At 47.0% G+C, this 129,667-nt stretch overlaps 3 protein-coding genes and 1 non-coding gene across 6 annotated transcripts; 3 read left to right on the top strand and 1 right to left on the bottom strand.

The window, feature by feature from the left end:
* Positions 1 to 10,953: 10,953 nt before the first annotated feature.
* Positions 10,954 to 32,509, top strand: TNFAIP2 (TNF alpha induced protein 2). The gene is made up of 12 exons (XM_026111420.2): positions 10,954 to 11,099; positions 17,141 to 17,483; positions 20,344 to 20,971; positions 23,055 to 23,169; positions 24,805 to 24,927; positions 26,123 to 26,223; positions 26,315 to 26,413; positions 26,924 to 27,047; positions 27,157 to 27,279; positions 28,818 to 28,973; positions 30,184 to 30,305; positions 30,865 to 32,509. The coding sequence occupies exons 2-12, from the start codon at positions 17,153 to 17,155 to the stop codon at positions 31,004 to 31,006; spliced, it is 2,064 nt and encodes a 687-aa protein (XP_025967205.2). The 5' UTR covers positions 10,954 to 11,099; positions 17,141 to 17,152; the 3' UTR covers positions 31,007 to 32,509.
* A 31,002-nt stretch (positions 32,510 to 63,511) lies between these two features.
* LOC112989899 (uncharacterized) lies at positions 63,512 to 109,783 on the bottom strand. Its single transcript, XM_026111296.2, has 13 exons — positions 109,417 to 109,783; positions 87,416 to 87,733; positions 85,129 to 85,723; positions 83,264 to 83,381; positions 79,027 to 79,101; positions 77,231 to 77,331; positions 76,030 to 76,122; positions 74,618 to 74,750; positions 73,748 to 73,858; positions 71,201 to 71,356; positions 68,048 to 68,169; positions 66,280 to 66,459; positions 63,512 to 64,743 (listed from the first exon to the last, which is right to left on the bottom strand). The coding sequence occupies exons 2-12, from the start codon at positions 87,702 to 87,704 to the stop codon at positions 66,285 to 66,287; spliced, it is 1,968 nt and encodes a 655-aa protein (XP_025967081.2). The 5' UTR covers positions 87,705 to 87,733; positions 109,417 to 109,783; the 3' UTR covers positions 63,512 to 64,743; positions 66,280 to 66,284.
* Positions 109,784 to 118,541: 8,758 nt separating this feature from the next.
* EIF5 (eukaryotic translation initiation factor 5) lies at positions 118,542 to 127,113 on the top strand. Of its 3 annotated transcripts, none has more exons than XM_064512038.1 (12): positions 118,542 to 118,691; positions 119,293 to 119,485; positions 121,550 to 121,829; positions 122,111 to 122,192; positions 122,576 to 122,748; positions 123,072 to 123,183; positions 123,885 to 124,024; positions 124,496 to 124,654; positions 124,927 to 125,088; positions 125,330 to 125,494; positions 125,771 to 125,905; positions 126,715 to 127,113. In XM_064512038.1, exons 3-12 carry the CDS (start codon positions 121,758 to 121,760, stop codon positions 126,805 to 126,807), a joined length of 1,293 nt encoding a protein of 430 aa, XP_064368108.1. In that variant the 5' UTR covers positions 118,542 to 118,691; positions 119,293 to 119,485; positions 121,550 to 121,757; the 3' UTR covers positions 126,808 to 127,113. The 3 variants fall into 3 exon arrangements, with proteins under 3 accessions (XP_064368108.1, XP_064368109.1, XP_064368107.1); XM_064512039.1 differs by having other exon boundaries at positions 118,575 to 118,695; XM_064512037.1 differs by lacking the exon at positions 118,542 to 118,691 and adding an exon at positions 118,967 to 119,126.
* Positions 123,547 to 123,670, top strand: LOC112989970 (small nucleolar RNA SNORA28). Its single transcript, XR_003260965.2, has one exon. It is a non-coding gene; the product is annotated as a small nucleolar RNA SNORA28 (small nucleolar RNA).
* Positions 127,114 to 129,667: the final 2,554 nt, after the last annotated feature.

The raw sequence follows: 129,667 nt of genomic DNA, 5'->3' as shown, positions 1-129,667 counted from the left end.
CTATTATTTGGAAACACAATTGCTTGCAGCTGCCAGAGGATGCACAAGACACTGCGCTGGCTCAGGGAGCTTCATTTGGATATGACGAACTGGGTCGTTGTGACGTGAGACAAGGGGCGAAGGTGAGACAGCAGGAAACAGGGAGGGCAGGCATGAAGCACTCTTCGTGCTGCTTATGCCATACACCTTCTTCCCAGAGTTAACCTAAAGCTCAGTCCTCCATTTGCCTCTATTTCCACCAGGAGATCACGGCCTGAGGAAGGTGATGGGAGAAACAAGTATCCACACAGCTCTGGTCCGGCATCCCTTCCTATCCCAACAGTGCCTCTGGAGCTTAAGACCTGATGTACAGCCTCATGGCATCACATGTGCAACTCTTCTCTGCAATTCCTTTATTTTTTAAAAAGGTCTCTCTCTTCCTTTTCTTTTTTCAAATGAAGTTTGTTCATCTATTCACTACTAAACAGCACAAAGCCAAATTCAGATACAAGAAAAAATAAATTAGTGGGACATTTTACCAGGTTTTGGCCTAGTGTTTATCCCAATTACTCTGTCCAAGGGGGGAAAAAACACCCCAGAGAAGAAGATCCTGCGTTTGCAATGCTGGCCCGTATCTCTGAGGCCCCCTCCCAGGTGGGACAAGTCCTCTGACATGGTGACAGTCGGGACTGCGGCTAAGGATATGTCACAGCAAGAAAGTGCTTGCTAGACAGCCCATAGATACGCGATCCCACACGACATCTCTGAGCTACCATGCAGAGAGCTGCCCAGCAGCACTTGGGGAGGTGCTGCTTGCCTCCTCCCATGGGACCTGGACACTACATCTCCCCTGCTTTTGGCCCTGACCCTTGGGTCTGGCATTTCTCATTTCCATTGAAATGCCCTTTGCAAGCGACTAAATGCTGAAACAGCTCAAGGTTGTGTCTCTTGAGTGCATTCATAAAAAAAGGACTTGTTTTGTTTGCAGCAGCGTAAGGATACTTGAAAGGGTGTCTGTCTTTGCTACTAAACGTCTAAAGCAGGAGATAATCTTGATTTGACAAAACTGATGACAGACAAGTAGCAAAACTCTAAATAATATGGTTCAATTTCCCAGAATTATTTGCAATCCATTGCAAATGACAACTATGATTTCTCCGCTTTCTCCACAATCAGTTAATCATGGCTTTAGTATATAGATTTAGATTCCATTGTTTTATTCATAACACAACAAATGAATTAACTGCTGCTTTTGCAGCTCAGTTTCTGAGAAAATGTTTTCATGTGGTGTACTAAATAAGATCCCCAAAAGAATACTCTTTTCCATAGCTAAAAAAAAGTGTATCTAATATTATATGCAACAGCCCTTTCAACCTCATATAAATGAAGCTGCTCATTTGTAATGCAGGCAGAAAGAGTTAGAAGTGCACGCATCAGGGTTACCTTTAAACACTGCATCCAAAATACTGCCTTTAAATAGACATCAGAATATTGTTTTTGATATCTATTGCTGATCTTTCTTTATTTCAGTGTATATCCTCTGTTCTATGTAGAGAATGTTAGAAATACTGTGGCAACTTCATGCCAGGCAGAAGCACTTTGTGAATGATCTGTCTGGCCTTTTTGCTAATGGGACAACTCCCACAAAAGCAAATATGTACAAACTATGTAACCCATGCTGGTAGGGCAGGCGCTTCCAGGACAGATAGAGGCAAAGAAAAATGTTATAATCCTGAAGACTTAGCAGGGTTCTTTAGATGTTTTTGGGGGAATAGGACTATTTTTCTGATAGATTAGTGGGAATTACAGTCCTCAGGAGATTTGTGAATCTCAACCAGGAATATGCTTTTATTTATCAAAAGATAAAGAACTTTTCTGTACTGCCAGTAAATTCAACAGCAAAAGCTCTGGTGATTTCAACAGTGCAGGATGAGGGACGAATGAATTCTTTCCTGACTCAGAGGATTTGAAATGTAAGCTATTGAATCCTCACAGCCACTTGGATTTCCCCTGGAAACTTCCCTCTGTACTGCTAGCCAAGCCTGAGTTTGCTTGGACACATGAGAAAACCCCAGCAGGAGAGAGCCTGGGAACAGCAATGGGCAAACTTTGAGGAAACAAAAGAAAGTTCTAAACTTAAGAACCACTTGGTGTCTTGCTTTTTAGACCTCCAAAGCAAGTACTGCTTTTGTTACTTCCCACGTATTTTCCCCCAGTTTTTTCCACTTCAAGAACTTCCGACCACTGCGATGAAGTCTGCTGAGGAGTTTGTGGCCAGTCTTTGCTTCTGCATTCTTGCCTTCATGTGGCAGAGGAGGTAGCTTGACTGTGAGAAAGCAACAGCAAAGAAAGGACCTCCTGACTAGTCCTGCCAAATCTAAACATGACACTGTCACTGTCATAGAGGCCAGACAGGATTTGATACAGACCAATGACCTTTCAAATCAGCATTTCGTTCTCTGATCTAAAATTAGGACTCTTACACACTGCACACAGGCTGCTGCCCAGCCTGGACACAGCCACCGGTGCGAGGAAGACCAATGAACCGAGCAGTAGGGAAGGAAGATGTATTCCAGCCCTGTTTTTTACACATTAATGGAAACACATGCATTTCTTCCCCGCATCAGTGGGTGGCAGGTATTAAAGCAGCTCCACTGACATGGCTAAACCAGCTCTGGCTGCTGCAGAGCAGTTTTGGAGCAGCCAGGGTTCAGGTGACAGCTGGGCTGGCTGCCACCGGCCTGTGGGCAGGCTGAAAAGACTTGTTTTGAGGCAGCTTTTGGAAATCAATTCACGTACAGGCAGCCCAGTGCAGCTGTCAGTCTCATCCTGGGTTTTCTTCAACACCTGATGTTGCAGCGTGGGAGCACCCGGCCCAGGAGACGGGCACCCAGCCCTGCACGAGGCAGCGCAGTGGAGCTCTGCTGCACCGCCACCGAGGGGAAGAGGGACGGACTGTGCCCTGACCAGCTCGGTGACATTTGGGAGCCCCGAGCTGCACTGAGGAGAGTACTGATGTCTAGTGCGGCCAAGAATGTGGCTTCTTGTACTGTTTTCTTGACGTTTTAACTGATGTCACAGTTTCCATTCCCCTTCCTGCAGCCCCTGGATGCACTGACCTCTGAGGGGATCGAAGTTAAAAGTGACCCCAAACCTGGTGCTGTAACCATGAAGCGTGCCCTCCTCTCCCTCACAAGAGAGCTGGAAGGTAGGAAGTACTGGTTCCCATTTATTTTGAAGTGAGTTGTGCTGAGATGACTGGACTTCCAGACTGGAAGAAACTCTTCCCGTTCCTTCAATCAGATCACACCAGCGAAGAGGAAAAAACTACACCCTTTCCTTAACATTTATCACTCCTCCCCAGGTCAGCACATTGCACATTTTAACAATGCTAGCCTGTAAACAGGTTGTTATGAAAGAAAAATATCGCTACCTCCATTTTATACACAAGGAGAGGAGGTTACAGGAGGATTTGTCCCAGGCTAAAGAGCCTTTCCACAGGAGAGCCAGGAATAGCAAACCAGGAACGTCCAGTTGCCAGGGCTGTCATGGCATGTGGACCCCACTTCCAACAGACAATATCTCTCTCCTGCACATTGTAAAAGCATCGGAGACAGCTGGGCCCAGATGGAAACCTCAGATATGGACCCCTCCTCCTATCCCTGTGTCAAGGGAGGGTCTCAGGGCAACCTCAAAAATGCACGCCTCCTTCATATATATCAGGACTAGGGTGCCAGAACAACCTCACGTATGAAAGCCTCCTCCGCCATAAATATCATCGTGACCGTGTCATCAGCCTCAGCTGTGGACCACTCCTCAAGAAGAAATATCAGGGTGAAGATATCAGACCACACTTGCATATAAGCCCCTCCTTTGACAGAAATGTAGGAAATTCCTGTCAGATTTGAACTCCTCATTCAATACCTAGACATGCAGGAGTTTTGATACTGGTAGAAGCCAAAATCAGAAAAGCTCTTCATGGAAAGTTCAACTCAGATGCAGCTAGAGATGGCAGAACTATCACCAAGCTTGATCACGTGAGGTTTATGCTGTTGGTAACAAAGTCCTCAAAAGATGTTCAAACTTTTGAAGTCATCAAATCACGACTCTGCTTCAGATCAAACCTCAAACACTAACCTCCCTTGAATGTGGTCCAGGGAAGCAGTTTGTGAAATAAGAGGAAAAAATAGAGGGTAGGACAACCTCCTGCCATCTCATACATGAGCCCAATCCAAAAACTTGATGTTTCTCTAAATACTGAAGTGGACTTGCTACTTACTTGGTCCAGCAGAGCTCTCTGACGTTACATAGTACACACCAGTGTTTGCCTGCTGTGTCTTCCTTTCCTACAGCTCCCTGGTTAGTGCATGTCCCAGTGGCTAGAAATGACAGTCTCGCTAACCTGAGAGGTTTCTTGCATCCCAGCAGGACTCCCCTCACCAGGATGGATTTCCCACTCCCCCTTTGAAGCACGGCCATCGGACAGCTAGAAGTCCAGTTAGCTGCAAACTAGGAGAGTCTCAGTTCACTGACATACAAAGAAACTGCAAGAGGAAACAAAACTTCATGCTGGTGAGTTAAGGTATTCCTCCTGGACAAGCCTTGGTTTTTGGTCACTATTACTTCTGTCTTTTATGTGAAGCAGTCATCAGTTTCCGTAGGAACTTTTCCAACAGTAGTTTGTACTGCATGACACATTCTGCGCAGTGAACTCAAGTCTCCCCACTTTTCCCTTCCCATACTCTGGTCCTGGCCTCTCACAGCCTCCCTACTCCTATGCTATGTGTCCCATAGTTGGGTATGTTATCACAGTTCTTCTGAGCTTGGTTGCTGATGAAGGAAAAGAACCCTTCCTTCCCTTACTGCAGTCACCATGAATACTGGAGGGAAAGACACCCCAATCAATCAAAAGTAACACATTTTGGCAAGCACATCATCCAAGCAATCCTTTTATGAGCTGACAGGTCTGGATTAAAATGCACAACTGACTGGGGAGCTGGTTCATCTCCTCCAGACCTCCCGCAGGTTACCAGCTGCTTTGTTTCAGCTGCTGAATGGACACTGCTTTTTGAGCCAGCAAGTTTCTTCGCAGCTACTGACCCCACTGTCCCTGTACTCAGGGAGAGCAGCTTGGCACAGCCCCATGGCCTGGCTGCCGTTGCTCGGGTCTTCAGATTTGAATCAATCTTCAAAATTCAAACTTTCAGCCCTTTCACTGACCCCAAACTCTTTAAACTTCTGAACAAAGCCAGATAAATATGGCTAGCATGATCGCTTGGCCTGTTTACCCCACAAGTTCATGGGGACTCCAAATTTTCCTCTGTTACCCTGTCTGCACCTGCCCCACTTCTGTCAAAGTACCCCACCCTGCATTAAGCAGAACTAAAGGAGAGAACTCCAGATGTGCTGGAGTGAACTAGTGGAGTAGTGAAGGAGCTAGCTCCACGCAGCTCAGGGCACAGCGGATGTTGTTGGCATCCTCTGTGTCATGGCAGCCCCTGCAAGTCCCATGGACTGTCTTCGTGGAGAGATAAGAGAGGAAAGCAGGAAGAAACTGTTCCTACCAAAGCCCAATTCATGTACGGTCAGGATGGAGGCCCAGCGTTTAGGGATAGGGAGTGTTTTCCGGCTCTTTTACCAAATTGTTTCATGGCCTGGTGCAAACCCCCTAGCACTGCTGTGCCCAATATCAACATCTCAGATTTCCTCTGCTCCATCTACCATGCTCCTCACAGTTATACCCTCCCTGCAGCCCCTGGGAACCCCCTCCTGTGCTCCCCCAGGGTGGGCAGCAAGAAGCAGCTTTCCTCCCTCCTCTCTCATCCCTGCAGTCCTGGACTGGAGGTCTCCATCCCTAAGCACAGGTTAGAGAGATGGAGGTTGCCAGCTCCTCTCTATCTACCCGCGAGAAGCAAATGGCAGCATCCCTCCAGCACAGTTAGCATTCCTGATGCGTTCAGCGAGGGGCAGCTGTGTCTTTGCTGGCTCACCCTGGGGAGAGCAGCAGAAGACAAATGCTTTCTATTAAAAAAAAATGTTTCTAGGCAGCTCTGCCACCCCTGAGACTCTCCCCAGATGCTCAGCACCTGGGAGCTTGGGAGCTTCTCCCTTTGCTTGGGGCACACCCAGGTCTCCCGATTGCAGGGGGAGCCAGACTCAACACTTCAAAATTCCTCCATCCTGAGCAGGCCACCAAAATATTATAGAGAGATGGGCATCTGTTAACTCCTCTGCTCCTCTATGGCGTAAGGCCATCTCTCCCAGCAGCACAGGGCAGCTGTGGGGAGGTTGGCTGGCACATCCCAACCTCAGCATCCGCCCCCATCCCACCGCCAGCTGCTGCACTGTCGTGGCCCGAAAGGAGTCATTTAGGACGACCTCCCTCCCCTTGGGACCAACGACCAAGTTCGTGATGCTCTTGGACTGAATTAAGGTGAAACTACACCAGCCAACCAGTTTTATGATTTGTTAATACAAAAGACAAGGCATGTGGCTAAATATGATAACTCGATGGCGATTACTTTAACTAGATAAACAAGTTCCGTGCCACACGATTTGAACAGATCTTATAAACATTCATCAAAAGAGAGGAGAGAGAGAGGGGGGGGAGAGAGAGAGATAGAAAGAGGAATCACCACCCATGGATCCAGTGGTGTCCTGTTGGTCCTCTTCACCCTGGGTGTCTTGGAAAAGTTTGGAGCCAAATCAAAGCAAATTAAATAAATAAATTGTAATGACACACGTGCAGTAATTACAGCTCGAGCTGGGTGCCTCCAAAGAGGGACCCCGAACAAACAAATCCCTGGGCAATTATAACTTTCCAATCTAAGCTCTCCACCCCTCATGCAGTAATTCAGACCAGTAGTAATATTCAGGTCTGGGGTCTCCTGCTCCTTATTGGGTCTCATCGCTGTCCCTAGGCAGGCTGTTTATCTTTACTGTTGCGGTTTCTGCTGACAAATGTGTCTTCATTCCCCGGGTCCCACCGTTGTCTCTCAAGGTCCTGGCAAGGAGGTGGTAGTTCCAGCAATTAACAATTAACACTGCCCCAGCAGTCCAATTAGGTGTTATCTCCCAAGGTCCTGACGAGGGGGAGATAGTCTCGACCCCCCTAATTAACAGTGTTTCAGCAGTGAGAGGAGGCTGTGTTTCCCAGGGTCCTGGCGCCCAAGCAGGCCTCACTTCAAAGCCTTGACATCCTCCCTGTCGGCGCGTGAAGCACAGGAATGCAGACTGCTGGTAACTCCCTTATCTTTCCAGCCTGCACCAGCTCTGGGGCCCTTTCTCACTGAACTAGGAGTGCGGCCTAAGGCTTCAGCAAATTTAGCTACTCATGCTAAGCAAGCTTTACAGAGGTTGTGCTAAGCGGCAATAATTTACAGTCCAAGTCCCAAAGTCTCCGCCCGATCGTGGTCTGGTTCGGCGCAGGCTCAGTGTGTCCCGGGCGGTCGCAGGGAGACCATTTCGGGGGTCGCAGCAGCTCCGTCCTGTTTCTGCTGGGAACAGATGGCTTGTTCGGGGTTATGGTTTCCTGCAAAATCTGCAACGTACGCAGCAAAGCTCGCACCTTATGTACCAAGAAATGTTTAAGGCAAAAGTTCACTCATCTGTCCGCCACATGCACACACCATCACCCGGCCCCTGGGGAAGCTGGATGTCACCTCACCCCGGTTTTCCAGCCTGGCCCCACATTGGAAGCGTTTTCCAACTCTTCCAAGCCCTACTTCAGGCCGAATCCCGGCGGAGGGTGCCGCACGGTGCATGCTCGCCTGGGATGCGACGTCCCCGCTGCCAGCAGACTGCACTCAGACGTGTTGGCTTCCTACTATTGAGGCATGTGCAGCTGGATTTACATAGGGCTGAAATTAGCTCAGCCCATGGAAAATCCCACAGGAAAAATAATACTTCTCCTGTCTGGTGATTAAGGTAATTAAAGCAAGCCTCAACAAAAATCTCAAATACCCGTCAATGAATGAGCATATTGAATGAATAGAAAGAAAAGCTTTACTGTCATGGTGATCTGCTTTTTGACACACCCTTAGTTAGCAGAGAAAGACAGTAATAGTCCCGCATGCTGAAAGAGGAAATTCAAAAGTCACTTCAAGATAACGTGCTTATCAACTCTTCTTGTTTATATTTTTTTCATTATTACAGATAAGTTAAATCATTCATTCCCTAGTGCACAAGATTCAGAAGATTTTTTAGTAGAGAAACAAACATCCCACTTATAGGCTCCTGCCCATCCAAATTTGGGTATTAGCATTGCTACTGGGAAAATCTTTGGTGCTGGATACAGAAGAGGTGCATGATCCGGTGAGAGTTTGTTGTTCAAATTTAAGGAAGCATCTGCAAATTTAAGCTAGAATTCTTTGAAGTAACTCTTGCTTTTAAGTGAAGATTGCAGCTGAAAATATATCCCATACGTTATGGAAGCAAGTTCAAAACCAGGGATTTCTCAAAATCCCAGACTTAAGATCGCTTGTTAGATAGGTAAACTATAAACACAGAATATCAGTGTAGCCCTGTGTAATATATTCTGAGTAGTTAGAGAATACAGAAAAATCCACATATAATACTAGAATATGTGCAGTCTGGTACAAATTGGCTAGTCACCATTCAAAACTGTGTAAGTAAATGTATCACAGCCGTCTTGGGAATCAGGCCACACAGACAAGCCATGCCATGACCTGGAGGATCAGCAGGAGGATGGCAGTGATAGGTTGGTTTCTAGTAAATACGGATACCTGAATCACGATGCTTAAACTCTGGGCTTTTAATCTGAGGTCTGATGACAAGATGTTGTGTGCGTGCTGGGAAGCAAAGTGATGGGTAACGGGGTGGATGGAGCACCAAGCTGCCTCCAGCTACACCTCTGCTCGAGCCCTGGTGCCCCAAATCTGCCTTGTGCTACATGAGTGCAAGCCTTCCCTCTCGCTCCATATTGCCATCGGCGGCGGTGGCTAAGCACAAAGTCACTGCACGGCACTCCTGCCGGTTTGTGTCTCCCATGACTTTCAGAATGACGGGGCACCCGGCACTTCTGTCGCGTGACCACAGCGGTTTCCAGCCGCCTGTTGCCAAGCAGCCGGGGGCTCAGCCCACGGCAATCCCAGAAGGGGACCCTCTGCACCGCTCAGCCTGCAGCCTGGCCTGAGATGAATCAGTGTTTTCCAGCAACTGGAGGTCACGTGTTTTTCCATCTGGGCCTACCCTCTGCTTCCACTTCCTGATTTTTCAGTACTTGTTTGCAGGGAAGGATTTTTTTTTTTCTGTTCCTACGGTCCTTTTGGGGACAGAGTCCCGGAGAGGAAAGCAGCAGCCCCAGGGTTGCAGGATGCCTGCTGAAATAGCACAGACAAGCAGAAGCATCTGCCATCCAGCACCCTGTCTGCTCAGATGGGCGCTTCCTTCCAGCACAAACTTCAGCCCCAGATCACATTTGCCGCTGCGAGATGCCCCCACGGCTAAGCCCACATGACCCTCCGTGAACGCTGGGCCTCTGCACAGCACTGAGCACCAGGAGCACCACGCCAGCTCTGGATGCACTCTCAGATTTAAGTCTCTGGACCGTTTAGGTATTTGCATTAAACTGTAACTATGAGAGAGAAACCAGAAATTGCCTTGGGTGCAGCGACCAGACGCCAGGGCCTGCTCACTGCCCTGCTCACTGCCCTTCTGGCTCTGCTTCACAGGGAAGGGGAGAAGTGACACCGGTAGTCCAGCAGCAAGGCCAGCCTCTGCAGGACCATCACATGTTGATTTTTCCCCAGGGAGATCAGCTGCCTGGGCCCAGAGCTCACCCGGGGGGATTCAGAAGCTTCTCCACACTGAGGACATCTAGGCAAGCATCAGCACGGCTCCTGGCAGCCTTTGAGGATCCTCTGCAGAGGGGACACAGGGCCTGCAGTGCTTTCCCGGCCACTGCCATCTCCTGCCCCCTCCCAGAAACCCCTCCTCTCTGCAGCACGCACACATCGCAAGCAGTGCTGAGCTGACACACCTCTCCAGCCAGGGATGTGGGGTGCCTCGGAAATCACAGAGGTAGATCAGGAAGACAAATCTCTCTTCTGCAAGCAGAAGACAGGTTCAGAACCTCTTGGAGAGAGAAAGGAAGCCAAGTCTCCGCACAGGTGCTCAGACCACCCCACTGAAGGTGCCTGACAATATTGCTGTCCCTTTGGAGTGCTGCAGACCGGCGAGCCTTGCTCCGGGACAGGTGCTTTGGCTTGGGAGTGATGCAGGATCCTGTGTACAGCGAGGTCCTGCTGGCAGCCCTGGCCCAGGCACCCCAGCACTGGTGGGCTGCGCTCCCTGACATGCACCTCATCCTTTCCAGCCCGCAGCAATGCTCTGCTCCCTGAGCAGAGTTCATGCATCGCCCCTGCCTCCTCTGTCCCTGACGCTGGGTTTCAGAGCCTGTGCTGAGAGATGGACACGTCATGTGTAAGAAACCCAGAGGTGCCGCTGCAGACGTGCTGCCTCCGACCCACTTGGCAGGAAAGCACATACTCTGCAGCGTGTGCCCAGGCAGAAAGAAGCATGTGCTCCTCTACCGGGGCACCCACTGAGGACATGGACTGTGGTGACCTCGGAGAATCCTGTGTTGTGGTTTGTCTGCCTGGCTATGACATCACCGCGATTGAGATGCTGTCAGAAGCCACCCAGCCAATCCGAACTCAGTGTTGGACATTCCGGGCTTGCACTATCGTGGAATGACTGAGCGGACAGCAAGGCCAGGTGCCCCCCGTCCCATCGGATGGTCCTTTGGGCTGTGACTCTCCAGCTCAACTCCTCCGCTGGGGTCAGCTTGAGGCAGATGGCATCGGCACTGGGGCACGCCAGTACCCTGCCCAGCGGGACTTCTTCCGTGTCCAAGGGGATTTCTCACCTCTCATCGGCCTGAGCTCATTTTTGGAGTGGAAGGGCAGGCGGAGTTTCCAAGCCACAGGGCTCCCTGCATGGTCAGGTCTCCGCCTCCACACCCTCCCCTTATATCATCCCTGCCCCGAGGCATCCCGAGCAGCAGCAGTGAGCAGCCAGCAGCAGCAGAGCGCAGCTAGCAGCCGGCATCACAGCCTGACTCTGAGCCTTGGGATCGTACCTGGGATCCACAGCAGAGAGTAAGTCCTTTGTGCCTTCTGTCTATGCTGTGAAGCTCGGTGCTTTGCCCTCCCTGCCGTGCGATTGGCACCTTTCCTTCTTCTCCCACCCTTCTGCCCCTCTTTGCTTCTCCTCCCATCTCACTTGTTGCAAGGCTGGCTAGGGTGAAGGCTCTTTGTTACATGACACAGAGAAACAGTAAGTGGAAAGTGCTAAAGGACATATTCTCCTACAAAGTGACAGATTTTCGCCCCACCTTGTAATGGCCAAAATAGAGAATAAATCAAACTGCTGTTCCAGCAACGACAAGAAGGACGACAGCTCCAGCTACGTCCTCAGGCTGGGGACCACAAGAATGTGTGTCTGGCAATTGCGTTCTGACAGCTGGGTCCAATTTCTGTCACTCATCCCCCAAATTTCAGGGCACGAACACAAAGTGCAAGCAGTGGCTGCCGTTATGCCCTCCCCCGCTCCCCAATCTGGACATAGGTCTTCGGCACAAAAGCATCCCAACCCCTACACCCTGGCACCAGGATCTAAATTAAGTTTAGCACTTCCCGTCCGCCTCCTCTCCTGGATTTGTCTCCCTTAAGCAGGAAATGGTTTTCTCCTAAATCATGGGATAAATATTGGATTGTGATACACTTGGCGCAACTGCACTGGCCGAGCACCCATTCAAAGCCTGGTACCTATGTCTCAGACTGCTCCTGTGCCCTACACGCAACAGGAGTGGCCGTGTTGAGCTGTTGCACTTCTGCATTGCCATGCTCAAGGCTTTCTGGATACAACCGAAAGACAGGGCAGTCCTGCTGGGGAGTCGCTTCTGCACCTAGAAGCTACCTCCTCCCAGAATATGTAAGAGCCTGTCTGTAATTTCCGTGTACCTTTAGGCAGCTGTCCCACATCCACTACATCCCTTCTTGGGGCATTCAGTGGAGGCTGGTTCCAAGCTCAGAGTTCGCATCCTCAGCACATTTAATATAGGACTTCTTGAGGCTGCTGCAAAGTAAGGAAGAGACCTCCTGTGATTGGAGCTGCTGGCTGATCTAGAAGCCCTGTTCCTTCAACATCACTCCCAAGATCTCAGCAGAAAGCATAAGGAAGCTGCCATTTTCCAAAATATTCAGCAGCCTGTCCCCTGCCAAGGGACTTTCAGACTTGTCATGTCAGATATAGTTGATCAGATAGGAACAGAACTCTTTGAGGAAATTAGGTTTGAGTTTGCTAATGCGCCAGTGACCCTTTCTGTAAAATGAAGCCCTGCAAAAGCCTGAGTGCAGGATGTGGCTTTGGGAATAATAACATTAAAACCAGGTCCTAGACAGCAGCAGCTTGTTTTTCTTTCAGTGGCAGTAGTTGTTGGAAAAGACACTATGTAGTTTCAAAGCAAGAGTAATATATACTATATTTTCCCTTCATGATTGATATGATGTTTTTGCAATAATAATACACATACATAATTTTCTCTTGTCTTGTGCTATTTGAAAAATTCTCACTGCTTACAGGAGACACCGGTTTATAGGACTATTTTCAATTGTGCTTAAGAAATTTAGGGAAACTAAGCCCTCATTTAAAAGTGACTAAGGCCTGGGAATCCTCAGCCCTTTCAGTAAGTATTTTATGTGCTGCCAGCTGAGGGTGGGCTAGCACCACAGGTAGGTGCCCCCACCTTAGGGCTAAACCTGCCAGCCAGATGACAGCAGCAAAGAGGCAGGATAGAGCTTTGCACAGCTTGTTCAGAGACCAAAGGCACATACTTAGGTGAATATTTAGGTGACTGTGTGACTGCATCTAAGTTGTTCTTGAGATAGATGATACAAGTCACTTCCGATCTCTCACAGCCGACCTGTGTTTCGCTGTGCAGACAAACCAGAGGGCCACAGTGGTTCAGGTTTCCCTGAAATCAGGGAGGTTCAGTGCTGTCAGGGCAGAAGGTGATTCAGGCCCTCGTCTTGCAGTGAGCCACAGACAAGCAGACAGGCCCAGCAGCAAGAGCCAACAAGGTCGCCTTGAAATACATGGTGACCTTTCCAAAAATTAAAGTGGAAAACTTTTCCAGGGAGCAGAGCTTGACTAATTACAGACGTGGAACAGGCTGTGCACAAAGGACGTGCACTGGAAGAGCTGCAGTGCACTTCGCCAAAACCATCGGGGCCCCGTTCAGCTCCTGTGCGAGATGCCCCAGCATCCTCCACCTGGTCTACCACTACCATTTTCCTTAAGTCCCCTACGTCCCCTGTCACCCCCCTGGGGACAGAAGCACACCTTGAACAGCACGGTAAGATTTCAAGGGGAAGATGTCGATATCCCACTTGATCTATGGAGCATGATTTCCTGGTCAGAATCAAAAGGGGAGTCTCCAGCTTCATGGGAATCTCTGTCCAACACCCAAACTAGTTAACAAAAACAGGTAGGAAAATAAAAACACCTTTGTCAGGTCTTCCCAACTTGGGACAGTTGGGGCAGTTTGACAGACCAGGATTGACATCTCAGTAGACTCTTTATTTTGATTTATTAGCAGACTGTTTAGGTTGTCACTGAATAGTCCAAGGTAAACTAAAATCTGAGCAGCCAGGTAGCTGCATGCACTGCTTTATTGGTTCAAAAGGTGGTGTGAGCAGGTGCAGTTCTCTCAGGTGGACAGGGGCTGCATCACTTCCACGGTGATCAGAGGGTGGAAGAAAAGGCTGATAGAAATGCAAAGAACGAATTGCTAAAAAGCTCCAGGCTTCTGAAAGAATGAGGGAGAGCGGGGATTTCTGTTAAAACAAAAGAGACATAAATCCTTGTGACCTAGAATGCCCGTGGGCTGGAAAGGAATAAAAATCCAAACAAATTTCTGATAATACTGGCAGCAGTTTCGGGAAAAAACGGTCAAGAAAAAGGTCAGCAAAGATTGCAGAATAAGTAATTATTCAAATTCTTCCCTTGAGTGCTTTTCTGACATGCCATGAGCCACCATTAATGAATGAGATCATTCCTAAGCATGCGACTTCTGTGAAGATTGTTTATGGCAAATGATTAAAAGAGGAAGCCTCGCTGCTCAGAGCCCAGGTTTTGTCCTTCTGTCTCATGGCTCTGATCCACCTCACGCCTGCTCATCCTGCTTGCTCTTGCTGCCAACCCCAGGAGAGCTCCAGCACAGAGATATGCAAAGTGATGCCCCCCCTTCCAGAGATCTCACCCGCAGCGCGAGGCAGCCTGAGCACCTGCCCTTTCCCTTCCTGAGCACTCACTCAATAGCATGGTCATCCTCATTGCATGGGTCCTTGACATAGACTAGAATAGCAGGGGATGCTAAATGTGCTCTGCTGCTGATCTGGTTACAACCTGTACAATGAATGTGCTGTGTCAAAAATAATTGGATCTCTCCTGCCACAAACTATGAATAGCACAACTTTTTATTATTATTAGATAATAATGATGATGATGATGATGATGATGAATGGCTGGAATCTGTCTAGTCATGATCTTCAATCATTTAACTACCCAAGAACAGAATACAATTTTTGTTTCTGGGAAATGGTTCAGCATTTCCCAGAGTGCTAACCGCTAAAATAATTAGGCTTCTGCAGCTTTAACAAGCCTTTATTTATGAGCAGAATATAAACGTATAAGAGCAGCCCTCAGCAATCTGACCCAGATGTGGCCTCTGAGTATATCTGGGTGCTGCAGAGGTTGGGAGCAGATGCTCTGGGAGAAAACCAAGAAGCAGGGCTAGCGCAGAAGGACTCTCCTGCGAGTGCTCTCCTGCCATAAGCAGTGCCACCTCCTCACTGAGCCTTTCTCGCTGGAAGTGCTTGGCCAGGTGGTGACAAAGGAAAGAAAATGAGCAGGGGTTTTGATACAGCTTGCTGTGAGTGACCGCAGCTGCATTTCAAGACAAAACTGGTCGCTGAGGTTTGTTGGCACTTCCAGCCACAGATACAAACATGCACAAAGCAGTGGTGGCAAACTGAAGAACGCTGGGCTAGCGCTTCAGCTGGTCAAAAGTGAGTGTGGCTATTGGATTTACAGCCTTACGACTAACAAGAAGGAAGGAATTTGGAGGAATGACTCTAGATGCAGAATAGCTTTGGGAAATGCAGGTCGGGAAGACAGCCTTACAAAAACAAGATAAGTCTTGAACATTTTTATAGAATCTCTGATGCAGTGATATTTTTTTCTTTCTCCTTTCCTTCTCTGTGATAATTCTGATAAAATGAAGAAATATACCTGTGGTTTCAGCCATGACTCATACTACTTCCAGGGGAATCCTGATGCTCAGATTCCCTTTTCTGTTCCTGTGTGACTGATGCCATGGTCCTGCAGAAAAACAGCTCCATTGAACAACTACTCAGACTATCCGCAGCCACCGTTGTGTCTGTCATTCAGTGACAGCTGCACCTTAGATTTAACTTTGCACTCTGCCCAAGGTCACAGAACATCTCTCTAGCTTGTTTCCTAGAGAAAGTATGCTTTTTAGAGATGCCAGGCTGAAGCAGATCTCTCTACCACCCCGTTGCTACAATTACCTTTATACTTCAGCGGTCTCAACTAAAACGAAGAGCCAGAGTCTTGCGACCGTTTTTCCAGAAGTAAGGATCACAGTTTACATCAACATGATGCATATTAACAGCATAAACTTAGAAGGGTATTTGAAGATCACCACACAGTGGCCTCATAACTGAAGCCAAGTTCTTCCTTTATTTACATGCTAATTGGACTGTTCTTATGCAGTCAGCCAAAACTTGCCTGAGAGTTCTTCATACAGAACTGCATTGGTCTCCCAGAAAGTCACTTTAAAAAAACATTGTTGGAACAAGGACTGGAAACTGTGATTCACTTTATTCACTTATAATCAATGATAATAATAATTGTTGTTATAATATAACTATAATGTAAATGCAAAGCTATAAGAATACATTATATGCTGAATATTACTATATAAATAATTTATAAATATAAATGCAAAAGAAGATATGATTACAATAACAAATATATTTATTGCTAACTATTTGCAGTGCAGGAGCGTGCTGGGCATGCAGGAAGCTTGGTAGTGGAGGAGTACTCCGGCGGAATAGTCTCTGCTTAAATAGGGCTAAACCAGTCCAGTCCTGCTGCCCTGTCCCTGTTTCCTTCTCGGTTCTGGACATGCAGCAGCCCCCTCACTGGCACTCCCAATTTTACTAGAATTTGCTTTCTGCACAGGCCAGGGCTCGCAGCAAAGCCTGGCATTTCAACACAACAGGCGAGAAAATTGCTCACAGGTAGCTGAAAGTGCTCATATTGCACTGAAGTCATCTTTTTTGGGAGGCTCTGCCTCCAACACTCCCGCCCTTCCTACCATGTTATGTCACATCCCCGACGGCTCTGAACTCCCAGCTGCCTCCTTAGGGAGCCCTCCGCAATAAGGCTGAGGATTTTGTTACTGGCTTAAATGCGAACACAGGTCAACCAGCAAGGCTTTTGCTCAGCAGGACTAATTCCTCAGTGAAGGCTGTGGCATACTTGGTTTAGCAGGCTCATCTCCATTTCATGCTGTACTTGCAAACTCAGTGTGCAAGGAGCTACATGGTTGCTTCCGCAAACAGGTCTACAGCCAGATGAGCAAAGATCAGGGAAAAATGGCCCTGAGAAAAGTTAGAATTGATCTTGAGGCCATATAAACGTATGATATTTGCTTTGAATAGGCACAGGCTGCCTATTTGTGTGCAGTGCCCATGGTCACTTCCTCGCTTCCACTGCAGTCTCTGGAAGAGCTCTGCTCTTCTGTATCCAGATAGACTGGAGTTTTCAACCAGGCAATTCTGAATCACCCTTAAAATAACACATCAATATTTTTATGTCATTTATTACACTAGAGAGCTGCTTCTGTCCTCTCGATCATCTGAAGATGCTTTGGTTGGGAGCCCTCCTGCAGAACGGTGTGCATGCCAGATGTTCTCTAGAGCTCCCCACACACTGAGAACCAATTACAGGAACTTTCTTTTTCTGAATGGCAATATGCCTTAACACATTGTGCCATGGTAGACCTTATGCAAACAGTTATGATCTGACCAATTCTTTCTGAAATTTACAGGCTAAAAGAAAAATGATGAAAATGTTACCCTTTCTCCAAAGTGGTCCTATTGGAATACGCAAAGAATCAAAGGATTGCATTGAGGAAAACAGGCAACTTGGAAATCCTTCGACATCAGTAGCTGGGCAAGTCCCAGTTTGTGCTGAGCCTTCTGACTGGTCCAAGGATCAGGTGAAAACAAGTGAAAAGCAAGAGGTGGCCTGCAGACACTCCCGTACGTCTTCCATCACCAGCAATGGGAGCTGCGTCTCTGCTGGGGAGAGTCCTGAAAAGGGGAAGAAAGGACTGATAGGAATCCTTAAGAGCGCACTTAAGAAGAAGAAGGACTCCAAGCCGCTCAGTGGTAAGTGTTGATCCATGCCCTCTAACACCCCATAGGCTGTAGTTATCCCTAGAGCGGCTGCGTAAGGTAGAGGAGAGTTGTCCCCATGAGAAACAGAGGCACCGCCAGATTATAGTGACTTCTCCAAGGAGCCCAAGGAAACATGGGCAGAGGGATGGTGACCTCAAATCCTAGCCCTTTGGTCACTAGGCTGTTCTTTCTCACTCTCCCCAAGGAACTGCAGCTTTGCATGCCTTCTGTCCAAAATGAACCTTACTAGCTCCTCTAGTTGCAGGGGATGTAGATAGGCAGAGAAATACCCGCCCATAGAAACCCAGAGCTGTAGAGAACCCCATGGCCCATCCAAGCCTTACCTGCTCCCTCAGGTGATGTACCACATTGCCTGTTCATAGACACAGCAAGCCGTACCTTAGAATAAGTCCAGTCTTTGTTTGTACCTCCTTTATTGGAAGGCAGTTTCAGAGACTCACTGTTTTAGTGTAAATTATTTCCTTTCTAGACAAGCTTATTCCTGGCTAATTTAGATCTCTTTCTACTTGTGCCAACTATCCATAACTGGTGGTTTTTCCTACATATATTCCAAGGGATGTATTTATCCTCCTCGGTCTTTATTTTTGTCATCTAAATGAGCCAAGCCTCCCCAGGGCAGGCTCTTCGTGCCTTTGTTCTGGCTGCTACATTGTGCTGTTTCCAATGTCTCTTTTTTGAAATGAAGCACCCAGAATTTAGAAAGTATTTCAGGTGAGATCTCACCAATGCCTGGTGCAGCAGTGTTACCATTTTCCTATCTTTGCTGGGTATTCCTCTCGGGATATGTCTTGGAATCGTATCTGACATTCTCACAATCAACTCATGGTGGTGATTTACTAGTACTCCAGGCAACTTTCTTCCTCCTTCGTTTCCAACTAATATTGCAGCAGAAAATCTTATCTGTTGCTGAGTAACTTCTGTTCTATTAAATTTGTATATCATACTTTGTGCTATTAAATTTCAGTCCATTTACTCTTCAAGTTATCCAATTGTTCTTGTTTAAAATAACAAGCCCTGAGTTTCAATAAGGTCTCTGAATTCTGTGTAATCAGCAGCTGTCAACAGGGCACACCCAGCTTTTGTGTTGTAGTCACTAAGGTGAATATTAAGTAAGATTAGTTCTACGATTAATGTAACCTTTCTCCACCCATAGGTTTTAATACAAACCCTCATCCTTACAAAGCTGATTTTGGCCCATGACTTCTGCAGTTTAACTAATAATTTACCAGATCACACCATAGGAAGTGATGGGATGCAGGTCAGATAGGATAGCTCAATTGTATCTATTTTGCCCATTAAATGAGTCATCCAAAAGTTCCACAGGTTATATCATGCCAGCCTACTTCCGGAAAACCCATGTGGTATTTCCTCTAGAACTTGTTATTTAATTTCATTATTCTTTCCATCTACTTTTTTTCTAAAACCTTGCTTATTACTTGAGGTCATGTTAATGGGGTGGAATTGGATGGATCACTCCCTCATCTCTCTCTTCTTTATGTTTAGATATCACATTCGCTAAATACTGGTGTCTTCTTCACTGTGATAGATCAGGACTTGAAGTGAATGTACAATTTCTTCCAGTATTTTGGAATAATTATATATTACTCAGACTCACCCTCCAGCAGTCTGAGAATTTGCCTCAGATCAGGTTGTTCTGATATTTTTATTTCTTTCATACCACTCATTAGACTGTTATGTGTTCCTCATTACTGGGTTTACTGACAACACTGGGGCAATATATTCATTTAGATTTGGGGGCTGCATTTCCAATAATCTTTCATTTTGACTCCATTCTCAGAAAGCTCTATGTCTTTCCTTGTTCTCAGTTTATTTATGTATATGGTTATGCTCTCTTGCTGTTTGCTTTATTACATTTGGCAAATTTTAATGTGAGTTAGTTTGGATAATCCTTATTTCGCTTCAACCCTATTGCCTTCAAGATGATACTGAACAATTCTGTTTTGGCCCTAATCACAGAAATACCATAACTAAAGAAGATAAGACTATTTTTTCTCTCTGTTCAGAGCTGCAGCATATTACCACAGAGTTTATCAGTGCTAGACAGCCAATTCTTTTAGTCATAGCCCCCCACAACCCCACTTCCATGACAAAATTGCAGCTAAAAAACCCTGAGTAATTTGACTTTTCTTTCAATACGAGTGATTCACATGCCAGTTATTTTAGCTATTTTGCTGTTTTCCTTGCTTCAGTCCCTGAACCATCATACACCCTTGGTCGCTGTGTCACATTCCTGTGGTCACTAGCAGAGCAGGGAAGGCAATGAGCAGACACGCTGTCCTTGCAGGCTTCCTTTGACAGCGACGCAGGCGGCTGCTCTAGTGCCATGGGACATTCCCTTGTGACTCTTCCTCTCCATCAGCTCTGCTCCAAGGAGCAGCTATAAACACTCAAAACCATGGGATTTGCTGTTCCACTCTTCCCCTTACTCTTTCTCATAAAACTGACAGAATATCCTCAGGCCTACTAAAAACTCAAGGGACTTTTGGATCCTTGCTTAGCAACCAAACCACTGCAAGGAGATAAAAAGAGTAAACAGAAGTAAATATTGGAAAAAATCATGAGTAGCATCTGAGTATCTGTTGTATGTAACACATTGGTGGTAGATATTCAGATTGCTATTTTACCAGTTAGGGGTATGTATGGAATAATCAGATCTTTAAATGCACAGGAAGATTTTCTGTATGGTGAAGAGATAGCATTGTAGAAGTATAAACATAAAGAAAATAGTAATCCAGAGCCATCATTTTGTATAAAGCAGAAATTTTAACCTTCACTATTGGGTAAAGAAAGGTTGTTCTTTTTTCCCCAGTCGAACAAATCATGGATCTCATTGAAGAGAACAAGTTCTCTGATGCTGCTCAGCACCTGATTGTCCTGGAGAAGAGCCTTTCTATCAAAAGTGAAGAAGAATTGAAAACCAGCCAGCAAGACATCGAGTCCATCTATGACATTCTGAAGAACAAAGTCTTTGACGTCTTGAAAGATTCTGTACTTCTAGCAGCAGCAAAACCAGATTTATTGCAGCAAGCAGTAGATGCACTAAAAGAACAGGAGAAAGAAGATCAGAATTACTTGTCAGAGAATCCACCTGACCAGAACATGCAATCTAGACCTAGAAAATGGAAAGAGGTTTGGATGGCTACAGTAAAGCAGTCTGTAGAGACTCGAATGAAAGATACACGTCGTACTCTGACAACTGAGAACCTCTCTATAGCTGGCCAAAACTTCCTGCACATGGGGAGGACAATGAAAGAAGATTTGACAGTAGTGGTGCAGCACATTAAGCATCTTTATCCTCCTGAGTTTAATGTGTGCAGCACATATGCAGAACTCTACCACAATTACTTTGCCTCCCAGATGAACAAAACTGCTGAATCTCAGCTGGAAGATAAGGATATTTACCTTCTCCTCTCATGGGTGCACAACATTTATCCAAAGTAAGTGACACTTTTTATACCTGTGTTTATCTCTGGTGATCAACAGCTTCACTGGCTGCAAAAAACACACATTTGCTTGATTTATGAATTGGTTCCACTTCAGTGCAGCTAGATTTCAGTGTCTCTAACATTGTGCAGATTTACAGCAGCTAGCTAGGATGGTTGGAAGGCATTTGATTCAGACTGGTACTCTTTAAACCAAGGTCTCCCAACATCAAGCAGGCTTCTGAGCATTAATCGTACATGCAAGTGCTTAGGGCTTTGCTTGTGGGGGTAACTTGGGCAGATCCAACCAGTTGCAGACCTGAACTCATTCTTAGAAAATTTGGAAACTTAAGCTTTCTGGCCTGCTGGAGCAGAGAGAAGCCAATAAACAGCAATCTGAGATGCAATTATGCTGGGCACAGAGGATGTTGCTTAGGCATTAACCACAGTCTGTACTTTCTGTGGGGTAAGAAGACCAAAGGGTGAACCCCTGTAATAGGACATCACTAACCAAGGGCTGCTCTTCAGCTTCACAACCACTGTATGTTGTAAAACTTAAAAAATTCCTTGTTGTTGCTTAATATACTGGATGGAGAATCAAGGCATCTCATTTCTGAGATGAAAGACCGTAAATATATGTGAAGTGTTTCTTTCATTGTTCTAAAGCCATTAAACCTTTGCCTCCACTTCCTTCTCCTCTTGTTCCACTGTCAGAATATAATGAGTCAGCGTTGATCCTGGATTTTCTCCAGAGCCAGTGCTGTGCTCTGCTTCAGGGAGTCAATGAGCTAATTGCAAACTTGGGCAATATTTTAATAGCAGAATCATCACTCTGTAGTCAGTGATGCCAGATGCCATGCCTTAACATTCTGAGAAAATTGGGTTTGATTTATGTCTGCAAGGTTCAAAAAGGAAAAAAACAAAACCAAACCTGACACATCCATGTAATTACCTGGGGGGATCATGATGCACTGTGAAGGGCAACACCAGCAGCTCCCGTTGCCAAGAAATCTCTTGGCCAAAGGATCCCCTTGCACAAGTTGAAGGATGCCTTTCCTTTGGGAACAGCACAGAATTTTTAGCTCCTAAATGCATAATGGTGCAGTTCAACGGAGGAAAAACCCTTACTCAGTTACATAGCTATGTACATCACAGAGTTTCTTCACAGCACACCAGGGTAAGGAAAGATTTGGCCTAAACTAGAGCATGTTTGGAAAACGGTAGCTGTGCGGAGTGGAGCTCAGCACCAGCATTGCAGTATTGTCATTAGGACTGAATTGGCCAGGGCAGTGGCTGTTTCTCAGGGTGTTGCTAGAAGCAGTGTCTAGATGTCTGCTCAAGGAGCACATCTCTTAATGATTTGGAGCAAAGGGAGAAGAAGTGGGGAGGAAGGAAGGGCTCAGCTGCACAAAGACCTGGCCTGAGATTCCAGCATTGCCTTAAAAATAGCCCATGTGGGGGAAGCACAGAAGTTTATTCATGTACAGCTGGGTCATCTGTAAACACGGGAATCAGGCAATGCTCAAAGATAGTCTTTACAGCTCAGCAGGGAGTTGCAGTTTCCAAATCAGCCCTCCCATAAGCTTTGGCCTTAACTCCTCTACAGTTGGCAGAGCCCTTCCCAGGCTGCTCTGTGCCACAGCTTCCCCCTAAAACGCCTCAGCAGCACCCAGGTCAGCCAGCATGGCATGGGGAAATAACAGCAGGATATAAAACCACCCACTCCTTCCTCACAGACTAGCCACAAAAAGCCCGTATTTCCTCAGAGAAGGTACCTGTCGATGGGGAAAGGCTGCATCCTCAAGCTAGTCCATCCCGTTGCTCCAAACCCTCTGTCCCCACCGGAGCACCATGGCAGGCACTCCAAGAGCTGTGGCAGCAGCACGGCAGCACGTGACTCTTCTTCGGGCTTGCTCAGGCTCCCACCCTCACCCCCAGCACAGTTTCCTCTCTTCCAAGTCCTGCCTGAACTAAGGACAATGTACATTTCCATCTTGCTTTCACTGATATCCTCAAAAAGTGTTGCTCATTTGCATCAACAGCTGTCTTGAATTACATTGCCCTTGGAAAATGTGACCGTTTGGCTTTTTCATTCCAGTGACATAAGAAAGGATCGCGTTTTAGCAGAGGAGTTGGAAAAAGTTAACCTTGGAAGCCTTTTGCCATCAAGTCTGATCAAAGAGCTTGAAAAGAAATACCTTGGCAGTGAAGAGGTAAGACTCTGTTCAGGCCCTCCTTCTCCCTTTACTGCTATTGTATGACTCCTCGACTCTCAGAGAAGCTCTAACTTGTCCTGAACTCACGCTTTTCTGCTGTCTGTGTAATCCACTCAACTTCAGGAAACAAGAAAAAGCAAGAATGCTTTTGTTTCTTTTTGGAAGACAAAGCAACCTTCTGCTAGACTGGACTTGCAGAACAAACTCTCTGCTGCCTTCTGGGTAACCCAGCCTCATGCCCTTGGGGTCACCAGAAAATAATTACTCTGTTCTTGTAAACCTGTGTTAGGAGAGTGGGAAAAATCAAACTACAAATCTTTATGGGTAACTTTCCAGCTGACTGTTATGTCCCCAGAGGGAGCTAAAACTCATTCTTACAGATGATGGATTCAAAATTACTTCTACTTTTTGCAGCCATGCCAGAAATAAATCATACCCAGACCTTGGGTGAGTGCAAATGTGTGTGCAGGTCTGATCTTGAAACATCCATTTCATTGATGAAAGATCACCTGTTTTTCAGACAATAACAGTTTCTATTATTTTTGGACCACTCTTCCCATAATGGGCACAAGAAGCGATCTTACAATACTCCCAAACTTAGTGCTTTAGATGCCTCAAAACTTGAGGCTGGAGTTCTGTAAAATTAAAAGAGGAGTTTCAAGTTTAAATCTAGTCTGAGATGGCTTGCAGATGGGAGAGGTAGGTGTGAGGGCTGCAATGTGCACAAACACAGCGATCGGAGACATATACGGCTACTGTGCAGACCATTTTGAAAGTCTCACTGCACAATGTGCATGCAAGATGGATCAAAGCAAAAAAAAAAAAAAAATTTTGAGACCATTTTGAGTATCTTTCTCCAGAGCTCATAAAATGTCAGAAGTGGCCTTGAAAAAGGATTGCAAAACTGGGCCCAGTGGGTAGTACAGAGCCTGACAGACACACAAATAAGTCCTGGTTCTGGGAATTCAGGCTCTGGCACGTGGGGCTGCTTAAGATTTCCTATCGGTTGCTGTCTTCCCCCTGGCATTGGAAATCACCACTTACGTACTAAGATGGCAGTTAGGGATGTAGATCCTGATTTCAGCTTCTCCAGTTCCTACCCTGAAATATTCCATTCAATCAGCTGTGATGTGTTGTCCTTGCTGCTCTGCTGGGCTATGAAGTGGTGCGGTTGAAGACCACCACAGATGCCTTTCTCACGGCCTTGTTAGAGCATAGTGATGCTTCAACACACAGCTACATCCTCCTAACCCTGCCTGGGGCAGCCTGGACACTCCAGTAAATGCAAACAAAGTAAATCGGTCCTGAGCAAGCTCAAGTGAAACTGGGAGCTGTCACAACACCAAAGGCAAAGCTCTTCCCCCACCCACGCAGGGAGTGAGCTGCCAGGCAGGAGTGCAGAGCATTCACGTTTGCAGGAGAGTTGGGTTTTGAGCATTCAAATTTAGTACCTCTGAGTCTGACGGAGGCGTCCCATAACAAAGAGTCTTGATTTCTCAGCTAGGGCAGAGGAAAAATGTCTACTGAGACAGACAAATGATAGGTGGGTGAGAAAAACAGTCTGCACAAGCAGAAGGCAGGAACTGTTATATCCCGTTTGTGGTAAATGTTGTTGTTCTTTCTTCCCTAAAGGCTACTGTCAAAAATTGTCTGAGCAGATGTTTAGAAAAGGAAATCCAAAGTTGGAAAAAAGATCAAGAACCTGAGAAACTAGATGGACATTTTCACAGTGAATTAGCAATACTTGCTATCCAGGTAATAAGAACTTCTATTATGAATAAAGAATTGCATCCTATATGTATTTAGCGTTTGAGACCAGCTGCAGTCAATTCAGGAAACCCTAGCTATCTCATTAAACGGCAGACAAAGAAATACCATGGGAAATCTTACATAATCTCCTCATCATGATGTGGCAGTATTTTGTAATTACCAGTGGATTCAGCCACACAAACGCCATGTGTAGGACAGGGACAGAAGGGAGCAGAGGTCCAGAAAGGCTGAGTGGCTTATTTCAGGTAAGAGAATAAGCCGGTGGTATAAGAGAGATCGCACCCATGTCTCAACGGTCTCAGTTTGGCACATGGCAGAAGACAACCTGCCCTCAGGAGCAGCCTGCTGCCTCTTGGCAGTTCAGGGCCACCTCTGCGGTCCAGTCCCAAGAAAAGTTCCCTAAACCAACCAAGCAGAAAGAGCAGGAATCCAGCCTTCACTTCTACTTCTGCAGCCTCTTCTGTGCTGCCAGCCTAAGCCAAGGCATTGAACGTCAGATGAAGTCAGAGTGGAGAGACAAGAAGCAGGTTTAACTAAGCGAGTGAGCAGTTACTCACTGCAAGCCGAGCTTGCTTCTCAGGAGGGTTTCACAGGCAGATCAGTCCCGTCCCCTCACTCCCCCTCCACAGGGACTCTATGAGGAGGTCTCTCCTTCCTCTCACTGCAGACAATTAATACAGTTTCTTTTTCAGAAATAAACCCTTTGTATGTTAAGGTGGTTGTGTTTGGTTGTTTTTTTTTTTATTAAAGCAATCATGTGACATTTAGCCAAAAAAAAAGTGTCACTTTCCCTACTTTCCCAACCATTTGTTCTTCTGAAGGCATTCCTCAAGGCTTCTTTCTTTTTGACCTCTGTATCCAGTTTGAAAATGGAGTTAAAAATTGTCCCAAATGCCCCAAATCAGTGGAGCTGCATGGTGCAGTGCTTGGCTCAAGCCCCAGAGCACGACGCAGGAGAGCTGGGGCAGGAGGCAGTTGCAACCCCTCACAGCCCACCTGGCCAGGCCCCGCTCACCTTCTTACCTGCTTTGGTGCTCATGGTCTTGTCTGCGCAGCCCACCACACTCATCCTCTCCCTCCATAAGGCAAAGCCAAACAGAAGAGTCGCAGCTTTTTTAACCAGTGGACCTGCCTTTTTGGAGTGTGAGGCATTTGAAATTGTGCTTTTTTTGTTTGCTAGAATATCTACGGAGGTCAGAAGCGAGCTGATGCCCTCAGCACTGCGCTGGGCGAAGAGATATCACCTTGCCTGTCGAGGGAGTTCGCCGCCTTTCTGAAAAGGTGCGGTAAGGCAGCTCACGGCAGGAAAGCATCTCTGGGGTCCAGGCGCGGAGTTACTCATCCTCATTTCCTCTTCCAATCCCCCCTCTAGCTACAAGGATGCTTTTGAGGACTTTAAAGAGAAGAACAAGAAGCAGAGGTTCTACAAGCCTATATTGATCGCAAATATTAACAACTGCCAAAATTTTAGGTAAGAGTCCAAAAGGAAAACTCTCTGCTCCTTGCTGTGCCAGATAGCAGATCATAAGCAAGTGCTGCAGAGCGGGAAGGGGAGGCTTGCTCTGCCGGCAGAGGAAGGCTTGGAGTTGGGTCCCTCCTTACCCTAACTCGCCCCGGCCAGCTGCCCACTTCTGCAGCACGAGAGATGCTCCTGCCAGCTCAGCAACGAGCCCCCTCGCCCACGTGGCCCCCACGGCCTTTGCAGGGTGACGGCGCTCGCCAACCCGTGCAGCCGCCTAGGTCGCGGCTGGGAGGCTCTTACACGGCACTTCGTGTTATCAGAGAGCCTCGGCGTGGCTTATCTGGCTGCAAGGGCCGGGGTCACGTTGGCTTTAGAAATTGTGTCTTTTTAAGTCAAACGAGGAAATTACTTTAGTTTCTCTGAATTTCTCATGCTCTCGCTCTCTCTCTTTTTTTTTTTTTTTTTTTTTTTTGAGGATTGGGAACAAATTATTCTGACCTTGTTGATATTTCTTTTCAGAGACTACGCAGAGAAAAACATAGCTGAAAAGGATGACAATAAAGCCAGTATTCTCAGCGCGCTCAGTGACATTGAAAACAGCGGCTTCGATGTGCTGCTCCAACAACTGTTTGCACAGCTGAAGGTACCGTGTCCGCATTGGGCATATATATATATTGTACATATAGGAATGCTAAATGCATGTGTGCATAGAGCTTGCTCTGAGGAAACTCATCAGATTTTCCTTTTTTCAGCCAATTTATAAGAAGTTTACAGAAAATAAGTGGGATTCCAGCGATGAAATTATGAATGAGATCATTAAAACAACCAGAAAATATATTTCAGACTTCCAGACCCTGAATGACCCTTTTTACAAGGTAAGGCACAGAGAAATACTGGAACAATTTTAGGAAGCCAAGCCTGGGTTTTCAGCTCTGATCCTCTGCAACTCAAGTTCCCTTGACCTGGTTTAAGCTGGCAAGCCCTCATGGCATCAGATAGTCCTCTCAAGTAGTTTTTAATAAGATAAATAGGATTTACATGCGTTTTACCTAGATTATCCATATGAATCTTAGTCTTCTCCAGCAAAGGTAGACTCATGTAATTCTGCAGCAGTGCAAAGGCAGCGAAAAATTCCCCTGCTGTAGAAAAAGCGCCGTCTCTAGAGACCAGCCGAAATACGTTTTTATTCATGTATGGGTTTGGCTTAGCAATCCTGAAGCACCATCACACAATTTTGTACTACAGTTGTTTTTATTGCCCTAAGGATTGGAGGACATGGATTTAATTGGGGAAAATCCCAAATAACTTAGCAAGAGCCACATTTTTAGTGCTGCTGGAGCATATGTGAGACATCACCACATAAAAAATGTTTGCTTTCCTGCCTTTGTCTTTTTAGGAGTCGAAATAAAATTACGATGTTTTGTGTATTAGAGAGAGGAACAGGAGGAGCAGGGTGAATTCCTGTTTCTCTGGAGTACTGCTACTTTTTCTGTAACACATGTAGATCTTTTCTCTGTTTTAAACTTTTCCCAGAAGGAAACAACATTTTGAAATTCCCACACTTCAGTACTTTGAGTACAAAGAAATTCTCTTCATCTAGGATGTCACTTAGCAAGTTGTAGGGAGGTTGGCACTCAGTGCAGTTCCTGAAGTGTAGTCAGCAGCAAGGATTTTGGTGCAGCATGTTTTACAGTACTCAAGATGTTTTGTCCTCCATCTACACACTCAATTTATTGTGTCCCCAAGCAAAAGCTAGATCAACAGTTCACCCTCTCCCTTTACCTATCCCAAATGTCCATGCTACCTTATTTCTTTATTAGCCACATTGTATCTGATCATGTTATATTATATTACCCACGAGGTTATTATCCACCAGAAGCTCATGAATACTTTCCTTTTCCATTCTTGCCTTTCCTCTGTGGGCTGCCCTGGCTCCAGTGTCCCTCTGGCCCCACACAGAGAACATCTCCCCAGCTTCCAGTCCTCTGGACACACAGATGGACAACCTTTTTAGATGGCAGTCCTCTGGACACACAGATGGACATCCTTTTTAGATGGCCTCTTCCCACTTCCAGCTCCACTGAGGAGCACAGAAGGCCACAGGGCTGGCAAGGGGCACTCCTCCACTCTCATCCTCCAAACCGCCCTCCCTCAGCAGCGGCTCTGCCTGTCCCCTCGGAGGCCACCCAGGCTGCCCTGTCCCCAGATGCCTTCACAAGCTGGAGGACTTTGCTGGCAACTGCCCCGAAGCTGCCCTGCCAATTCAGTGGCAGGACACTGTCCCTGCAACACTTTCTTCCATGCACCCCTATCCCTTGACTATCTTCCAGGTGAACGTTTGTATTCCTGCATCCAGGTATACCCTTCTGTGTGTATGGCCCCAATAAACTAACGGCCCTCTCCTTCCCAACAGGCTATCATAGAAAAGATTCATGTCCATTTGGTTAAAGAGTATATTGTGAGGCTGCTGAAGAGGAGAGTCAGCCTGAAAAGTCCAGCGCAACAGCAAAACCTGGCACAAAACATATCAAAGAACGCTGCTGCCCTGGAAGCCTTCTGCACCAGCCAGGTACGTGAGTCCTCCCCGCCTCCACGCTAGCACATGGCACAGGCACAGAGAGAAACAGCGGAAGAAATTTTCTGCAGCCTCTCATTAACCTTTCCAATGCTGTTTAATTTGTTGGAAAAAACACGAGGCAGAAAGAGCTTTCCTAGTGCCAAGCCTGCGGGAAGGAAGGTTCCCATACTGTCAGCCTGCTTTCCTCCAGACAGAGAGCACCGCTCTCACCCTCCTTTCTCTTGTAAGGTTTGCTTCCTTTTACAAATTTATATCAACAGGGACACAAGAATTAGCCAAATACTACACTTCTCTGGTTTCAGTACAACTTGTATGGAGTCTGGTTTTTGACTCTTCCCCATCATCCTTGATTGTCCTTCACTCTGCTGCTTTTAGGTCAGGCAGGGGTTGGAAAGGCCATTCTGGGGATATCTGGAAAACAAGGGCTTCCTCTATGAGATGCTCTTGCTCTCAAAATCACATTTCTGAATGGCTGAAACACTTAGGCTGTTGTGTCCTCTGAGATCATGTCCCTCCTTTCGTGCCTTTAACTTTACTTGCAAAAAAACTAAGCCAAACCTTGTCTTCCCCCACCCCATGCACGTTTCACAGGAGAAGAAACAGCAAGTCTAAGCAATAGCCAGTGTTGGCAGGAGGTCGGGGCCCCATCTCACGAGGATATCCAACAGCTGGAAAACCGGTCCAAGTGGGGCTTTTATCTGTGTTGACAGGAAAAAGATTTTGGCAATACCCAGAAGCTAAAGACAGGGTTGTATCCAGCTCTGGGAGACAGCAGGCACTTGTTAGGTGCATTACCTTGCACATCAATCGTCGTGCATATCCTGGGGCTGCAGACAGCATAGATACCCGAGGGAAGGGTAATGTGAGCCAAATGTTCTGGGAGTGAAGAGCACAGAGGGTCTGTCCAGGTCAATGTGGAAGCCTCAACCTTATGGTAAAAGTGAACCTCACATCATCTGTATGAGAGGGTTAAAAACAAGCTTCTCCAAGGCTGGCTGGGGAAAGCCCTAGCTAGAACTGCAACTGAAAACAATGAGCCCTTTAAAATCCCTCCTGCATCCTTCTCCACTCACCAGGACACATCATCAGAAACTGCCTCAGCTGCACTCACCGTTAAATGCAGTTCCGAGAGGTTACTTGGAGGCTTTGGACCTCCGTTGGGCCTGCATGAGGCCACACTGACTGCTTTCTTCTCTGGCAGGGGTCTCAGGCCATGTGGTTGAATTCTGCACTCCCCAAACTTGCTGAAATAATCCGACTTCAAGATTCGGGTGCTATTAAAATTGAAGTTGCAACACTTGCCACAGCGTACCCAGACATTCGGTAAGAGAAGCTGAATCAGATTTGCAAATATTAATATGGAAATTTAACTGAGCCTTGAAGCAGTCAAATATTAGAGTGGATGAGATTCGTATACCCTCAGTTCAGATGTAGTGGGATAATGCTCACCCCTGCTAGATAAGTGCTAAGAGAGCCAGTAGGTAACCAATGGCCTTTTTGCTGGATATATCTCTTTCCACCCTGTTTTTCCTAAATGTTCCTTTCCCGAAACTTATGAAGACCCTACCTTGCTCCCGGCAGAGAGGGTGGGGGACTGCCTGCCAGGCTGTAATAATTCCAACATCATCAGACAAAAGCTATTAAAAATGGCCTATTTACATGTTCTATGTTCGGGTCTGATTTCCTTTTTTGCCTTGAAGATTCCCTGCCCTACCCCCAGACCCTCCAGGACGGGCTTAGGGCCTCCAAAAAATAGTTAACCAAATGCCAAGCTGGCATCAGCACCTGGGCCCTCGGAGGGGGTCTCAGCCTGGCAGAAAGGACTGATACGCTGGATGTGCAGAGCTGCAAAAGTTAACACCTGTCAATGTCTCTTCAACAGCAAAAGGCACCTTGAAGCTTTCCTGTACATCAAGGCGAATTTGACACGTGGAGAACTAAAAAGCATCCTGAGCTACCTGGCAGATGGCGTGGCATCCTCGCCTTCAGGCGCACTGTTGTTCTCAAATATAAACGTGTCCTAGGCCAAAGCCAGCCCTTGGCATCCTTACTGTACAGGACAATAGCTAAGCTAGTGAAAGCCCCCCAGGGGCAGGGATGGAGAAAGTCCCTTGGAGCAATGCTATGCATAGCGTACACTGCCGTATTTTCCTACGGAAAGTATTTTGTCCTGACTTGCTGCTCAGCATCCCTACAGAGAGCGTCATCCTCTGCGCACAACTGTGAGAAGGCAAGGTCCAGCCGTGGGAACGTAAGCTGGTGTCTCACAGCCAAGGATTGCTCCTCACACCGGCCACAGACTCCCTCCAAGGTCTCGGGAACATGCTGCCACTTCCTCCATCTGGAAATTAGCTCGGTACCCTACCATCCGACTACCTCACCAGGGCATTGTGAAGGCTGTTTTGCCGACTTCCCAGTTAGCCTAGACCTAGGCAGCAGCTTCTGCGTAGCTTGGTCTCTCTTAAGGAGAGGGTTCTTTCCTGGGAGGGAAAAAAATTGAAGCCAAAATACAGAGATGAAGCCCAAGCTCGTGAGATCGGAGAGGAGGGAGCTGTAGCTCAGACTGCCTTGGACTCCTATAGTCCTGCTGCACACCAATAGCTCCAAAGATCTGGGTTTGGCTGCAGCCCTGGATTCACAACCACTGCACATGGGGCATCACCCAGGGGCCTCACGGGGGTTAACTGATACCGGATTCTATTAAAATGTTTTGAGCTCTCTGTATGCATCACCGTTTCCTTGGTTGCTCTTTCCCCTGTAGCTGTGAGGTGAATTAGATGTGAAAACATGAATGTGTGTCTGTTGTGAAATTACATATTGCTTTTACAGCCCAGTCTTTTAGGAAGGGAATTACTTGCCAAAACAAGATTGTGTTTAGCTGAGGACCTTTCCCTTTGTTTTTCTTTATTTCAGTTTTTGTATCAGTCTGTAGAAAGTCAGTCCAGAAGGAAGATGCATAACGACTGTGCAAACCATGTAATGGTACATGCATATGCAAACCATACCAGTTTTAATGTGCCTTGTATATACCACACTTGAGTTTCTATTTCTAACCTTTGGCTGTATATCCATAGATAGGTGTATATTGTTGGTGTATTTTTGCATCCAGTTTTATTTTCTCTCAGTAAGAGATCTTCATTTGCAATGTTTATATTTAAACAGTATTCAAGTCTGCTAGAAATGTGACTCATTTATTACGTCTCTGGCTGTTGTTTACTCTATTGCCATATGTAATCCTGCATAGCCCCTCGAAGAGCCAGTTCTTCCACAACTTCCAGTCTGCTCTGTGTCAACCTGATGAATGTCACCCTCTCGCACCCAGTGTGCCGAGGGTATTGCTGGTAAAGCAGTGGCACACTGTGTCTTTGTACTGCATATAGGGCCCATAGCCTGGCTTTCCACGCTCTTTGGAGCAAGGACTATCATAGTCACAGTGTTTATGATATCTGGTACAATGAGGCCAAAACTACCAGCCTCTAGGCGCTGCCGCAGAATCAATGTTGAATAATAAAAAGAGATATACTTGAGATGCATCTCGTCCTTACTGCTCTGGCATGTCCCTTGTTCCACCTCTGGTTTCTGGTTCTGTTGGTACAAGTTTTCAGGAAATATGGCTCATAATAATTTGGCCCCAGCTGGCACTACTGGCCCAAACTTTGCTCTCTCAGCAGTTGCTACTAAACTTTTACCTGTCGTTTTGCTGCTGTGCCAGTAAAGCAGTTGCTGAAAGGCACCGACATTCAGGGGCTCCTCACTAGCAGTGACCGGTGGCACAGGCTGAGAGGAGTCCTTTGAGATAAGTTATAGGACATAATTATATGTTGTGTGAAACAGTATTCTGGTGTCAGTCTGCTGCCTGATAATGGAGAGCACAAATCACACACATTGCTCTCACACATACACAAAAGCGCATATATACACATAATTTAAACACTTTCTGCGACTACAATTTAAAGGCAAATGCCAGAATGACTTCAATCAGCAGTACTGAGCACTCATGAGAACTGTCACCTATTGTGTAACATTTTCCTTCCCAATTAGTAAAAGGTCATGTTATTGCTATAAATAATTACATTTTGATTTAGAGGTCTTTTAAGGGGTGAGAGAAATATATTTATTACACAAGTGACGATGCTGGCCTTTAAAAAAAGGATTCCAACTAAGTAAATGCTTGAAGGAAAATAGTAAATCTATTTATATATCGTCATAATTAGCATGGGTAGGAGAAAATGCACATTTCACAAGCCATATGCAACTGTGTTCTGCAATTCTTTTCATCCTGCCATAAAAACCTTAGCTTTCAGCTTTAATGAGCCCAGGAAGCTATTTTATTTATCTTCCTGTATGATTCAACATTTGCAATGGCATTTATTTATATGTGGCATATTCCACATAGAGAGGTACCTTCAGGAAGATGCATAAATAGCTTGTGATGTTTGTGTTAGACTAATACTAATAAATTGCACTCCTATAAGCTCACTAAATACAATATTCTGTGGTCAGTGTGCCTGGATTTTCTTCATCGCACAACTACTGATGTTGATCTCTGCCCCTACTTGGTGGCATAGCAGATAGCAAAGATGAATGAAATAAAATTAGCCTTATAAAACAACTAAGAAAGTTGGTTCCTGGACACGACTGCTGTCACATTCTGACATGTGCCACACAGACAAGTGTGGGATGCCGGATGGTGCAGCCCACACAAGAGGGGTTTGCTCTGGGGTGCATCCAAGAGTTAATGAACCCCGGGTGCAATACAGCCGGACTCACCCCACTGTGGGGTTGCTGCAGCCTGTGGGTACACCCTCTAAAGACCCCATGGTTGAGAAGACCAGACAAGGGAGAAGTAACACCGCAGACTCACACCACAGCCATCTCGGTGCTGTGGAATTTCTCTCAGAACAACCTGTTAACGGACGCGTTGTTACCCACAGAGCAGTGTTGTGGGCTGAGCACCAGGCTGCCTGTTGATGTGCACACTGGTATTGACTAGAGCCATGCAGCTTTGGTATAGCTGTGGGCTGGCACTGTTCTAACTGGGTATAAAAGAGGGTAAGCCACATCGGTTGGTGTGGGCTTGGACCCACCACCAGCTAGCCTGTGGACCAGAGGACTCACCTGTAAGCAGGGACGCCCCTGATGTCAACAGCATGGTGCAGAGCATCTAGGGAAAACTATACCGGAGAGGTGGCCCATAAAGGATGAGAGCAGTTGTTGTACCATGCACTCATGATTTAACTGTAGAGCTCTGATATATATACATATTTTTGGTTCTGTCATATTTCTAACTTTACTATACTTTTAGCTTTGTTATAACCTCTTATCTCTAATAAATTCTCATACTTGACAAATGATGATCTCTCCAGTTCAGTGGGACTAACCCCAGAATCTGAAAGAATCCCAGGCGCCGCTCTATTGGCACCTCACACATTCCCAGCTCCCCAGCTCCATTAGCAGCAGCACCACGCAGGACATCCTCCTGCAACAGAGCTCTTGCACACACACTCCTTGCTCACTGCTCATCCACCCCGCAAGACACTTCCCATCATTTGGCAATAGACTTTAAGTTTTCTTACAGAAGGCCTAGGGATACAAACCATAGGATATCGAAGGGCAGACCAAGGGCATAACTTGCCTCCTCTGCTTCTAGAGGAGCAATCTGTTGGATGAAAAGTCCTAGATGATGCTTATGGAATTTTTCCCCTGCCACAGGGGAAGCCAAGACAACCAATGAGCTCCTGACAGTCTGACATGGGGGAGAAATCTTCCTTAACCCAAGGGGTGATCAGTGTCACCCTGAGGGCGCAGCAACAAGCATCCACCAGGTACTCGCAAGATCATTGCTGATCCCCACGGGGGCACCAGGAACCCTTGGACATCCATTAAGATGGAGGCAGAGAGGGACATTGCTAAGTGCTGCCACCCCAGACCCAAAGAGACTTTGCAGGCAGCTCTTCAGTGTCCAGGGAAGTTGAGTAAGAAATAGTCACTCCCTGCATGAGAGAATGTGAAAAGCAGAAAAGTTGTGCTAGAACCTGCCAAGAAATGTTTGGGTTTCCAGACCTAGAAATAAAGAGTTAAGAAACCACAACACCTGAATTCCACCTTCTTGGAGCTGGATCTTCCTGCCAAGGTTCCCTGAGACTTGATAGCGTTAGACTAAAGGCCATAGGATTTACTGATGTGCTGACTTAAACAGGGATGCACAAGACCAAAGTGTCTGATGCTTTGGTAATTCTGCCTTTCTGAATGTCAACGTTTTAAGTGTTAGACAAGGTCAGAGCAGAGTCCTTTAAATGGCCCACGACTCTGGGTGGAAAGTCTGTGGTTCATTTAAATCTGGCTTTCATCAGTGTGACTTGTTCCACACCAAAGTCTGTCAGCTGACAGCTATCAAAGTCCTGCTCACATAAGGCTTTGTCACACTACATCGAAGCCTATGAGAATAATTTCTCCCTTTTTGCACGACTTAAAAGAGGATGTGGCCACACCACTCACACAGGTATCTTTGAAATACGAAATAGCGCTCCTGCAGCCAGCTGCATTAGAAACAATAGCACAGCTAAATGTAAGGGGCACTCTATGAACTACTCAGCACTTTGGCAACCAAAAATCTTTCTCTTAAGCAAAGGTGCAATTCCACAAGGCTGGGAAGAGCTCTGAATACCACCTCCTGCCTCACTAGGAAAACAAGGACAAAGGCAATAGAGCAGATAAACACATCAGGCTGTTCAGCTGCACATTGTTGGAGGCTGGCTGATTGCATTTTTTAAGGCAATAAGCTACTGTAAAGTGAATCCTCCAACCTGCTAGATACCATTTCCCCTTACTACCAGTACTCTTCTTTGGAAATCAGGTTAAAAAAAAAAATCCTTTTGAACTGACCAGCTTGGAAGCCTTCCCTACAAACCCATCTTTCATCTGTTCTCTGGGTCTTGTCCCCTTGGAGGTTTACAAGTTCTTCTTTCACCTCTCCAAGAGTCTCAGATGTTCACCCCAGAGCCTCTCCAAACCTTACCCAGTAGTGCCCTTGGATCAGGCTCTTGTAACCTTTCTACCATTCATCAGCAGACGGGACATGGCAAGGCACTGTCATATAACAGTATCCAGAAAGGTCATCAGTTTTGGAGGAGGAATGCACTGCTATTTATCTAAGTAGTTTTCATTCAAACAGGACAGAGCACTTGAACTATAATAACTCTCCAAATGAGCTAATGAAAGAGGAAAACATCTTTTAAGCAGAAAAGCTAAGTTCTCATAAGTACTCATTAGCGTTGGAATGGGAAGAGATTAACTCTAAAAGGGAGGTGACTATAACAAACTCTCTGATAAAACAATATTTGTCCTGGAGTCTTGTAAGCCTTATCCCAAAGGTTAGAAGCCAACCCCTAAGTCCCATTGGCAAGAGCAGTGGAGCCTGAAAGGTAAGCCAAGGGTATGAATTAGATAAAATAATAGGATAAAGTTAGCTGTGACATGTCCTAGTTAATAGAGGTCTGTTTCTGCTCTTTGTCTGGTTTTGTTACAGTCCCAGCTACTCTACAGCATGGCCACAAGAAGTGGCAATAGCCACCTGAGCAGTGGGACAGAGACTGCCATCTTCACTTTTCTACACAGCAGGTCCCTTGTCTTTGGCAAGGGTCCCGAGCCCAACTGCACATGTTGCGACACAGCCTTTTCATAATCTGCATTGGGCTATGCCGACCTGCAAAGGTTGGTTAAAGCTTTCCATTCTCTCTGTTTAATATGTTGGGTGTGATAGTAATATTTCCAGTGCCCCAAGAAAGGCACTCAGTAAAGTCAAGCTGGGAGAGACAGGAAGGCAGCCTAGCATGGCCCCACAGCTACTTCTTGTGCATCCTTCTGGCGCTCACATCTGAGCCCCAGCCCGCCATGAGAGTGACAGCAAGGCTGTCGCGTTCTTCACGATCTGGCACCTGAACCTTGCCCATCTGTGGGTCATGGTGGCAGGCTGGCAACAGCTCAAGGGAAGCAACCAGCCTTCTGGAGACAAAGGTCTCAGTGCAGAAGCCCGGAGGAGTTACTAAAATAGGAGAGTAAACCAAGGCAACTCTTGCACACTCAGGAAGGGCTAGACCAGATTTTGGAAGAACCTTGGCAACTTTCAAAGACCTCAATGGTAGCGCTGTTAAGCCTGGAGTTAGCAAAACACTGCCTGGCATGAGCAATAATGCAGATAACCTCTGTGATACATTAGTAAGAAAACCATAGGAGGTGTCCTAAAGAAACAAGGCAGCAAAGTAGAAAATGAGATGATGGGAGAGCAGCCTTCAAGTACCTACCATATCACTAGCTGTGCTCAAAAGTCTTTTGTTGGTCTTTGTTTAGCTGTCCCATTCAGGATTGCCTTCTGATCCATTAAAATAACATAAAGATTAAAGTAACATTGTGGAATGCATGAGCTGCATAAGTTCCCGGTTTTGTTTGATTTGATTTCTCTATGAACACTCTCTCAAGGAGCTCAGATTGCATTTATTTGGGGAACATTTTGTCAGGTCAGCACATACACATGAAAACAATGGCAGCTTTTAAAGAAAAACCAGATCCATTTGCCATCCAGAACAATCTCATAAGCCAACTTTTCTTGGATAGAAAGCACAATTAAAACAAAAAAAAGAAAAAATTTCCACCTTCCTTCCACCTACTTCTGTAACCTCAGTTCCTCTTCCTGTTCCCTATTGCAAAGGGCGATAGCCCATCTCTCCATGGCCGGGGGGTGGCCCATGCTCCAGCTGCACAGCCCATGCCCAGAGGATCCCTTGCCAGCACAACCTGTTGAATCGTTCCCCCAGCTCAGGCATTGATTTGGACCTTTCTCCATTTTCATGAAGTCTGTAGAAAAATATCTTTAACGGCTGGGGAGAGATCTCAAATTTGACTGAAATTGGCTTATGGGTTTAAAAGTTACTGAAGGAATAAGGAACAAATGGATAGATATGATAGTCTCATAAAGGCTTGCTTCCATACAACTCTCAGACTAACTGAAAACAATATTTTCTTTAAAGAATATGTAGGGAAACAGTATTTCTGTCCACGTGTGACGTCTTTTCCTTTCCAGCGTAAGTTTCTACCATCTCAAATGTACAATTCAGTATCACAAACTTCAGTTTATTATTTAAAATGGTACTAATTGTCCATTTTCATACATTTCAATACAGCTTGACTTGAAAAACAAATTTCTGTTTTCAATAGTATGTGAAAAATGCTTCAATGTTAATGTGAAAATTAGCAATAAGAGAATCAGCACATAGCAGTTTTCTGCAATCTGTCTAAGTCTCTCTATATACAGAAAAAAATCTTCATAGGGATATTTTCAAGATAGAAATGGCTGTAATAAAGTCTGCAGTTTCAAAGTTTCAAACTTTCTCTTCAATGAAAACAAAAGGAACTGCAAGTCACACAAGTTCACAATGTTCTAAAAGTTTTGCAATATCATGAAAGAAATACAAATAACACGCAGAGGACTTCTCTTTCTTCTCCAAATTTGTGATCCTTAAAGAACCTCAGTGATTCAGTAATGCTATTTCCGCCTCATGTACAAAAGAATTTAATAACCAGAAAACATTACAATATTTTCAAGATCAGTGTATAAAGGTAGCAATCTTAGTTTGATTGCCAGCATTCGGACTGACAATTTGAACTGACTCCTTAAAGGCTTGAACTTTTCATGGACAAGGAAAAGTTGCTATGCCCTACATTTAGGGTATGCCCAAAAGGACAAGGGTGGGCATCAGCCCCCACGAGGTTGATGTGACTGGTCTCAGGAGCTAGTAACAAGCTATACGCAGTTGTTCTGCTTGGGTGTTCCTACTGCATGTTACCAGTGTACGGATCAGTGCAACCTGTGAAAATCTGAGGAAAGAGGTGTTTCACCCCAAAGAACATTAAGTAGTTACCAAAGGGATGAAAAGCAGTTTTAACTCTCCTGAAAGTAAAGAGCTTTTTGTCAGACAGTCACTGCAGAAAGTGAATCCTTGCCGACATGTTGAAGAAAGGTAAACAACTGTTATTTTAATCAAGTGGCTGGTCTGTCTCGTAATGATTGTGCTTATGTTCTTGCATTAACCTGGCCTGGGGTAACTGCAGCGTAAGGTGGCCAGGTAGCAGTGGTTTATCACTACGAACCACGGCATTCCTCATCCAGAGGTGTGGGAAATGTCCCAGCAGGCACCTGCAGCACCATAACCCACTGCCCCAGCTCCCCCGGCCGTCTCCGTCGTGTCCGCAGGAGAGCGGGCACCAGACCTGCAAGGGCGGCAGCAGCCCCCCGGTGACCTCAGGGGCTCTCTGTTAGGCAGCACAGGTCAGAGATGTGCTTGGATAGGGGTAGGGGTCATGCGAAGGATGTCACAGCTGTGACTGACAGCCAGGGAAATGCAGCCTTCAGGGTCAGACAATGGTCTGTTTAGTACATCTGGTGCTATATTTGGCAGTGACACCATTAGCTAGAAGCAAATATTCATTTTCCATTGATCTGTAGCAGGGCAACAGTCACTGAAGTTAACATTCGCACTGTCAGCAATAAGTGATAAACTGTCCGAGTTCAGACTGACTGACTGTTGTATGGTTTTGACAAGGTCAAAAATTCTTAATGCAGTTTCACTTCTGGCTTGGAAATAATCAAGCTTAGAATAGGTTATTTCCCTTCCTCCATATAGTAACAAACATGTCATGAAATTTTTTGATATTTCCATGAGCTGAGGCAGAGATCACAAAAAAAACATGCACCCTTTCCAGCCAGGATTTCTTTGTCAATCTGCAAAGTTTTGGTGCTGTCAGCCACAGTTGTACTCCACACACAAGCCATTCTGAGGCCAAAAAGGTTTTAAGGGTGAAAAGTTTCAGGCAGCAGTGTGTGTCAAGCCAAAATTTAGCTGAACAGCAGTACAAATCTGGAAAAGGCACTGTCCTAGCCTCACCTGCTCCTCAGCAGCAGGAACCACTGCCCTGCAGATACACCCTGAGCAGTCTGTAGAAACCAGTCCCATAAACAACAGCACCTTATCATAAATGCAACCCTGCATTCATCCATAGCTTCCAGAAAACAGAGGTCCTTCTTGAGCTGACTGGCTAGGGCTCTTTCCTAGCCTCTATTTTAGCGACCATCGGCCCAGATCGAGGTGTTTTCTATATGTCAGAGGAGCACCTTGCTCAGCATGTGTCTGCCCTCTCCTATAACTGACTAAACTTCATCCAGCTGAACTCAAGAAATTAATGAAGGGCGTCAAGCATCAGGTGTTATCTCCTATAGCCAGAATGATCACATACTAGCTAAAGGCATCAGTTAAGGGAACAGCAGAAAGGAGGGGGAGATTGCTGCAGAACAGAAGAGCATTCATACACGTTGCACAATGCCAGAGCCAGGCGGACGGAAGTGCCTCTGACTTATGCTACACCAGACGCACGCCAAACTGTGTCTGTTTAGACCACGAGGTCACTACTCCCAGCCGGGACTGATCCCTGCCCCAGTCCAACGGCCACACTTGCTGCTGGGCACATGCAACACCATACGATGGGGAGTCGGCTGAGTCACCACTCAGGCACATCCATCCCCACTTCGCCTTGAGTAACGTTGTTATCTCACTTACCTCCAACAAAAATCCAACTAAGCCAGCAGTGAAAAGAAACCTAGGGATGAGACATCTGTGCAGGGTGGGGAGCTGGCCATGGGAGCTCAGGGTTCATTTTGCCTAGGTCCAAGGCAATGGTGAAGGCCTCGCTGTGATGAGATGTGTCCAACAAGCTGTCTCCTAAAGCCATGTCAAGGAAACACGAAGCTGGTCCCAGAGATATGTGGCAGCTCTGGAAAACAGATTTCTCTTCCTCACTTATGATGTTGTGGGGGATAGGCACTTCATAACACTGTGTGCACTTTTGAGATCCCCGTGCAGCTGGCCAGTGTGAAGGGGAGGAAACCTCTGCTGACCTGCCCCAGGCAGCAGCTACACCTTTGGCTCAGAATTGCTCCTGCCAAGGGCCAGCTTGAGAGGATCTTCAGGGTCAGCCAGAGCAAAAAGTGTGCAGGAAACCCATGGTGGCGTAGCGTCCATGAAACGTGCAGCTGGGCAAATTCTGCCCCACCCTCCCTCAGGCCTCTGGCTCGGGACTGCTCAGGTTGTGCTGCATTTACTCTGCCCCTCTGGCAGAGCCTCGGTGGCTGAGAGACCCCGAGTGCGGAGTGAACACACAGTGCTCACGGTCAGCTCTGCCCAACAGGCAGCACCCAGGCGAGCGTGCATGCAGCTCCCCTGCAGAGACCTGGCCTCCGCTGACACAGCAGTATCCAGCCTGCTGCTGGTGTACGCTGTGCAATTATTCCCAAAGGAGTGACTGGAATTTGCTGATAAATGAAAATAGCCTTTTCTCTCCAGGTCCTGAAGGCTGATTACAGGCTCCTTGCCATCAGCTGTATGAAAATTGCAAGTGTGCGGAAGCCAGACAGATGGCAATTTCTTCAGCCCAGGAATGTGTATACCCTATGAGTCCTGGTACTCAAGCTCCCTCTGCCCTCTGCTCTTTTACTTTTCTCTCCTAATATGCTATTATGCTCTAGTACGCTTTTTAGCCTGTAACTCTTTGGGGAAGGGACTATCAGGAGTGAGGCTGGCTTGGTGCCTAGCAAAACTCACTTTTCAAATATTAACGGAGCTGTCAAGTGCCTCTTGCAGTGTTGCAGAGCAGTGCACACAGATTTCACCATGCCACAGTTCAGCTGACACAGCCACAGCGTGTTTCTACCAGGTCAGCACACACCAAGCAAAGAATTAGGACATCAGGCTTTATTTTTATTGGCGGTCCTCCAAATAGTTAGTTTGCTTTGCTTTATGTTTGTTTGCTTTAATTTCTCCTTCATTACAGGAAAGTATCACTGAGAGAATTTTGGCAATCTCAATTCCCATTAAGTTCAAGAGAAATTAAATGCAAACAGCCTGTCTAGTTCAGCCAAAAACCCAATAACTGTGTTAATATAGTACAGTCTGTATTGTAACACCTATACTTAACTTTAACCACGCAAGTGATTTTTGGTCTTTTTTTCTGCATGGATTTAAGCATGTAGATAAGCTTGGACAGGACAGAGCTTAAAAACCTTTAACATCGTTCTGTCTGCTTTATGTGTCCAGTTCAAATTACTTGCCTGCAGCCATTAAAATACGCTTTCACCTCATAATGGAAATAATAGAATTGAGCTGTGCCAAAAAAATATCTTAAAGAAGCGGATTGTACTTGTTTCAGGCCAGAGACCTGGCAGTAACCCTGAAAAGAACCAAGTTATGCTCAGAATGATGCAAGCCACATGGATGCTTCACTGGAGGAAGGAAGTACTTGACCTTGTTCCCCCATGGAGCAGCCACCTATGTAGATGGCCCCTTGTGCCCAGGATCTGAGCACAGTGCTGAATATTTATTCTCCCTGTGCTCCAGGGAAGAAGGGCTGGGCTGCATTTTACAGACCAGGAGACAAAGTATGGAGAACAGAATGACTTGCCCCTGGACACACGTAGTGAGCCCACAGCAGAACAGAGGCTTGAACCCAGTGCCAAAGGCCCCCATGCACCCTTCAGCCACCAGACCAGTGTTGCCTTTCAATCAGGCTAAGGTATGTACAGTACATGAGTACAGCAATGGAGAACAGTCTCTTGCCACCCCACCCTTCTAAAATCTGTGGTGCTGAGATGCAAAAGGCACCAGATACATATCCTTTCTGGCTTAGGGAGTCCCGACATTGCATACTGCTGGAGGCCAAGCGTGGCAGAGGAATATCATTGTGTGCATTGTGTGCATGCCCTGTTCCTTACCCCTCCCCTGGACACCTGCAAGCAGCTACATTTTGTTATTGGTTGTGATTGTCTTTTTTCTTTAACTGTTGCAAAATTTATCTAAAAAAAAAATCAATGCACATGAGGAATGGACATCCTATGCAAATGGAACCAGTTTAATCACACCCTACACAGTTTCAGTGCTACTGAACCATACTCATGCTGGGCTTCTATCTGAGGATGCTGTTACCATATACCACCACCATCCCTATGCTCTACTCCTGTCCTCCAGCACCACCTCAATCATCATCTATGACTAGATTCATGATGGGGCCAGATCCCTACAAAGCTAGTACACTAATAGCACAAGATTCAACAGATTTTCCCTGACCATGTCAGTGCCCTCCTGTTGCCTTCACATCAAGCCAGGATGTCTGTGACACACCACACACTGGCCCAAACTGATTTCCCTGAGAGCAAAGGGCCTCGAGCTCTCTAGAGCCCCAGCCTCACTATTTTTTTCAAAGATGTAGGTTCCCAAAGGCCATGATTGCAAATTTTGTCAGCACCCACATGCACCAGCAGATACCAAATGGGATTTGTCCTCAGGTGTCCCTTTGAGACTGAAACCCAAAGGAGTGGGAAAGCTGTGAAATTTTTTAGGTTCTCATTCCCTGAGTACCTGGGTACAAAGGTACCGAGCACAGCAGCCCACAGCCAGCATGACCCCAAGGTCTGCTCAGCCTGGGGAGGTGAATGCCCTGCCAGCCCATCCTTAGCATCTCTCTGGCCTCTCTCACTGACCAAGATGCTTACAGGCTGGAGGAACAGAGCAACATGTGCAAAATGTCAGCTGTCATGGGGACGGCTTTGAAACCAGAATCCAGAGGCAAACCAAGGAAAACAACTGAGTTAACTGAGTGTTCAACCCTGCCAGTGAGGCATCCCCTGTGTTTCCAACCAGAGATCAGCAGTGGCCAGACCCTTCCTCGCTCCCACGGGGACTGAAGGCTTGCAGAAACCTGCCAAAGGTGGGAAGGACCTGACAGGGACAGATGCTGGAGGCAGGGGGAGAGGTCTGTGTGCCCTGTCTTCAGCCACTCCTCACTAGGTGAAGTAGAAAAGATGCCCAGTACAAGCTCCATGGGCTTTTATCCAGTACGATCCCAGAGACAATGCCTTGCCAGATGAGTCCTTTCAAATATCACAAACTGAACCTGTAACACAGTCAAAATGGGGTTTATTGGCCACATTGCCCAGGAACCACGTTCCAGGTGTCTGCGCTGGGAAAGGACTAGGGTGGGGAAGGCCATTAATTCTTGGAAAACTGTCTTATAAGGTTAACTCCAGCCAGCTAATTTACCTTGGGGCATAATTTTCTTCCTTGAGCACTCAACTCTGTTCTTCTAAGAGGTCAGTTTGGCTGATGGCTGGATATCACAGCCGTATCATTTTTAGTTCATTTGTAAATAATCTTATGCAGACTGGAACATGCAAGTTTTTAACTACCTTATGGAATGGAAGGGGCAGAGAAAAGTCACTCTCGTTGGTCAAGGAAAACTCATCAGCAAAGCAGGGTGGGCAACACGAGGAGGGAGTAACCAGAGCTGTATCCCCAAGCTCCAGGGCAGTTGCCCAGCTCCACACTTGCCTGGATCACTGAATCGCAGGGGTCCCACTTGAAGAAAATCTACTGCTTTAAGACCATTTTAGTTATGGGGGCTCCCAGAAATCTGACATTTTAAATCATTTTACTAGATGCAAAGCTTCCTGCATCTTGTTCTGGGGGACCACCCTTGCATGCTTAGCTTTTGCACCTCTGAAACCAGCAGTGCTCAGACATCAGCCCTGCATGGAGCACACCGGGAGAGGATGACTGTCACAAGAACAGCGTACCCAAACATGTGCGCTCCCTCCCACTCACAACTGGGTCATTTCCCCATAGCAACTAGAACAACTGTTTTTACCTAAAAAAAAAAAAAAAAACTGGATAAGCATTTGATATTTTTCTTTAGTTGACATTTAGTATGTCATGAGTTCAGTGCTTTTTTGAAGTGTTAGCTATTCTCTTTGTTTTTATTTCATCTCCCTTCCTTCCCTCCCATCTCCTAAGAGGTCTAATTCTCTCTTCTATCCTCCCATATACTTCTCTTCTGACTTGCCTATTTCTTCTTCTGTCTATATACAAACCCATCTCTTGGTTCTCTTTTCTTGCTTTCTTAGGCGTTTTGCCTCACTCTCTGATCGTCTCCTCTTCCACAGACACAATTCCTGGCTGCCACAGCCTGTCACTCTTGGAAATCAATTTTCCAATTTAAAAAAAAAAAAAAAATCCCAACAGGGGCTGCAAGCTTGAGCCCTCTCTGCATGCTTCCAGCTTTAGCTTCAAAGCCTGTTTGCTCGAAACAGTGTGAACAACTGTCAGGGCTGTTGGAAAGAGGGAGGAAGGCCATCATCATGGGTGCAGCTAACTAACTCCCCCATGGGCTGCCCACCACACTCCTGTTTGGGCTTCGCCAGTGTAAGGCAGCAGCCACACTATCACATCTCCTTTTGTCTCTCTATCTCCCTATGACTCTTACGAAACAAAAATCAAAACTTTCAGGACAAGGACAACCCCCCCCTGCTCCTTGAGACACAAATATCAAGTGTTACTTGAAGGCCGGGGAAGGAGTGGTGGCTGACACACTCAGATATACACATGTAAAAGTTTTAGGCAAACCTGGCAAATCTGTTTCTGTTTGCAGCAGAGGCTCCCACAGATTCAAATTTGAAGAAGGTGCCCATTTGCTCTGTGGATACAAATGCAAAACTATCAGAGAAATACAACGCAGGTGTATGCTCCCTTTGCACCCTGGCCCAGCACCCAAGGGCAGCCCTTCATGGGGGCAGGTGCCAGCAGGGATTCGCACGATGGCAGACACGGACCGATCGGCAAGTGCAGCCACTGGAAACAAATGCGCCTGGGAGAGGGACAGTGGCTGGCGGGAGCAGATGGGAGCGTGAGTTGCCCCCCACTCTAGACCAGCCCTGCTCCTCTGGAAACCTGTTTGCTGACCTCTCCCTGTACAGCTCCTTCATGTGCAAGGAAGCAAAGGAAAAAATAACAGAAATGATGTCAGACAGACCCTTGCACTATACGAACTGGCTCTCAAGGAGGGTCCCAGCCCCATTCTTCTGTGATGGCAGTCAAGCAGACTGATCATTTCTTCCTAAAACACTCTAGCGGCTCCAGTTCTCACTGCTCTGTGTTTCTAATGGACAAGCCTTGTGTATCCTGGCTGTGAGACATGGGTTGGTGGGACAAAGAGTGCAGTGTCTGGTGCGTGGGACATGAGGGGGGACAGTGTCCACTCCCTCCACTTCTGCCCAGAAATGTCTCGCCCCACAAATTCCATTCACGCTTGCAAAAACTAACTGTGGAGATTAGCTGACCTCTGAAAGGGGGACATGCACACGGACAGATCCTCCCAGAAGCTTCGAGAGTGTGTTCATCTTTACTTTGAGCTCCCTCGCGGTGCTCTTGCCTCAGCGTGCAACCCTGCACCTTCCTCCCTAGGAGGGAGGTAGAGGATGAAAGCTCCCTGGCTCCAAGACGCACCCCTCACATCTCCCCCTCAGACAGCGTGCAGACTGACACTCACATCCCTGGCAGCGGAGTCTTCACCCAGGGAAGGTGCTACAGCACCACAACAGAGCCTTGGATAAATCACTTAATTTCTCTGTCCCCTAAAAAAAAGCAGCTGCCACACAGAGCATGTGCTGAAGATCAGTCATGCTAAAACTGTTTTAAAAATTCACAAAATATAAGGGACCACCTTTGCTACAGCTCTGGCTTCCTAGAGCCAGAAGAATGCCTGAAAAGGAGGTTTATTGTAGGAGCAAAGAAAATGTAGAACTCCTGAGCTGTGTATGTCTCACGGGCAGTTCACTGGTGTCTCCTGCCCCAGACTGTATCTCACCGACATGGGGGCTGCTGAGTTACAGGAGACCCACCAGTAGAAGGAAGCAAATCAGCCTGGGCTGTGGGGGTGGACATTTCCAAATAACTTCAAGGACACTCACACAGCCTGGTCCCATCCCTTGGGTAGTATTGGCACCTGGCAGGAACTTTGTCATCTACTGCCTCATCTACTCTTGACCATGCACCTTGGAAATGGATAGAAACTACAATAAAGTTGGACTCAGTGGGCCTACAGATGTATGTGACACATTGAGGAAGAGTCAGCCCCACTCTGTAAACAGAAATGGCACCTTGCAAACCCACTGGAGTTCCTGGAGGAGGGTCAGAGAGCTGAGAGGCTGTTTGGTTTTCAAAAGGCATTCGGCAAGCTCTGTCTCCAAAGGGTCTGAAAGAAACTAGGCAGCAACAGGATGAGAGCAAAGGTCCTCACAGGGATGAGTAGCAGAGTAAAGCTGGGGATCAAAGGGCAATTTTCACATTGGAGAAGTGTCCTTCCCTGCAGGGTTGTGCTGGGGTCTCTCCTGGGACCTGGACAGAGGTGAGCAGGCATGGGACAGCATCTGCTGATAATGCCAAATTATTCATGGCACTATAGGTGACCTGAGACTAAGCAGATATATGTAAAGGGATGCAAATGAGAAATAATCTTTGTTTTACATATAAAACAGGGAATCTAAATAACATCCTGGGCAGATGTCTCTGTGGAGATATCAGCTAATGAAAGGAAGTGACCAGAAACCTCAAATTAAATGCTAGAAATAACTAAGAGAGGAGAAAATGAGCAGACCAGGAACATGAAATCATGCTTCAGCGTAATTTCATGGTGGCCCCAGCTCAAGGACTGTGTGCTGTCCTGGTCCCTCCATCTCTAGGAGGTGGCAGCAGAACTGCAGAAGGTCCAGAGCAGAGTTACCATGTTAGCGGCAGTACGGAAGAGCTTCTGGATGAGCAATGACTACACAGGTTAGGACTCTCCAGGCTGGAAATGGGACAACTGAGGTTGGAGGTCTGCTAAATCACTGAGGATGGAGGAGGGTGTGAAGGAAAAAACTGTCTCCTCCTACACGAAAGAGGAAGAGGAAGGTAGTAGGCGCAAGACCTAGAATGGAAAAATGAAGTGTTATATCACACAGTGTGTAATTAAACTGCAGCAGCTTCCTGCTACAGGACACTGTGGTTGCTAAAAGTTAACATGGATGCAAAAAGCAAACAGACAGAGATGGAGAGGGAACAAGAGGGACAAAAAACATTGAGGGCTCTTAAACACAGACACGGCTCCAGCACAGGAAGTCTGTGAGCCACAAATTGCTGGCATCTACCAGAGTATTCAGGGATGTATCACTATGCACTTCTCCCATACTTTCTGCTTTTCCCTAGGCATCTAATTCTGGCCACTGTTGTGGAGAGGTTGCTGAGCTAGATGTATCCTTGGTTTGGTCCATTCCAGCTATTCTTTATCCACTCCCGATCTACTCCAGCTGTTTGAGGCATGTGGATTGTGTCATTTGGCTCCTGATTATCTGAATTTCTTGTATATTTTTATGATTTTGATACAGTGCCCAGAAGCGCAAGAGGAGCGGTCAGTGTGATTGTGAAAGGTCACCCTCAGACCCTGCCAAACCAAGTCACACTCATTTTCAAGATCAAAAGTAGTGTGGGAAATCAGATGGGTAAATCAGTCCCCTCATAGTCCTCCCTAAAAATTATCTTATATGCTTTTTCTTGATGTCACTCAGCAAAAATAACGTGACTGATATTATGTTAAGTATAGAAAACATATTTACAGAGAAGGAGTACATTTATAAATTCAAGGCAACTTTATTTCACCAAAAACACCCAGAGATTTTCACCCTAGTCAAAGAAGTTCTGGTTTCATGGGAGCCTGGAGACCTGCCTCATCACATCCCTGTTTACAGCTAGAACATGTGTTTATGTTTCAGTTGTATCAACAAGAACAAACATCACGAACAAACATCACTTCTTGGTTCAATGCCTTGAAAAAACAGGGGGTTGTGGGAAATTCCACTCTTGCCACAGCTCTCAGGAGGCCTCGCTTCTCAAGAAGTGATACAAGAATGTAAGTCCTTGAGGCCAACCAACTTGAGACTTGGAAGGACCATGCAGTGGCATGACAGAAGTCCTGTCCTTCCACTCTGCTTTAATCTGGTGGCCTCCCACAGCACAGCCAACACTTTGTCACAGTCTGGTCTGATCCCTGCATGGACACTGGAATGGGGTGAAGAAAACAGACTTCTGACTTCAAGAGACTGCAAAACCTTGTAGTGTGATCTTAATTATGTTTTCCATCTCTTCGTTTGCCCTTTCTCTTAGTGCAATAGGTCAATATTTTAAAAATGTAGAAAGATTTGTCATTTGTCACCCCAGCTCTCTGCTCCATTAACCTCTCTGTTACACTGTGTTTATAAAAACAACCCTTCAGACAAAGTCTATAGATCCTTCACCTCCTATTTCTTCATCTCAGATTCCCAGCCCTAACTGCCCATGTGTGATGGCCAGACCGACAGTGGGTGAGAAGTGATGAACCATTACACATATGCACTCAGACAAGCTGTAAGCTGAGCTTGGCTCAGCCTCAGGGCCCACAGGATTATAGCACTACTGGAAGGGGACCCTGGGGGTCTTTTATCCACCTTTCCATTCAAAACAGGGCCATCAGGTCAAGTTAGCCCATGCCTTTGTCTAGCAAGTCTTGAAAACCTCCAAGAGCAGACACCGCCACCTCTCTGGGTTGTATCACCCTACTAGCGAAGAAGTTTTTCCCTGACATTGAACCTGAACTTCCCAAATCGCAATCTGTAGCTGTTTCCCTTTGGTCTATCACCTGGTACTACTGAGAAAAGCTCAACTCTGTCATTGCTGCAACTACCCTTCAGGTAGGTTGCTATTAAATTGTCCTTATCCTCATCTTTGCCAGGAGAAGCAAGCCCAGCTTCTGCAATGTCTTCTCATAGGCCATACGCTCTAGATCCCTTGGCACTCATCTGCTGGACCCTCTCATGTTTCTCCACATACCTCTCCAACTGGTAGGACCACAACTGGACACAGTATTCCAGATGCAGCCTCACCAGCACCAAGCAGAGGGGTGCACTTCCCCAGTCTGCTGACCACGCTTCTCCTAAACTAGCCTGGTTCATGGTTTACTTTATCCATGCTGAGAGTACACTGCACTACTGGAACATGTTTGCCGTGGTGTCTGCTGTAAGCCCACACCCACCATCGTGTCACAGCTTTCTCCTTTTTCCCTGTTCTGCTGGGCAGGTGGTGGCACTCTGTAATGTTTGGACATTAATTCTCGCAAAAACATGACTTCAAGTAGATTGCAGGCAGGCACCTGTTTGAAGGGGGCCTCTATTACCAACAATCAAATGTCACTCAAATCCCAAGTCACTCCACCTCATGCTGGGAATGTTTTGCACTGTCCATTGTGGCCCAGATGTGCAGGTCCCAGGGGAGCAGGAACACACTTTCCACTCTGAGTTACGTTCACACTGGCACAGAGCTGAAGCCAAGCAGCTGGGAGATTAAGCCAGCTTTAGGCTTGGGTAAACAAGTGATGTATCTGGAAAGAAACTCCATTCCTTTCCTACAGCAAACCAGTGCACTGAATACCATAGTCAGCCTTTCTTAATGAGCAATATACTGATCACCGAACAGTCACACTGAGAGGAAGGCATGTGCAGTCACTGTCCTTCGACAAGCTGATGAAGGCAATGAAGCTTGTGAGCCCCACTGCTGACTTGGCTGGGCTCCTCCATCCCACTACAGAGAGGCAAATATCCCTCTCCCTCCCGTGCTGGCTGGGAGTTACGGGCCGCCTTGCTAACAGCAGTTTCCACTTCTTGGGCAAGTATCTCCGGCACATGTTTTCAGGAAATGGGACGTGTAGGATTTTGTTGGGAATCCTTCCAGCAAAAAGTCATTGTCTTCCACAACTGTTATAGCACAGGCCGCTGCCCCGTCTCAAAGCCCCCTGACACTAGCTACCAGCACAGCAGTGGGGGAGACGCCAGAGGTGTCAGTCCAGCCTTTACTCTGGGGGTCTTTACGGCCCTTCGCATTTTCAGAAGCAAAGGAGGCTGCAGCACAACACAGCACTAGACATTGTAACACTAAGAGAACAAGGCTCCCCTTGACCCTCAATGACTCTTTGCTAACAGGAAAAGAGTTATAAACAGAGCTTCTCACAGGTTCAGCCAGAGCCTGTCTTCTTCAAGCAACAGCCGCTCTCAGAGGCAGGCCATATGTGACTGAAAGCGCTTGTGCGGCTTAGTTACGCCACCTGGGCTGGCTTGGCCTGCAGCTGCTGCTTGACAAGCCATGCAGATATGCAGCCTTGGCCAAGCCGCGGTGCCAGCTGTGAGTTTGCTCCCCAGATTCTTTCCCTCTGCAGAGGAATAAGGCAGGTGCCCCTGAATGATGGGCCTACCCACGCTGCGGGTTTGCCCTGGAAAAGGTGCAAAAGCCCCTGCTGGGAGATCACCAGGGGCTGTTGGTCTCCTGATGCTGAGGGGTACCTGGTGGCCTCAGATCTGCTGAGTGGGTGCATTTTATGATACAGCCATGAGGCCGGGTTCCCAAATACGTGCCCATGTCCTGTGCAGTTCTGCTTGTGGTACATGACCAGCTGCTCCTCCAGAGAGATGAAGCAATTTTTGCAATGCAAAGAGCTGGACAACCCAAAGGAGGAAAGTAAAAACGGTCTGGGAGAGTCCCTTCTCATTGCATTGTATTTCAAGGTTACTCTGGTGAGAAATTTCCTCTTTACAGCAGCAGCTGGCCCAGCACCTCCGTGGGTGTTGAAGCGGCACTGCCCTGGCTATGCTGGCTGAGCCTGGCAGCACCACGGGGACAGTGGGGAACCTGGGCCAGCAAAGGAGTGTGTCCCTGGTCCTCACTTATGGCCAGAAGGGAGATCCCTGGCTCCATCCTTTCTGAGGCTAAAGGAGAATTCGTCAGTGCTGAAACCTTGGGAGTCCAGCATTGTGCAAAACTTTTGAGGTTAACGTAAACATCTTTACATTTATGAAAATGAAAATCAGACAGCGTCTGAGTGAAACCAGAGTGCCACCCCCTCAAGGCAGCTCTCTCCCATTTCTTCATGGACCATAGAAGCTGCTCCTCCGGGAAGAGTACAGTTTTCCTACTAAATGACTCAGCCTACGCTCTGCCTTTGGCAGTAGCAACAGCTATGCTTTGACACACTCCCTGAAGCATGCAGAAATCTGAGCCTCCATGGAACCCGGCAGCCTTGGCTGTTACCAAATGCTTGGAGAGACCACATGATTTCCTCGAATCGCCTCTTTTCCCGTATCCTTCCAGCCATGCCAGCCCTTAAATACAAGCTGCTGCACAGTGCTGGGCTGGGAAATGGAAAGCTCTAAACACACAGCTTAACCCTGGAGGGTTTGGCAGTGCAGCCTCCACTGCAGGCCAGGACACATGCTAGCTAGGCGAGTGCCAGCTTGGGCTCACCTACACGGCCTTGCAGCTCTTCTTACCCCCTGAGTCAGCTCTTCTGGAGATACCCCCTTTCCCTCCCAGAGCTTCCCATTCCCCAGCCTCAGCTCCAAAGGCCCTCCCGTTGGGAGAGGCTCATCTCAGCCATATTCCGTGGCTGCTTTGCTGGCCAGGTAGGATCAGAGACATCTGTGAGCACCCTCTTTGTGGGCAGGAGGCAGGGAGCCACTCCTGGGGCAGAGGACAGATAAAGCAGGAGCCTCCTCTGCGTCAGACCAACTGCAAGGGGCTGGCTGCAGGTGGGGAGAAGAAAGATGAATTAGGCAGCCGGGATGGTGAAACAAGAGACTGCGATCCTCAGGAGTTGGTAAAATGAACTCAGTGGAGGCAGACTGCAGAGACTCAGATGTGATAGGAGAGATCCCAGGGTAGGTCAGTCTAAGGGGAAAGTGGAATTTTGAGGAGCTGGCAGCTCCTCAGGAAATAATATCAAGGGTATGAAGAAATATCCCAATGCAGAAGGAGAATGTGGTGCATGATGGGAACTCAGCTGAATCATAAATTCCTTAATCTCCTGAAGTTTAAGGGGGAATTGCAGAGAAAATCGACAGTTGCACAAATTCCAGTAGATCCATATAAAACTATGCCACAAGCATCTGGCAAGCAACTGAAAAGGCAAAGCACAGATGCGAGCACCAAGCGAGGAATGAAAGGCAGCAGAGGAGCACAGCTGTAAGTGCTTGGCAGTTGATGGGAAGGACAGCTGAGAATGGGGGCTGGTACCTGCTGCCCTTTTCACTCCTGTCTTCGTGAAGAGGGTGAACTGCAGTCACCATCCTGGTGGGACTAATCCCCTTGGAAGAGGGCTGGAACAGGACAAACCTCCTTGAGACTGTGAGACCTGGTTGGAGGCACGCTTGCTCCAGGAGCAACGTTGGCTTAAGCAGCTTCACTTATTCCCCACTGCCGCTACTCCTACTCCCTTCCCAGGACTCCTCATCCCAAGCAGTGCCATGCTGTGAGCCTGACAGGGGAACCCATCCACATTAAACACTTGCTCTATGAGCAAGTCCTATCCCCGAGCAGCCCCTCAGTTTGGCTCATGAGGCAGCTGCCCCAACAGCTGCATTAGCACAGGGCAGTGGGACAAGCAAGTGGGGACACTCACGCCAACTACACCGCCAAAAAATAAATGAAATAACACAATGCTAATAAACTGTGTCAAACTGCAGCCTAAACAAACTGGAGGTTTTCAAGGATGGGTTTCATCAGGCTACCCTGTCCCAGCATAGCATGTTTAGAAAACTGGTCAGAGCCATCTTGCAGCCACCTGTCGATACATTCAGGAGGGATACGGTTCTCCTAGGGAAGGGCAAGCAGTGCTGATCTTTGAAGAGGAGGGAGGAAAGAAGTCGTGAAGTTATTTCTTGGAATAATAGTGGTAAAAATAAACAGTTTTAAGCATGAGAAAGATAACAAGGCAATAAACCAAGACAGATTTACCCAGAAGAGATTTGGTTAAAACAATTCGTTTTCCTTCCACGGCAGTATTTTCCCTTCACTGTGAGCAGAACAGCTCCAGCTGTTGCAAATCTTGACTTTAGTGAGGTTTTGACACTGTCTCAAATATCATTCTCGAAAGGGATCCAGAAAATGTCCTTGCTATTGCTAAACACTGTCCCTGACAATGGCAGCAGGCATCACAGTCAGCAGCAGCAAGGACGCGTTTCACTGCCAGCTTGGCACTAACCTGGGAAGTGCCACACGTCTCTCACGGTACACAGACCACTGTCACCAGTCTGCTCTTGAGAAGCTCCTGGAAGGTAGATGCAAACCGCATTGGCAATTCACAAGCAGAATGCAAAACTGCACAGAGATATTGAGTGTGGCTCCACAGGACTCTGTTATGGGCCTGCTATTATCCACTTGTTTCATTCATGACTTGGATGACCAAATGCAGAGGACGGTCACAAGAGTTTCAGAGACTGCAAGCATGGTGGGGGCACAGGAGGGGACCGGATTCAGTCTTGCAATTATAGAGGGAAAAAAAAATCAATAAGATGCAATTCAGCCAGAACAAGTTCAGCATACTACAATGACGTAGGAATAAACAACTGAAAAAATACAGGGAGGAAATGATCAGTTCAGTAATAACTCTGCAAAAAATCCAAACACTCTGAAGTAATGAAGGGTCACAAACAGGCTATGTCAACACATTTTTGTGAAAAAGGAAATCTCCTGCTGGGACCTGCAAAAAGGAGCGACACCTACACAACATGTAAAGTAAATTTCCTGCTCCAGGTGTCATCATGAAAGCTTGGCTACTGTACAGTGTCCAGACTTGGCACTCCACCCCTAGAGTGTCGAAAAGACAATAGAAAGCATGACTGGCAGTCCAGAAAATATGACAGCTGAGAAAGTGTTGAAAGAACCAACATTGCTTAATTTAGCAAAGACTGGGGAGATGAGATACTGGCCATCAAACAGACACAGAATGCTTCTCAAGAGAAGGGAATTAAACGCAATAGGCTGAGGTTGAGGTGTTGTCTGGAAAGAGAGGCAATAGGATGATGTAAGGTGGCATGGCATGACATTGCATGGCATCCCTGGATATATTTAAGACCAGAGTAGACAAATATTTTGCCAGAGAGACCTTAGGTAGGATTGACCCTGCCTTGGGAGAAGGAGAAACATCATTTCTGAAGGTCCCTTCCATGTGTGCTTTTTGTGATTGACACTGGTGTAACCCCCTGCCCTTTAGGCAGCAGGTCACCTCATCCTCAGACTTCAAAAATCCCCCCACAGCCCAGATGAGCAGGGATGCCCTGCGGAGGGAGGGACAGATAACGCAGGTCACAAGACACTGTTTCTCTGCCAGACCATGGGCTATCCTGAGGACCCAAGGCAAGTCCTCACTGCTGCAGCTACATGCCCTTCCCACACAAGAGCCAGTTGCTGAAGCTCCCCCACCAAGGAGGCCAGACTCCATTTCTCTGTACAGAGGCAACCTGGCTCTTGCGAGGCAGGTTATTTGCCTCGGGCTGGAGAAATCTGGTCAAGTGTTTAAGATGCTTTGATGCCTTTGAATTTTGGCCTTGCCTGAGCCAGCAGCCCCTTCCAGGCTGCTCCTGTCTCAGCAGTGGGGAAGAGGGACAGACTGACACCCTGGACACACGACTGGTGTCCTCCACTCCCCTTTCCAACAGCAGCCCTACCACTGCTCCCACTGTTCCTTCTTCTTCCTTTGCCCAGTTTTCCCCAGCCACATCTTCCCTTTGGGGATAAGCCCAGCCTGGGCAGGTTTTTGGCAAGTCCGGTGTGCCCAGCCAGAGGAAGAAGCTGGTGCATTACTGTGCAGGGTGGGTGCAAGCTCGGAGAGCTGTGGCACCCAAAAGGAAGGTGGCTGATGGCCAGAGGAGCTCTGAGGCCCTGGCAGTGTGTGGCAGAGTGTGACAATGGAGGAGACTTAGGCCAAGAAGCCCATCCGGGCACGGCAGGGAGCCCTTCCTCTCCCACAGTGTGAGCTCCCCACACCCCACGGGCTTCTTCCAGGCTCTGCAGCACAGGGGCTCATGGGAAGCACGGGCCAGCCTGGAAACAGGGGACTAAGCACCCCTGAGATACAGAGGAGCAGATGAGGCATGCAGAAATGGGCTGTCGCTGGGCAGAGGTTGAGCAGAGAGAGCTGTGGACACACACAGACACACACATCCTCACTTAGCATCGCTTACAGATACACTGCAGGTAGTTAAAACAAAACAGGCACATCCTTCGCGCCAGGCTGCTAGGGCTAATCTCATGATTTTTTCAACCCTCAAGGTCAACATACCTGTTCAACTTCATAAAACAGTCCATACGAGCACATACACACACATATTTCAAGGATCCCACGTGTTGGATCTACAGCCAAGAGCTGCAATGTTGTCGCTGCCACCTTATAGCAGTCACCTCCACCTCAGTGACTTCCCCGGCACAGGCCTGGCGTCACATTGCACAGCTGCCCCGGAGCCCCGTGGGGACCTGGCCTGGCAGCCACATAACTCTGCCGGGCTTTGGCCCGGGTCCTTCCTGCCCCGAGGGGGAAGTGTGAGGCCCTACTTCCGCCCGGCTTGGATGTCTTCTGAGAAATTCAGCTCTGCTCCGGCTTTGATCTCAACCCCTGATTCTGTGATGGCTGTTTTCCAACAACACTCTCAGGAAACTGCTGGCTGATGGCTTCCCTGTATACTGTGAATGCATAAGATTTACTGGCAGCTCTCTGCTTCTCCACAGACCTTGTTTTTGAGCAGCCAAAAGAGGAAACGGTGCCAGAGTCCTGCACCTCGAGCCTCTGTCGGGGCAGCAGGAGCTTGGCATTTCTCTCTTCCAGTCACCGTCTCCCAGACCCTCCTCCCTCCCCACGACAAGTATCTGATACACAGAGGCATTTTCCATTGTGTTCACAAAATAATCCCGGCCCAAGTGATTATCATACGATCTTGGAGAAAACATCTGAACCGTGACTATTTTTAATTTCAGTCTCATAGCCTGAACTCCACCTGCCTCTTCTCAAAAAAGAATCGAGATGGGAAGCTCCTGACAGGGCTCGTTATTAAAGACCATGTGGGTAACAACACGGAGCAGAAGGCTCCCCACTACATCCCCACTGGCCCAGACAGCCGTCTAATTAAGAAATTTTGACTTAATGTGTTTCTCATGGTGGCGCCCCTCATGCCGGACTCCCGCTGCGGGGCGCGCACAGCTGGGACCTGGGACCCCACAGCCATCGAGCCTCTGGGCTGCAGGGAGGCCCCGGGCACAGGCGCCTGTGTGCGGAGCTGCCTCAGCACCCCAGCACGCTGGGCTGCCTGCCAAACCCGAACGGCAGGACTGGGGAAGCTGCTGTGCAGGCTGTGAGAAGGTCCAGGGCTTGTCTCCAGGGAGGGAAAAAGCGAAGCCCTCAGCTGCCCGGCAGAGCAGGGAGCACGGCCGCACCAGCAGCAAATGCTGTGCACAGGGTGTGGGGCTGAGCTGGGGCCAAGAGGTGGAGCAGGGTGATATGAAACACAGGATAAGGGGGAGCTGAGAGGACATCTGCAGTCCCAGAGCAAGCAAATCCCTCTGCGGTGAAGGCCAGAGCGTGGCTGAAGGACTTTCAGCCAGGAACAAGGCCAAGGGCCCCAGCCAGGGAGCCACTCAGGCAAGCAGAGCTTTGGCAACGAGGCAGGGCCAAAGTGGAGATGGCCTGGAGCAGCGCTTTTGTATAGCACAGGCCCCCGGAGGGGAAGACGGGTGAGCTGATGGAGCTTTTACAGGGAACAGCCTCAGCATAAGTGCAAAGGGAGAAGGAGGCACATCCCGTTTTGCCTCTGCGCCCCAGCACAGAGCTGCTCCTCACACTCAGCTCCCCTCCTCTCCCACCTGCCTTAGCCCCTGCTCGTTGCAAACAGAGCAGCACCAGCTGGGGAAGGCCGGACTCAGCACACCAGTGAGGGGTTAGCAGCAACATACTGGGACAGGAGAAACCCTCAGTGTTTTACACCACAGACCATGTGTTCAGAAAGCCACATGTCCATCGCATGCAGTTCGCTATGTGGGGTACCGCACCTGGGCAGCCAGATATGGCCCCCTTCTTTTTGCAGCAGAGGGGGGGTCCCTCCAACCCAGTACCACAGAGCCGCAGGAGGAAGCATGGTGTCACAATAGCCACGAGCTTCCCGAGGCTCTGCCTCGAGCAAACCACTGGCGTAGTGGAAATCCTGTCCTTCCCGGGGCACAGCCCTTCTGCAAATATCCCCTGCAGCTGGGCACCGAGGAGCGGCCCAGCCTGGTGGCAAACAAAGAGCTCTTCCACCCGTGCTATTTTGGTCTCTGCTTGCATTCTCCTTTGTGGAAGTGGGGCTTTCTGACCACAGATTATCGCTGGCCAAGAAAAAGAAAGAAAAAATTAAAGCACAAAAGCTTGGTTTTCAGAAAATCTAGAGCACAAGAGGGGTGAGTCCTGCTGGCTGCTCTTGTTTAGGGCAGAGAAAGGCGCGTGGCTCCTGCTAAGCTCCCCTGGTGCTGCCTGCTTTGAAGGGGGCAGTTTTGCAGGCAGGTGCCTGCTCCCCGCTGGGCAGGTGCTGCCGATCAGGATGGGGCCCGATGTGGTCTAGCACTGGGTCATTCAGTGGGGATCCGGCCCCTATCCTCAGCCACACAGGCGGCTCACTGGGGCTGAGCAAAGCTCCCTGCACAGCTTGCAGCGCCCTTCTCGTCACCCAGCCGCGTGGCAGCGGCCAGGAGGACTTTGAGCAGTACCCACACTGCCGGCGTGGTTGGTCGCTCAACCTGCCGGAGCTGGAGGACTGATCCTGATGTTCGCCCTTGCCAGGCCCCCGTCCCACAGGTACCTCTCCAGGAAGAGGCTTGCCTGGATCCAAAGCACGTTCCTCCCCCTGTGCTTTAAACCAGGGGTCTGCTGCTTGGGAAGCACGGTGCTGCCCAGCAATGGCCAACACCCCACACGGAGAGTGCTGCATTTAAAACCCAAGAACATCACTTTATTTCAGAGAAACAAGTAAACAAAAGCCATTTTTCTCTCCCTTCACTGCAGCAGCAAAGGACGGGGGCCTCAGCGGTGAGCAGCCAAGGCCTGGCTGTGCACAGCTCCAGATGTTTTAACAGTTTTTATCCCCATCTAGTGGCTGGTTCCAATTTCACACCAACACCAAATGCTCCATCACTTTCCAGGCTGCATCAGTGACCTGCTCTTTGGGGGACTAGGTTTCTGTCCATGGGGACATATTGGGGGTGTGCCCTGGAGAGCAGACAGTGGTGAGCAGGCCCTGAGAGAAGCGTCAAACAGGACCTTCCACCGGAGGAATCACGGGTATGGGGTTAGGGAGAAAAACAAGGTCTTACTAACAGCTTGGCCCTGCTGAAAATGCATTATAGGTGCATGGAAGGAAGGGTGCAGTGCCTGTAGCCCAAATTCTTACCTTTGCAGATATACTCTGCTTGTCTGCAGGCGAGAGGTTTCTTTGTGGGCAATTCCTTGTGTGCCGCTGCTCAAAAGGAGGATCAGCAGAGCCATCACCCGTGTGTCCCAGCAGCTGACCCAGGGCCACGTCCCAAGTGTCTGCACAGCCTATGGAAGACAGTTCATCCAAACCGAGCTTCACATGAAACATTCTCAATTGCAATAAGGTCTCCAGGTCCATTGCCACACTGGGTGCCGCTCAGGTGAGGGAAGAGAGGAGAGGGCTGAGTAGGGCCAGGAAAGGGTTCTGCATCCTTACAGGTGCTGTGGGGTGGGGGGACACCTGGGCGAGACAAGGGTGCCCCGGGGTGGCCACAGCGCAGAGCTGCACACACAGATAGGTGCTGCCACTCACACTGGGGCAGTCCTGCTATTTTGTCACCCATGTTGCAATGCCAGAGAAAACAAAATGCAGATGGGGGGCTGCAGGGCTTTGGGCGCTTGCCCTCCAGAAGACCCTGAGTGACTGATACTACCCTGATAAGAGGAAGCCCATGAGCACCGGAAGGCGCGAGTGGTTACTCTAGTGCAGCTTGCGTTCATAGCCTGCTGCCACCTCCTGCTCTATGAATAGTTGGTAGGAAACATGCCTGTGGGTGACCCTCAAGGCTGCTGACATATGTGGCAGGATTGCAAAACGCAGTTCTGTGCAGGGCTCTACCCCACTCTGCCCTTCCCTTCACACTTCGCAACCCACCCAGGCACAGAGAGCGGCCTCACAAGGTATCACCTACTCCCCAGAATTTATTCCCCCCAAAATAAGAAATACAACTAGTATCTGGAAACGAAGATTTAAGTCTTTCCTGAGGGCAATCCCGAGGGGGAATGAAATGACATCTTTCAGCATAGCACAAGCCTGTTTTGTCAGAAACGCAAAAGACCTGCGTGGCAAAGTTAGGAGGATACAAACCAGTGAAGGAAAAAAATCTGATACTCATTTGTGAGAGACGATTTGCTTTTTATTTTTTATAAAACCCTGCAAGGGTATTTGCTATAGCATACCATTCCAGTTGGTCTTTGCTGCTCTGGCTCCTTGTAAATACTGCATTCCTGAAATGTGGGTTTTTTCCCAACAGCTGTTATAAATCCAGCCAAGTTATTTTAATTGCTTGCAAACTGCCAACCATTTTGCAGCAGCTCTTCTGGGCAGTAAGCAAAGGTCTCTGTGTAGCGTGTGTGCACTGAGCTGCAGCAGGACAGACGTGCACAGGGGATTTAGCAGCTGTACATCCTCCGCAATATCGCAGGCAGCAGCAAACCAGCCTCCTGGTGAGGGGACCCGTCTGGAGACACCAGCTGGAAACAGGCTGGAAATCACAGCTCCTGACAAACTTTTGGGTGGAAATAGGATAGAGCTCAGCACTGCTCAATGCAAAGCTTTACACCCGGGCCAGCGCGGGGAGCACGGGAGTCCCGCAGGGAGAGGCAGCTCTGGGTTTCAGCCAGCTGCAGAAAGCAAACAGGCTTCTGGGCTCACAGTCTCTGATTTGGTTCCCACAAAATGAAAGCTAAATACAGCTTAAATAGAATTGTTCTCAGTTGATTTGCTTTATCTTCAGTAATCAGACCACTTGAGAGAAAAAGAGAGTTAGCAGGTGTGGAGCTGACGGGTAGGAGGGAGGAAACAGGCCCAGAGCCCTGGGAAGGAGGGAGAAGAGGCCTTATTATTTTTGCTGTTGAATAAATTTGCTCTCACAGAAGTGGCTCTGACCCCAGGGAGATGCGCAGGGCTCTGCAGGGCAGCAAGACCCCTGCCGTACCCTATAACAGTACAAATAATAAATATAGAAGAGCCACGGCCCTTTCCAGCTGTCCCAGTTCCACTAGATGGCACCAGCAGTGTGCCATCCTTCCCAGGCCTGGCTGCGGGATGCACTGGCAGCTGTGGGATGCCCTGGGAGCTGCCGGACACACTGGGAGCTGCAGGACATCCTGGGAGCTGTGGGACACGCTGGCAGCTGTGGGATGCACTGGGAGCTGTGGGATGCATTGGGAGCTGCAGGACACAGTGGGAGCTGTGGGACACCCTGGGAGCGGTGGGATCTGCTAGGAGCTGTGGGTTGCACTGGGAGTTGCGGGTTGCACTGGAAGCAGTGGGACACACTGGGAGCTGCGGCTGCTGCTCCTTAGCATGCACCCAGCCCCACAGCTGAGTCAGGCCTCGCTCCCCAGCTGGGTCCTGGCAAGGCTCAGGGCCAGAGCTGACAAAGACGTTTCCATGCATGCAAGCTATTTCGGTCAATACTGAGACCAATATATGGCAGGGTGTTTAGTTTCCCAGCATTGTAAGGCTCCTCTCGGAAGGAGGGGAGGAAAGGGAATAAAAAACAATTTACCATGAAATATTGCAATTCACAAGTCACTTGCCCTCTCTGAGGTCTCACAGCTTTAGGGACTTATTCTCCTTGTGCACATTTTATATCTCACACAAGTTAACTTGTTCCACTTCCTCTGCATTATTATTATTACATCAGGTCTTTCCTCACACCTTGCAGCAGAGTTCAGGAGGGCTTGTTTTCCCCCACATTAAGCAGCAGGAACTGAAGGTGACCCTTGGGCAGGATTTTTGGAAGCTCCCTCTAATACAGCCTACCCCAGGCTCTGCTTCCTGCTCAGACGTGCCTGGAGTGATGAAGCACATCCCAGGATCGCTCTTCTCGGTGGCTTTGGGCAGACGCCCCCAGACAGAGGCCCAGGTTTGTGCTTCTGGGGTTTTGGTCTGGTGGACTCGTGCCCAGCAAGTCAACGCCTGAAACGACCTCAGATGCGATGAGCAGATGTTGTGGGCTGACACCACAGCCTCCTCCTCCCTTGATCAGCATGGTTCAATGACCATGTCTTTCCCAGCCTGTCCCAGAAAGCAGTTTGCTGTAGAGGAGCAGCATGAAGCTTTATGGTGGGGTGAATCCCTCCTGGGCAGCCTCTTCCCAGGCCATAAGAGGAACAGAGAGGGCACAGGTAATGCAGGGGCCAGAGGAGAAATGCCTCTTCCATAGTTGCTTGGCCAAAGACGTGCCTACTTTGCTGTAAGGGTTTTCCCACCTCCCTGGTGTAGCAGTCGCCGTGCTCCCTGGCACCGAGGGGTCCCAGCGAGACCGCGGTGCAGAGGGCTGGGAGAGGGGGTGTGTGCTGGGAGCCTCCAGGCACAGACCCGGCAGCAGCCCTCTCCTGCCCACTGCAGCACAAACCCCATTCAAACCCATTAGCTGTGGCCTGGGATCCAGGCTAGAAAGGAGGAGTCTGGGACATCTGGGAAGGTCAGGGCCCACGGTAAAGGAAGCGTGCTGAGATTCCCCCCAAACAAGGGACATTGCTCATTCCCTGTCCCTGACCACCCCACAGAGCCCCATAGCCCTCTCTCCCTGCTGGTGCCTGCTGTCCTCCCTCTGCTTGCCCTTCCTCACCCGGGGGGGCAAGCTGGGATCCTCCTCACCCCCTTGCCCAGGAGCCACCCCAGGGCCTCCCCACACACTGTCTGCTCCCCCAGGTGACTTGTGGGCGGCCAAGGCCCTTCCCCGATGCCATCTGCCTCCAAGTGACGCAGCCCCTCTGCCCCATTCCCATCCCAGTGAACACCCCGGCATCCTCCTGCTCCGGAAAACCTCCCACGGGCCACTAAAGCCTATGGACAAAGCTCCCAATCCAAGGTTTCCTTCCAAAAGGCAACTCTTTATTTGCTCTTTCCATGGCTTGATGCTCCACGCAGGGCAGAGGAATTTGCAATTTAGAGACCCCACCAAAAGCGGATACCTCTGCCAGGGGCACATGGAGCAGCAGGCATCGCCTGGCCGGCGCACACCCGGCGGCAAAGGAGCCGGGAGCCGCAGCGCGGCCTTGCTCAGAGCTGCTGGGTTCGCCAGCGCAGAGCCACACGGCCCCGAAGGCTGCCTCGTCTCGCCGGTGGCATAGACCCTTCCCCAAACATGAATGTCGAACAGGAGAAGGGCACGTAGCAATCAAAACGCATTTGGAAGGAACCATTCGAGCGCTGAGGAATTATTTTTAGAACAACCATGATCAAAATGTCAGAGGGGTTTTTATTTGTTTCCTCGGGAAGCACCGCTGATTGGAACTCCAACAAGCAGCGGCCGCCTCTAATCCTGCTGCCGAAAAGCAACGCCTGCAATCGCTTCCCTGAACAGATGCACCGTTCGGCAGCACGGGAGGAGGAATAGCGCTGCCCACCCAGCTCGGTGCGACTCAGGCATTGCACCAGGAGCACAAATAACGGCAGCTATCGACCCATTCCTGCCCCTGCCCCGGGCTTCGCGACGGCCGTGGCCCTCCCCAGACGACGTGGTTTTATTGCCGGCTGCGCAGGGCTTGGCGCGCGGTGCGGTGCTGCGGTGCCTGCCCAGGCCGGCACTCTCCCGGGGTCTCGGGAGCAGCGGTGCCCACGGCCTGGCGCGCTTACAGGTTATTCACAGATTTGCCCCTTTTCTTGTTAAATAAAAGCCTGTTTACATGCCAGGAGATGAGGGGGAGAAAGCATGTCCGAGCAGGAATGGCTGCTCAGGAAAACCTGAGTGTGGGAGGCGGCAGCACGTTTCCGCACCCTTAGCCTGCTGACCCGGCCGGAGAGGAGCCCAACGGTAATGACCTACATCAGTGCAACAGCAAATGGGGCCTGGAACCACGTCCAGCTCGGAGGCTGTGACCAGGCCGCAGACAGCTGGCAAGAAAGGTCAGTGCTTCCCCCAGCAGAACTGCCTATTTACATCTGAAAGCAGCACGCCTTGCCCAGAGGTTGGGACCAGCAGCGCCTTTCACTGCCGGCTTCCCACGAGAGTCTCCACAGCAAGAGGTCCCTCCCCAAAGGAGCTGCTTTCCACAGCAAGAGGAAATTTCCATTGACTGAGGTATAAAATGAGTGCAAAGCTCAGCCGCAGAGCCGGCTGTAAAACTCGTGCGGGACCGGCATCCCGGCGAGCAGCCGGTGCCCCGGGCAGGGGGGGCCCAGTGGGGTGCAAGCTGTCCCCGCTCCCGCTCGGGGGGCTGGTGGCCTCAATGCAATGTTGGAAATGGCTCCTTTCCGCCCAGCAGGCTGTCCCCACGGCGGGTCGCAGCCCCTCTCTGCATGGCTCCCATGTGGGAACCAGGACCGAGGTTATGGGGCTGGACCAGGGTCAGCGTGGGATGCGGAGGTGCCGTGTCACCCGCTAGGGCGGGACAGCAGTCCCTGGTTATGTCTGAGGTCGTGTGTAGAACAAGGGAGGGAAACAGTAAGAAATTGGGGGTTTTCCCCCTCCACGCAGCACTATGCCGCATCCTGGGAATGACCCCCAGGACTCAGCTAAGCAGCAGTCTCTAGGAAATGTTGCAGGAATGTCACTCTGCTTTGACCTATTCATGCACCATCCAGCTTTTGCATAGATTAGGATTTGGGCCTCGTGGTTTTCTTGAAAAAGGGCAGGAGTTGTGTCTTCTGCGGCTGGCCTGCTTCTTCGTGCCTCCGACTGCACCAGTCCCAGAAACCCCCAAGGAGCTGTGATTGCAGGTGCTGCCACGGGGCAGAGACACCTCATGTTTTTTCAGAGCAGATCTGAGTGAAAGGAAGAAAAAATATGCACAAGTAAATAGCACTCACCAGCACATGTGCAAGAGAGTCAAACAGCAGAAATATCCCTCCTACACATAGCCTCTTGAACAAAGCTGTATCGACATCTCTCTGTTGTAAATGCCCAGTTCGCGGGCTACTCTGGGTTATGCAGTCCACTGGCCCACGGCCATCTGCAGCATCCAGCTACTCTCTGCCCACACTAGTCAAACCCGCTCACTCCTCATCTGGGAGGTCGGTTCATGCTGACACTTAAAACAACCAAAGATAACACTTTTCCAAGATCTCCCGCCTCTGCATACAGAAGGGACATATATGCAAAACAGCCAGGACTGGTGGGGGCTGGGAAGCCTCTTTGCCCAGAGGATTTCAGCAACTAGGAGGCTAAGCGACTTATGCTCTTTCAAAAACATCTTCCTGAATATCTTTCCTAAAGCAAAGGTGGTGCCATAGGTAATTTCTTTAAAGGAGAGTATAAAAGTGGGCGAATGGTAGCCAGTTCGTTACATCAGAATCCGTTCCCATTAGGCAGGGAAAGTTTGCTTGCTTATTAATTGTTTCTCTAATTGCTTTCTCTCCCTGCTAACAGGGTAACCTGCTGCCTGCTTACGCCTGGAGGCCCCAGGTCACATCTCTGCGCAGCTCATCCCTGATCTGCGAACATGGGGAACTATAAATAAATGGTGACACTGGAGAGCGGAGGGGGAGGAGGAAAGGGACTGTGATGTTTAACCTGAGATGCTCAGTCTATTCAGTTTGTCCGACAAAAGTTAACAGGTGACAGACGTCAGTCTGTAAACATTAACAGAGATATTTTGATAGCAGAGGGCTCTGGCCTGGCAAAGATAAAACAAAATTCTCTGGCTATGAGCTGGAGCTGGAGAAATTCAGACTAAAAAGAAGCTGCAGGTTATTTCAAGGGGGGCAAACAGCTATACATTCTCCACCAAGAGGTATTTTTAAATCATGAGGCCCTGCTTAGTTTCAAGATCTGCTGCAGCTTAAAAAAAAAAAAAAAAGCGATTTGTGAATGTGAAGGAATCACATGGGAAACTCAATGGACAGACATAACAGCCTACAAAGGTGCCCAGTGATTTTGAGACCTATGAATCTGTGAACTGGGCTGTAATACGCCACAGTATGAAGGATTTCGGGAAAGACCAGCTAGAAAAGATTACAGGTGTCCGGATGAGCCCTGGCAATTCATGCTGAGGGGATTTAAGACGTCAGTGTGGTGGTCATCCCTCTGACTGCTATCCCTCTTCCCCTGCGCCTCTGGCTGCTGCTCCCAGAGCAGAGGTGGCACATTCGCCCCTGGTGCCTGCAGCATGGCACAGTCCCCTGGGTGGGACTGGCCCCAGTTTAATTAATCCAGCTCTCAGGGAGAGGGGCAGCAGCAGGGCAGGCATACCCCCGCCCGGGGACACGCGCAGGGGAACCACCAGGGACCACGAGCGGGGAACCACCCCCTTGCGTGACCCGGCGGGAAGCACACGCAGGCACAAGCACTCGCACACCTACCTTTGCTAACAACAGAAGCAGCCACAGAGCCCGCACGTCCTAGGCTTTACCTCTATATCTCCAAAAAGCAAGTTTGTTCCTGTTTCCCCACAATTATCATGAAATGTGTTCAAGAGAGCGGCTCTGTCTTCTCGGCTGAGTGAGTCTTTGAGGTCCAGCACAACGCTCAGATGTTCTTTCCTTTCCAAAAGGATCAGATGGCAGGTCAGTGGAAAAGTCAAAGAAAAAAGCTGACTTTCTAGGACCCAGTTTGCTGGGCCAGACCAAAGTCTGGGAGCTATTTTGTTGAACTGCTTTTCGACACCCTTTGGCCACCTAACAACGAGGAGGCCGTATCCAAGAGCTGTGTGTGCAGCGCGTGCTATAACCAAGCTAACGGGCCCCAGTGCACACAGCATCCCAGCAAAGCCACCGAAATCTTCAACTCTCCTAGAAAAAGATCTGCATCTGTCATGCTGTTTTGAGGGGGGTGATTCTACCTTTAATTGTTCAAAAGCATTTCTGGCATCTTTCCTCCCCTCAGATGGAGTTACTTCTTGGTTATCTGGAAGGCTTTTTGCTCTACATAACATTGCTTTGCTGAGTGGGGCCACAGCTTATTAGTCTGTTTAACAAAGAGGGCGAATGTATCCAAGCCAAATATAGCTTTAAGCATTTGGGAATCTACTGAAATCAAAAACAATGCATCCACTCAAACCAGGATGACCTCCTCAGAGATATGCATCAAAATGATGTTTTTCTGAGTATTTCCTATGCACATACATATATAAATTCAGAGCATAACAGCTCCTATGCTGTATCAGATAAACTTCTTTTTAATTCAATACTGTGTCTTCAAAAGTACCAAATGCTTAGGGAAAGCATATTGGAACCAGGGCAAGCATAACATGATCTTTCTTTGCCTTTTTTTTTTTTTTTTTTTTGGCTTCTGGCAGCCTGCAGTTTAGTGACTTCCTTAGCTGGAGGTTATATCAGAACTGTCATGTTGAATAGCCACTGAGACAATTATCTACCACAATTACCTTGTTTCCATTTGAAGCTATTCACGCTTTTGGCCTTCACAGCATCCTGTGACACAGAGCCCTCCAGTGTAATTGTGTTAACTTGAAAAAATACAGTCACTAGCACAAGACTTCAGAGCAAAAGATGACAGTAATAAACAGTAGATTCTGGAACAAATGTAGTTAGCTAAAATATCATCTTCCTAAATAAAAGTTGACTTTTATTTCTGTTAACAGCTTCCTGTGAGAAATAGAAGTGTGTATGTCTTCCTGAATACACCTAGGATTATTTGTAAATAGTTATACCTGGAAGAGCTACATTAAAAGGATTGGTGAAGTATTAAAGCCGAGAGCCAATTGTTTGCAAGTTAAGAAATGCCTGAACTAAGGAAGCTCTTGAAAGCCCCAGTGTGGCCCACCTGTGCCTGTGCTGTAAGACGCACCAGTGCAGCCTGTAAATTGTCCATTCAGGTAGCATTTTTCCACAGCATCCCTACTTTCTTGACAGACATCTCTTCCATCCTTCACCTTTATGGATGAGACATGTCAACTCCACTGGTTAATGTCTGGCAAAGCTGTAAACCATGTAAATCCACATCTGCTAATAGGAAGCAATCAGTACATTCGGCCATAAGCACTGTGCCTGGCCCAGCTTGGGCCAGCACGGCACAAAAAGAAAATATCGTGGGACTAATATTGCTATGGGCATTGTGATGGCAAATAATCACGTAAGAAACTACGTAAGTCAAACGAGTAAAACATCTTACCTTAGATCAGGAAATTCTCTCAGAATGGGCAGAAGGGCTATTTTCATTCCCTCGGCATCAGAAGTTTGAATAAGTCCTATAATTGCTTTTATTGGATCCTTGAGGGAACTTGCTTTAGGACCCTGGGGATAGAAGAAAAAATGTATTGAGGGCAAGGGAGGCAGAATATAATATTAAGAGATGAGACGCTCACTATGCAGGATAGCAGATTTGCAGGACTGTGTGAGCACGTATAGGAACATGTTTCCCCTGCAAGGTAAGAGAAGAGAAACTGGAGCGTAACCAGTCTGCTTCCAGTGCAGCTCGGCAACTACCCACCGCAGTGCAGAACTCCTTCCTATGTTTTATTTTGCAAAACGGGCCTTCCTCTGCATGTCCTTCCTCTGAAAGGCCGTTCTGCTCTTTGGGAAGTGGTTTCCCTTCCCACGCACACAACAGCCCCTGTGCCTATGTGAAACCAAGCCCTGCTAGCCAGCACATGGCAGCGTTTCTGCAGCCGTGGAACAGCCCAGGGACAGCAAATGACCTCTGGGAGAGGGTGCAGGGACACACATCCTGTAGCCGAAAAACAATGAGAAATAGGGCTGGACCCTGAGAGGATATGGGTATGGCTGGTAGATGCTGCATATGATCAGCTCCCTCTAAACTAAAGCACATCACACGATAAAGCTTCATAACGCTAGCAAGAAATATGCAGATTTTTTTAAAAAGCTGGGGAAAGAAGAATGTGGATGAACTGCCAAGAGAGAGCTTCAGATCTTGCTCACATTTTCGTTGGTGTGGTAATGCGGTTAAATTGCTAGTCTGAATTATTGATGCCATCACGTCAACAGAGATCCTGTGACAAAGCAAACCCAGAGAACTGGCTGTCAAACTAGGTGGGGAGAAGCCCAGGTTCCCCTGATCTCCACAGAGCGTTAGGAACAGCAGGCTGGCTTCTCGCTGCAGCTCATCTCCGCATTGAACATAAATTAAAAATAATAGTAATACTTGAAGACAGCCTTCTCTCTCCTCCTCCGCACTGCAGACACACAGCATGTCTAGCTCTGCACAGCGAGCAAGCTGTACTCTGCTCCCAGCGCACTGATACTGTAAGACTTCAGACTTGGCAAGCTCACAAAGTAAGTGTTAATTAATTAGAAGGTGCCAGATTTTGTTAAGCGCTATACAGTCAGGAAAGGTCTAAGGTAAACGGTCTGCAATCTAAAGGGACAAACAAGAGCTGTTTTGTCAGCTGTGCCTAGCTGCCTTTGACATTTTACTGCTTTTAGGAAAGAAGCAAGGTGTTTCCAGACGTGCTTTGAGGCCAGAGCGACAGGAGGAGAGGCTGGACAGAGGACAGAGCAGGGCAGGAAGCAGGTGCAGCCTGTGCAACAACTGCACCGTAAATTCAGTCCGCAGTAGAGCACATACATTGCATGCATAACCATGTACCTCATTTGAGGCTCTCCCCTGCAAATTGCTTATGCGTTCCCTCTGCAAGGTTTTCAGCTCTCACACATCAAGAAAGAGAACAGAGCGGGGACACAAGGGGAACAGGACTGACTAGATACAGACTTTTCTCACCACAGTAGAATGTAGGGTTTTAGCAGATAAGATTTCCCATACCTCATTTACATTACAAAATCAACTTTCCTTGCACTTTTCATCCAAAGGTGATGCTGAGCACAGCACTACTGGTAAGCTTCAAAGTTAAATATCAAAGAATCCTCCCGCTATTCCTGGTGGCCTGATTTCTCAAAGCATCAAGGTGTCTGTGACTGATCACCCTAGGAAAGGTAAGCCTTCACCTAAAAGCACTGGGAACTTCCAGCTTTCCAGCATGAAACTAACTGGTGAGTTGTAACAGGTCCGAGAGATTTTAGGAGGAGCCTACAAATGATTATTTTTATCTCATTTTATTCTTTGGACAGTCAGAATTACTGACTTATATTATTATTATTAACTTATAGGAGGTCTCTCTTGGGAGAAAATAGATTTCGAATCCCAAGCACTTAAATGAACAAGTCATGAGAATGACTCAAAATCTGTGAAATTATTAAAACCAATAAAGCTGAGGCTTTCTATCTGCTGTGTCATACGAGAGTGTCCTGTCTGACAGTCCAGATGATCTTCGCAATCACTACCGTGATGCTCAAGCCAGCTTGCTTACAGGGCACCGTGCCCAGGTGCTCACAGCCTGCTTTTGCAAAAGCAGCCGTGCCAGGGCCCCGTTATGTGGCAGCTGAATCTCATGCTGGAGCGGCTGCAGGACGGGCTGTTCACGTGGCAGTCCTTGCCCTTGGATAACCAAGGAAACCGTGTAACAGTGCGGTGCCATCCACCGACACCGTTTGTGGAATTGCCAATTACATGGGATTATGAATTAAGTAAAGAGGCTATTCTAAGCTTCCGAAATTGCTTCTGCAAATCAGACCTAGCATTTTTACTCGTTTTCTTCAATGGTGTGACTCTCCTTTCACACCCACTCTGTCCCTTTTGCAACACATCCTTACCCATAATCGTGTGAGGTGTTTACCTACTCATGAAGGCTCCCTCCTCCACGCAAGCATGACCAACCGCAACAGCATCAATGTGCTTCCACCCTCGTGGCAACCACCGTAATGCATGGAAATGGCTCTGACTCACAGCGCAGCCCAGATCTCTAAGCGGCTGGGATGGTGGCAGCCACCAGCCCATAGCTGAGGAAGGGCCTGTGGGGAAAGCAGGGGCCAGATGGAGGGGCTGATTCGGGTCATCACCCCAGAAGTGGTCACATAGCCAAGAGTCTGACAGAGGCTCAAGGGAAAACACTGGGGCAACATTAGCTCCTTGGATGGCCCTTCCTCATCATCACTGCCACGCCAAGGTACAGAAGGCTTGTCTGGGGGAGCTGACAGCTTTAAAGCTGTTGTCTCGGCTTAGAAGAGCTTGCCTCATTCTTATTTCAGTGGCAGGAGCGTGAATCTTGCCTCCTCCGTTCACACATTTCAAAAATATAAACTAACAGATTTAAAGGGCTGTCTTCCAGCACATCTGATTTTCATTTCTGTGAAGCTGGATGCAACTGTGGTAAGACCTCTTAAGTCTTTTCTACTGTTTTCAGAGCCTTTTCCTCTTTTGGTATTGTTTTTAATAATGGAAAGCACAGGCATAGCCATATCAAAGACTTACTAAGCACTCTTTAAAGATGCTTTGCAACATCCTATGGTCATCTTCTATCTTGCTGACAATCCTCCTCCTCTGCCCAGATGATGGTTTCCTGGAAATGGTCAGGAGGGCCTGGACATATTCTGTAATAATGATGATGCTGACAGCCTCAACAAGAGCCTGTTCCAGAGCAAAGAAGCCCAAATTACTTTCCATGTAATGAGCAGGACATTGAACAAGGACCATAGATTTAGGGCTCCAGCCAGCATAGGTAGGGGAAGTAGGGCCCAGTGGGGTGTCCCACTTCTCTGTCCCTTTAAAATGCCTGGTCTAACACACGGAGTACCTTCAAGCTGTGTGTGGATGACATAGACATTGATAATAAGTTTGGAGATGTCCAACCAAAGCAATAGGACCGGTTAGCTTTGCCATGGGTCACTCACCCTCCCGAGCAGCAAAGTAAGACTTGACTTAGCCCCAGACTAACAACCATGTAGCTTTGGGAACAATCCAGCCTCCCTGGGACATACCCTCTAGACACGTCCCAGGACTGTCCCCTTGGCCACATGGTTGTGACTGGGCCCACAGAGTCACCGAGGCATTTCTGAGCCATCCACAATCTGCTGAGGAACCTCAGTGCTGAGACCATGCAGTGCCTGAGGGGGAGGGAGAGAGGCAGCAAGCCTCCCTGAAGGAAGATGGGCCACTGCACAGAAAACACGTTGTCATTAGCAATTGAAATCAGACCAGTTTTAGGCTGCAGTCCAAAGGTACAGGAAATCCCCAGCCCTGTCCAAAACAGACAAAGCACGAGACAGACAGTTCTGGCATAGCGCTGCACCACTGATTTGCTGCTTGCCCCAGCACTAATGTGACATGATGTCCAGTGACAGGCTCTGAACAGCAGCAGAACAGCTCCTAATTTTTCTGTTCCATTACTTTTTCCAGATTTCAAAATGTTAATTAAAATCAGCACTGACAAAGCACTGGCAGATCTGTAGGGTAAGAGAAAGGGAGCCCAGTATTTAGTGGGACATGTATAGCACAGGTTGCAGCAACACATCCAACCTGAGATTGAAGCACATTAGAAGCTGAGAGAATTTCCAGTATAATGGTATTGGTGGCAGGACAGTGTCACAGACAGCCCTATGTTCCCCCTCTGTATTTGGGAGATCTATTCAGTTTCCCTATTCCTTCATTTCTTGGTTTCTCTGCTGAGATTACAGCAAAGATCCTAGCTGTCCCAGTGAAGTAGATATCCAACTCTGTGGAACTTGACAGAGATGATTAGATCTATAAAAGCCCTTTCGATGATAGACAAAATGGTAGTTTGGATTAACATTGAAATACTGTGTAATCCAGAGATCCAAAGACTTTTTTTAGTGATTTTCTGAATAATATCTTGTTTCAGTAAGGCTTTCTACACTGCCTCCCATAACATCCTCATAGGCAAACTCAGGAAAGGCAGGCTAGATAATGGACAGTGAGGTGGATTGAGAACTGGCTGAACGGCAGAGCTCAGAGGGTTGTGATCAGCAGCACAAAGTCTAGTGGGAAGCCTGTAGCTGGTGGTGTCCCCCAGGGGTCAATACTGGGTCCAGTATTGTTCAACTCATTCATCAGTGACCTGGGTGAAGGGACAGAGTGCACCCTCAGCAAGTCTGCTGATACAAAACTGGGAGGAGTGCCTGATACAGCAGAGGGCTGGGCTGCCGTTCAGAGGGACCTCGACAGGCTGCAGAGATGGGCACAGAGGAACCTCGTGATGTTCAACAAAGGGAAGTGCAGGGTCCTGCACCTAGGGAGGAAGAACCCCACGCACCAGGACAGGCTGGGGGGGCTGACCTGCTGGAAAGCAGCTCTGCAGGGAAGGATCTGGGAGTCCTGGTGGACAACAAGCTGACCTTGAGCCACCCGTGTGCCCTCGTGGCCAAGAAGGCCAATGGTATCCTGGGTTGCATTAGGCAGAGCATTGCCAGCAGGCTGAGGGAGGTGATCCTCCCCCTCTACCCAGCCCTGGGGAGGCTGCATCTGGAGTACTTTGTCCAGTTCTGGGCTCCCCAATATAAGAGAGACATGGAGCTACTGGAGTGAGTCCAGCGGAGGGCTACTGAGTTGACGAAAGGACTGGAGCAGCTCTCCTATGAGGAGAGGCTGAGAGAGCTGGGTCTGTTCAGCCTGGAGAGGTGAAGACTGAGGGGGGATCTTATCAACATGTATCAGTATCTGAAGGGAGGGTGTAGAGAGGATGGGGCCAGACTCTCTTACGGTGGTGCCCAGAGATCGGATGAGAGGCAATGGGCACAAACTGAAACACAGGAAATTCTGTCTGAACATGAGGGAAAATCTTTTTACTGTGAGAGTGGCTGAGCACTGGAACAGGTTGCCCAGAGAGGTTGTGGAGTCTCCATCCTTGGAGATATTCAAATGCCATCTGGACAAGGTCCTGTGCAACGTGCTCTAGGTGACCCTGCTTGAGCCGGGGGGTTGGACTAGTTGATCTCCCTTCCAACTTCAACCATTCTGCGATTCTGTGATTCTGTGATTCTTACCTTCTTACTTATTTCTTACCTCATATGTGTCTGTATTTTTCTTTTCAAATGCCAAAAAGTTTTGCCTTAAGGATTCTAGGATGTAGCCTAAACCACTGTCAAATTTTTTGAAGTGATCCTTCAGTGTTGTCTGAGGAAAAGGGACAGACAGAGGCAAAGGTGAACATCTGTAGATATCACACAGGCTGCAGACATGGATTATAGTGCATTTGCTCTTTTTGCTTTTGGAAAGGGACTCCTTCACAAGCTGCAGCACCCTGTGCCTTTATTCAAAGAATGGTACTGCCAGTGTTTCTTTAGTCATTTTTCCTCTGCTGATTTCAGCATGTTTGAGTAAACCTACACAATGAGGATGCTCTGGGGAGCTCCCCAAGTGAATGCACAACACCACACACTATTAGCAGCCTGCAATTCTTTGTTATCTAGACATGGAGGCCAGGATATGAAGGTGGGCATCTGGGCTACACATCTAAAATTAGAAAGTGTGAAGGGAAAGCAATTTACTGCAAGAGGGATAAATCCCTGATATACCTTCTCTGAATCCTGATTACCCACCAGAGCCTTGGTCTCTGTGAGTTGTCACTGCCCCTGGGAAGATGCCCAGCCATTGGGCAGAAGCAAGTACCAGCTGGTGTCCAGCCCTTGGGGCCTGGCTCCCCAGGGACAGCACAGGGTGCCCATTTTTAGCACAACAGCAGACAGTGGAGTTGGGATTACAAAAACTGGAAGAGATGAAGCTGTCGAGATGCAGCTTCAGACAAGGTAGAAGGGTATTTAGAGCCTGAAGGTAAAACTATGGTTTTATCCTTTCCAAATCAGGACATGAGAATGAAGTGTACATCTGCCCAACGGTATAAAAATATTCAGTGTTAACATGGTTCTCCCATACCTTGACTTCAGAAGTGATTGTCTGCAGAAGGTGTTCTGTAATCTTCTCTCCCATCCGGTCTAGACATCCTTTTACCTTAACATCCTGATCAGTGCTGGCACTGCAAGTGTACGTTAGCTTATGCCAGGCAGCTCTGAACAAAAAAGGAAAAGGAAATGGAAAGAAAAGATCAGCTCAAACCAGGTTATGCTTTCAGATCAAAACACTTCCCACTGCAACCAACATGACTGCCTAGGTATTTGAAGGGACACATGCTCAGGTGCAAGGCTAGCACAGGGCCTCAGTGACCCACACTTGTACACTTCTCTTTCAGAGAGCTTGCACTAAGGTGCTGCCATAAGGACATGAAAGCTAAAATGCACGTAAATGGCTCTTGTACCGAGCACCAATGAGTTTAGATGAATGAAAATGCTGGTATTTTCATAAATGAGAAAGCATGAAGTGGTCTGCTGCAAGGATCTGGCTATGCAAATGACTCTCCTGATAAATGGAGGCTGGCTGAAGCCTCCTGTGCGCCTTTGACACCCCATAAATACAAGATGAACAGTTTTATTCCACAGAACAGTCTGCAAATCCTAGCTAACACATTCACCAGTGTGAAACGAGGCATTTCACTCTCTGGAAAAGCTCAGTGTGCAATTTCACTCCCAGTATAATTGTAAAGAATTACATAAAAGAGTCTCATAAATTCTCAGTTTAAGGTCCAGCTTTAGCAACATGCACGTACCACAAACAAAATAGCTATGCATGCCCAAAGCAGAGCTCCAGTGTCAAGCAAGCACTGTGCGTATGCTTGATCTGGGCATTTTGCTGACTCCAGAGATCCCCAGATAATCTTACGCAGGAAGAACAGAAGCAGCCTTGTTTTCTCCACGGCTGCAAGCACTCCTGCAGTTAGCTCGCAGGTGCAAACAGCCTCCCCCACCCCTCTGTGCTCGATTGCTTCCTGCCTCCCTAACAACCCCACGGAAAGCCTGGTATGTTCAGTAGGGTGTCATACAGCAAAGCCCTTCAGCCTGAAGCATGCAAGCACATGCATTTCAGCGCTGCATTTATCAGGATTTCCCAATGGGGGAGAATCAGAGCAGGGAAGGAAACCCCATCATGGCACGTGGTAGGGTCGGCCGTGGCATCCCCACTTTACCACGGTGAACGCGGCAGCTCGAGGCCCTGCCTGCAGCAGAGCCGCCACTGCCAGACCTTCCGCTTGCTGGATGAGACGGGTCAGCTCCGAAGGGGCTCGCTGACTGCAGCCGGGCTCCCTCCATCCTTCAAGTTAACTGGGTGGTGTGTGTGGGGCCGTATGATCAGACCCAGCTGGAGGCAAGGCTGACCCCACAGTGGAATTAGAAAAAGATCAGACAGCAGAAAACCCATTTCACTTCATGTGCCACAAGGGTCTCTTTGCTAACCTGAGAATGCAGAAGTTCTCGAGGATTCGTAGGCTGTCCCGGATCCCAGGGTAGCCATCGAGCTGGAGAAAGCATCTTACTTCATTTTCATAGCTAAATTAAAACAGGAAGACATATTCTCAAGCTGGTGTGCTTTGTAATACATCTGACAGCAGTAGCCTGGCAGCAAATGGGAGAAATACTCCGTGATTATTTGCCTTTTTACTGTGCAGAGTTTCACTCCAGGAGAAAGCTTCTAGACTAGGACAAAGATAGTCCCTGTCCTGCCCCACTGGGGAGGAAGGACAGCACAATCACAGGATGGGGACATCCCTCGCATCGCATGGATCAGGAGGCAGGAGGTTCATTTAATCACTGCTGCTGCAGGAACATTTGCTTCCTGGAAGCAACTGAGGCATAAAGCTGCAGAAGACTAAAAGCCTCAGCGTGCATGAATAACCCGTGAAGTCTATCGACAGCTTCAGCCTCACAAATGGCTCCTGGACAATTCTGTTTTATAGGGCTTTCCTTCTCTTTATAATGTGAAGGGCAACAGATCTTAAAATAAATCAGAGAATCATATAAAATAAATAAATGTATACACAATTAATATATTAAAAATATGTATGTAAAAATAATTTTTAGATATATATATATATATATAAAATAAATCAGAGAAGTACAACAGGGCAGAGCTCCTGGCCCTCACGGGAAGCCTGGAAGAAGCACTGCATCCAGGAAGTGCAGATAGGGTAGGAAGAGCCAGCATATTCACTTTTGGGGAAAATAATCTTAAAACCTTCCTGCAGCCCTTATTCAGGGCCTGACACCAACCCTGCTGCACTCAGGCGGGGTCTGTGCAGCTGCTCCTGGCCTGCAGCCCTCCTGCCTGCTGGGCACCGGCCACGTGGCTGCGGCTGCGATGCTTTCTCATTGTTTTTAAGGTTTGAACCTCTCCAGAATAAACATCCCCCAAGGTTTAACCCATCCAGGCAGGTCTGGGTGCACTTTGTCTGCTCAACTTTAGTCCAACAGCAAGTGCTGAGAACATACGGAGCCGCAAAGAGCTGTCCTGCATGAACAGCTGGGTGGGGAACGGCCGTGCAAGGAAACACGGGTAACAGCGGCTCCAGGCAAACACAGAATCACCAAGCGCTTTACCAGGATCTCTTGTTTCTGAGCGCTGCTGACGTGCCAGGGAGGAAACTAGGATCTCTCCTACCTCTCGAGGAAGCTCAGGCACTCGTCCAGGCACACAGCTCCCACTCGCTCCCTCAGGCCCTCACTGATGCGCTGGGCAGCCTCTGTCTTCTCTGTTAACACCTGTGGATTTCAAGACGTGAGAGGAGAACAGGCTGAAGCCATTTTCTCTTTCTACAGTGAAGAGGGATACCTCCCACCCTTCACCCTGCTGCAAATCCCTCTCGCTTCTGAGGCAACCGGGTATGTTTTGGTTTTGAAAGCCCTCGCATACACAAAGGTGTTCAGGAGGAGCCCGGTCTGCACCTTTGCTGCTGCTGCTTCCAGTGCAGGGTGCAGGAGCCATGGAAAAGTCCATCCCTGCAAATGCTCATTGCTAGCAATGTCCAGCGGTGCTGCCCAGACCCCACGAAGATTGGCTGCCTGCGGGAACACCTGCACGTCTGTGTGACGCCCCCCTGCAGATAAATTTGGATGCCGCCACTAAAAATGGGTAGGCAGCTCTCAGCTGTGTGCCCTGCACCTCTGCCAGGGTCTCTATCAGGGATGAGAGAGCAATGATAGAGGATGATAGAGGGATCTGAGCAAGATAGGTGTCTGGTTCCCAGCTCCCACCGCTCCCGTCCAGCACAGCAATGTGTGTGAAATCCTCTGACGCCTGTCTCGCCCCGCTGACCCCTGTTTGGTGCCTGCAGGAGGTGGGTCACATCGGACAGCTAAAAACCCACCCCGTACTGGATAGTCCTGAGCAGGTGGCAACTTAATGCCGTCCATTAGCTGCTCTGTGGACACAAAAGCTTGCAGGGGGAGGGGAGCCAGATGGGTGAAAGGAGCCAGATGGGTGAAAGGAGCCAGACGGACTCCTGCGCTGGGCTCTCCCGGCGCTCCAGGAAGCGTCAGCGAGACAAAGGGTGACTCACATCACGAACGGGGTTTTCTGCCGCTCACGAGAAATATAAAAGCTCACCAAAAGGGACAGGAGAAAACACGCTGCCCCAAGGCGTCAGGAAACCACGGCTGAAGAGTTTCCAGGATGCCTCCTTCGTTTTCTAACTGATCTTTAGGTGTCAGTCCAAGAAAAGCGAGAAGGCAGTACTTTCGTAAGGGTTGCCTATTTGTGCAGCCGAGGCCGGGGGGGTCGCCGCGAGGGGGACAAGCCGAGGGGGCAGTCGCCCCTGCGAGCCCAGGTCCGAGCTGTGCCCCAAGAGCCGCTTTTTTGCCCGCTGAAGGCGCAGCCGCGCAAGGGAGGCTGGCTGCCGCTGACCTGCAAGACGCAGCACCGGCCCCAGCTGGGCACCCGGGGCAGTTTGCCGTCCTACGGGACCGTGGGGCTACTTCCCTCCCTTTTGCCCCAAAACAGGGCTGCCGCTCTGGGTAGCGGCAGTGGAGAGGGGAGGAGAAAGATACAGTCACAGCGGCCCCCCGAGCTGCCCCTGGCCCCAGGCCCGGGCCTGGTAACCCAGCTGGCTTTGCGAGAGTCCTCCCGGCGATGCGGAGCGTGCACGGAGCAGGCTGGTTAAAAATACACCGCGACTTTCCCAAGGGCTCTATGAAATCCCAAGTGTGAACGCAACCTGAATCGGCTAATCTCGAGCTCATCATTTTTTAGGTAGTTTAGTTTCCCTTACATACGCACAAGAGAAAAACCAGGTCTGGTGGCACACAGGTGCAGTTGCTAACTCGCAAGCTTGTAAAGCTTGTAACATGCTGAGCTTAGCCCAAGACGTGCAGAGCTGGGTCCTGCCAACACCTGCGCTTTGTGCGTAATGACAGGACTGCCCCAAAGGACATGAGCTTTTCAGTTCCTCCCCAGTTTACCTGAATGACTGCAGCATTGGCACAAGGGGTTTTCTCAATGTCAAAGGCTTCTTTCAGGGCTTCACCTACCTCCTTCTAAATAGTAAAAATGAAGGAAAAAGAACAGTTGAGATACAATGGCAACGGCAATGGGTTAGCTTTCCCTGACTCTCACTATGCTTTTGGACCAGACAGATTTCCACCTCCATTTTTTGACTGTCTTGTTTAACCCAAAGCCTGGCTATTTTCCAGCTGAACTAGTAACATTGTTCTGTTTTGTTCTCCATGGTTTGTTTGAGTGTAAAAGACTTAGAGCTTGCTTTCACCCCAGAGTCAGCTCGGGTTATCTGCAGTCTGCCCGAGTTAGCTTAACTCAAATGAAGGTGCCCACACAGCACAACAACGCTTAGACCCAGCGCAGTACTGCCAGCTATTCTAGCTGAGGTCCCTCACCCTCCCCAGCTCCAGCAAGCACCCACATAAACCAGCTAGTGTTAACTAAAAGTACTTGCTAACTTGAGCCAGGAACTTGTAAGTGCAAATAGGAGTTGGGTTAGCATTTAGAGCTACTGTGGCAGTGAGATGAGCCCCATGAGGCTGCACGATGGGAAGTTTCCCAAGACTTGGCTGGCTTGTGTTGTTTTGAATGCACTGTAAAAACAAAACTAACACTGCAGACAAAGGGCTCATTGCTTAAAACATGATCTGACCTTTAGAGAGGTTTTAAACTCAAAAGTCTGGCTTAGTTATTTATTCATTTATTTCTCCATCTTTCTCCTGAGAAATGGAAAGTATGTAAAGTCTGATCTTCCATTTTTATCTTTGCTCTTTTCTTGCTGATGACTTAGTAAATTTATGGCTGTCATTTAAGAATTTCATCAAAGGTATATTCAAAATAACTGCTCTGCCATACTCATCGCAAAGTGTTAATCAAACACAAATTAGCAGGTGTAAACAACCCAGGAAAAGTTCCTTTCTTCCAGAGTGCTGTCACCTGACTGCACAGTGGTGTTAACGTGATGTGCTGAGCTAACCCGTATGACCCGGGCTGCACAAACAGGCTTAGCCTGCCCCCATTGCGAGGTAAAATGTGTGGGCTTAAACCAACACGAAGGTCTCGCTCCAGAATGGGACAGAGCTTGTGTTTAGCTAGTAACTGCAGGGCAACAACTCGTTGAGCCAGAGTACTTAGCTGCTTTGGATCAGATGATGTACCCGAATGAGCACGAGCTTGCCCACTCGTAGCCCTTGTGGAGACCCCAGGCCCCAGGCTCCAGAGCTCCAGTCTGGAGAGGACCAGAATTTCCGCTGCAGCAAGCAGGCCCATAAGTAACCTCCAGCTCCCTCCTCGTCCCTCCTTGTCTCACCAAGACGTGGCACCCCACACCGTGAAAGCTTCAGATCTAGGGATGGCCAGTCCGCCGGTGCTGACCGCCCGGTCAGCTGCTGCTTCTCAGGAAGCACAAGCAGCTGAGTTATAACTAATGCCAACTTGGGTCTCTCACATCTGTTCAACTGCTGTTTTAAAATATGCAAGAATTTAACAACGTTCAGGCATCAGTCTCTTTGTCAAATGTTGTCAAAACTGGCTACAATGTTCAACACAGGTGAGGGGGCACAGCTGACAGACGGACAGGCCGGTAGGCAGAATAACTGCACAGCCTTATTCATTTTGGAAGCAGCAGGTCCTCAGTCCAAATTCTCCAAAGCATATGCACTTCTCAGTCCTCCTCATGTCCCGTTGGAAAAATAAAGGGAAGAAGGGAGAAGACACAGACCCAAGTGACCCCTTTGCAGATCACTCTAAACACTCTTCGATTTTTGGTCCAGGCATGCATACCCTGGCCCTGCCATGTGCACTGTTGGACAAACAGCCCTTTACGAGATGGAGCTGCAGGAACAGGGGACAGAAAGTTCGTTTTCCACCTCTCAGTTTTTGAATGAACCCTGACAACATTTTTGAAGGTTTGCCTTGCACTCATGTCAAATTCCCCACCACCATGGTGACTCATCGACAACCCAACAAACTGCACCATAATTTCTTGTTCACCAGCTTTGCAACCCCTCTAACTTCAAAAGGTGCAAAGCCCCCTCGCCTAGTCATTTTAGAGCTGGGAGCATTCAGAGCATTTAAAGCAGCCTGACTGCAGACCTGGCCAAGTTCCCCACAGCAGTGCTGGGAACTCACACTGAACCTCACGTGGTGTTTGAGCTCTCAGCATCCTTTGATGTGGTCACAGCTCTCCTCACTCACTACTGTTGAAAGTACATGCAAATGCTTTTAGTTTGCACAGACAGCTGGCTGGCACTCCCTGTGACAAAGCCAGGTATTCATAGGAAAACCAGAATATTGCCTATTCTCTGTTCAGTCTCTTTTCATTTAGAAAAATTTAGTCATCCAAGTGGCAAAACCAGCACTATATGACTTACAGTCACAATTATATACTGTGATCAGTCAAAGATAAATCATGGAATATTTGCTCAATACACGTCATATCCCTGTATATATGGAATAATGAAGGGCTAGAGTGTGCTGGAAAAAAAGAAATAAAGGGATAAAGAAGGTTTTATAAGTTATGCCAGTGAGCTGGGTGAAGAGACATTCATAATTTTTCCATGTGGAGTCAGCTCAGGTCCATTTAATCTTGCTAGACTGAACTTGGGGCCAGTCCTACCAGGCATGAACCAAGCTGGGACACTGCTGTATCAGCCTCCCCAACAACCCACACCCCACTCGCTGACTCACAACGTGGCCCTACATAGAGCTGCAATGCTTCCAGAGCCAAGCTGGCCTGAAAAAATACAGCCAACTTGGGGCAGCACTGCACAAGTCCACTGCCAGACCTGGGCGAGCCTGCTCCATGCAAAGGACCCATGAGTAAAGGAAAGTTTCCTCCAGTCAATATGTCAGAGCAAAAAAAGGGTTAAATTGACTATCACTGTTATTCAGCATCTTTGCGGGTTTGTCAATGACTCAGTGACATGCTCTAAGTTAACCTCACTAGCACTGCCCTGAATATAGTCATTTCCTTCACTGAAATACGTTCTAAAAACAGACCTTAGGAACATGTGGTCTTCAGGGTACTGATTTGAAATAGCTCATGAAGATGCTTAATGGCAAACACTGAAATCAGTAAGTTTTAAGCACATTGTCACCAGCTGGTGCCTGTACTCTCGTGTTTGTGAGCACCTACAAGTTCTCCTGCAGGGAACAGGCCTGAGGAGAATCACTGCAACTCAGAGCACTTTCCCGGGGGCGATTCAGCAGTTTGCCGGGGAATTTCCCCTCCTCTGCTCCCAGGGCCGGGTTGAAATGGAAACTGAGAGAGAAGATGAGTGTGGTAATTCCTGCTGCTGCAGTTTGGCTTTAGCTGAATCGAGGAGGCCCTGCTGAGTTTTCCAAACAGTGTGGTTTCCTTTGGTGTTCCCCGTTGCTATAAGGCATCTCCCCTGCTTCGTTTGTATTCCGCGCACCTAGACAGCATGCTTCAAAGGAGGAGCTTTGCTGGGAAAAGAAAGAGATCCCGCAGCCTGGGAGCTGAAGTCATCCGTAGGACTGCAAAGCAGGACACCCTGCTCTGGCCTTGCAGAAGAGCTGTGCTGGGTGTACATTGGCTACCTGCTTTCTTGCACTGGGCTCTGGGAGTCATCTTTGTGATAACCTCACCTGTGTCTGTTCAGCAGGCTGGAGAAGGCTGTGAGAGAGTCCACAGATAGGCAAATCCAGCAGCCCCAATACCCTGCATAGCTAATGCAAAGGTGCTATAAAAACTGGTTCACACTGTAAGTTCATTAACAGCCAGAGATGATGAACAGCATCTGGAAATGGCCCTCAGCTAAGGGAGTGGGTTTCACCCATAGCCTCCCTTTACTCCAGATATATTGGTTTCTGAACAGATTTCAGCACTATGAAGATGCAGCAACAGGATGAAGAGAGACCATGCAAATCTCCCAACACCCCTTTGCTAAGGAGCATCCATTTGGCAGGAGACAGCCATGGATCTTCACACCAGGGCTCCTCAGTGAAATTGCTGACAGCTTGGTGTGAAGCAGGGGCCACAAGCTGCCTGCAAACCACCACTGCCTGGTCACTAGCACATGCGAGACCCTGGGCTGCACAGCCAAGGTAGAGCCTTCAGGGCCCTCAGTGGAGCTGGAGGCAGCCAGCAAGGGAGCAGCTAGCCTAAAAAGAGCATTCCTAATTTTTAAACTTTGGGGATAAAACAGGAAGGTTGAGGTAAAACTCACGAGTTCTTACCTGGGTGACTGCAAGTAACTTTTCCTCTGTCTTCAAAATAATCCACCTGAGGCACTGTGCGTCAAGGGAAAGGTGGTGGCATGAGGTCTGGCTGGGTCCCAGCAATGTCCCATTGCCACTGCGTACAGAAAGAAAGAGCTCACTCAGAGGGGTGATTCATGGGCCTTCTCCCACCTCCGCACCGGTACCTCTGCTCTGTGCCCCTGGCTCATGCTACGCAAACAGGGTGAACAGCAAACACCCAGCAGTGCTGGCCATGCTGGAGTAGCCCCAGGAACACTGATGATCTTTATCCAGCCCTTTTGTCTGTTATTCTTTTTTGCAGTTTTTCTTTTCCTTCTTCCTGTATTTGCTGCCCTAATTATGCCTTCTGCTCTCCCATTCCCCCTCCCCTTCCCTCCTTCCTGCCACCAAATTCCTTCTTAGGCTTGGGTGCAGTTACCCAAACCCACCTCCCTCCATGCACACTTCTACAAGTCTCAAATATTATCTCTGCATGGAAAGCGGATTATAATAAAAAGCACCTATGTACTGGGAAAAACGCATCTGCACATGAGCTTTTCCTAAGGTCGTAACTGTATTCAGAGAGAAAAATCAGATAGTTAGACTTTTTTCCCTAAAGTCAATCTGGCATCTCTCCTCTTCTCATTTCCACTTTCTTCACAGTCTTTTCCCTCTAATCACAATCACTGGTCTGCTCTTGCCTTTTTTTTTTTTTCCCCTAAACAAATTTAGCACTGGCGTAACTTTTTTCTATCTAAAACATAATTTTTTCCTATCTCTGTGCTTTTCTTTATATATTTAAATGATTATTCACTTCCAATTTCATCTAAGTTTTTGCTATTTCATCAATCCATTACTCATGTCTAAAAACAAAGCTTTGCTGTTTTAAAGCTATAAAAGTATCAGTAGAACAGTACTGTCCACATTTTTCCTGAATATCTGAGGATGACATGCACCAAAGGGTACCCATCACCCTGCCTTCCTGGGGATGAGGGGAAAGAGTCCATCTGATGAACTGTTTATGAGCTGATCAAGTGTTTATGGGCATAATTAATTCAAGGAAGAGAAGCTCTAGGCAAGCATGGAAGCAATCGAATAACCCAAAACGACTGAAAACCATCAGGACAGAAACGGATTAGAGCTCTCAAGTAGCAAAGTAACCATGGATACAGAGAATCAAACACCTCACCTCATACTGTGATACAAAAAAGAAATCACAAGAAAGCAAGGCAGGTTCAGGCTTTGATAACCCCTACTGGCATTCTCAGCGAAAGGCTTTGAGTTCATATGGGGCCAAGAGGTCCCAGATGTGCTGGTCTTCTGAACATGGGGTAAACCACAACTGTTTTCTCAAGCTTGAGCAGGAATTTAGTGATTGGCTGTATTTTCTCCTGGTCTGAACACTCATGCAGGAAATACGGAAACTACAAGCCAGATAAGATGGCAAGAAATCCCAGAAGAAAACAGAGGTCCAGATAGTGTTATGCTGATATAAAGGCAAGAGAAAATTATTCTAGAGTAAAGTGCTTGCTAAAAAGAGGCTCAAAATTATGAGCAAATGAACTCCCACCAGCTTGTTCAGGGAAGCAGGATTCTGTGTGTGTCCAACAGGAGTCCATCACGGAAATATCTGCATACCTCAGTTAAGCCCCTAAATAATAAAAGGCTTTAGAAAAGGCAATAATGCAAAGGAAAAAGGTCCAGGTTCTTTCAGAAGATAAAATAGGCAATGGGCAAGTCTAAACCTAGCAATAGCTGTTTGTTTTTATGTTCTGCTGCATTAACAGGAAACAGGGATTATGCTCAGAGGTGGGGGAAAGGGACAATGATAAGCATAGGAAAAGGAAACCCTTCGAACATACCTTTTGTACATTTTAAGGCACCATTCATAAACTAAAAGGCATTGGTTGAAGCTAACATGGTTATTGTCAGTAAGGGTGGAAAGATGAGAAGACAAGCAGGCATGAGAGCACCGGGTGTACGTGACAAGCAGGCCTGCTTCCTCGAAGAGACCAGTTTTGCACTCCAGGCTGGGCAGAAACATCAGTTCCAGTTGACTCAGATGCTGTTTTAATGCAGTCTCATCTGTGTTACTAGTGGAACCGAAGGGGGGAATCTGGGCTGTCATGTACTTTATTAGCTTTTCCTCCAGGTCTTTCTTCCAGAATCTTGGACTCCAGGTGGAAAGAGGCTCCATCGCTTGGCCGCTACCAAACCACTCCTCTTCTTTCTGCTTCTCCCACTTCAGCGATTCGCCCACTGACTGCAACGGCTCCAGTAACATCCTGTCGCTTCCACTGAACGCTTTTCCCACAATGGACCACATCTGTTCAGCCAGTAGTGTATAAAGTGTTTCAGACTTTCCCACACCATCACTTCCAGAATGCTCCAGATTATAAATATGTTTACAAGCTTGAAAAAATTTCCCTTGCTCAATGAATCCACAGATGGTTTCCTCTGCAACAGAGAGAGTAACAACACAGCTTGATGTTTGTTCACTCCTCTATAGGGCCATCACTTTAACAGCTGAGTATTGATGGGTGTAGTTTACCTGTACCTCAAGCCCCCTCGGGATCTTTTCAAGATCACCTCACTCACTGAAGGCCTACCACTACCACCTCTCACTTTTCTCAGGTCAAATCCTTTTTTCTCCTTTCTACTTTCTTCCTATCTCCTCCAGACTAAGCCTGCAGACCAGACTTCTGCAGTTTTCTGTGATCATCCCAGTAGACCTGCTCTTGTGGGCAATACAGGTTTATTAATGCCAATCTTTCATTGAGAACCATTTGTCCAGAGCAAAAGCTTTACAGAGAGGACATCTTGTGAAAGAGCAAACAGCGAAAGTCAAGCCTGGTAGGAATTCTCCATCTTTTGTACAGAAACCCCAGTACAAAAAAAGCATTGCAAACGCCCTTGTGTGCTCCCACTCCTGCTGCCAGTCCCCATCGCCCCGTGGAGCGTGCTGCCTGCCAGGGAGCTCTCACACTAATTCAGGGCTGCCGCTTTGCACAGCCCAAAGGCTGCTCTTCCTTGGGGCTCTTATGCTAGGCCAAATGACCGCACCTGCTATTTCATCCAAAGGTGGAAATCACAAGGTGGGCTATCCACACTGTGTCAGCTATGGAAACTCACGTTACGCCCCATGACTCCCATTTCTGTGGATATTTTCTGACCAAGCCACTGCTCTAGTCACCAGACACCCTGTTGCGACAGTTATGAAATCTTCAAAGTTGAGAAGTTGAAAGATTTTTACTGCTGCTTCCAAAGTTTCTTATCTGTCTCACTCAGCACACCGCTAAGAGGTAAATATACTCTTACAACAGCTGCACAAAGCAATGTGCTTTTTTCTGTGCATTTTACAGATGAGGAAACTGAATAACAAAGGGTGAACATGATTTGCACAAAGGTATCTGGAGCAGAGCCCAGAAGAGAAATTAAACCTGATGAGAACCCTGAGAAAGTTAAGCTGGGACATAAGAAATGAGACTCTGGAATCAATTTAATATACAGCTTTGGGGAGTGATGTAGAATCAAGAATGAATGTTTATTATCTTTCATAAACATCACATGTATCCTAATTTTCCCATGTGAAAATATCTCAGCTGTGCAGTTAGAATTAAATCAAGCAAGACCGGAGAGAGGAACCTGACACAAAAAGGAGGGGGGCTGATGCAAGGATCTTCAGCAAAGCAATGGGCAAGCTGCTCAACGGCAGCTCTAGCAAGCTGCGCTCTTCCTCAGTCAACACACGCCACATATAGGAAACGGTAGTTGGTGTAACTAACCTGTGCACAACCTACCTCCCCTCCACATTCATAGAAGCACAGTCACAGCCTACACAGTGTAGGTCACATGTGCACCATCTTTTTTTACAAGATGCATGAGGAGTCTTTGCAGCGATAAAAATAAGAACATCACAGGAAAATACTTCGGAGGCAAAGAAAAAGCAAAATTCAGATGTTTCAGGGGAATGAGTGTACAGTTCAGAAAGGACATCACATTAGGTGAAAAATAGTGAGGAGGAAAGCTTAAAGCATCTATTCCAGGAGCAAATGAAAACAAGAGTCTCCAGGACTGGAAGAGGCAGAGAAGGTCCAGGACTGGTCACAGAGAGGAATGGAGAGATATCACTTTCCGTAGCATATTTACCTGCAGACTTCTTTCCTTCTACTTCCTTCCTACCCGTTGCAAGCTTCAGCAAACTCCCTGCCAAATTCTCATTTTCAGGCTTCTTTTCAGTTGCTCGTTTCCCACTAGCCATAGTCTTTAGCAATTTTCTTGTCACATTTTTCAGTTTTCCTCTCTTCTTTGCTTCCTGCTTGTTTCTCTCCTCCTGGGCAGTCTTGGGAAGCATCCTTGCATTTTCACCAGCCGTTTTCTCCCCCTTGCTGCTGCCTCCCCTGAAGAGTCCCCAGGAACACTTCATCTTCCTCATCATCCAAGCAGATCCACGCGTTTCCTGTCCGACTGGGAATATTAATAGAAAAATGTTAGAAACATGTTTACGCGAGGTGATGCTTCAGGTGCAAGTTTAGCAGCTATTTCCCAGAGAAGTCATTTATGCCCAGATCTTCTTTCAGTGCTACTACAAGCTCCTACTAAGAAATCTTCTAATAAATCTAACTTGTTTCCTGCCCATGTTGAGGGAGGAAATGTTTATAGGCTGCCAACCCTGTTATGTAATCTCTCTCTTTTAGGAAAACAATGTCAAAAACCTCATACACGATCTAATCACAAGAAGCTGGGGGAAAGCCCGTGGAATTTTCAGCATGTTCTAAATGACTAAATCATCCTCAAGGGCTGCCAGTTACCTCAGTGACAATCCTATCAGTATAAGAGAGTTTATTATTAATAGCTTCTGTGAAACACACCTCACGCTTCCACACAGGCCACCTGCCCTGGCTGCACCTGAGTTCTGCAGGGAGGAAAGTCCTCCTCGTTTTGGAGCCAAATTTTCCTCCACCTCTCAGAAGAGCTAATGCTAGCCAACAGGGAAGTAAAACGTCGGAGGATGGATGGGTGTTGGTTCATGGTTTAGCAGCACCATTCAGAGGAAATGAGAGTGATCTCAAGCTTCTGGATTTAACTATTTTTCAACTGGTTTATATATAATTATAAATTATTTATACATCTATAGAAAATAAATATCATAAAATTACAGCAATCCATCATAAATGTGTATATGTGTGTGTGTGATTATGCATGCACTTATGTATATACCTGTATTCAGAAGCCAAACTCCACTGTGCAGACAAAGGAGACTTATGCCTACTCAGTACAAGGATCATTTTTTTTGAGCCCTGAGCTATTAAGGGTTCTGATCCATAATCCTCAGAACAAGTTCATAAACAGAAAACGTTATTTAACTTCAGGAGCTTGTGTTTAAAACAGATTTTCAGAAGTCTGCACTGCTCTAAGAAAGACAATACACTCTGAGATAGGCTGAAATGCTATCCTTACCATGCTCTGTTTTGCTAGATAGTTGAAACCTGGTTTTATTTTTCCAGCCCATTAATAAAAAACTGGAATCAAGGACTTGAGGATCTTCATCAGCTGAGGACAGGGTCTTGTACTAGCCATTACAAGCCATATTTATTCAAAATTGTGTACAATTCAAGAACGAATTTTTGGGGGTATGAATTAAGGGTTAATTATTCCACCCAGCATCTGGATTAAGGATATGTAAAGTCATCTTTCTGGGTTTAATGCCTGCAACTTTCTTCCAAGATTTTCTACATTTTCATGACAGTAATATTCCACTAGTTCACCACTTGGAAACAAAGTAAATATTGTGGTGTTCTTTGCTGATATTCTTCTAGCTGACTCTCAGGCTTCATACTCTCTGACTCTTTTACTCAGTGTTTAATTCCGAAAGCATGTTATCACACAGCAGTCTGATACATTAGTAACAAGAGGAAGAATGAGGAAACAAATACAGTTCATTTATTATGGTTCATTTGGAAAGAGAAATACAAATTTCGGCAGTGGTCACAGATTTGAATTGTTACCGATAGGATATACTGAGATTGCAAAATATGGTGTTATCCCAAATTGTGAAAAAAGTCAGAAACTCACAGTTTTTATGTACATTCCATTTTGATCTTACTTTTTATTTGCATAAAGTTAAAATGTTTCCTTTGGAATATGATAGCTCTAACATATATTATACACCACAAAGCCAGAGCATTAGAACTGAAGAGAAGCATTCCAAGCATACTGAAACAGTTCAATAATATTTTCCCATGAAAATCCTAACACAATGTGTTTATGTTTCATTTCATCAGTATTTTCCAACCAGACCAGCTCTAACAAAAATAATGTCCAGAATTTCCCTGGACTTCTTTGCAGCAGGAAATGGGATGTCAAAGTGCCAATCCTGCAGGCAAGAGTCTTTGCAGTATACAAATTTTGAATCAAGCCCTAAACTGGGGCAAAGTGATATATGGGAATTGCTGTGTTTTCCCAGAAAGCTTCTCTGAGGGGAAGGAAATATGGGCCTCTGGAAAGTGGGCAGTGACTGGGCAGAGATGGATAGACTTCCTGAGGCTAGGACCATCTCATACTCCCCAGTCGCCTCGATCCACTCAACCAAAACCACTGCAGAGACCCCCCAAGATCAGAGTACCATTCGGATATACCCCATCTGAGCAGGGCAGCACCAACCACCCAGACAGCTCACCTGCTCTGCCTTCACGTGGTTCATGAACCAGCAGCAATATGTGTCTATAGGCAAAGTACACAGTTGCCACAGGGAGTAGACAGCTACGGACATCCTGCAAAGGGACGGTAATTTGGGGGTGGCCTCTCTGACTGTGGGGCTGAGCCCCAAACAGCAGCATGAGGTGATGACTTCCCCCTGTCCTCTTAGGAGCAGCCACCCATCTTTACCCACTCAGGATATCTCTGCCCACAAATCTCTATTTCTGAGGGCAAGGGTTGAAGCATGGTGTGACTGTCCACCCTGCCAGAACAGGGGACACTGCAAAGGAGCTGCCAGGATGCCCACCAGCAGCTTGCTTTCCTGGGTCTGTGTGCCTTAGCAGCACATGTGGGGTGCTCCTTTGTCTCTAATGCTATTTTACAGATCAAGCTGAAGTTCTGAAGCTAAAAGACAGGGATTTTAATCCCCCCTCTTGGAACATCCTAGGGCTATCCTATAGTGCTTCCATGAATGCTTTTCTGCCCAGACAAGCAAAGCCCCTAGAGAGGCTGTGTCTTTACAATGGAAGAGCTGAAAAGTGCCAAGATCAATCTACAATAAAGGTCTTTCACCAGGTGTTAATATAATGCAAAGGAATTGTTTGCCATCTAAAACTATCGCTTCAGACAGGGCAATCAGGGCACTGCTGCATTTCACTGCCCCCTTCCATGGGCACCCAAGCTATCCACCTGAGAGGGTCCCTTCAAAGCAGACAGAAAGGTAGCAGGAAGCCAGATGAACATGGCACTGTAACAAGTACAGTCTTCTTTCTGAACAGTCTCCTTTGTCAGGTGTACCAAATGACCTTCTTCTTCCTCAAAAGCTACTTCTTGGAAGCCCGCTCTCCCAACAATGATTGCACGCTACAGCTCCTTGTTCCTGGCATTTCAATGCCTCTATTACTCTGCAGTATGACGTTCTCTACAGGGGTAATTCTCCTTTCTGCCCTGACCTTGCTGTGCTCACTGTGAAAGAGAAGGACATTGTCTTCTTGGGAACATCCCCAGTGTTCAGGAGTTTCACCCATTGCCTGGAGCTACTGGAAAAGCCCATAGCCTCCCCATGTCATGGAGACTCTGTATTTCCTTCTTGGAAAAACTGTAACTCCTTTGTCTTTAGGAGCTTTCTCTAAACAGAACATCTCAGATAAATTTTTACACTGCTTCTCTGTTGACTTAACTTCTTATCTTGCTGCTTCCCATTTTCTTTGCCCATATACATAAAATCTCTTCACAACAAGTGGATTGTGTGCCTCACTTGAACAATAGGCATTTGGTTGGGATGCTAATCAGATGAAGTCAGACTATTAGCACTTCTCTTCAAATGAAATGACTCTGCAAGAGTCCAGTTACACTAATATTCCAATTCTAGCAATGTAATGATGCCGCTTCTTGCTTGGCAGAGACTCCATGTGAATACAGTGAAGCATATACAATGGAAACTCTGTGCTCAGCAGCATCTGTTATATGAAATACACTTGAGTGCTAACAGAGAGCTGGATCCGCAGTATGTGGAGAGAGAGATCTGACTCTTTTTTTTCACCTCCCTCTTTGCTTCCAGAACATGCTGGTATCTCTCCACCATTCTGAACCAAAGGCATGATGGCTGGCAGAAAAGAATATTAATTGCGATGCTAAAACATGTAGAGTATAGCACTGAAAATATGGTGGTTCCCTAGGATATGAATTCATGTAAAAGCATTTCTGGAAACTATGCTCTAGTCTGACAATGTGTTCCTCCACCCACACAGAGCATCTTTGATTTCATCAGCAGTCAAAGAACAGCCAGCTTGTATTATAAGCAAGGTATGCTTAAAAAAACCCTGTACATCGTAGCTGGCATTGCCATGATGGATGCATGCAAGAGATGATTTTGTTAACTGTGCAGAATTAGCTGTTTATCATTCTGTAGAAAGCATATATTTATACTTATTTCATGAGGATATCCTCTTCCTAAAGAAATGAGATTATGTAGTCACAGGGTGCATGCATCTCTGTGCTCATCTGATGTCCTGCCCTAAAGCATTTGAAAGAGTAGATCAATTTTAAATCAAATTGACAGAAGGTAGCTGGCACAAACTACTACATCTCTAAATGCTTCATGAAAATACATGGCTTAGGAGACAAGAGAGAACCTTAATGCTCCTGCTGAGGAATAAAACACAGCATGGACTCAGCCTTTATTAGACATCAGAGACTCCACCCAGCAGCTCGAGTTTAAGTACACAGACATGGTTTCCCTGGCTCTGTTACTCACCAAATTCCCTGTTTGCTCTCCAGCCAACCTATATATGTGCTACAGTAAATAAAGCAATGCAAATATTAGTACAAGCAACCTTCTTCATAGCAACAGCTGAAATGAAGTTGCTTCTCTGCAGCCCTGCCTCCCCTCCGGGCTCTGCCCGCTCTGCTCCCTCACATTGCTGTCACCCCAAACAGGCGAAAAAGAGCTGCTGCAAATGCGGGGCCACGGTCGCTGCCCGGCTGGCACGGGGCAGCACTCGCTGGCTGCATGGCCACGGTCGGACCGAGAGGGAAACGCGACCTTTCATCCTTTCTCTCACTGAGGGCACTAACTGGAGTGTTTCTTCCCTGCTCAGCCACTGATTTTTCATCACGTTTTTCAGAAGTTAATCCGAGACTTCTCCCCTGCTCCAGATTTGTCTGAAACTAGATGAATTTGAGTTATTAGGAGGGGAGAGATAAATGCACTGACAGGCAAAGCGGCTGCGTGCTTACAACAGCTTTGGGCTCCTAAGAAACCAAGCTAAAGGTCTGAAAATAAGCTCACTGGGGAATTGAATCCTGCCCCCTCCTCTGCCCTGAATACTGAAACACAGCAAGTTTGGGCTTGCTGAACCACTTGCACTGCCTGTGTTTTCCTCATCACTGCGAGGACCTGACTCCAAACTGACCTCAATTTTCACTTAATTAGTAACCTAGTTTACTGTTCCTTTGAAACATTTTTAGCTAATTCCTGGGGATTTTGCCTAATTCTGGTTTTGTTCAGAATGAAACGAGCATTGTTTTAAGGAAGATGCTTCCCCCTTTGAAAACCATAAAAAAGTCACATATACACACACAGAATTTTAAGGACGAACTGTAAAAAGCCCAGCAGTAGGGATGTTTAAACTGACTGTAAAAATCCCTGCATTACAAACATCTTATCCGTATAGTAAAAGAAGAATAAAACAGTCCTTCTAGAAGTAGCAGTTTCATCTTCAGTAAAGAAGCTGGTACCAAGCTGGGAATTCCCTTTCCCTGATTTTTCCCTGCAGGCCTCCAGCAAGGACAAAAGAATATTGCAGCAATTGCAACTTCCTGCTGTTTTTCTTCAGCATCTATGAAAGAAGGAGGGAGATTTATCCATGAGAAAGAATGCATGGCATATCATACACTCCGATTAAAAAACTGTTTCTCCAGACCACAAAAATGAGCTGCTAGGCTCAACCAAATGCTGGGGATGATAAAATATTTCAAAGCAAGCTTGCTAAGTTTCATATATTTAATAGATCTCAAGGCCCTGTTTGGAGTTAGGTTATATTTAGCTGTGGAGAGGTGCATAAATAGCAGATACAGGGAGGAGCGTGAGGCAGTTTCCAAGTCCCCTCACACCTCTGCACAGACGCCAGCGGCCAGCCTGGTTTTGCATTACCAGTGGGGAAGGATGGAGAGTTTTAGCCCTTCGAGTGGCACTAGCATCTGCAGAGGACATGGGGAGAGGAGAGAAATGTCATCGTGCCCTGCCGCAGGGGCCAGCAGGGCTGAGTCAGAGAGGGGCCGTACCTGGCTCTGCACGAAAGGGCAGCGGGCTGGATGTGCCCCCTGGCACGCTCGGAAACACTCCTCCGCCTGCGAGCAGAGCATATCCAGGGCACACAGTGACACATGAATAAAAGCAGGTAGCTGAGAACAGCAAGTCTCTTCCTTGCCTCTGGGCTTTCGCATTCCTCGATACTCCCCCGCATTGCACCAGCAGTGCCCCAAGGCGCGTTACAGCCCCAAAAGCCCTCCGCAGCACCTGATCTAAAGGCGAGGATGGGGTCGGGATGGAGATGGGGAGCCGCGGGGTCGGGGCGCTCCTCTGCTTGCTACGCGCACCGGATGGGGATGGCAGCTAGGCACAGGCACCCCCGAGCAGCCCAGTTCGATAGAAGCCCCCATTGCTTGTGCGGCTGGGGCTGGGCACAACGTAAAGTCTCTGAAGAAGGTTTCAGGGTGAGCTCACAGTTTCTGCATAGGTGAGGAGTCATCAGGGATAGCAGCAGTCATGGAAAATGTCAGGGCCACAAAGCGAGACTGACGTCAAGCCAGCTGCAACCTGTTTCCCCAGCACCGCCGCAGACCTGCATGGTCAGTAGGTGAGGAAGACGCACTCTCTGACCTCGTGCTCCTACCACATATACCTCTGGATATACAGTATATACAATATAAACCTCACGGCAAACTGTAAAGTAACTATATAGTGCCAAGGAGGGGTTCAAAGGACAGGCAACCTGGCCCCTCTGCCTGCCTAGGAAGGGATTGGGACAACATGCAGGGGGAGCACCCACAGAAGTAGTTTCTCACCCCGTATCTCCTATTCCTCAGGGTCCCCCTGCATTACTTCAGCACTCGTAAGGCCCAAGTCTTGAATGGTCTCCTAATGCCAGTTTAGGGAAATATTTCTGCAATAGAAACCACAGCAGTCCTAAGGGCCATCAGTCTGATCATAACCCTAGAAGACAAGCCACTCAGCAGCTTTCCTGCTGTATCACAGCATCTCCAGTCCCAACCTCAAAAAAGTGCAATCCTGAGAGTATCCTGCAGGTCTGCCAGAGGAAAACTACAATTTAAATGTTGCCTGCTGTCCTTGGAGTGGAAAGGGCTTTCTTTTCTCTTCAATAAATTATGGGCATTGTGTGCTAGTATAATACAGAACGCATTAGCTCAACCACATGTCTCTTTTCAAGTTGTTCCATGATTTTATCCAAAGGTTTCTAAGAAGCATGTATTATGAACGTCCCATCTCCATTTGGGCAGAGATAAGCCTAAAATGACTTTGAGTCTTTTATCTGGCTTAGATTGACAGGACTCCTCTGTGCATGTTTTTTCTGCTGCCACAAGAGGCCAGTGATTCTATAATTTTTAATCACCAGCATTTCCCTGACAGTGCACTGACATGTCTCCATAGGCACATCTGCTAGACACCATCTGGAGGCTAAAAATCATAACTACAGATTGGTTTCCAGGACAGCTTGAAACTTCTCATACAGGAGCTGTATGCAACTAACTGGAGTTCAAACCCCAACCATTTCTAGCCCTTGGAGACACGGAGAACATTAATGGCAGGCATCTCTGGCTACAAAGACAAACTGAAGAGCTAAAGGCCAGCTGAGCTATCCTGCCCTGTTGAGCTACCTGCAGAACACGGAAGTCTCTGTCTTCCCAAAACAGTTCTTACATGTTGGGATGGGGAATATTGACAACACAATTCAGAGCCATCATCTTCATTGCTGGACAATCTGACACTGCAGACAGGTTATTTAAGAGACGAGGTGAGAGAAAAGAGTACAACTCTCATATAGATACCTAAATAAGTCACATTTTCAGAAATGCTCAGCACCTAGCATCTTATACTTCCCATTTTCATTTCTGGACAGACTGAAAACAAGCTCCATTCCCATCCCATGGTGAGCATGGAATGGCTTTCAAGATTTATCCTTTAGCCCTGGAAGAGCTCAAGATTTCAAACAAGATGTCATGATGTCACACTGCAAAAAAAGGTCTGCTTTGAATGATTTTTACAAACTCTGTTTTCCTCCTTCTCTCAGCTCCAAACGACTGGACTTGAGCTAGCTTCAGTGAAGGGCTTGCTGCAGCAAGGGTAACCCGAAAGAGTCCTAAGAGAGAGCTAATTATCCTCTGAACCCGTTTCAGTAAAATACACCGTGGAGGAAGTCTGCATGAACACAAAGAGAAGCATTAAATTTTAATCAACATGAGTTCAGGCTGAATAAAGCAGGTCTCGCAAACACGTGGTGATAAAACATTTACACTGCACCATCGTGTTTTCTTCCAAACACAGCAAAGCATTCAGAGGAGACTTGGCATTAGAATATATAACACCATTACATGATGACAAAGCCCTGGGAGAGTCTTCAACTTTTTCCGACTCCTTCTGTTACAGGAAAGAAAGAAATCTAGACAAAAGAAAAGGTTGGCAAAATTTCAGGGGGAGCACGTCAGATACAGGCCAGGCAAAGGCAGAGAACAGTATTTGTAGCACATTCATCTGCTGTCCATGTCAGAATGTATCTCGTCTTTCCGTTGGTTCCTACTTCTTGGTGAAGTGAAGCAAGCACTATATAAAGATCCACAAACGCCATCACGGCTCGCGAGGATGGCAGAGCACCGCCAGCACAGTAGCAGTGCTCCTCTGCCACATGCATCGCCGCGACTCTGCTCGCAGGCATGGCTCACAGCGAGCCCTCCTCCACAAACGAGAAGGATGCGGCCCTTGAGCAACCAAAGTTAGATAACTTGTAAGAATGTTTCTAAATTACCAAACAAATTTAAAAAGGAACCAATATTTTTTCCCATCCGGAACAGGTATGTTATCTGTACTGTCGGGGCCTCAGAGCTCCAGCACATGTTACTTACTGGCTTTCAAGAGTGGAGACTCTTGAAACTTGATTAATAAAACAGCATTAAGGCCACATTTCAATAAAGCATTTAAGTACACGGCTATTTTCTTCAATCTCAGAGAGAATATTCATCCTCTCAGCTTTACACACCGGTTCTGGGGAGCAGGAAGCCAGGCTGCTGTGGTGTTTGTACACTCCATGGCTATGAGACAGTAAATACCTTGTAGTCAATAACATCTGAAAATCACACAAAATACAGACCAGTTTACTGTAACTGATCTTAGCTCACCATGGAGCCATTGTATTTTAAGGCAGTTGCCTGGAACTTTTTGGTTTGAGTGAATGTGTTTTTTATGGTATTTTCCACATGAATTTTTGACATAAGGTTTCCAAGCCCCAAAATGGTTACATGTTCAAATAAGGCCTCTTTGGCTGTTACCACGCTGTTCACAGTTATACATATTTTAGGTAGGCAAAACGGGTAAAATGTCAGCAAAATGTAAGCTTTCCTGCTCAAAACCTGTTTTACATTAGGAAAAAGAAGACTGTACTGATTTTATAGTTGGGATTGAGAAAACGAACTGGGCACTCCCTAGATCTGATTGCTACTGACCTTGCCTTGTGTAATCATCTAGATCTATGCAAAGGGAAAGCAGAAGAGCTGTGAAGTACCTTCTGGATCAAAATGGCTATGGATCACACTTCATACAGAGGCAAGTGGGGACCTGAGTCCTTCATGTCTGCAATTGTCCCCCCTTCACATGTATAAACACAACTGAGAAAAAGCACATTAACATTTTCTCTCCTATTGCTTCACGGTGTCGGGGGCTCGTCACACAGATATATCAGGAATTCCAAGCGAGGCTGTAGTCTTATACAAAACATATACCACAACAGATCTGCTGGGTACAACTAGTTCTAGGAAGCAGATGTACCTTGTGATATTAATTTGTTCTAACATTATTTGGAGAAAAGAGAGGGGGAGAAATACTGGTATGTATAGCAGGTATTGGCTGATATTTAAAACCTTTGGCATTACCATATGTGCCTGGAAATAATTGTCAGTGCAATTAGTTGCTGTCATTGAGGACAGCATGTAAATGACTATCTAATCTGCATATACAATTAAATAATTAGATGCCATATGTAAGAGCAGTTATTTATAAGTGCAGAATCAGAGCCAAAATTTAAGTCCCATCCCCATAATGTATCATCTTATGAATCAGATCCTCTTAAACATATGTACAGATTTTCATTACTGAAAAAGAGTGCTCCATCTTAGGTAAAAATCAAAATGAATATTTCATATTATTGATTTTCTACTGTGGTGCATTGAATCTGCAATGCCTACATCCAGCCTGCTGACAGGAAGCTAGAGCTGCTGTCCACAAAATGGCTGTCAATTTTAGGAGCTTGTTACGAACAAGACAAGTCGGGAAAAGCCGTCCTGATGAAGGCCCGTGCATTCTGGTCAATGAAGGCTGCATCTGTTCTGAATGGCTGACCTAGATTCTCTCTCTGAATGGGAACATTTCACAGCACTGAGGCTGTTCAGAAAGTCAGAATTTCATGTATCACTTACCATGAGAGAGAAAAAAATGAGGGTATAATCTTAAGGGAAAGCAATGGCTTCCGTTAGTCATAAAAGAGCTTTATTCGTATCTGCACAAAGCACAACCCTACATACTTCTGTTCTCATTTTGGAGTCTGGAAAGGACTACAGCCCTCATTGCTGCACACGCGGCAGCTGAGGAGCCACCAGCTCCTTGGAGAGGCTGAGACCTGCCAAAGCCGTAGGGGCCACGACCGCGCAGCGGGGTGGCCAGCTTGCCGTTCCTGAGCCACCCGCAGCTTTCCGGCAGCTCGGCTGCGGCTCCTGCCCCCGGGCTGCCTGCAGCAAGGCTGTGCTGGCTCAAGGCCTGCTGGCTAAAGTGATGCCAAGAGGAAATAAGCCAGCCAGGTCTGCTGAGCCCAGCATTGCCAGGTCGTGACGGGATCAGCTGCACACACAACACACGTCCTTTCCCCCCGGAAGCTAGTGAAGCCTTGAAGGGGCCCTGTCCTACCTGTGAACCACTCATGACACTTCCCCACCTCTCAGCTATCCAAGGGATGGGAAGTGCATCTGGTGGCCCTCAGTAATGTGAAGACAGTGATATGTGGCTCAGAGGGACAAGAAGGCTGGTCAACCGTGAAGTAAGGACATCTGAGTCCTTTTCATCCTGCTTCTGTTCCTGATCCCTCTTGTCTATAATCATATTCCTCATCTCCTCAAGGCCCCAGTGGCCCCTCCATAAGCTGGGTACAGTGACCCTTCATATTAACCCACCTGACCAGAATTCAGGTCACCCAGAGGGTTTCTGTCCCAAGCGTCTCTCTATGAGGGATGCCAGCTTGAGGCCAGCCCTTGACCCGTGCTGTCACTGATACTGTGCTGCCCATGGAGAGTGGCTGCAGGTCCAGGCCTGCATGGTGAGTAGGATGCCTTGGAGGAGCGGGATGAAGAGGAGCCAGCGGGCAGGGTCTAGCACGAGCCGTTCTCAGGCCACCGAGGCACAGCTCTGCAGTGTTGGTCACAGGATGGGGACTGCCAGGCTGGGAGGAGCTGGGCAGCCAGAGAAGGCCTCCTTCGATGGCAAAATGTCTTGATCTAGCTCTGCCTCACGGTTGGAGACAGGAAGCTAAATTCATACACATGGTGTCCTCTGATCTGCCTTTCCTCTGGATGTGAATATGCTGGACCAAATCTAGAGAAGAGGATTCCTGCTCATGCAAACCCTCTTTGACTGCAGGGCACAGTGCTCCACTGCATGATTGCAGACAGTGGCAATGCACATGCCGAGCCCCCGCAGAAGGGAAGCAACTGCTCTGGGCAATCTTACCAGCAAGCATCCCCCTTTCCCACTTCACTGAAATCTCTAGAAGGGCAGCAGAGATGAGAATATCCAATCTAATTAGCCACTTCTCAATTCAGATCTGGTTCAATGAATGCAAATACCACATCAGACAACTGATGTTTCCTCACCATCTTATTTTTGTATGTGGGTAACATGCGAACTAGGTCAGTATTATTCCTACTCACCATGGGTGTTATTTTTAGAAAAACATGTGATCGTCTGACTTTTATTTATGAGAGCACAAAAAGATCCACTGTGTATCTTCCTGTCTGCCTTGTTTCGAGTGGTTTGCTTTTCTAGTTCTTTGGATTGCTTACTGAAATCTCTAGCCTCTTTTGAAAATACAGAGTTAGGTTAAATCAAGAGACCTTGTAGTTCACATGCCTTAGCAGTCTGTGAAACAGAGCATATGTAGCAGTGAGCAAACCAAACCAGTCAAGAGCATGGAGAGGCTATGGAAAGGCAATATCAGGATGTAGGTAACAAGAAACAAAGATATGAGAAGAAAAGTTGTCAGGGAACTGTGGGAGTTGGGGGGTCAGACAGAGCTTGAGAAACGGCAATTAGATCTTCACAACTCCTGCAAGGTTAGACCCAGGATCTCAGCAGCTGGACAAAAGTCAGCCTAAGATCCAAGTTTAGCAACAGAAACCTTGTCTGGAGTTTCAGGTTTATTTTCCAAGACCTTTTTATATCTCCTTGGCACACGCAAAACAGCTCAAGGTAACAAAATCCTGGACCATGTTTTCATTCAGCAGGTTAGTGGTCACAACCTCAAGCGATATGCATCAGACAGCTGAAACAGGGTAGATCTCTTCCTCGAGAGATCCCCGTCTTGTGTTTTTAAGTCCTAAGCCTAGCTGGGGCCCTAGGTACTAGGTTTCTACCTGTCTGGTTTGCATCTGACCCATCTGGGGAATCCAGAGTCTTTGCCTAGTGTATGAGTTAACATGTGCTTCAGACACTAGGGATGCGAGTCGTTTTATCTAACCTCAATGTGGCTACTGTGAAGGCTACATCTCTGCTGATCATCTGGACTCCTTTCACAGCTAGTAAAGAGGCACAGGCAGTGCTCTTCCTCTCAGACCTATGTGGACATCTAAAACAGGCAAGCCCTGCACGGGAATCTTGCTTGCCCAGCTGCCCTGGGACAGCACTACTAGCCAGGGCTTCTGCCCAGCTGGGGGACACAGCTGGCACTTGGTTTCACAGCTGTGCAGGCAACATTGGATTTTGCTGCTTAGAGGATAAAAGCATGAGGGCAGCTGCCCAGGAACTGCTGTCCCATGAACCTGGACCCTTTTGGGGAGCCACTCCTAGTCATTGCAATGCTCCCAACAGGCTGAAGCCCCAAGGCAGCTGCCCCTCTGGCATGTGCCCCAGGTCACCCTGCTGCAGGCCACAGCTCAGGAAACACCAAAGTACCTATACACACTCAGCAAACCAGAAGAGATCTGGGAGCTGAAATCCCAACAGCGAAAATACAGCTCTTCCCACAGAGGGAAACACAGGGAGGAAACATGCCCTGCAAATTGCTGGTGTGAAACGTCACCTGTGAAAAGCACGCAGTTGTATCCGAGCCTAAATAATCATTGTTAAAGAAGTACTCTTCAAAGCAAAATCAAAAGATGCTGTAAGCCCATCATTTTGACATCTTCAGGAAAAGTTAATAGCATTGCTAGTCAAAGAGTTATGGGGCTACAGTAGGATCAAGATTTTAGCGGTACTAATATTATTTACCAGTTTGTTTGCTCAGGTATTGCAGGGATTTAGAGACTGGCATGCTGGACGGGACTGCTGTGATCAAGCATGCATTGTCCTACAGAATGTAAATGAGGAGGCCACTCAGAATTAATTCCTATTTGAATGTGAACATATCCTTGAGAAGAAAGCACCAATCTTTATTTGAACTATTCCAGAATTATTCAAAGGAAGTTATGCCAGTAGCTATTAACCTTTTGTTGTCGAAAAAAATATGCCTTCTTTCTAGTTTGGTTTTCTCTTGTTTTATCTTCCAGGCACTGGATCTTATTTTACCATGATCAGTTTGATCAAAGACACCTATATTATCACATTTCTACTATTGGGTAGACAATCAAACCTCCCTTTTGATAAGCTAACGAGACTGACCTCCTCAAGCTCATTGTCAAGCCTTTTAGTTTCTGGAGGATCTCCCTAGAAATATGTTTTCCTAATGCTAGTTCCCAATTTATAATTGAATTTTGAGATGCGGTAGCCTGACTTTATTCTATTTCATACACGCCATGATGATTTTAATAATTCAGCTTTCTTAATCAAAGTCAAATGCACCATGGAAAGTCTATTGCACCAAACTACTTATTACTTTCCAAACTACTTATTAGTTCATCAACTAGACTTATAATCTCATATTAATTAGCACTGGTTCTATCATTCTCTCTCTAATTCTTTATTAAACAAGTCTGTATCAGCTACTCAACCATGTTTGGGATCAAACACCAAATTATCTCAGTGATCTGTTAATACTTTCAAAATCATTCTTCCAGCTCTCCAGAATTTCCTGAGTTTCTCAAGATATTTAAAGAATCTGACTCAACCACTGAGAACCTCAGCTAGCCCTCTTAAAATTGTTGATGCAATATATTAGTTACTCCTGATCTAATGCATCTGGCTTTAGCAGGTATTATTTAGTACCTCCTAAATTACTGTTTGATGGAAAGGACATACGTGTACTATTATTTGACATGGTTTTTTCCTCATTAAGAAATAGTAATGTTTATTACACATTTTTGGTTTTCTGGCACTATCAAAATTTCTATTGACAATTTCCATCTGGCAATGGACTGATACCATTCCTCAAATTCTTTGCTCATCTAATATACTTTTAATATTATCCTTGTTGTTTTTAACTCTGCTGACCACAGACTTCTCTGTGGGTCCTTTGGTTTGCCTTACTGACTTTTTACTATAGATCCTAACCACTGATTTAGATTAATTACTATCAGCTTCTCCTTTTTTCCATTTGTTATGTGTAAGGATTTGCCTTTGTTTTACTTTTTATAACTGCTTTCACTCCACCTAGCTTGACTGAATTTAAATTAGCACAAGCCTCTCTGTGCTTTCCTGCTTTTTGATCACATACTAAAATATTCTTAGCCAGCCCTCACTTTTCATTCCTATTTTATTCTTCAAGGTCTTTCTCTCACCTGAATCATCTCATACTTGTTTTCATCTTTATGAAAACAGCTTATTAAAATATCAAGACTATGTAGCCCTGTCCACTCATCTGGATTTCAGTTTTTTACATGCAGTAACCATAGTAAGCATCCACATGTAAGCAATCATCCATTTTAGTTTGGTGAGCAACACCTCTTTATCTGCCAGAAGGCTGTCTAATACAGAACAGGTTACAACACATTTTAAATCAGAAAATTTCTGTGTATAATCTCTAGAAATTTCCAGGCCATTTTAACACTAGCAGCCACTGAGATAGTGGTGATGGCACTGAAACCTCGGTTTTATCTACCTGCCGTGGACAAACGACACTTCAGGAGCTGGTGTCTTCCTCTGCAATGATCTGCAGAAGGCAGCAGGTATCAGTCAATGTAATCTCTTGCATTGTATGTTAGACCATTCATCCATAAGCATTCAAAATTACTTTCTTCCAAGTGTCCCAGAAACAAGAGTCATGTTGTTTTAGAAAGTATCTTTCTCATGCCTCCCTAAGGTTCTCTCTCTTACTTTTGCCTTCTCATCAGACAAATCTTCCCACCAGACTCCAAGAGTACAACTAGTTGGAATGAGAAGTTCTAGCTCCTCCTGGTCCTTTCCTGTTTGTGAGTCAGACTCTTTGAATAAGTTTATAGATAACGAAATGACACCCCTCTGATGCATCTATCAAGCACCTTTCTGGGTCCTCAGTTCATTTTGTCCTCCCCCCACTGCATTTTGCAGTGAAGAAGCACTCATCATTTGTTCCGTCTTTTCACGCTTCCTTTGACTAATAATACAAGAGGAATCAAGAGCTCCAGATACTTCCTGCTGGTAGATTCCACCAAACAACAACAAATGTCATCATTCCCCCATTTCTTCTCGAAACAGCAACCTCAGCCCTTTCTCTGCACTGTCAAGATGACTGCGGCTTTGTACGAAACTATGTCCTGTTCAGAGTGAAAGTGAAGGAAGCCAGGTAGCTATTTCTATTACCAGGTAGTCATCAACACTAGATTCAAACTCAGAGCTCTCTTTACAGAGCTCCGAAACTAAACTTACCCCAGCTTCTCTAAGCCAGGAATCATCGTGCTACAACCAGTCATTACACACTGCTACAAAGCAGAAATCAAAGAATTCCAAACATAGCCAAGAGAGCACTGCAAGCCCCAAAGTTAGACACTCCCTTTGACATACTGTGCATCCTCAAATTTGTTTTTGTCCTTTTTAATTGATCTGCAGCTCCTGTCCTAGGTAGCCTATCTCCTTGAGCTAATTGCTGGTACTGTCTAGGTGGCTTTCCCCAAAAGAAGCAAGAACAACTTGGAAGGGAACAACACAGCAGAGACAAAGCAGGCTGGACCAGATCCAGCTCAGCTTCCAATCTACAAATAACATTTCTTTCTGCAAGCAAAGACCATGCTGCCACAGAGCATTAGGCATGCACTGTGGATGGAGCTACACAAGCTATGTCCTCCGCTCAGGGCAGGCAACCACAGGCTTTCCTGCAAACAAGGGTGACACAAAGGAATGGGGAGATGCAGCCATCTGGCCCTGCCGTCTTTTCCACCACACAGCCTGGGAACTCAGCTCTGTGTTTCGGAGCTGGTGAGAGTGAATCACATGCAGGAGAGCCTAGGGGTGTTTTAAGTACATCGGATATACCCTGTGAACTTGCTGAAATGGCCTGGCTAACACAGGATGGCTCGACGGGTTAGCCATGCATTATTATGTTATCATCTAATGCCTCTGTGCCACAGGATTCTCATATTGCTCCCAGAAAAACCAGTTACTGCCTAAGTCAGGGCAGTAAATCACGTCGCTCCTCTCCAGCAGCTGATTTTTTCAAAATTTGTCAGACCTTTCACACCTTCGAGATCTTTACTTGTCTGTAAAATCTGTAAGAAAAAAAAGGAAAAGGCCAAAATACTGGGAGAAACTGGCTGGAGACCACAAATGTCATTTCTTCAAGGCATATGCCTAGATGCCTTACTCAGAGCAATTGTGCTATTCAGGGAATAACCTTATAGGAGACAAACATGAGCTGCACTGAATTTCTTGGTAACCATATCCTTTTGGATTCCAATCATATAGAAATAAAATGTATTTTATTAGTCCCATTGATCCATTCATTTTCTATCTTCTTGTTAAAACCAGCAAATTAATACTGCCTTGAAAAAGAACTGAAGGCAACAATTACTCTCTGCACTCATTAGTACCAAAAACTGCTTTCCAGTCTTTTCAGTTACCCTCCTGAAATTACGCAGTTAGTTGTTGATGCCAGATTCCCATTTATCTCAACAGCCTTTTGTAACAACAACAAACAATAGCTTCTTCTTAATTTATCAGGCTTTCTATAAAAGGAAGAACTCATGTTACAAAGGAAGGGCCACATAATTGTGCCTTACTATCTCAAAGTACACTGGACTTTCACAAGTCCCTTAGAAATTCCAGTAAACACAATACCTAGGTGAGTTGTAAGTGCCATGAGGAAAACAGTCTAATCTTAGTAACAGAAGAAACGCTAATGAGTGCAGGACAATAGGCACAGTCAGGTAGGCCAACAAAAAGCAGAAGCAGAAGTGTAATGTGAGCCACGTTATCAGCTGTCCCATAACAAGAGAGCTGGTCCAGCTCTGCTCTGTCATCAACCAGCATCATGCAGTATAACTCAAGTCCTTGGACCCACCCCAGGTGCTGAAGTAAAGAGGAGAGGTAAGAAATGCAGCTCCTCTTCTGCTGATCAGGAGGTGCGAGTCCCCTCTTCCTTTTAGCCCGAGTAAGTCATGTTCACCTCACTGTCACATTTCCTCACAGGCAATGCGCATGGGTCATCCCAGCGCAAAACTGGTGCGAGAGCAAATCCAGGGCTACATCAGACTGGCACACACAAGACAGTCCTGATTTTCCTCATACTCTAACATCCTTTCTTTGGTTGCTACAAGCATGAAATTAAGACTTTGTGTCTTTTCCAGGGAGGGTAATGTTTTATTTAAGATGGCTTGCTAGCACCATGAATTTTACATGACAAAAGCACCATCCCACAACAACCTCAAACCTCTCCTTGTTAGTCAGCAGGGCTCTGATCCTGCAGCTACACAACCTGGTACTTCCCACCGGCAGCCTTGCCATGGGCTCTGAGTCATGCTGCTCATGAGCATCGTCCCTTCTCCCCACCGACCACCACGGAAACACACACTCCGCTGAAGCACCCTGTTAGAGACCTTCCCAGGAGACAGCTCTGCTGCAGTTACTTCCTCTCCCAACGATTCCTGCAAATATGCCCCATGCCGGCTGTAAGAGGCACAGACATGGGAGAAGGCTGGGCAGGCCAAGGGGGGCACCCTATCTGCTGCAAGGCCTCTGGCGACCACAGGCAGGGGCAATGCTAAGGGCATGGACACATAACCGAGACCACACAGCGGATCAAATGTACCTTCCCACGATTTGGGGGCCAGCGTAGGGCTCTGTCGATGTCTGTGGAGCTATGCCTGGTAAAAAGTGTTTAGAAAGGCTAGCTTTTACAGTAAGCCAACCATATTCAACTCTTCATTAGCCATGGAAGATTAGCTGGGTTTGGGATTAACTGGACACTTCCTCACCATAGCAACTGTGTCTACAACACCATGCCGTGGCATACATAACACCAGGCACACGTAGTCTCTGAGCCATGCCCCACTCGGACCCCAGCAGGTTAAAACTCTCCCTGCTCTACACAGAAACTTGCAGGCTTGTAACAAGCCTTTCAAAGGTAAAAGACCTGAATATGTTCTTATTCCCTACCTAATGTATAGTCTGTACTCGCCAGGATTTGGTTTTATCTAGGTTATCCCATCCCACATTGCCCTTGATGGCTGAAAGCTGACAGTATCTAAGTGAACCAGCCAACAACACTATGCTAAAACAGGAACGTACTGTGTAGCCTGCAAAAACTTCCCAAAGTGGTAGGCAGCTGGTGCGCTGACACTATTGCCTATGTGCTGACTAATGATGTCTCACTGCTTCTTCATGCTCCCTCCTCTATCTCCTTCCATCTGTTCTTCCTTGTCTTCCACTTGGACTGGATGCTGTTCGAACCAGGACTTTCTTTCAGCACCTAGCACAACAGGAGCTGATCTGTGACAGGGCACCACAAATTGGGCCTGAGCAGTTCACATAAGTAAGTAAGTAGTGAATGGGGGTGAACACTGTTGAGGAACGTGCATATGAATGGGTGAAGCATGGTGTGCCTGGGTGAAAAACATGACTCAGAAGTGCTACTAATGTTATTCTTTTTCATGTCCATAAGCCAAAAAAATGGAGAAAATGGGGGAGGGGGTAGAAAAAGACAGGCAAAGAGACAGCAAGCTGGCAGGAAAGCATCTCTCAAATACAAATGTACTAAATGACTGGTACACAGATCAGACGCTGAGAAGAGCTGAGCATTTGCAACTCCTACTCACATTCTCATTTCTTCTTTTACAGTTATTAACTTTGCATGCGTCTCCCTTTTGTTTTTGCTTCATTTTTCACATACTTAGACCCAGATTGGATCTTATCTTCATGTATCCAAGCGACTTACTAGCATATCATGTGCACACACAGCTACACCCACAGGTCAAGGCACCTCTTCTGCTGCCTTCTGTATGTAATGATAGTGCAACTACTGCGGTCACCACGACAACAGTCACAGCCTGTCAAACTGATAAGAAGTTGGTTGGCTGGGTTCATGCTCTGAAAAAAGCGAGAATGAGGAAATAAATGCACATACATGCATAAATACACAGCACTGACCTGCAGGCTGCATTTGTTTTTCCCCTTAGCGAGCTGGAATGAGAATGCACACGATGGCAACAAAGAAAGAGCAGGGCCTAGAGAGGCATGTTGGGGATAGGGCATGAAGAAAATGTTAAGTGAATTCTTCATATTAATCCTAAAAGGGCACATTTAGTGGAGGATAAAACAAGGAAGCGCCAAGATAGCTGTGCTGCACGTCCATGTCAGGTGCACAGACCCGTCATCCTCTCCATGGCTACACCTGGCTCTGTCACAAATACAGGCACATCTGTGCAAATTTGCCAGTGCTTCTAAAGGTCCACCGTTAATGTTAATGGGGAATGGGAAAGATTCAATCAAGACACAGGACTGGAGCTAAAACATGGGGATTTTCTCAGCCCTCCCATGAGAAGGGAGAGGTTTTGTGCATAGGCCTGAACTTTCAGAAGTGACCAAAGCTACCGTCATGCCAATGGATTCAGAGGTTGTCCCTGCTAGGCACCAAGGTAAGGGGTAACTAAAGGAAAAGAGCATTATGCTCCAGGCATTCCCTATGGCTAGAACAGCCTCTGGCTGACCGCAGCCAGGACTGCTAAAGGATGGTACTAATGTATGCCAACAGCCAAGCTGCCTCCTGGCCAGGTCCTGGATTCACCGCAGGGGCAGGGAGCTGCCTCTTCCCCCAGAGAGGGCTGAACTGAATTGAGAATCAAAGCCTGACACTCTAGAAAATTACTTTGCCAAATAGACACTTGGCAGATAGGGAGGTCAAGATGTAAATCCAGTCTTTTGAATGCTGCCAAAGTTCAGGGAAATGCAGAACTGGTATCTCTAATGTTCAGTCTTTGAGCTTCAAGGCCCACAGTCCAATCAGTTTTGCCAGTGCAGAAATAGATATAAAAGATAGCCTGAAAAGAAAGTCAGTTGTAACTGGAAGTCAAGTTCATTTTATCAGGTCATCTATAGCCCATGGGTGTGTTTTTTTAATAGATGGAATTTATCAATGTGGCAAAGACTTGTCAGAACAAGAAAGGATTGTGCACAGCCAGTTCAAGAACTCTGACGAGACCATTCCTTGGGAAATAGATAAGAAACACTGTCCTGTGTCCTTGGGGCATAACCATGGATACAGAAGGGCTTTTGCCAGAGCAGGGCTTGCATCTGCTATGTTCAAAACAAGGTCTGGAAACGCAGGTCACACTGGTCAAGCTCTAATCTAAATGGAACCAGGGAGCGACGCAGTGTCATGCTATATGGCGTGGGATCAGGCAACCGCACCAGCCAGCGCTAAGGGGATAGGTGATGGTTAAAGCTCTCCTCCCCCACTCTACTCCCCACTCCTTCGTAGACATAGAGGCAGAACTTCAGCCTCTGTATTCTGTCTCCCAGCTATGATTAAGCAGTGAATTCTCTTTTCAGAGAGGTGCCACAGCACTCAGGGGCCCTTTCTATCCCCTAGCCTGCACGTTACGGAGAGGGCAACTGCAAAACCAGCTGTACAAATATTTCTGCTTGGCTCCGGCAGAGATATACACAATAGTCCGACACATTCAAGACCTCTCTGAGCACAACAAAGCAACACCAAGAAACAGAAAAATGTCACCAAGGCCATACAGATGGGCTTCTTGCATTTGTCCTGCACCTCAGTCAAAATAGGCAGGGGTAATGCATGGAGACAACGAGGCCTCTCTCAGTATGCAGTGCAGCATGCTCATCCCGGTCACGTAAAGCGGCGGTGTGTCTGCCCAGGCCCCTTGCCCTGTTTTGATTGTAGCTGCATCCTTTCTCTGTCGAGATGCGGATACTTCAGTGCATTCTCACCTTTGCCCTCAGCTACAGGCTGCTTCTGCTTAGCTAATGCTTTTCTTGGCAGGCTGAGCTAGGCAAGCCAGAGTTCAGTTTGTACCCTGATCAGCTGAAGCACAAATGACTGGCTTGGGGAAATGCTGCAGAGATATGGCTAAAATGAACTGAAGTCACTTACATGTATCCGCAAATTGCTGTGTTGGTGTTCAGCCAGTGAAGTTCCGGCCCATGACCGGGTGTCCAGGCATAGCCAAAGGTCAAACCAAAATAAATAAAACAGGAGTTTCTTCCAGGGACATGCTGTGGAGAGATTCTCAAAGCTGGATTTGAGAACAGAATCCTGCCTGTCCTTATATGCCTTAGCATGGACTGTGGACAATGAAAACACTGCCAGGACCTCTAAAAACCTTTAAACATAGTTAATGTAGGTGGGAAATGGCAAAGATTTAACTAAGCCATAGGACAAGAATTAAGACATGTGGGGATTTTCACAGCTCTGGCACATGTCTGCCTTGCAGCTGATTCATGCCAAGTTTTCAAAAGTGGTCAGAGCTAGTGGCTGAAGGTTTAGCTGGTCCTGAGTAACAGCTTAAGAATTTGGCTTCATTTTATCTCATACTTATACTTACTCATTGAGAAGCAGCCATCACTCAGTGGTCCATGAGAGAGACTGCTATGGGAAACCCATGATTAATAGCTCTCCTTTGTTCCACTTGCTCATGTAAGCAGGTTTTTTGGATGAATATGTTGTGCAGTCTCTTGTGCAACAGTCCTGTCCAGCGTCTGTGCATGCAGGGTGACTGACCTCCCCAGCAGTGAGCATGCTTTCCACCGATCTTTCATCAGGAATGCGTAGGTTGGAATCACTATTGTAAACACAACACTGTTTGCAGAGCAGAAGCAAAATGAGTAAACAAGCAAAAATCAGGCAGATCTGCCATAACGTGAAGTAAACTGCAGAGCTGCCTCTTAAGACCTTTTCTAAGGGAAAGAGAAAATGTCACTGAGCGGTTTAGCCTATAGCAAGGGATATGGGGTTTTGCGCTGACTCTCAAGCAATCTAGCTAGCAGATTGTGACTTGGCAGCTCACTGCTACTTTGCCCGTTTCCCTGCTGCTCCAGGAATTGAGTAAACTGTGAGCTATCTGTCCGCACACGTCATAGCATATGCCTCCCCATGCACCAGAATTAGCACCCTGTCGGACAAGCTGTGTGGGCCAAGTCGTTCACCCCTCCTGCCCACTCAGCGTTTCGCAGGGTGCAGGCGCTCAGGACTCTGCAGAGAAAGTGATGGGACTCCCTTATACCTGCAGGGCAGGACATTTAAAGCTCCATCTGTATGAACCAGCTCCACTGCAGGCCTCTTCGGGAGCAGCAGTGGCACTGAGATTCAAAAGGAGCTGTCTCTAAAACAAAAAGAAGTTTTATCAAATGTGCATTGCTAGACATTCTCCAGAGTACACAGACTGTCACAGGGATTTACCCCTGCAGCAGACAGATCAAACTATCAAAAGTCCTTGTCACAGCACTCCTTGTCTCAATGCACCAGGAAAAAAGGCAAAGCAGGGAAAAGAGGGGCCTTGTTTAGCCACAGCAGGTGCTAACAATCAAAAGAACTGGTTATCTACAAACTAAAAATAACCATTTATAAACACAGAAACTTGTATATCTACATTGTATAATCAGGAATAAGTGCACAAACCGACTATCAGGCAGGACTTCCTAGAAGTGAGATCTCTGAGTTAAACATATAAATCAATGTATCTCCATGGCCTTGAATGAGCCCACAAGCACTTACATGTGACCTTAGAGATCCCATCTACATCCACACATTCTCCACTACAGAATCACAGAATCACAGGCTAGTTGAGGTTGGCAAAGATCATCTGGTCCAGCCTCCTGGTCAAGCAGGGTTACCTAGAGCAGGTTGCTCAGGACCTTGTCCAGACAGCTTTTGAATATCTCCAAGGATGGAGACTCCGCAACCTCTCTGGCCAACCTGTTCCAGTGCTCAGCCACCCTCACAGTGAAGTGTTTTCCTGTATTCAGACAGAGTTTCCTGTGTTTCAGTTTGTGCCTGTTGCCTCTCACCCTGTCACTGGGCACTGCTGAGGATAGTCTGCAAGTCTTGCACCTTCCCATCAGATATTTATGCACATTGATTAGATCCTTCCCGAGCCTTCTCTTCTCCAGGCTGAAGAGTCTCAGCTCCCTCAGCCTCTTCTCATATGAGAGATGCTTTAGTCCTTAATTTTCTTTGCATACCTTCGCTGTACTCACTCCAGTATGTCCATGTCCTTCTTGTACTGGGGAGCGCAGAAGTGGAACTGGCAATCCCCCCACCTTCTCGCAGCACTCACCCTAATGCAGCCCAGGATACCATTGGCCTTCTTTGCTGCAAGGGCACATTGCTGGCTCATGTTCAGCTTGGTGTCCACCAGGGCCCCAGGTCCTTCTCTGTAGAACTGCTCTCCAGCTGGTTGGTCACCAGCCTGTACTGGTGCATGGAATTATTCCTCCCCAGGTGCAGGACTTAACAGCGACTATAACTTAAACTAGAATGGAGAAATAGTCTTAGCTGAATATTTATCCATCGCCTAATCATCCATTAATCCATCTGCTGTGTAAACAATCAGAAACAAGATGAACTGTGCATTTATTACACATTTCTGAATAAGTCATGCCTTATTTCCAGGACAAACAGTACATTAAACCCTAAAGAACCCTTTGAGAAGTGCCTGCTGAAGGCAACAATGAAAAGTAACATGATAGAAAGTGAATACAACTCATTCATGAGAACGATTAAAAACGAACTGTGGGTGAGGTGCAGCAAAACAACACTGAAAACAGCCAGTGTATTCTTCTTGAGTATCTCTTCATTTACAGAGGGTGGAGTGGTTGTGCGCAACTTTAAGAAGTACTGTTTTGTGTTCTTTAGTGCAGGGAAGGCACACTAGATACAAAACTCAGTGAGACCTGCCCAGCTGCAAATTGCAGTTTATTCTGATGCTTCATGACAACAGCAGCCACTGAAGCAGAAATGCTACTGCCTGTCTCTTAGTTCCCACCTACCTATTCCTGAACCCACCGCGTAATTTCAGATACACTGACATTTGGATACACAGGGCATGGGTAGTTGCATAGAGCAAGACATTAGTAGTGCTTCTACTGATGCAAAATCAAATAAAGTCAGGTTTTTTTAGACATCACAGAATCCACACAGGCCAAAACCAGGCTTAATTCATTATGCCACTCCTAGATACAATATGTGTTATCAGTTATTTTAATATTGCTACCAATCTATGCACTATCATAAGCGTACATCACATTTGGCATGTGAAAAGCGTAAGAACAAAGTTTCTGCCTCTCTTTTCTTATTTTAAGTACCACTCCTTTCTTTTCAGTTTGGCAAATAATTTACTTTAGTAATATAAATATTTGAGCTGCAAACCACTAGAGCATTCAAAGACTTTGGCACTGTGTCGCAGTCATGTATTATTTGCTTCATTACCAAAGGTAATCTCTGTATTTTTATTAAGCAGCCTGCACCAGCTGTAGGCATATAAGCTGTATTCAAGCTGATGGCAAAGCATATCGAACTAGCAGCAAATTCTGCATTGCAACCTACAAATTCAGCATTACCCACTACAAAAATTACAGTGCTCCGCAAAATGCCTTTGATGTTGCAGTAAAGGCAAGTCTGTAATGGATATAAAATTGGACGTTGGAGACAGAAGCTGTTCTGCTCTATCTCTAGCTGCCTGTTTCCAAATACATAGCTCTGCCCTCCTAGCCAAACAGTCCCTTCGAAGGTTTAGTTCTGGAGAATGTACAAGATTCTCCTTTGCCTTCAAATCAGACCTTTCCTTTGCTTTTGCCACAAACATCAGGGATACCTTCTCCCCTACTAGGTCTGCCAGCAAAAGCACATATATAACCACTAGCTGGGCCTTAGTAATGTCTCCACACTCCAGCTCTCCCAGCAATGCCCTCGTATTATTTTAGAACAAGAGAACTCCTCCCTGCTCAAACAAGCACAACAGAACAGCACAGCAAGAGGTACCCTACAGTGCAGACTCCTAGAAACTAGCTCAGCAGCCACCTGTTTTCACACACAGGAAAAGGGCTTTAAGAGCACTTGACATCTCCAAGGTTTCCCCAATTAGGAAAAGGCTCTGGAGGTGGGCTTTCAAAATTAGGGGCAAAAACACCCTCCTCTTGGGAACAATGGAAAGCAAATATGGAGCCCTAAGCACTGGTTTGGCACTGTTCAGAGGCCAAAGAAAAAGGATGAGAGAGGATGTATATGCAGAGATGTTGCATGTGACAGCTGCAGAGGACCTGAGCAATTTCTTTAAGGAAATGGAAAAGAAAGTGTCAATCACTAAAACACTACTGGAAGGGAGATTTAACTTAACTCACAGATTTCAATGGCTGAAGCCTGACTATGACAAGCAGCATGGAAATGTAAATGCAGTGGTTGCTAATGGGCGTAATGAACAGGCAGGCAGCTCTGACAGCCTGCTCTCAGCTGGAAGCTACATTCCCTAGGGACTCCTTATCTTCCCCATCCACTTCTCTCAACAGCCATATAAATGCAGCAGGCAGATTTGCCAACCACAAACATGCGACTGCTGGATAGTGAGAGGGTATGCCAGTTAGGCCCTCAGCCAAAGCTGCTACCTGGACAAACTGAGGGAACCTGACTCCTCCGATTCCTCTCACCCACACCCTCACCTACTGCCAAGACACAAGGGGAAAAGACATCTCTTTTGCTGTCAGCCCCATTTGCACTCTTCATTCACTTCTATGAATCTGCCTTTATTTGCCTCTTTAAAAACATACAAAACCTGGTTTTATTTACTCAGAATGATGCTTTATTTTGTCCTATCATCCAAGCGACTGCTGTCTTTAAAATTCCCAACAGACTGCTCCTACAGACAAAGAACCAGCCAGGTGTGATGCCAAAGGTAAAGGTACACTATTGGGAAGTCATGGAAGCAGAAAAACACATGCAAAGCAAATCACACACAGTTATATGTTAAAAACTAAAGGAATACTAGGATGAAAATACATGTTATCCTAGCAAACAGACAGTGAGACCACTCAGTGTGGCTGTTGAGTACATGTAGCCGGATGCATTTTTCCCATGCACTCTGAGCTGAAGATATGCCATGCTTAAAATTCAGAGTATGTAACATCTGCCTAACATCAGGGCGCCACCATTCCCCAAGCACTGTGTTACTGTATCTGTTTCTTCCTTAAAAATTCACACTTACACACAGAATACCATGGTGAATTGCACTTGACCTTGGATGTAGCTGCTGGCTAGGTGAGGTGGGAGGTGCAGGTAATGTTACTTCACCAGATGAGCCAGTATGTGGGTCTCACACTGAGCAGTGCTGGCTGGAAGTCCGGGGAAGGGCCTGCATCCCCACAGCGCTGCTGCCCTGATAGGAAACATGAGGATACAGAGAAAGCATCCTTTTCCCTAAACAGCTATCGCACACTAGTTTATATTCTGCTGAGAAAGCTGGTTGCTTCTCTTTGCTGAGGCTCCTCCCTTTCATACACAGACACACACTGGAAGAGAGGGAGGAAGGGCAGGAGGGAGCGTCATGGTGTCTATTGAGTTAACAAGAGATTTGGGGCAGAGCCTGCCTCATGCTGTTGACTGAACACTGAGCCTTTTTAGTGCACTCAGATCCAAACACTCTCCATTTCAGCTCTTCTGTATAGCAATAAAAGCAACAATAACTACTAGAAGATAATGGCTGTATGTGTATCTAACACTATAACCTTCCTCTTCTGCTCCCCTTTTTCCTGTTTACTAATTCCTGAACTACTAAAGATAATAGCTAATAATAATGATAATGTTGTGGAGCAGGGAAACGAAGGCATTTTACAAACAATGTGTACAAAATGAACAGTGAGCTGCATGACAGCAATGGATGTGGAGCTCCTGAACAGTAAAAACAGAATAAACCTCTGCCCTTGCTGCTACTCAGTGTGTAATGCTGATCAAAAGCATGAATGATCACCAAACATAAACTCACAGCTATTCAATGCATCTGCCTTCAAAATACAAAGGACTGTATCAGCCCGGATGGAATTTGGACTTGTGCTTTTCCAGAGGTTACCTGTTCAAAGCCAGCATGTAAATAATTAAACTTTCTCTACACATTTCCAAGATAGGAAGAAGAAATTGTATTATTATTTAGGGTTCAGTGCAACTATGCATAATCCTGGCCCTCCTTCCATTTTGCAAAATTACCACCGACGCAGCTGTAACCCGTCTGAGTTGCGTCCATGCAGCAACTCTTCTCACAGTCAGGAACCAGCCATATTCGAGCACCGACTCCTGATAGCCTCCCTAACTGGTTGCATTTTAGTGCTTTCTGGAGACCTGCTTCAGGGCCGTGGAGTGCCCAGAGACATGGGGCAGGCCCGAACCCACAGCAGATGCAGCACCTTGCTCCTGGGTGTCCTGCAGCAGCAAAAGTCATGAGGAATCACTTACTTGGGCTGCCCAGGGTTCCTGCCCACACTGGAAAAAATAACTGCTCTGACCATTCACTGGAAGATAACACAGCTTGCAGCATAGAAAAACACACCTCAAGGCCAAGGTTACCAAGAGAGTATTGAAAGAGGGTTATGTTTATAGCCAACCACATCACTGATAGATTACAAACTTGCTTAAGAACACACTGCAGATAGGATACAAGGTTGTCTGTCTGAGAAGAAAAACATATATTATTAGAATGCTCATTTTTTGCAGGATTACATTTTAAATACAAGTATTAAGATCTTAAACAGAATTTTGATTTTGCTGCATTACACATCACAGACATTGATTCCTTGTTATTTTTACTAAAACCCAACTCAGGCAACAACGAACAAACTTGAATTGTTCAAGGCTGAAGTGAACCATAATAAAGCATTCCTGTGATAAGGGAAAACACCCTAAGATCCATTGCCGAAAACTTCCGATTCTCAGTAACTAAACCACTTCCAAAACCTGACTTGCTAATGCCAGCCAAAATGTCTTAATTACAAGAGAGGAATATAGATAAAAACTGCTCGATTTATAACAGCGAAATGCAGAGCACTCTAGTGTTCTGTATTTCGAAGGTCACACAAGCAATGTGAACTATGAACTTCAGGATTCATGAATCCATGACATTCTAAAGTGGGGGGGAGAGGAAATAATTTTCTGTCTTTTCCAAGGCACTAGATACAAAAATGAACAAATTACAAGTATTTTGCCTCAGTAAAAATACTTGGGATCCAACACTGAATCTTAATGAATCACTCTGGTGAGAAAAAAATCAACAACTAGGCACCAAGAAGACAATAATCCACAGTTTCAATCTATTTTGTATGATCAGGGAGAATATTTTCTGACCTCATTTGTACGGGACCAGTACCTGCCTTTTGCAGTAGGAGCACTATTTTAAAAGGTACCTCTTAAATTATGATGTCAATTTATATACTATAAAATAAAAATTTAATCTGTCTTTATGCTAGTAAATCATAACTCTTTGGAGTTACTCATTATGTCAAATAGCACCAAATCAAGGGTCTCTGTTTCCCTTTTGCTGCACAATAAAGTGGTGTTGGCAGCAGTATATTTTAACACTTGTGATTTATTAACCTCAGAGGTGCTGTAGCTTGAAACTCAAGCCACAGAAAGGAGGCATTTAGCAAGTTATACATGCTGCATATTTTCACAGCAGAGGAGTTCCTGCTGTGCTTTTCTTGCCTCCTACATTTTTATGATTTTTCTCCTCCCGATAATTGCCAAGTCTCATATATTTTGGAGAGATATTTATTTTGCACTAAACCTCTTTATCCTATTTTAAAAAAGCATTGTTGTGTATGTGTCACTGAGACATTTAAAATACTCTAAAGAATTTTTAACTTTTTCAGATGGAGATAGTGAAGTCCAAGAGAGTCGTGCATGACATTTTGCAGGACAGTGCCCTGGCTACAAACACTTGCTATTCCATAGGCTGAGAAGAGACATAAAACTAGGGCAGCAGCCATGACGTAGGAGGGTCTTGTTTGAAGAAAGCTTTATGAGAAACGCACATTCATCTCTGGTATCTCTGTTCCTCCGCTGCTGTAGCCAAGGGAACACATTTTTCATTACAGTGTGTCACTGAACATGTTCGTAACAATAGCCCAGCTTTTCTTTCCTAGGAAAATCACATTTATCAGACAACTTTGCATTTTAATGCCATTCTTTTGCATATCGGACAAAAAACGTTCAAGATGCTCTTAAAGGTTCAACAGAAGGGGTGTTTCTTCCGACCACATCAACATGATTGATCAGAGTGAGCCTAGAAATCTGTTTCAAAACTAACTTAGGGAGAAAGCTAGAGTACATGGTATTATTTATTGTCATTGTTAGTTTTATCCTCATGCCCTCTTTTTCTCTGCACACCCACATAACCATCAAGAAGCTTTAGAGCACTATTCAGTAAGACACAGTGACAGGAACCGAGGAAGCTGGTTCTGCCTGGGAGTATTTATAGGAGCAGGAGAGCTGTTTCATCACTTGATTGATGAAGTCTACAGGAGCGCTTTGCTGCTTGAACGTTACTTGTGCTCTAAAACGTCTAAACTATGCAATGCCTTTGAAAGACTGAGTATCTTAATGACTGGGAAAGAAGATGGGAGAGAATGGAACACAAGAAAAAAAATGAGTTTTCTGCTTTTTTAAAGAGAATGCAAATCCAAAGATGTATTTCACCCCGCTCCCAGATCAGCCAAGGAGGGCTGGCAGCACTTTGCAGCCGGGCTAGACGGCAAGCACGCAGGGATCTGCTGCCCTGTGTAACACACAAAGGCAGCCTCAGCACCCAGGGCTAGTCAGAGCTGAGCCTTTATGACAGCGAACTCAAACAACAGGCTTTTCCCCCGCACCCTGAAAGGCGGCGTGCAGGAAGCGCACGATACGTTCAGCACTTCAATTGTTTTAAGCGATCTGTAATATAAACGATCCGCCGGGATGTCAAGCGTGTGGTCGCTGCCGGCCTGTTAGGGGCGGCAGCCCCCCCCCAAACTCTCCTTCCTGCAGCGCCGCGGCCCCGCTCCCCCCGCGGCCGGGGTCCTCAGCGCCCCCCGGGCCCGCAGGCGGGGGGGAGGGGGGCCGGTCGCGATGGCGACTGCACGACCAGCAGGGAGCACCGGGAACCTCCGGTCTGCCCGGGGCCCGCTCGGCGCCACCCCCGCGCGCAGAGCCGGGGGGGGCAGCGGGCCCGAGGCCGCCGCCGCATGAGCGAGCGCGGCTGCTCTCCGCAGGCGGGGGCGGGAGCGGCAGGGCCCGCGCCCCCACCCGCCTCAGCGCCGCTCGCCGCCCCGCAGGGAGGTGCCACAGCCGGGAGGGGAAGCCGAGGGGCCCCTCCCTGCCGCGCGACGCGGAGCAGCGCTGGCCGGCGCGGCGGACAGGCAGGTCCCGCAGCACCGCGAGCGCGCGCGGAGGGGAAGGGGCGCGCGGGGGGCCACGGCCGGGGCCGGGTGGGGGCCGAGGGGGCGGCGGGGCCGCGGCTGCCGCCCGTCGCGCTCAGCACCGGGTCCTGCCGCACTGACTCATCCCTCGCCTCCCCCCCCCCCCAATCTCGCGAGATTTGGCCGAGGTAGACGCGATGTCCTTTGGGGCACTGGGGGGGGGAAGGGAGCGAAGGGGGGAGGGAAGCGAAGCTAGGGGGTGTCTTGATTGATGGCGGCCGCCGCCAGTGGGTTGGGGGCACGGCAAGCCCTGAGCCAATAGCTTCGTCTCAAGGCGAGCGGCGAGCCAATGGTAGGGCTGGGGAGGCGGGGCGCGCCGCTGGCTGATTGATCCCAGCTTTGGCGTTGTTCAGTCAGAGCGAGAACATTCTAGAGGTGAGTACGGGGCGGCCATTGCCGGGGTCTCATCAACCGCCCCCTTCTGCCTGAGCTGCGCGTCGGCCGCCGCCTCTCCCTCCCCCCTTCCCTTTCTCCCCCCTCCTCCTCCCTCTCCTCACAGCTGTCGCCACTAACGATGCCCCTGATTGTGTTTTGCACGCAGATTGCCCGGCGCCGCTGTCCCTGCTGATCCCGCCCGCCCCAGGACGCTCGGACCCGGAGGCTGCGGCGTCCGCCTCCGCCTCCCTCTTCGTCTGGATATAAGCGCCCCCACGGCCCTGTTCTCTTCACACACTCGGCTTCGTCGCAGCCCGGGGCGAGCAGCGTTGGGTTTATGTCTTTATTGGACGAAAACGGTGAGTATGCCCACCGCGCTAGAGCGGGTGGGTCAGTGGGGGGACCCGGGGGTTGAGAGGAGGGTTTGGGTCGGGGGGGGGGGGGGGGTGGGCGGGCGGCGGCGGCTTAACAGTCTGGGCTGGGGCGCCGCATTGCCCATAAACGGTTGATAGCAGGAGAGATTTCGTATAACGAAATATCCGGGACCTTGGTGGTGGTGGGAAAGAGGTAAGAAAAATAACGTTTCGATTATCTTTCTTCGCGATTTCTTTATTTTATTTTGTGTCCCGTTCCCCCCTCCCGCAGCCATGCGACGAGACAAGATGGCGGCGGCTGGGGCCGCGCCTCCCCGTGCTGTGGGTGGGGAGGGAGGGAGGGGGCGCGAGGCGGGGGGAGCTGTGGCGCAGTTACAAACCCGCAGCATGGGGGAGGGGGCGCCTCCTCTCCCAGGCTTAGCCCCGCGGGAGGAGGGGGGAGTGGGGGGGGAGCTGCGGAGCGTCCCCTTTTCAGTGCTGGAGAGCGCATGCGTGGCTGGAGGTGACCTCCCCCCATCTCTTTCAAGGCTGACTCAGTACTTAATTGCTGCATTTGTGACTCATCACAGGCCTGAGTGGGGCGGAGAAACAGTCCTCTCAAACAGGGAGTCTGTCTGCCTTCCCACTTCTCCCCTATGCTGAACGGGGGGTGGGTGGCGGGGGGGGGAAGAGGGGCGGGAGGATGCTTGGGATGAGGTGTCCTAGGGACCAGGAGAGGGAGCTTCAGTCCGCAGTAGACAAAGGCGGTAATCTGGAAGGAGGGGAAACAGCACATTCTTTCTGAGAGCTCATGCTCAGTCACGGAGATACCTTCTTCCTCAATGCTTTGGCAGGCACGTGGTGAGATCACGTGGTGGCTCTTTTTATTTAGAACTGGGAAAGGAAGCCTCAGGCTTGAAACAAAATCCATGGTGCATTTTTCTCCTGAAGGGTAAATCTGCATCTAGACTAACGTAGAATACACATATATACAAATCTGTATGTTTTCTTTGTATAAAGGACTTGTAAACCTGATTGGAGGGATTTGGACTGTGTGGAACCAATAGACATACTATTATGCATAAATACTAAGAATAGTTATTTGTGTGTCAACGCTTCTGTCATTAGTGGTAACAACATGATGATGTGTCAGAATAACCGTGCTGTAATCAGGGTTGCCTGTCTAGTCAACTCAACCAGTTGTGGCTTAAGTAATCTTCTGTCTGATTATAGAGACACATGTTAATTTTAATATGTAAATACTGCTTAAGGTAACTTTAATAACAGGATTCATCCTCCTTCCCCTTCCTCCCCACCCCTTCCCCCCAAGAAAAAAAAACAACTGGAAAAGCTGCTGCACTGCTTATTACCTCTGCATTGCTAGGCTTTCTACAGTGAAGCAACTTATGTCAGACTTTATCAGGCTTATTGTTAAGTCAAAAGTCAACAGAAGCTGCTATGAGAATCCGTAACTGAGAGAGAGAATTACCTAATTTTCAACTCTTTTCCACTCCGATGAAAAAAAAAAAAACTGGTAAGCCATGTAAAAATTATGTTGGACTACAGATTGCTGCTGCTCCACCTTACTGATATTTCTCAGCATTCTGACAAACTTCAGTTTATGTGATAAGTTCATGCTATGATGTGGAATTTGAAGCTGTTTTCCAGATCTTTCTCCTGCTTCCCTCTGCCCTACAGCCTGAAACATATCACGTGACCCTCTCGGTGCAAGCGACATTGGTCTACATAATAAATCAAGCAGTGTTCCTTTTTCTTCTGTTGTGATTACAGCACTCATTCAGGAGTTAGATGTACAGAAAACATTCTTAAGCTGTTCAGATGTTCTTTGGGTAGTAAGAAAAAGAGGGTGGAAGATTCTGTGGTTTAGATGAGGGAATTCCATCAGCAGTACAGTTCAAGGCTACTTATGTTCCAGAAGCTGAAAGTCACAGAAAGCCACAAGATAAATATGTTTCTCTGATCATAATCCCTTATATAGCTCTGTGGCAAGACATAATGGGTGCACATCAAGGTAAACTTCATTTCTTCTCTGTTTATTAACACTTGCAGAGCTGTTGCGCAGCCACTGGTACCTGTATTGGGGAAACATAGCATACAAGCAAGAACCTTACAGCCTCAGTGGCGAAAATTTTTTCATGTCAGAGACCGAGAACTCTTGCAGTCGTTTATGTCATCCCGTCTTCTCCAGACAGAAGATACCAAAAAACTGCAATCAAAGATCTCTTCATCTTATTGATAAAGCTACTAATAAGGCAAAATGTCTGTCAACGTCAACCGCAGTGTTTCAGATCAGTTCTATCGCTACAAAATGCCCCGTCTGATTGCCAAGGTAACTTACTAAGCATTACTGGTAAATGGGTAGGGTTTCACTTTCTTTATCTTTCTAGATAGAAGAATTGAGATGTAAGGTAATGATATCAGTACTTAGCCAGCGTAGGACAAAAAAGATGTCTGGTCCTCTCAGCCCACACTAGGTGTTCATTAGCTCTTTTAAAAAGATACACTCTTAAAAGCAGAACACTGATACAGCAAAATAGGAAATACTTACTGGGTTTGGCTGTTCTGGTTATTTAACCATAAAACACTTTTTCCTTTTTCTTATTTTTTAAGGTTGAGGGCAAAGGAAATGGAATAAAGACGGTTATAGTCAACATGGTTGACGTTGCAAAGGCGCTTAATCGGCCTCCAACGTGTAAGTAGTCTATGGAGTGATAGGGCACCCTTTGACTTGTGCTCTTTATGTTGTTTGGAGTGGTAGTGTGAAGTAGCTAATAAAACACTTGATGTAACAGCTCTTTCTTTCAAGATTCGTAAGGCAAAAATGCAGTTATATATCAGGACAAAATCGTAAATGCGGGAAGACGGGGAAGAGAACATGAAGTGGTGGGTGTGTGGTTTTGGGGGGAGGGAGGGAAGGGTGATTCTGGGTTGAGGCATTCTTGTTATGTTTTGAAAGGGAATTCATTTTGTAGTCACTGAAAAGATAAAGCAGCAGTAGTGTTCTTGCTTACTGTTGGCTTTGCATTAAAGAGCTATGAGAGCTGTTGGCAATTAGTCTACTTTCATTTGTTTAAGATCCTACCAAATTTTTTGGTTGTGAGCTGGGAGCACAGACCCAGTTTGATGTTAAGAATGACCGTTACATTGTCAATGGATCTCATGAGGCGAATAAGCTGCAAGACATGTTGGATGGATTCATTAAAAAATTTGTTCTCTGTCCTGAGTGTGAGAATCCTGAAACTGATCTGGTGAGTACTTTCTGTCTGTCTTCACCATAACACTACAGAAACATTACACCACTTTCATAAACCTGGAGTGTAGAATTACATTCTGGACTTGAATATCAATTCAGAGAAGATAATCTCCCCCTTGTGGGGACTGTCTGGGAAGGCTTCACACTTGTAAAGTATACAACTTCACCACTTCCAAACTGGAGGCTCTGTTGGAGCTGATGAAAGCACTTAAACCTCTGGCTTAATCCTGCTGAGATTTATGTAAATATTAGATTTAGATTTCAGTGCATTCCTGTTCCATAAGCAGTATTTTAACCAGAGTTTGTTCCTTCTTGCAGCATGTCAATCCTAAGAAACAAACTATAGGTAACTCTTGCAAAGCCTGTGGCTATCGAGGCATGCTTGACACAAACCATAAACTCTGCACGTTCATTCTCAAAAACCCACCTGGTGAGTGCATTGTTTTCTTTTGGTGGCAGTAGGGCAAACTTCAGCACGAGTGCTGTTGATCATTTAGGAAAGCAAATAGCTAATACCTAATTAAACTGTAAAAAGGCTCAAGGCTGCTCCTAGAGTCTGTGATTCAGGATGAAGTACTTGTGTTCATAGTTACAGGATCAGAGAACTATGATGGCTCATGCTGGATCCCTTTCAAATAGGAGCATCTGAAGATGCATATGCAGGGCGTAAGTCAGTAGGAAAAGAGCTAGTCTGCAGGTGACCACTGCAGTTTTCTCCTTAAGTCTGTATGAAACAGAAGGGTAGGAAGTAACAGCATCTCAGTATCTTGCTACCTCTAATAGTGTTCTGTGCAAGCAGCACTCTGTAGTAAGCATCTGGTTGCCTGCTGCAATTTAAGCTTGCTAGAACAGAAAAGTCTAACCTATTCTGGGGGCCTCTGCTTTGTGAGTTCCCCTGTTATATGGACTTGAACAGCTTTATGTCTCAATGAGAAACCAGACTTCCAGTGGAACTGCATGTTCTCCCAGCAGGTGCAGATCTGTCCTGAATGTGTCTGGGAAAGGGTACTGTACATCTGCTGCTAATACAAGCATTGGAACTAGTTTATCCAGGGACTTGTTAGATTGTAATAGTGCAGATACTTTATTTGGTGAGGTAGAGAATGCTAAAATACTTAATTTCACTTCCAGAGAGTGGTGACACTGGTACAGGAAAGAAGGAAAAAGAAAAGAAGAACAGAAAAGGCAAGGACAAAGAGAATGGTTCTGTGTCTAGCAATGAGACACCTCCACCCCCACCACCAGAGGAGATAACTCCTCCACAGGTTGTGGTAAGTAGAAGGGAAAGTGGGGGGGATGAGGGTGTGTAGTGTCTTGGTCTGATGAATTTGCTGGTCAGCACTGCATCAAAGTCTTAATATACTAAGGACTCTTCTGCTAGAATGGAAGTATCGCTGTCCCTCCCCTCTAGCAGCAAGTGTTACCAGCTCTTCAGAAACAGCATGCATGCTAAGTGGCAGCTGCATAACCTTAAGTGCTTTCAAAAGAGACCTGGGTTGTATCTTACGAGTTTTATAGCTGTCTGTAGGATGACATTCATAACTACTTCCTAACTGTATCTTCCTTTTCTGTCTCCTGTATCTTCCTTTTCTGTCTCCTGTGACTTCCAGATTATAGCATAACCCTTTCCATAGGGAAAAGTAATAATTTTTTTGGCTATAAAAGTGCTCCTGGATCTCTATCTAGAGATGACACTCAACTGTTACTAAGCCTGCAGTAACATTGTGTGAATTCCGTTTTAGGAGGAGGAGGATGATGATGACTGGGGTGAAGACACAACAGAAGAAGCCCAAAGGCGTAGAATGGATGAGATTAGTGACCATGCAAAGAACCTCACGCTTAGTGAAGATCTGGAAAGAACAGTGGAAGAGAGAGTCAACATACTATTTGACTTTGTGAAGGTAAATACTGTCTAGCTCATGACTGGGTAGCCACGATGTTATACTACTTTAAAATGCTGTTGAGAGTAAGAACAATTAAAAGGTTTTTGTTTGGATGGAGAGGGAGGGATGCCCTGCCCCCCGAAGCCCTTGAACCTTAAAGCTTAAAAGGTTCTGCCTAAGTACTGGTTTTCCCAGTGGTGGGGAAGGAAACTGCAATAGAGCACTGACAGACACTGCCTGCTACTTCGGTAGCAGTTAAAACATAATTTGCATCTGTTGTCTTCTTGCAGAAAAAGAAGGAAGAAGGTGTCATTGATACTTCTGACAAAGACATTGTAGCAGAAGCAGAGAGACTGGATGTAAAGGCTATGGGCCCTCTAGTTCTGACCGAAGTCCTCTTTGACGAAAAGATTCGTGAACAGATACGGAAATACAGGCGTCACTTCCTTCGTGTAAGCACGGTCTTCTGTTCCTAGTATAGCAACTGTTGCTTTGTCTAATGTAATAGCTACTTGAGTTGGTCCTAATCTTTGTCTTTAATCTTTAAACTGCTGCTTTCTAACTAGAAAAACTGCTGAGGGTGGTAGTTAAGAGTTGTTGTAAATTTTGCTATCTCATTGAGAGCAGAAGAGAAGCTTGTTTGTTCTCTGGAGGGGGCGGGGAAAAAAGCTAATTTTCTTATCGCTATTCCAGTTCTGCCACAACAATAAGAAAGCTCAGAGGTACCTTCTCCATGGCTTTGAGTGTGTGGTAGCCATGCATCAGTCTCAGCTTATTTCCAAAATACCACATATTTTGAAGGAAATGTATGATGCAGATCTTCTGGAAGAAGAAGTCATCCTTAGCTGGGCAGAAAAGGTAAGAAGTAGTATTTCTTGGGCTCTACCTGCCAAATGCCTGAATGTAACAGTGCATCTGGCCTCTCCATTCTGGTAGAGCTTCTTGTGCTGATGCGTTAAGTTGGGCTATCTGTTTAAATTGCTGTCTGGGAGAAGCTTGTGGTTAAGAAAGGAGGAGTTCAAGGCAGTGAAGTGAGTTATAGACTTCTAGCTAGGCTCTCACTGTATTTGGGAATGATCTGACATATATTCCTTCAGCATTTAAACTAGGTCCCTATGCCCTTCTGCCTTCTAGGCCTCAAAGAAATATGTTTCAAAGGAGCTTGCCAAAGAAATTCGTGTCAAAGCAGAACCATTTATTAAATGGCTAAAGGAAGCTGAGGAAGAATCTTCCGGTAATGAAGAAGAAGATGAAGATGAAAACATTGAGGTAGGAAAGGCTCATACCCCATAAACAATTCCAAGGTTCTGTTTCTGCGCACGGAAATCTTGAGCTGCTTGGTCTTAACGCAGTGTAGTATACTTACTGTATTGCTTTGTGTATGGGAAACTGGAGGAGTTTCTCAGTTCTCATGACTCTGTCTTGTCAGAGCATAGATGTCAGTGTTTCTGCTTCAGGTAAAGGGATCTACCCAAGACCCATCTGTACATCAACAAAAAGGGTCTTGGTAGCCAAAGGACCACTGTTGTGCAGTAGTGCAGACAGACTCTTGTACAGCACTGGTCCGTATAATGGAAGATGGATAGTAGGTAGTATCATATCACAAGCCTTCTTTTTTAGAAGAGCCTCTGTGCCCAATTAGCAAAGCTGCTTAAAGGACAAATGACTGATTTCTACTTAAGGACTACGTCAAGCTGTTAGCTACATTCCCGCTGCCTGGGTGGGTGGTTGTGTGTGTGGTGTGGGCTAGGGGCTTTCTGTTTTGTTTGGTAATAGTTATTCTTGGTCCTGGTTGAGAGAGACTGTTTCTGACACTGTGCACACTCATAGTCTCTTCTGCCCATCTTTTTATGTTTAAGATACAGCTGCTGTTTTAGCATGCCTGAGTTCAGGTTTAATATATGGTATAGTTCTCCTGGAATGTGCTGTCCAGTCTAGTCTGGAATGTGGAACAGCATGTAAAACAGGTCAGACTGCTGAGCAGGCAGGTGTTTGCAACTCCTAATGTTAAAGCAAAACTATGCTAGTACCTAATGGCAATAGATGCTGTAGTAAAGGTGAACACTTTGTCTCTACAGGTGGTGTACTCCACAACCGCCAGTGTCCCTAAAGTCGAAACTGTGAAGCCTGCAAACAATAAAGATGATGATATCGATATTGATGCCATTTAAAGTGATGCAATGTAGCTTCCAGTATAATGATGCAAACTTCTCTGCATTTTTCTGCCAGAAGTGTGACTTGTATGTGCACAAGCTGAAATGGCTTAACATCCTGCTACTTTGTACTCAAATATGTATCTTTTTACTGTGACTGGTCTTGTGTAACTAAGCCTAATATCAAGAAGTCAGCACATAAGTGAACTGATCTAGTTTGCAAATGGCATGTTATGTTTTGTTTTTCTAACTTGTGTTGGACACATACTTGGAGCACATTTATACAGTTGTGGAAATAAAGGATTTGGTTTTGGTCAATCTTCATTTATGCCTAACTCTGTTTCTTTTCCCTGTAAGTATTTGCACAACTTCAAGAGATTGTTATTACAACTAGCCATGTCACTACAACAGTTCCAAGACAAAGTGTCTTGGACTGAAAATGTGCAGAGTTTGAGGCAAAAAGACGTGCCTCACTTCTCAAATGAGATTTAAAAAAAAAAAAAGCTTGAACTGGATGTCTAAGCTAGCTTTAGAGGGTAAAGTGCATTAGCTTGAATCAACAAGCAGCCTCTGAGCTGAGGGAACAAGAGCAGAAACCTCAGTAAGGGCAAAGGTTTTGGGTAAGCTTAAAGTGCACAGACAGCTTTTTGTTTTAAGTCAGCATGTGCATTCTGATAGTTCCATGATTTCCTCTAACAATTCAACTTTTTTTTAGTGTTTTTATTACTCATAGGTGAGGAATTGCTGTGTGGATTCACTAGAAATAAGCTAAACCACAGCTGTATACTTGAGCACTTGGGCTCAACTGCTGTCAATCAGACTGTCTTGCTAACAGTTAAGGGGGGGGGGGGGGAGGAGGGCAAGATGTGTTCCCTTGTAAGCCCTAGAAGCTGATTTAGAGCCTTGTAAGGGATCTTGCAGATGCTGAAGGTGGTACTCTGAGGTACCTATTTAGCTTGGAAATAAGGTACAATAAGAAACAAAGCTGGTACAATAAGAAACAAAGCTGTCTTACACATAGTTGTGGAAGTGTGGAACATAAATAATACCTCCATTTAAATGAGAAAGCAAAATCCTTAAATGCACCTGGTAGGAAGAAGTGGATTGAAGCCACTTTGTGAGCAAAGGCATTGGTAAATGGATTTGCCTGTCTAAACACTTCAATACACAGCTCCTAGAGCCTGAACACCCCTCACTCCCTCCTGTGATCTTTTGTACCCTGGCAGCATATTTACTTCCACCACACTTGTCTTTAAGAGTCCCTTTTAAAAGAATGATAATCTCAGTGTGAGGTACAGTATTACAAGTTCTGAGAGATCAAGGCTCCGGTACAGGATGAGCTGCTTTTTCTAACCAGATTGCTGAAGCAGAAGTTACAATTAGATGAAATGGGAGGCTTTGATTAGGATGGTGGTGACTTGAGCTTCAGGTTTTTGCTCTCAAAAACATAATACGATGTAGAGAGAATTCTCCTGGGGCAGGTACAGGCCTCCATTGTCTAATAGTAATAGTCTGCAGGTGTGCATCCCTGACAGTTACTTAAATTCTCCAGTAGGAGGTGGGTGCTTGTACCTGGAGTGGCTTCCTTGGGTAGGATGTTGAGTCTCTTTTGCCATTCTGAGCAGATTTTCTGCTTACAGAGGGAATAATGGGAAGTTTTGCACTTGTCCAGGATTGTGTATTGGCTGTAATCCTGAGAAATACTGAGGCCCCTAACCCTGCCTGCCCAAGAAGAGTGTTCTCTGCAGCCTGGGCAATGCAATCTTGTAGTTCTTAGAACCAGATTCTTCGCTAGTGTCGATTGATGTGCTTCACCAAAATAATCAGTTCCTCAATGCTGGTGGCTTGCAGATGTAGCCCTGCAATTCTATCCTGATACCATCTCTCAAATGTCGTTGGAAGGCTTCTGTTTAAGTTTTACAAGCTGTTGATTGTCATGCGTCTTGATACTGTGAAGTCTCATTCAGTGTGTAGGATTGTTTGTTTGTTTGTTTGTTTTTTATCAGATTGACTGTAATTGTAGGCTGCTGCTAAAAGAGGCGATTTCTTTTTCTGCCATCTTCAGCTATGCGTGCTTGTTCCTTTGCATGCATTGGATCTGGTGACTATCAAGTTACTGGCAAAACAGACCTGCTTGCACCAGAACACATTTTTCCATCAAATCAGTGAACTTACAAAGTCTTACAAAGCTGTATGAGGGACAGATCTGGCATAAATGTGTCAGGAGCATGCAGCAAGTGAAGGTGTTCTCTCATGCACGTGTACGTCAGACCGAGCATGCTATAAGGCTGTACCCTAATATTCGGATGGGGAGAAGGGGGTTTCTTAGGGCAGTGAGGCTGCCAGTAACAGAATCTGCAGTTCCTGGCATCCAGTTATACTTCTCTCCCTATTTTCACATATGTATTAATGTTTCCATCTCAGACAGTAAATTGGAGATTCTACCTTCTAATCATAAAAATGAGTGTTCATTTTGTTACCATTTCTTTAGGGAAGGAAGAAGTCCGACTTTGAAAGTTTCCTGAGTCTTTGAATTTATTGCTGCTGCTATCTGATAAAAGTAACAAGTATGTCTTCAAAAGGCAACTTGGTATTTAGATGCAATCTGCTTGAAGCTTCAAAGAAACTCCTGGCACTGGGAAAGGAAATAGTAAGTGTTGGTTGATTTCCCTCACTTCAGAGGATGCAGTCTCTGTGTTTAAAAACCTCAGCATGAATGCAATCATCTGTCAGGTGGACAGGTCTAGCAGTAGGTCCATTAGCCTTGGCTTTATAAATCTTGATCTCCCTCTATGAGCCTGCAATCTGGAGCTTTAATGCAGCTTGACAACCTTCATCAGTGTCTTCTCTTCATCCAGCACAACAGGGAGCTTCTCTG

Source organism: Dromaius novaehollandiae, chromosome 5 (genome assembly GCF_036370855.1).
Source record: "Dromaius novaehollandiae isolate bDroNov1 chromosome 5, bDroNov1.hap1, whole genome shotgun sequence".
In the NCBI taxonomy this organism is placed as follows: Eukaryota; Metazoa; Chordata; class Aves; order Casuariiformes; family Dromaiidae; genus Dromaius; species Dromaius novaehollandiae.
This window is presented reverse-complemented; position numbering and strand designations above follow the sequence as displayed.

Excerpts from the sequence above, each read along its gene's own strand:
- EIF5 (XM_064512038.1), top strand. The coding sequence starts at position 121,758 with ATGTCTGTCAACGTCAACCGCAGTGTTTCAGATCAGTTCTATCGCTAC. Across the intron at positions 121,830-122,110 it reads TGCCCCGTCTGATTGCCAAG|GTTGAGGGCAAAGGAAATGG; the intron begins GTAACTTACTAA and ends TTATTTTTTAAG. Across the intron at positions 124,655-124,926 it reads TACTATTTGACTTTGTGAAG|AAAAAGAAGGAAGAAGGTGT; the intron begins GTAAATACTGTC and ends GTCTTCTTGCAG.
- LOC112989899 (XM_026111296.2), bottom strand. The coding sequence starts at position 87,704 with ATGATGAGGAAGATGAAGTGTTCCTGGGGACTCTTCAGGGGAGGCAGC. Across the intron at positions 76,123-77,230 it reads TGCCTGAGCTTCCTCGAGAG|CTATGAAAATGAAGTAAGAT; the intron begins GTAGGAGAGATC and ends GTTTTAATTTAG. Across the intron at positions 68,170-71,200 it reads GCATCTTTAAAGAGTGCTTA|GGTCCTAAAGCAAGTTCCCT; the intron begins GTAAGTCTTTGA and ends TTCTATCCCCAG.
- TNFAIP2 (XM_026111420.2), top strand. The coding sequence starts at position 17,153 with ATGATGAAAATGTTACCCTTTCTCCAAAGTGGTCCTATTGGAATACGC. Across the intron at positions 26,224-26,314 it reads TTCGCCGCCTTTCTGAAAAG|CTACAAGGATGCTTTTGAGG; the intron begins GTGCGGTAAGGC and ends TCCCCCCTCTAG. Across the intron at positions 26,414-26,923 it reads AACAACTGCCAAAATTTTAG|AGACTACGCAGAGAAAAACA; the intron begins GTAAGAGTCCAA and ends ATTTCTTTTCAG.